Genomic DNA, 133,815 nt, shown 5'->3' with positions numbered 1-133,815 from the left:
TTCATTTGACTTGTTGAGTCTTTCATTTCCAACATTTCTTGCTTTTTTTTTTTTTTTTACTTTTTATTTTCAAAATCTCAATTTTCTTGTTTCTTCCATACCTCTGGCTCTTTCATCCGTATCATTGGTTTCCTTGTCTATTTTGCCAACTGAGGGCTAAGATCAAACTCAGAGCTTCATCCATCATTCTAGGTGAATACTGTCAGCTGAACCACGTGCCCTGCTCCCTGTTCTAAACTTGATGTTGATGGTTTAAAATTTCTATTACATTTATTTATGTATTTATTTATTTGTTTGTGGATGTGGCGCGTGTGTGTGCATAGGCTCATGTGCGTGTGTGTGAGGACAACTTTCAGGTCTCCCCTTTCACCTTTACATGGGCTCCTCAAACTGAACTCAGGTCACCAAGCTTGGTGGCTAGTACCTTTACTTGCTGAGTCATTTTGCTGGCCCTCAGTAGAGATCTTTAAATGGTTGGTTCTCTTGACTTTTCCTTCTCCTGCTGTTAGTTGGCTTCCTGTTACTGTAACAAAACACCTGAGACAATGAAGTTAATAAAAGAAGAGGTTTATTTTGGCTCATTTCTTAAGTCCATGGACGTTATCCCTGCCTGCTTCAGGCCTATGTTCGCACAGCATAGTATGATGGGGGTATAGGGAGGGGGATCTGATCACACTGCTGACCACAAAGTGAGAGACAAGAAGGAGTACAGTGACTCAGTACCCTGCAAGGGCACTCTGCCCTATGAGCCAGCTTCCCTCCATTAGGCCTTGTGCTGCTTTGGATGAGAAATGTCCCCCATAGGCACCCTTATTTGAAGATGTCATCACAGTTGGTGGCACTGTTCCTGGTCCCACCACACATGTCCTTCCTCCTTGCCCTGATCGGACCCTATCTTTCTGGAACCTTAAGCTAAAACAAATCTTGTCCTCGATAAGCTGAGATGGAAGAACAACTAATGCAGGGCCCATCTCCTAAACGTTCTACTGCTTTCCAACAGCACCCCAGGACGAGGACCAAGCTTCCAAAGCGTGGGGCTTGGGGAGCGTTCAAGATGCAGCTACACTGCCCAGGGCTTTGACCCTCTTTCCAGAACCCCTCCTCTTCCATGCTTGGGCAGTCGCCTCCAGCCCCTTCATGTCCCCTTGACCTCTCACCTACTCCACATGACTGTGACACATCCTAGATAATTTGATCAGATTTATTAATTCACCAAATCATTGTATTATATATACTTTCAAATGTATTTGTTTGTTTGTTTGTTTGGTGTGTGTGTGTGTGTGTGTGTGTGTGTGTGTGTGTGTGTAAGTGCACCAGAGTACAAGTGTGGAGGTCAGAGGACATTTTGCTGGAGTTTATTCTTTAATTCCACCGTGTGGGATCTGAGCACTGGATTCACATCATCAGGCTTGATGGCAAGCACAGCAACCCACTGACCCGCCTCGCTGGCCCCTCTTTGGCTCTACTTAATCTGTAAAACCCATTCAGTGATGTTTCCTTCCACTGGTATTTGTTTGCTGTTGTTGTTAGACATTTCATTTCTCTCTCCCTCTTAAAAGCTTTAAATTTTCTGTTTATGAGTGCTTTGTCTGAATGTATGTCTGCATACCACAGGTGTGCCTGGTATCTGTGAAAGCCAGAGGAGGACATCAGAAATCCTGGAACTGGAGCTATGTCTGGTTGTGAGGGGCCGTGTGGGTGCTGGGAACCAAACCTGGGTACTCTGCAAGACAAGTGCTCTCACGGCTGAGCCACTTTTCCACCCTCCACTTTGTCATCTTTACATGCGGTCCTGTGTACCAGGCTCATGGTTCCTTTTTCCTTTTAACTTGATAACATTCTAAGAAGTTCGTTCTACAGATTTTTCCAGTGTTAACATCAGGAACGGTGGTGCACACTCAGTCCCAACACTCAGGATCTGAGGCAGGAGGGTTGGAAGTTGGAGGGCAGCTTATGCTATGAAGCAAGAACATGTCTCAAAAGAAAAAGAAATACTTTCCATGTAGACTGACATGTTTTGCCCATGCTCTTCTTCACTTGGAGTTTCTCCCCACAGGTGTTCGTGTGCCTCAAATCACAGAAATAGTCTACAGCTGTGCATACCATTTCTGTAGCACAGCCTACAGGTGTCATAGGCCTACACATTTTTTTCGTTTTGTTTGTTTTTCTGTTTTTGTTTTTCAAGACAGGGTTTCTCTGTGTTAGTCTTGGCTGTCTTGGACTCACTTTGTAGACCAGGCTGGCCTCGAACTCACAGTGATCCACCTGCCTCTGCCTCCCTAGTGCTGGGATTAAAGGCGTGCGCCACCACGTTGTTGGAATGTTTGTCCTTTTCAGGTGTAATGCATTCTGACCTTCTTTGCCTCTGCCTGGGCAGCAAAGATTTGTGATTCTCTGCTTATGAGTCTGTGACTCAACCATGATGTCAAAGACAATTTGGTTTCTCACTCTGATCCAGGCTGCCCTAGAACTCCCATCCTGCCCCTCAATCCATATGTATGCAATGTTTATTAGTGTGGTCAAGGATGGCTTGGGGAGGGGGTTGATCCCACAGAGCTATGTCACTAAGGTGGAAACCTTTTCTAGAAGTCTCTTTGCCGACTTGAGAGCTGGTTCTACCTTATCTCCGAGAAGTAGTCTACAGACGTGAGTACGCTTGCCTTTAATTAATATGCTTCTCACTGGCAAGGAGACTGGGCATTTCACAGTCTCAATGGGAAGAGACGGACTCTCTCAACAGTGCAGAACAGTGGATAAGAATTGAAACTAAGCGTTTAGAACCAAGCATGGTAGCTCGCATCTGTAATCCCCACCCTCAGGAGGTGAGGCAAGAGGACCGTCTTGAAGTGGATGCCAGTCTGGGCTATATAGTGAGTTCTAGAGCAGCCTGGGCTACAGAATAAGACATTGTTTCAAAAACAAAACAAAACAACAACAACAAACTGAGTATGGTATATGGTAGTATGGAAGCTGGTATAGAGCCAGCATTTGGGAGGTGGAGGCAGGAGGATTAGAAGTTCCAGGTCATCCTGAAGCTTCCTAGGGAGTTCAGGACCAGCCTGGGCAACTCAAAACCTTGTACTTAGGGGAATGGGGGGGGGGAGTGAATATTTTCAAACATTTCCGTGAATGTGAACCAGGAGAAAAATTGTTCACTTATCACTCATATATTGTACTGGCCAAAATCCGTACACATCTGTAGACAGTCTGGCCTCTAACATGTGGCAGTCTTCCTGCCCTGCCCTCCCTCCCACGTGTTGAGTATAGAGGTGTGCCTCTCACCCCTATCTTGGCTTTTATTCTTAGAATAAAAACATGGCTAATTCCACAGCCATCTTCACTAATGTCCAATCATGACTTTAGAGAAGGCCAAAAGTGTATAGGAAGTCTAAGTTATTTATTTATAGTCATTTTGTGTCACAAGGAAAGAGCAAAGGAAATGGTTTTTTCTCACCAGTCTTGAGTGGGTCTTTAGGATGCTTTATTGCCTTTCATCCTTTCAATGACCCAGGTGAAAGGGGTGTCACTGTACCATGTTATACCATGTTCCAAATTGTCATGACCCCTCCAGGGGAGTCTGTGTGACAAATGCTTTGCACAACCCAAGGCAACGACCCCTGCCTCCTGGAATGGGCCTGATGTTCCTGTCAGGAGTAACTGACTGCAGCCTTCTTTTTTCTTATTGTGTTGGCTTATTCTGTCTCTATTCTTTCTCCTAACTTTACTCCCATCCCAGGACCCTTCAAACATGATGACATTTCAATGAAACGTTCTAACATGGGACTGCAGCCAGGGACTGTTCAGTCCCGGAGTTCATCACCGAGGTCTGCTGGTCTTCTCCACTAAGAGAAACATGGCTAAGAATTATTCATTAGTTAATAATTTATATTATGGCTTACAAAGAAATAAAGTGTTTCAGAAAGCTCCAAATAGTGGCGCTCAGATATTAGAAAAGAGAATTAAGAAAAAACTGTCTTGGTTCCCACACTCCCAGCCTACGGGTGCTGGGCAAAAGTTAAATGAGGGAACATTGACCCTTGACAAGATCGCATGCGTACCGATACCAAGCCAATAACTTAAGAACGATGACGTCCTTACTTTGCATTCTGTACTTTGTACTGTGTATGCCTGATTGCTTCACTGACTCCCTTGAGTCTACTCCATGGGAAATGTAGCCACAGAACACTCCCTGTTTCAGAAAGTGTGTATAAAAATCTAGACTGCTTGCCTGAAAAATACACTCAGATTCAAACTCCCCCTGGGTTTGTCTGTCATTTAGCTGACTCCTTGTCCACCAATGCTTCGAGAACTCCCATTCCCAAGGACCTATACCCAACTGAGACGAGGCACCAAATGACCAAGCAGAAGTCCTCACTCAAAGTCCCGGTCTGGAAGCCCAGCACAGCCAGGTTTGCCTGATTCTGGTCTGTGCTCTTTCCTCTGGGTTATTCTGTCTGGTTGGGTGTTATTGTTATTGGTTTGTTTGGGTTTTGTTTGTTTGTTTGTTTGTTGTTTTTGTCTTTTGAGACCAGGTCTTTGTAGACCAGGCTGGCCTCAAATTCACAGAGATCCCCCTGCCTCTGCCTCCCTGAGTGCGAGGATTACAGGCGTGCACCACCATGCCTGGCTTGGTTGGTTCGTTGGTTGTTTTTGTAAGACAGTTTCTCACACAGCCCAGGCTAACCTCCAACTCACTGGGCAGCTAAGGATGACCTTGAGCTTCTTGATGCTTGTGCCTCTTTCTCCTGAGTACTGCCATCTCAGGTATGTGCTCCTGTGACCTGACTGTCCTTGTTGTTTATAAAGACCAGGAAACTAATTTCCTGGCCTTCGCTTGGGCCTACATCAGTCATCTCGGAGTCAGAAATAATCAGAGCAGGGCTTAGTGTGAGGTAAGGAACTTGAAGATCAGTACCAGGAAAACAGCACCATGCTGTCACTGGGGATGCCATTTAGCAACATTAAATTAAAGACATAAATCAGTCTGGCTAGACTCAACTCCCTCTCTGGTTGAGGCAACTGTCCTGAGAGAGACGTCCCCTGGGGAGCTCAGCCTTCTGCGGCACATGTCCTGGGGATGAGATTCCAGAAGCACCACGAAATCTCACGTCTGATTCTCTTCCTCAGCACTTTCCTCTCAGACTTCCTGCTCAGCCGCTAAGCCTTGAGCAGGCCAGGATCTCCCAACCCTGCACAGCCTGGGCTCCTGGGCCCAGCACAACGCCTGACATCTATTAGCCCTCCGTACATGCTTGATTCATTACTTAGTTGGTTCATCAACACGCCCCTGGCAATGCCCGCATTCAGTTGCCCCCACGCTGAATTAAACTGTGTGCTCAGAATGTTGTTTAAAGCACCCAAAGGCAGGGCTCTAACCACTGAGAAGACATGTTAGTCTGCTTTCTGTTGCTGGCACAAAGTTCATTCTGGGCGCTTTATGGAGAACATGGTAGCCGGGTATGGTAGTCCATGCCTGAAAGCTAGCATTTGTGAGGCTGAGGCAGGAAGTTTGCTGTGAATTTAAGGCCACCCAAGACTACATAGTGAGTTTAAGACAATCCAGTCTAGAGTAAGACCATGTATCAAAAAAGAAGAGGAGGACGGGGAGGCTAGACAGGCGGCTCGGCAGTTAAGACGAGGAGGCTAGACAGGCGGCTCGGCAGTTAAGACGGGGAGGCTAGACAGGCGGCTCGGCAGTTAAGAGCACTTGCTGTTCTTGCAGAGGACACAGGTTTGGGTCCCAGCATCTGCATGGCAGCTCATAAACATCTGTAACTCCAGTTCCAGGGCATCCAAGACCTCCTCTTGTGTACTGTGGCAGGCATTGTATGTACTGTACGCATACACGCACACACACATACATACAATAAATAAACGTAGTTAAGAGTGTTTTAAAAGAAAGAAAAGAGGGAGAGAGGAAGGGAGGGGCAACTAGATTCAGCTACCTTGGGACAAAATCACACATGAGACAGAAGCCAGGGGTGGGGGCGGGGGCGGGGGCGGGGGCGGGGCCTGCCATACTCTTTTAGGGCCACCTGCTTTGTTTTGTTTTGAGGCGGGGTCTGATGTAGAACGTACTGACTTCCAGAACCCTCACTAGCTGAGGCTGGCCTTGAACTTCTGCTCTTTGTGCTTCTACCTCTCAAGTGCCAGGATTACAGCCCTCACGTGGTCATTATTTTTTTTTTTTTTTAAAGACAAGGTCTCAGCATGTATCCCAGGCTGGCCTTCAGCTCTGTAAGTGAGCCAGCTTGGCTTTGAATTTCAGCAATCCTCCTGCCTCCTGGGATTACAAGCATGCACCACCCAGCTCTAACTGTCCGTTCTTATATGACTATTTACTCTCCAGAGAAATACTTCTCTAGGCCTCCAAAGACAACCAGGATCTGAAGATGTAACCCAGTCAGTAGAGTTTGCCTGGCAAATACACTGTGTGGGCTGCATCCCTGGAACCACATCGAGCTAGGTGTGGTGGGGTGAGCCCATAGCACAGCCCCTGGGAGGGAGAGGTAGGAAGATCAGTCATCTTAGGCTGCATGAGACAGTGGGGAGAGAGAGAGAGAGGGAGAGACAGACAGACAGACAGATAGACAGACAGACAGAGATCAGAGACAGAGAAACAGACACAGAAAGAGACAGAGAGACAGAGAGAGAATGTTTAATGTTGGTAAAATGGTTTATTAAGAAAAGGCAGTTAACACCAAGCCTGATGACACAACTTCCATCCCCAGGACTGTATGTGGAAAGCCGGACATTTTTTGCCCTCTACATACTCACGGTGGCAATACATCCTTAGACATGTACATGTGCATACACACAGATCAAAATAGAATTTAAAAGGCATGGTAGTGCATACCTTTAATCCCAGCACTCAGGAGGCAGAGGCAGGTGGATCGCTGTGAGTTCAAGGCCAGCCTGGTCTACAAAGCTGGCCAAGGCTACACAGAGAAACCCTGTCTTGAAAAACAAAAACAAAAACAAAAACCAAACCAAAACAACAACAACAACAACAAAACCAGGGGCAAGAGATGTCTCAGTGGTTAAGAGCACCGGCTGCTCTTTCAGAGGGCAGGAGTTTAAGTTCCCAGCACCTGCACGGCAGCTCACAACTGTATGTAACTCCAGTTCCAAAGGGTCTGACACCCTCCCCTCACACAGGCATACACTAATACACTAATAAATAACTAAATTGTAAATGTAATAAATATTTAAATAATAGTAAAGGCAGTCGTAGTTTGTAATTTTTTATGCGTATGAGTATTTACCTCCATGTACATACGCACACCATTGCATGCCCATTGCCATGGGAGGCCAGAAGAGGGTGTTGCATTTCCTGGCACTGGAGTTACAGGTGTTTGTAAGCTACCAGAGGGCGCCGGGAACCAAACCTGGGTCTCTGTGGGAGAAGTCAGCGCTCTTCACCACTGAGCCGTCTCTCCTGCCCCACAACAGGTGCATTTGAGTGATTTATTCCACGGGTTGTGTCATGAACACCGTGACAGATCCCACACCAGCACTTCTTACATAAATTCATCAGATCTGTCCCCTCAGATAGCAGGAGTGTGATGGGCTCTTTGCACAATGAAACTTTGTCCCCAGCTGTGCCAAGTGGCAGGCTCATAGTTTACATCTGTACTCATAAGAGCTGTACACGTTGCAGGACGCTGGTGGTGCATGCCTTTAATCCCAACACTCAGGAAGCAGCTCTCTGAGTTCAAGGCCAGCCTGGTCTGTAGAGAGAGTTCCAGGACAGGCAGGGTTGCACAGAGAAACTATGTCAAAACAAAACAAAAATAAAAACAAAACACACAAAAAAAAAAGAAAGAAAGAAAAAGCTCTATTCTTTGCAGGAACATTTTGCAATCATGACAGTTTTGCTGGGGAAAAAAACCATTACAATTTTTAATTTATTTATAGGTACATGATATGTGTGCAACAGAGCACATGCGAAGGCTTCAGAGCAACTTATAGAATCAAATCTCTCCTTCCATCAAAATTTTGGTCATCAGGCTTGGTGACAAACACCTTTGTCTGCTGAGCCATCTTTCTGCTCATTCTGTGACACTTTCAGTTCTCTGAGCTTTGCATTCATATATGCTGAGAGGGTGAGGTACACTCTTTTTTTGTTTTTTTGTTTTTCAAGACAGGGTCTCTCTGTGTGGCCTTGGCTGTCCTGGACTCACTTTGTAGACCAGGCTGGCCTCGAACTCACAGTGATCTGCCTGCCTTTGCTTCCTGAGTACTGGGATTAAAGGCCACCATGCCCTGTGTGAGATAAACTCTTTACCCTGTCAGCCAGGGCCCTGGCATTGACACTAAAGTTGCAAAACTCGTTACTTTGGTAATGTTCAGACTTTTGTCTCTGAGACAAAACGCTCAGGAAAACAACTGAAGGTGGAAGATTTATTTGGACTAATTCAGAGTGGCCTTGTTTCAGCCCACTGTTTCTTGGATTTGGTGGAAGGGTTCGTAAACGTCCATCCCTTACACTTGCTCTGTCTGGTTCCCACGTCAGTCCCTCTGGGCTCCAGAGTAGTCTGCCGTGCAGCCTACATTGGGGCAGTCTTCCTCCCACAGGGACACACCAGAAATGTGCTTTCCCGGTCTCCTGGGAGCCTTTCAACCTGAGCAGGGTGGAAGTGAGAGTAACCAGACCTGTGAGCAGCATGGCATGCCTGCACTTCCCGCTGTCAGGAGGTCCTGGCAGGGATGGCAGGTTCCAGGCTAGCTTGAGCTGCATAGCAAGAGCCTGTCAAACAACAACAAAGCAGTCAAAAAACCCAACATGGTGGCACACTTCTGCAGCCAGGTACCTAGACGGCAGAGAGAGGGGTAGCAGGAGCTCCTTGGCTATATACTGTGTTGAAGTTGCTTGGAATACATGAGACACTATGCATAAGAAAATGTATCTATTTATTTAAAAAATATAAAATTTTAAGAAAAGCAGATGTTGTGGTAGATACCCCTGAGGTTCACACAGGTGACTGAGGCAGGATGATTGTTTCAAGTTGAAAGCCAGCCTGGGCTACAGTGTGGGACTGTGTCTCAAACAAACAAACAAAATAGGCTAGGTACAATACCACAGGCATTAAATACCAGTCCTGAGGAGGCAGAGGCAGGTGTAGCGTTGTGAATTCAAGCCTGGTCTACATGGCAAGTTCCAGCCCAGCCAGGGCTACACAAGGAGACTCTGTCTCAAAAGCAAGAACGAACAAACAAACATATAAAGAGGTTTCAGGGCTGGAGAGATGGCTCACAGGTTAAGAGCACTGACTGTTCTTCCAGAAGGTCCTGAGTTCAATTCCCAGAAACTACATGGTGGCTCACAACCTTCTATCATGAGATCTGATGCCCTCTTCTGGCCTGCAGGTGTACATGCAGGCAGACCACTGTATACATAAGAAATAAATAAATAAAGTTTGGAAACAAGGCAGGAGGAGCACAGAATGAGTGTAGCACTGGATGGAGTGAGGAATCATCAGAGGGGAGCACGGCCGGGGAGAAGACAGATAGATCCCTGGGGAGCTAAATGTCCCTTATTTGCTGTAGTCTAGGTACATTTCCCTCAAGGGTTAACTCGTGAAAGACTTGGTCTTCAGTTTGCAGTAGTAGAAGCAGTGAAAGTTTAGAGAAGGTGGGGTCCTTAAAGGGGCCCGTGGACCATTGGTCTTTTCTCTCCTCTCTGCTTCTGTCAGGAGGCGAGGGCTCCTGTCGTGTGTTCCCACCACAGTGCATTCATTGCCTTACCACAGGACCAGAAGCAACAGGCAACCAAGCAAGGGTGAGAGCTCTGAACTTGTGAATCCAGCACCCCTTTCCTGTTTGTTTGTTTTGTTTTGTTTGTTTGTTTGTTTCTTTTGTAAGGAACTATCTTATTTAATATTCACATATGCATAGAACATGTTTAGATTAAGTCTGTCCCCGTTCCTGCCGTTCCAGTTTCTCCCACACGTTTCCCCCCAAACTTCACATGCCCCTCACCTTAATTTAATTTGCTTTGGTTCTCAATACACTGTTTCTCTGTGTAGCCCTGGCTGTCCTAGAACTACTTCTGTAAACCAGGCTGGCCTCCAACTCGCAGAGACCCGCCTGCCTCTGCCTCCCGAGTGCTGGGATTAAAGGCGTGCGCCACCACGCCCCGCTTAAAAATTTTTTTTATTCTTCTCTCATACATTACATCCCAACCTCAGTTTCCCCTCCATTCCTCCTAGTCCCTCCTCCCACCTCCCTTCTCCCCCAGATCAACTCTTCTGTTAAAAAAAAAAAAGCAAGCCTCTTGGAGCTATGCTCTGAGCATGGTCTAACAAGGGACAATAAGGCTGGGCACACACCTTCATATCATGGCTGGATACGGCAACCCAGGCAGGAGGAAAAGAGTCCCAAGTGCAAGCAAAAGAGCTAGAGGCAGCCCCAACTCTCATTACTGGGACTCCACATAACCATACTGTGTATGCAGAGGACCTAGCTCAGACCCACACAGGGTCCATGATTGTCTCTTCAGTTTCCGTGAGCCCTGCTTAGTTGACTCTGTGGGCCGCGACCTTGTGGTGTCCTGGATCCCTCTGGCTCCTCCAATACTTCCTCCCCCTCTTCTGCAGGGTTCCCTGGCTCTGCCTAGTGCATGGCTGTGGGTCTCTGTAACTGGTTGTTGGATAAATCTGTTCATTTATAATGATGCCAAACATAAGTAAGTAAAGAAAGAAACACAGAAAGAAAGTCTTACCCAGGTGTGGTAGCTCGTGGCTGTAATCTCAGTACTCAGAAAGCTGAGGCAGAAGGATCACTGTAGGCTTAAGGCCAATTTAAGTGACATAGTGAGTTCCAGGATGGCCTGGGGTACAGAGTGAGACCCTGTCTCTCAGCAAACAAACAAAGAAACAAACACATCTTCCTTGGTTATTGGGGTGGTTTAAATGGTTTAAATGTCCTCCATAGGCTCATATATTTTAAAAACTTTTATGTGCCTTGGTATTTTGCCTACATGAATGTTTGTATGAAGGTGTTGCGTCCCCTGGAACTGCAGTTGCAGACGGTTGTGAGCTTCCATGTGCATGCTGGGAATTGAACCTGGGTCCTCTGGAAGAGCAGTCAGTGCTCTCCACCACTAAGTCATCTATCCAGCTCCGGATTCATATATTTTAATGTTTGGTTTCCAGCTGGTGAATGGTTGGCAAGGATCAGGAGGTATGGCCTTGTTGGAGAAGGTATGTCATTAGAGGTGGGCTCTGAGGTTTCAAAAGCCAGGGACCAGCCTTTCTCTCTGCTGCCTGTGTATCAGGATGAAAAGCTCTCAGCTACTGCCCCAGTGCCATGCCTGTCTGCTTTCCACCACAATGATGGAGGACCTGCACTCTGAAACTGTAAGCTGGCCCCCAGTTGAATGCTTTCTTTTATAAAAGTTGCAGTGACCATGGGGTCTCTTCACAGCAATAGACAATAACTAAGAAAATTATACTGCAAAAGTGGGTAAATAAAGGAGGGGATGTCAATTTTTAAAAAAGAGTTATCTATTTTTATGTGCATTAGTATTTTGCCTATATGTATGTCTGTGTGAGGGTGTCGGATCCCCTGGAATTGGAGCTACAGACAGTTATGAACCACCATGTGGGTGCTGGGAATTGAACCCAGGTCCTCAGGAAGAGCAGCCAGGGCTTTTTAAACCACTGAGCCATCTCCCCAGCCCCGAGATGTCAAATTTTTTAATCTTGTCTTAATGACCCTACATATTTCAGAGTCCTCAAATAGGTGGTAAGAAATTAGGTTTTTAAGAGTGTGTGTGTGTGTGTGTGTGTGTGTGTGTGTGTGTGTGTGTGTTTATACACATGTACCCTGAATCATGTGAGGAGGTAGGAGAACCGTTTTGTGGAGATGGTTCTCTCTGTCCATCTTTGCTTGGGTTCCAGGGATTAAATGGCAGGTAGTCAGGCTTTCCCAGCAAGTACTTTACCACTGGCCCATCTCACTGTTTCCTCCCACACTTGCCCAGAGTTGTTTTTTTCCTTTTCCTTGTTTTGGTTTTTCAAGACAAGGTTTCTCTATGTAGCCTTGGCTGTCCTGGACTTTGTAAGCTGGCCTCGAACTCACAGAGATCTGCCTGCCTCTGCCTCTCTAGGTGCTGAGATTAGAGGCGTGTGCCACAACACCAGGCTTCCAGGGTTGTTCTTTAAAGTTTGATCCAGTTAGAAAATACACAGACATAATATAATTAGAATGTCAGAATGTTGTGACCTCTCAAGAAGTACCAGAGAACTGATAAAGACTGTCAGGCTGGAAAGACAGCTCAGCAGCTAGGAATACTTATTGCTCTTACAGAGGACCTAAGTTTGGTTCCCAGCCCAGGTGCTTGTCAGGGCCTAACAAGCACCTATAACTCAGCTCCAGGCGACCCAGCATCCTCTTCTGGCCGTAAAGTGCACTGCACTCATGTGTGCATACACACACAGACATACCCAGACACACACAATTAAAAACAAAATAACTCTTTAAAAATAAGCTGATAGGGGCTAGAGAGATGGTTCAGTGGTTAAGAACTCTGCTTTTCGAGAGGTCCTGAGTTCAATTCCCAGCAACCACATGGTGGCTCACAGCCATCCATCCAGGGATCTGATGTCCTCTTCTGGCCTGCGGGGATACGTACAGATAGAGCACACATATACATAAACAATAACTTTCTCTCTCTCTCTCTCTCTCTCTCTCTCTCTCTCTCTATTTTTTGAGACAGGGTTTCTCTGTGTAGCCTTGGCTGTCCTGGGTTTACTTTGTAGACCAGGCCGGCCTTGAACTCACATCTATCCTCCTGCCTCTGCCTCCCCGAGAGCTGAGATTAAAGGCATGTGCCACCATGTCGGGCTCAATAAATCTGTTTTTAAAAAGAAAAATAAGCTGATAAACACATGAGATGACATAAACAAGGGTCAGATAAAAGCAAAGACAGTTTCACGCAGGTGCAGAGTAGACCGCCAACTTGAAAATGTCAGGCTCAGTCCTACAGAACCAGCCCCCCATGGTGGATGGTGATCTTGGAGGCCCATAACCAGGAACAGCTGTTTCAGCTTGGCCTCTGGGGGGGGGGGCAGTTGGGCAAGGCTGAGGCAAATCGGGTGTCCTGAGCCTGACCCACACCTAGTAGGGGATGCTAGACCCTTGTGCTTACAGCTGAGCACTAGGGGAAAAAAAGGATGTTAAACACAGAGGGTTGTCTCTTCAAAAGAAAAGGCAGGTAACCTGCTTTCTGCCCAGAAGGCTGGAAATGCATGTGGTTAATAGCCTGGTGACCTCTGTGATAGCCACAGGGCCAGGCCACACCTGGCTCCCCCAGCCTCGGTTTATCTCAGTCATCCTCCCCTACATCCTTAGCTTGAGGACTGTTTCTCAGTTAATAGACCCTATCTTTACGGAAGAGGTCACAAGTACTCCTACAAAGAGTTTTGAAGTAGTTGTGTCATAAGCTTTATTATGGACCTGGGACTGAGTTAATTATCACCAGGAAACTTTTTTCAAAATTGTGCTGTGCCTAAATGTGCCTAAAATAAACTGCCCAGTATCAGACTCTAGAAGCTTGAACCAGCACCAGCTACTAAGACATGTTAACCGGACTTCTTCCTTCTTGCTGCATTCGGAGCCTTACACTGCTAGCCATGGTGTTTGCAGCATGCTGGTTGTAAACTTTATAAAACCGTTGAAAGGATCAGGTCAAGAAGCAAACTGGAAAAATCTGGTGCTTCTCAAGCCTTGAAAGATAGTCTCAGATCCCCTCTGGTTCTCTCTGTTCCCCCTGGAGAATTCAGTTCCCAGATGATGCTGTGTATCAGTTTACCTCTGCCAGTCAAATCTCTAAAACTGTGTTGACCAGTCTGCAACCATTTTGACTTTTTTTTGGGTTTTTTGGTTTTGAGACAGATTTTCTTCTCTATGTAGCTCTAGCTGTCCTGGACTAACTCTGTAGAGCAGGCTGGTCTCGAACTCACAGAGATCCATTTCCCTCTTCCTCTCTGAGTGCTGGGATTACATGCATGCACCACTGTGGCCAGCTGCATTTTGACATTTAAAAAAAAATACATTTTTCCCTTTAATCCTAGCACTGGGGAAGCAGAGATAGGAAGGTCTCTGTGAGTTTGAGGCCAGCCTGGTCTACATAGTGAGCTACATAGTGGAACTCTGTCTCAAAAAAATTACATTTTTTCATTAATTCAGTTATGTGTGTATGCCCTGGTACATGTGTACTTTACAAAGGATAGGGAAACACAAAAGGACATCACAGAAGTCACATGTACATAGGATAAAAGGAAGGGAGGACGTAAAAAGAGGTTAGGGATGTAGCTCATTTGGTAAGTTTTCGCCTGGGCTTGAGCCCCACATAAAAACATCATAGTGCATGCCTGTAACTCCAGCACTGGAGGATAGGTGGAGGGGCAGGGTCAGAAGTTCAGGGTTAGCTGTTCTTGGCTACTTAGGGAGTTGAGTCTAACCTGGAGTATGAGAGACTTTCTCAAAACAAACAACGAAGCAAAACAAACAAACAAAAACAAAACAAAACAAAAAACCCAAAACTTGAAAGAAAAAGAGAATGTTTGGAAATGGAGCTAGAACTTTGGGAGATGCACTGACTGCAAGTTTGAACCTTGTGTAGATTTTTTTTTTTCATTTTTCCAGATAGTAGCTTGCTATGTTGCCCAAACTAGCTTGAAAGTCTCAATCCTTCTGCCTCCGCCTGATGATTGCTGGGATCACAGGTGCACTTCATCACACTCACCTGTGGGGCTGTATTGCTGCGTTTTGTTTAAGCTTCACACTGAAGCATTTTTGAGAGAAAAAACATTGGTGGCTCACACCTGTAACCTCAGGGGCCTAAAGCAGCAGAACCAGCTCAAGGCAGAGGGCAACCTGAGCTTCAGAGTAAGACCACGTCTGGAAATCAATAACAGAAACCAATAACGTTTTTTCTGGATACAGGCTTATTAAGCAAAGAATAATCTTCTCTAACTTTAGTATTTGGTCATGTCCATGCCAGATGTACTGCCAAGCAGCCTGTACTTTCTTGTGAGTCCCAGGGACACAGCCCCCTCTCAGGAGATGTCTTCAGTTTCCTCTCTCATAAGCCTCAAAGGTCACTGGTTCTCTAATCCACTGGACCAGACGCGTCAATCTTAGAATGGCTTCAGCGCAGGGCAGCAGGTGCTGTAGGCAGGTGGAGGTAGGCTCAGAGATGCTGGCTACTCTCATTTGGAGAGGGTACCAGTAGAAATACTAGCAGATGAACCAACCATTCGTGAGACCGGAAGGCTCTCAAGGTTTGAAGACCATAATAGTCTTGCCTGTGCCTCCAGGTGTAGCACTCCTTCCTTAAAAAGGAGTTTGTGAATGTCAGTCTAGTTCTAGCTAGGCATCAATTCTGTGCCTGATACAGAGGCCACGCCTGGAAAGGAAAGGCTTGTTTCAATTTAGTTTTGTTTTAAGAGAGTCTCCTTCTGTAGCCACGACTGGAGTCAAACTCAGAGCAATCCTCTTGCCTTGGTCTCTCAAGGGCCGGAACTACACATGAGAGACTATGCACTCACTGTTCCTCGGGAAGAAAGGGCCTATGTAAATACATTTATGTCCACATGTGGTCATTGTATAAACAGGTCACCCCTGACTTTTAACAAAGGTGATACTTATTCAATAAGCTCCTTTGAATCAATTAGGTATTCTTGGAAAAAATGTTAAAATAAAACTTTTGATATTAAGGCACCTCTAAAATGAAAGGGCTTACTGAGTTGCTCAGACTCAGCTACAAAAAGAACCGTGTCCTGGGTCAGAGTTCTACAATTGCCAGCAGTTGAGGTAGATAAAAATTGGGACATATCCATGGGTACAGGGATGGTAGCACACAGAAAGAAGTTTTCTTTTCTTCTGTTTTACACTAAGTACAGAAGTTCAGGAGCCTGGGTGCAGCTCAGTTGGTAGAGTGTGTCCCTACTTTGCAGGAAGCCCTGGGTTCCATGCCCAGTAGAGCAGAACAGATATAGTGATGTGTATGTAATCCCAGCTCACAAGAAGTGGACGCCTGAGGCCCAGGAGTTCGAGGTTATCCTCAGTCACACAGCAAGTTTGATGTTAGTCTGATACTCATGAGACCCTGTCCCAAAAATACTTTTAAGTCAGTTTTAGAGAACAGTGGGGGAACTAGACATGGTGGCCCCAAACGCTAGCCTGGGACTCACAGGGTATCCCAGGCAGGGTATCCCAGGCAGGGTATCCCAGGCAGGGTATCCCAGGCAGGCCTTAACCCTCAGTCTTCCTCCCTCTGCCTCCTGAATGCTGGAGTGACAGGCTTATAAGCTAGCATGGACTACGTAGAGAAGTCCAGGCCAGTCTGGGATACACAGTGTGTCTATGCCCACAGTCCCCAAAGACACAAAACAACATGAAAAGGGGAAAGAGGAGGGGAAAAAAAAAACGAGCAAAAGATGTTTACAAGCACCCAAGAGAGATATTCAAATCAGCAATAAATATGGAAAAGGTGATCACCTTCATTAATCAGGGATATGCAAATTAAAACCAAAATTAACTCTGCCCAAGAAGCCAGATGCAGGAGAGGACACATTGTCTGATTCTGTTTATAGGAACTTCTAATGACAGAAAGCAAATCAGTGGCCTTCTGGGGGTGGAGATGACTGAGACGACTGGCAGAGTATTTGGAGTGCTTTCTGGGGTGATATAAATGCTCAGTATCTTGGGGTGAGGATTTATAATTTGTCCACACCCATCAACCAGTAAAATTAAGGTAGCTAGATTCATAGGTATGTATTCTATATCTTAATAAATAAACTTAATTTTTGGCCAGATTCAGTCCTCATTTAGGGACTGAGGCAGGAAGGTTCCTGGAGCCCCAGAGTCTATGGCCAGTCTGGGTAACATCATGAGATTCTATCTCCAAAATGAAAAAAAGGAGCTGGGGTGGAGCTCACTCTGCTGAGTGCTGCCTCTCATGCTCAGCCTGAGGTTTGATGCACAAGGGTCTCTAGGACTGCTAAACTAGACATAATAGTACATGCTTGTATCTACCCAAGAGGTAGAGGCAGAAAAGTTTAAGGTGATTCTCAGCATCATACGGAGCTTGGGGGCCATCCTGGGCTACATAGGAGCCTGTGGAATGGAAGAAAGCAGGAGGAAGAATGCTTGGGTCTTTTTTAAAGCTCAATAAGATCCGGACATGGTGGTGCACGCCTGTAATCACAGTGCTCGGGAGTCAGAGGCAGGTGGATCACTGTGAGTTCGAGGCCGGCCTGGTCTACAAAACAAGTCCAGGACAGCCAAGATAACATAGAGAAACTCTGTCTCCAAAAACTAAGAAAAGAAAAATCAGTAAGATATCACTACATTTTCATCAGAATTACTAAAAGTAGGCTTGCTGAGATGATGTATATATATATATATATATATATATATATATATATATATATATATATACATATATACATATATACATATATATACATATATATATATACACATTGTAGCTCAGCTGGTCTTGAATTTTCACTTATCCTTTTGCCTCAGCTTTACTGAGGGCTGTAACCACAGGTGTATGCCATTGTGACCAGTTAGACGAATCTTAAAGGCACTGTGTTGTTTCTAGCTAGTTTATTGTTGTTGTTGTTGTTGTTGCTATGATTTTAAAAAAAAGCAACTTGAGAGGAGTTTATTTGGCTTCACTTCCACGCCTATCACTGAGGGACATCAAGACCGGAACTGGAGGCGGGAACTGAAGCCGAGGCCATGGAGGAGCCACTCTTCCCAGCTTGCTCCCCTGCAACCCAGGACCACCTGCCCAAGGCTGACACCGTCCATAGGCGCACAGGGCAAGCTGGTGGAGGCAGTTATCCAGCTGAAGGTCCTTTCCCCAAGATGGCAACTAAGAATAATTATCACAGTGCAGGTGTGACTAAATAAATTTTTAAAAAAGTACATATTTTGATTCTATCTGAAGTGCCCAAAGGCAACGCTAATTTACAGTATTAGAAGCCAGGACAGAGAACACCTAGTTGGGCTTGAGGAGTGGCTGACAGTCAACAGAGGTTGCAATTTCTGTTTCTTTTAGATTTCTTACAAATCTAAGAAAATGGGTATTTTAATTAAGATACTATGTTATCTTACTATGTTTTGATAGCATTAATTTCATTTCGAGTTTTTTTTCTTAGAACACACAAGCTATAGTGTAACCAAATTGCTGACTGACATGCACCTCTGACGACTGTCTGACCGGATGGGCAGTTCTACCTCAGATAAACAATACTTGATGAAGCTTTAACCCCTTCTCTCCAAACACGGATACCTGGGGGTAGATAGCCCACACACCTGAGATTAACAATTCCAGGGATTTGGGGCTGACATTTGAGATACTCAGCACTGGGAAACTGGAAGCAGGTGAGTTAGGAGTTTCAAGGACAGCCTTGGCTATGCTACAATTTTAAAAGATTTATTTTATTTTTAATTATATGCATATGTGTGTCTGTAAGTGGTGAGTGCAGGTATCACCAGAGTCCAGAGACGTGCATTGGCTCCCTCTGGAGCTGGACTGCAGGCTGTTATAAACCAAGCCACAAGGAAACTGTAGTGAGAAGAAAACTCAGGTTCTCTGCAAGAGCAGTATGCTCTCTTAAGTGCTGAGCCATGTCTCAATAGTTTGAAGCCAGTATAGGATACATAAGACCATGTCTAAAACAAACAAACAAGGAAGCAAACAAGCAAACAAACAGAAAACTTTTGTTTTAGAAAATAATTACGGGGCTGGAGAGATGGCTCAGTGGTTGAGAGCACCGCCTGCTCTTCCAGAGGTCCTGAGTTCAATTCCCAGCAACCACATGGTGGCTCACAACCATCTATGATCTTATCTGATACCTTCTTCTTTGGCAAATAAAGCAATCATATACAATAAATAAAATAAATAAATCTTAAAAAAAAAAAAAGAAAGAAAATAATTACAACTGTCAAAGGCTGAGCCTCGGGACCACATTTAGGTATATTGTGAGCTAAGTGTTGATGGTGCTTGCCTGTAAACCCTGCCTTTAGGAGGCTGAGGCAGGAAGGTTGCAGGTTGAAGGCAAGCATCTGGGCCATAAAGTGGGTTAGTTAACTTAGACTACAGAGTTGGGGGGGAGGGGAGAGGAGAGATGAGAGAAAGATGGGGGGGAGGGAGAAGAGCATAAAAGAGAAGCTGTTACTTGCGGTTATTGTGCTAAAAAAGACTGATGTGTTAGAAATAAATTATGTATTCACAAAAAAATATTTGATTTTATTGGGTTTTTGGGGGGTTTTTTTTTTTTTTTTTGGTTTTTTTTTTGAGACAGGGTTTCTCTGTGTAGCCTTGGTTGGCCTGGACTTGCTTTGTAGACCAGGCTGGCCTTGAAATCACAAAGATCTGCCTGCCTCTGGCTCCCAAGTACTGGGATTACAGGTGTGTGCCACCGTGCCCAGCTCATAAATGAAATAATTTAGTAGCTGATACTTGCTTTAAAATAATTCCCCACAACAAACAGCAACAAAACACAAAATAATTCCCTGGACAGGGAGGAATCGAGCAGGGAATTGGCATATGTTGATTAATGATGAAAGCAGCTAATAGAAAAATGAAGGAACCTTATTCTATCATCTACATTTTTACAAACATTTAAAATATCTTTTTTTTTTTTTAAAGGTGTAGTCCAGGCTGGTCTCAAACTCGTGATTCTAGGTTAGCTTTGCCTACTGTCAAGAGCTGGAAAATCGTTAAAAGAAGAGAACAAGGCAGTTTTCAAACACCTTCCTCAATAATAGGATGCTGATAGACCACGCTATATTGGCAGGGACTCTAGAGGAGCAGTGAAAGACGAGTGCCATTTGAGATGCTGTTTTATATTTGCAGCTCTCGTCATTCTGTCTGCCAGCACTAACTCAAGTCTCCGTTGGTTCCTTCCTCCTATGCTTCTCTCCAATGGTTCCCGCCGTCCGTCCCCCCACCGGCAGCCACCGTGGTTTAGCCCGGCTTCCCCCGGGGAAACCCCTTGGGCGGAGCGCCGGCCCCCGCCGTGAGACCACTTGGATTCCTCCGCGTCAGGGGTGGGCCGGGGACCTGTAGGCCGGGCACGAACCCCGAGCTCTGATTGGCTGCGGCAGGAGTAAACATCCGGAGGGGTGGGGCGGGGCCGGAAGTGGAAGGAGAAGGCGGCGGCTGAGTCGGTTCAGGAGGTTTTTAGAGCTGGAGTCCGAGCCTCAGGTGTCATGGGCCGGGTGAAGGCGCCCTGAGGGGACACGAGGCTGTGCATGGCGGGCGCTCGGGCCGCCGCCACCGCCTCGGCGGGGCCCACCGCCTCTTCGGGCAACCCGCCGCCTCAGGAGCCTGGACTGTGGGAGCTGCTGGAGGAGTTCTCCCGGACTCAGTACCGGGCCAAGGACTGCGGCGGGACGAGCGGCTCTAAGGTGAGCCCCACAGGTGCAAAGACCTGGAACTGGTCCCTGGCCTGAGTTACTGAAGGAAGACTGTGGTTAGGGATGGGAGGAGAGCGGGAAGGGAACCTCCCTGGGGAGGCACTGGAGAGGAACTTATCCAGGATGTGCACTAGGAGAATACGGATCCGGCTTAACCCCACGTGGGAGGACCAAGGCTCTTTTTGTGTGTGTGTATGGCGGGGGGGCGGGGGGGAGCTTGATTTAGACAAGGGGTTTGGAGGTCAGGGGTCGGAGCTGCGGGCCAGGTGCAAAGGTTAGACAGTAGGAATTAGAGAAGATTGCTACCCTTCAGGAGCCTAGGAGGCGTTGCCAACAGGTTTAAAAAAAACAAACCAAAAACCTAAAAACTTAAGTAAAATGGGGAAGAGACTTCTTTAGACAAGAAGTCAAGAGTAGAAGCCTGGAGTAGTGGGGCGTTATGGAGCCCGGAGTGCAGCTGTGTGTGTCGCCTCCTTATAAGGTGCCAGCATGAGTTAGGCCCTTCCCTTTTCCTTTCCTGTAGAGCAAGAAGACAACCCACACTCCCTTTCTGTTCCTTTTTATCAGAAGCCTCTGTCGTCGTCGTGGTCCTCTCTAACCCCGGGAAGTTCCCTCAGCCCTGATCACCCGGCATGGAAAGCTTCTGGTCTGGTTGAGGCAAACTCAGCTCGGCACTGGTAGACACTACCCTCTCTCATTCCCAGTGTGGCAGCTCTAGCGTTACGTTCACTCATTGGGGCTTGTCTGTCCTGGGCCATGAAAATGCTTTGGCTCCGAGGTTAACCTAGGGGCCAGGACATGCTGGAGGTGGCATCGTCTGCTAGTCTCTGAGGTAACCTGGGAAGGACCAGTAATGATGGAGTATCAGATAACCAAGTACCTTTCAGATTATAATTGGCATCACTGGGGGCACCTGTTAAACACAAAGATTTCACGTCTAGGATTCTCTTAAATCACAATTTCTGGGGAGGGAGACCCTAGAATTGGTCATGTGTTTGTTCAGATAGGCCTTAAATTAGGTATGTATCCAAACCAAGGCCAGTCATGCACTCCTAATCCTCATGGCTCCACTTGCCGAGCGATGGGGTTAGAGGTGTGCACCCTTGTGCTTGGTTTATGTGGTGCTGGAGATTGCACACTGGTTTTTATGCGCATGAGGCAAGTACTCTGCCAGCTGGGCTGCCTCGCCAATCTTGCCTATTCTGAGACATGGTCTTTCTCTGTGGCACCTGGCTTGGTCTCAGTCATTATGTATCCCAGCATGGCTTGTGACTAATGATCCTCCTGCCTTAGTCGCCCATGTGCTGCCTATAGGCATGAGCCCCCACACCTGACTTTAAGAGGACTCTTTTGAGTGGTTACAGGAGGTACCTGATTTGATGGATCCCAGTTCCTTCTTAATATCCTGGAAGATTAGGGTTTTACAAGTTAAACCTTACTTTCACCGCAGCTGGTCTCAGTACTGCTGCAGGCTTCACGCTCTCCTGCAGAGTTTTTGCTGTGTTTTGGGTTGTAAGCTTTTCTACTCGTGGGCTTTGCATTGAACTGTGAACCAAAGGAGTCATTTTAGAGAGAGAGAGAGAGAGAGTCTTCCCTTCAGCTTTACAAGCAGATGGTATGTAAGGAGGCAGCTGTCTGCAGCTTTTATTGATTTTGCTGACTAGAGCTGCTTTATTTTTGTAGGAGTTGTTGAGACATGGTCTTGAGATATGTATGTATATATATATATAAATAAAACCTAGACTGACTTTAAACTAGGTATCCTTCTGCCTCAGCGTCCCATGTGCTAGGATTGCAGGTGTGCACCACCATGCCTGGTTGACAGGAGCTTCAAATGTTAGGCTGGGGCTATAGAACAGGAAAGAATCTGGTGTCAAAGGAACATAATATGTTAATAATAAAAATAAAAGGAGCATAATGTATTATAGTAACCTAAGCAAGAGTTACTTTGTTTTGTTTTTTGAGACAAGGTCTCACTATGTAGCTCAGCCTGGCTTTGAATTCTTAACCCTCCAGCCTCGGCCTTCAAAGTGCTGGGGTAACAGGCATGTGCCACTACATCTAGAAAGAATTCTTACATCTTATGGATGGTAGAGACTCTCCAGTGTTAACTACATACAATCTTACATGCAGTGTGCACGACGGGTTTTAGTGCCGTTCTGACCACATGTGAGTTAACACGGCAGACCCTATGGCCCAGTGTTTCTTTACAACACTGAGTGATAATCATAAAAGTGCTTGTCACTTACTTCCAGGGGCCTCTTCCTGTCGTGGGCCACTTAATTCTCATGACCTCAGAACCCAAGAGTCCTCTTCATGCTCAAGTCTCCTTCTCTATGCAGGTTGAACGCATTGAGAAGAGATGTCTGGAGCTGTTTGGTCGCGACTACTGTTTCAGCGTGATTCCAAACGTGAATGGCGACATCTGCGGCCACTACCCGCGCCACATCGTATTCCTGGAGTATGAGAGTTCTGAGAAAGAGAAAGACACGTGAGCATCCTGTGACCATGGTGTGCATGTCTGGCAGACCTCAGAGGCTCATCCCCAGGGTCAGGAAACTGGGCAGGGCTTGCTCACTTTCTCCCGGTGGTGTTGAGTCCCTGGCATCTTTCTTTACTCAGGGGTTTGAATTTGACTGGCAGGGTGGTGCCACATAGAATGGGAAGTGGAGGGTCGTGGCCCTGGATTTGTCTTTCACTCCTGTTCAGCCTCACTGACCTAAGACAACAGGCATACTTCACTTCTCTGGACAGTTTCGGTGCCATCTTTGTCTTTAGTAGATGTAGTTAGAAGCGATGATGACATAAAGAGAGACTATTTTAGTGAGGTAGGGTATCATGTAGCCCAAGTTAGCTCACTGTGTAGCCAGAGGAGTGATCTTTACCTTCTCATCCTCCTGCCTCCACCACCCAAGTGCTGGGATTAAAGGCTTGTGCCACCATGTCCAGCTTTCAAGACAGTGTTTACCTTGTATATCTCTTAAGAACCTAGGTCTAGGGGCTAGAGAGATGGCTCAGCGGTTAAGAGTACTGACTGTTCTTCCAGAGGACCCGGGTTCAATTCCCAGCACCCACATGGAAGTTGACAGCTGTGTGTAACTCAAAGATCTGACATCCTCACACAGACGTGATTCAGGCAAACACAAATGTACATAAGATAAAAATAAAAATAATTGGAAAAAAAAAAGTAAGAACCTATGTCTAAAGTCACACTGCTTGAGTTAACATCCTGGCTGTTCATTTTCTGACTGTGAAACTAACCCTAGGCAAATTATTCGTTCTCTTTGGCCTTAGTATTTCATTGGTAATTCCCAGCCTCATCATAATTAAGACTTGCATGGACTAATTATAATTCTAGAAAAGTGGCTAGTTTAGTCCTGGTGATAATTGGTGCTAATACAAGCCTGATGTGTTGTGTTGTTTCTTCTTCTTCTTCTTCTTCTTCTTCTTCTTCTTCTTCTTCTTCTTCTTCTTCTTCCTTTATTTATTTATTTATTTATTTATTTTGGTTTTTCGAGACAGGGTTTCTCTGTGTATCCTTGACTGTCCTAGACTCACTTTATAGTCCAGGCTGGCCTCGAACTCACAGCAGTCTGCCTTTCTCTGCCTTCTGAGTGCTGGGATTAAAGGCATGTGCCACCAGTGCCACCACACCCGGCTCTGATGGGTTTATTGTAAGAATTAAAAATAAGAGCTACCGTGTATACTGAGGTCTTACCCAGACTTCAGCTCATGGCAGCGCAGACTTGATACAGGAGTGTCTCATTAAGTAGTCTGTAAAGGGGAGTGGTCCTTTGGCTTGAATGATAATTCACAACTCTGAGGTTCCATGTTTGTTCCTAGTTCTTCCCTTAAGTTCCCTGCTTGCTGTTTATCTTAAAGATGTTCCAAGAGCCGCTATGTAACCTTGGTCCTGTGGATGAAGGGTGATGGGTAGGCTCCTGTTGTTCAAAGCAAGGCCAGGCCATTAGTCCAAGACCTTGGGAGAAGCATGGACTTTTGGCCTGTAGAGCCATGGGCCAAAATCACAGCATCCTAAGATGCCTAAGTAATTCATCTGTGTGGAAAGGGTTGATAAGTGCTACTGTGGGAAAGACAGAGGATGTTAATCCTCTCTGGTGGGGTGTTTAAGATGACTTGATGACCGTGCAGCAGGATTTGGAAGGAGCAGCAGTGTTTCCCCAAAGCTGTTTTTGTTTTTTGTTGTTTGTTTTTCTGTTTTTTTGAGACAGGGTTTCTCTGAGTATCCTTGGCTGCCCTGGACTTGTTCAGTAGACCAGGCTGGCCTCAAACTCACAAATATCCAGTTGCCTCTGCCTCCTGAGTGTTGGGAATAAAAAGTATACACCAGCATGCCTGGCTTTCCCCAAAGTTCTTAGGGACAACTTTTGAATAGGCTTTTTCTTCTTTTTTCTTTTCCCTGACTTTTACTTCCCTTCTCCTTCCTTCCTTCCCTTCACCCTTTTCTTCCTTCCTTTCCCTTTTCTTTCTTTCTCATGTTTGTTTGGTTTTGTTTTTTGTTTGCTCTGAGACAATGATTAGAGTACTGGCTGGCCTTTATCCCACCTCCCTGCCTCAGCCTCCCAAGTGTTGAGATTACAGACGTGAGCCAGCCTGCCCAGCTCGGTGGAACATCTTGATCATCACCAAGGAGTGTGGACTTCTGGAGCGTGCATGGGTGTTAGTGTTTTTCATCAATACCCCCTGTGCACTGATGACGAGTATAGCTGCCAGGATCCCCTCTTGGGCTGTCTAAACTAGTTTCCTCACTCTGCATTCTCAAGCCTTCCTAGATGTCTTACATTCTGTAGCCAGATGTGGGGAGAGATGGCTTACATGCAGATGTACAGTGTGGCCAGAGGATTTAAGACTGAAGCCTTTGTTTCCTCATGTGTGAAAGGATATCTAGAGAGGCATCTCCTGATGCCTTTGAAAAATTAGTAACTTACTCTTCTCTGAAGATTGCAGAGCTGGTATCACACCCCTCTCCCAGGCACCTCCAGGTCTGAAGGGCTGGCTTTGCTACGGCTCCTCTTAGTTCTCTAACGTCCTTTCCAAGGGTAGGGAGGCCTAGCCTTTTATAGTCCTTTACCTATAGTCAGTCAGTCTGTATCTGTCTTTCACTTGTTCTCTGTCTCTCGGTAACAACGTTGTCATCTATGTAACAAGACTGGCCTTGAACTCATGAACCTTCTGGTTACATCACCCAAGTGGTAGAGTTAGAAGTGTCCACCATGCCTTGCCCAAATTACTGTTTCTAAATAGCTCTTTTTTTTCCCCCTTTTGCCCTTTTCCACTCTTGTAGTGCTGTCTGGCACTTAACCTCTGCCCTGATAGCCTTCAGGTGTGAGTGAGCCACCATGAGATCTTGTTACTGCAGAATCTGATTCTCGGCCTCAGAGGTGGGGCCAACATTCAGCATTCTGTAATAAGCTCTCAGGTATGGTTGGAAAGAAACATGGTCAGTTCCCAGTCGTTCTAGCATTAAAGAGAAGAATTTCCAGGGGCTGATAGAGCTCAGTTGTTGGAGTACTTGGTTTTTAGCATTTATGAAGCCCCTCAGCTAAATCCCTATTACACATAAACTGGCTGTTAAGACACATGATTGTAATACCAGGGCTTTGGAGGGTGGAGGAAAGGTATGAAAAGTTCAAGGTTGGGGGGGCCAGGGCTGCTTAGATGGCTCATTGGATAAATGCAATGACTGCTAAGCTTGGGGACCTGAATCTGATGCCCAAGACCTACGTGGTAGCAGCAGAGAACTGACTATGTCATTCTTGGCTACACGCTAAGTCTGATACAAGCCTGGATTATATGAGATCCTGTGTTGAGGGGGAAGGGGAGAAATTGTTTCTTGATTGCCCTCTGATTGTCCTGAGTTAGGGTTTCACACACCAGCTTACTTGCATCCTATGAAAAATAATAGTGTCACCACTGTTCTACAGAGGGAAAAGTTGAAGCCCAGAAAAGCAATTTCCCTTTACCCAAGAGCCAGTAAGCAGAGGAATCCCCTCTGTCCATCTGTCTGCCCTTTCATTACTGCCACTTTGTCCATGAAGGTCTCACTTTCAGGAAAAGAACACTATGCAACCCTAGAAGAGTTTTGTTAACGTGTGTGTGTGTGTGTGTGTGTGTGTGTGTGTGTGTGTGTATGTGTGTGTGTGTACACACCTAAGTGCAGGTGCCAATGAAGGCCAGAGACATTCCACCCCTGCTGGAGCTGAGGTTCCAGATGGCTGTGAACTAGTACGCATCTGGGAACTGAACTTAGGTCTTCTGGAAGAGCAACACATGCTGTTTATCGTGGACCCATCTCTCCAGCTCCCCTTTTTCTTTTGTTGTTGTTTTTTTTTTTCAGACAAGGTTTCTCTGTGTAGTCCTGGCTGTCCTGGAACTCCTGTAGACCAGGTTGGCCTTGAACTAACAGATCTGCCTGCGTCTGCCTCCCTAATGCTTGGATTAAAGTCGTGCACCACCACTGCCAAGCTTCCCTTTTTTTTTTTTTTTTTTTTTTTTTGAGATGAGATCTTGGCTAAGTTGTTGAGGCTTACTTTGAATTTAGACCTCTTGTCTTGTATAGCTAGAATTACAGGGATGTGTAGGCGGACCCTGCTTTAGAGTTTGTAGTTACTTTTCACTTCTTGTATGGTCATTACATTATATTGAAGTGACTTTTACTTGGCAATGACTATTTGTTGAAGGGAAGAGAGTTTGGGTCTAGTTGGATAGGAAGAAATATGACTGCATGCTTAAGCATTAATGAGACTAAGTTAAGCAGGATATAACTAGACTTAGGAAGTGGCTTGGTCTAGTTAATAACCCCCCACCCCCAATTCTGCCCATCCTCTGCCCAGGAAAGACAGAGGGTTTTCTCTGAGTGTTTGTGAGCTGCCTCTGTGGTGGACCCCAAGACTCCAGCAGGTGAAGCCTCATTGGCAAAATCCTCATTCTCAACCTGGTGGGTGTAAATAAGCAGTGGAAGTCTATAAAGAGCCCAAGTTAAGGGACAGTACAGGCAGGGTAGAAGGAAATAGTGATTAAAACTGGACTCTAACTAGGGATACTGCTTACTCTGGAGACTTAAATAGGATTGCTTGTGAGTTACAGGCCAGCCTGGGCCATAATGTGAGATCGTCTCAAAAAAAATAAAAATAAAAATAAATCAAGGGCCAGTGAGATGTCTGAGAAGGAGAAAGCACTTCACTTACAATCCTGACAACTGAATTCAGTCCCTTGAACTCATGTCAAAAAGCCAGATGTGGATACTTTAATAGGGAGTGAAGACAGAGAAATTAGCCAGAATCTAAATTATACAGTGTAGTGGCAAAAATAAGGCAACAGTGGGGTGTGGTGGCACATGCCTATAATCCCAGCACTCAAGAGGCAGAGGCAGGTGGATCTCTGTGAGTTCGAGGCCAGTCTGGTCTACAGAGTAAATCCAGGACTACACAGAGAGGCATTGTCAGGAGGTGGGGTGTGGGGGCGCGTCTACAGAGTGAGTTCCAGGACAGCCAGGACTAAACAAACTCTGTTGTGAAAAACCAAAGACACAAACAGAACCCCAGCAATTAAAAAAAAAAAAGCAACAGAAAATATTGTTGCCACATCAGTTCTGATAAACTTCTTTCCTAAACCTGTACAAGCTTTTTAAACTAGGTTGGCTGGATCCCCTGTACACTCAGTCTTTCTGCCTTGGCCTCGAGAGTAACAGGATTGTGGTCATTTATTACCACACCATACTTTAAAAATAGTTTTATGAGCAAAAGATGTTCATGAAGACTAAAATAATCCAAATAACACCAAAAGAGGGGGCTAGACCTTTACCCAGAGACAGGCCCTGAATTCAGTCCCCAGCAGCAAATAAATAGCAAAGGAAATCTCACAAATGTGTAAGCTTACAGTGTTAATTCAGGTATAGTCATGGGCCAGACAATTCACTGACAAGTGACTGGTAAAAAACAGGAACTAGTGATAAAGTAGAAAAGGAACTGATTCTTTGAGTAGTGGCCAGACAGATAAGCCATGATCTAGCCTAATAGGAAATGAATGCCCTTACACTAAAAGAACTCCGAATCCAGGCATAATCCCAGTCGTTGGAAGCTGAGGCAAGATTCTGAGCCTGAGGCCAGCTTGAAGTACATAGTGAGACTTGTCTCAGTAGCAGCAACAGAGAAATCAGTTCAGAGCCCAGTGTGGGGCCATCTCTGTTAGTAATGGGCGCAGTGGCATATTTTATAAGACAGTCTGACACTATGTAGCACAGGCTGGCCTGGAACTTTTGCTTCAGCCTTCTGTGCTGGCTTTTAGGAGAACTTACTGAATGCAGGAACTCAACCTAGGAGAATCAGATGCAAGGTTTTTGTTTTGCTTTTGGGTTTTGAGACAGGATATCACATAGCCCAAGCTGGCCTTGGGTTGTATATTGAGTCAAGATGACCTTGAATTCCTGACCCTGTGTCCACCTCTTAAATCCTAGGGTTACAAGTATGCATTCCAATGCTCAGTTCTGTTTTTCTGACCTAAAAAAACTTAGGGCAATAAATGTGTGGGGTAGTGTGTGTGTGTGTGTGTGTGTGTGTGTGTGTGTGTGGTGTAGTGGGGGGGTGTATGTAATATGGGGGTGTGGTGTCGGGGAGTGTAATGCAGGGGTGTAGTGTGTGTGCATGGGAGTGTGGTATAGTGTGTGTGTGTGTGGTGTGTGGTGTAGGGTATGTGGGGGTGTAGGATGGCTGTGTGTGTGTGTGTAGTGGTGGGGGATGGTGTGTGTGTGTATAGTATGGGGATATGGTGTCGGGGAGTGTAGTGGGGGGTGTAGTGTGTGTGTGTGTGTGTGGTGTAGTGGTGAGGGATGGTGTGTGTGTGTGTATAGTATGGGGATATGGTGTCAGGGAGTGTAGTGGGGGGTGTAGTGTGTGTGTATGGGAGTATATGGTGTGGAGTGGGAGGGGTGTGTGGGGGTGTAGGGTAGTGTAGGGTATGCGGGGGGGGGGGTGTGGTGTAGTGGTGTAGGGTGGGTGTAGAGGGTGTAGGAGTGAAGTGGGGAGGGTGGGGGTGTAGGATGGCTCTGTGTGTGTGTGTGTGTGTGTGTGTGTGTGTGTGTGTGTGTGTGTGTGTGGTGTAGGCACAGGTTGGGAGCAGTGCCTGTACTTGTGCCCAAGCATGAAGGCCAGAGAACACTGTGCTCATCCAGCTGCCTTATTCCTTTCAAGAAAGGTCTCTCCCTGGATAAGAGCTCTCATTTTCCAGCTCAGCTAGCAGCCAGCAAGCCCCATCAGTCCTCCTGCTCTGCCTCCAACAATTCTGGGGTTACATGGGCATATGAATCATGCCCAGCAGCCTGACGCAGTGGCAACAACAACAAAAAAATCATGCGCAGCTTGTTAGGGTGCTAGAGTCCAAACAGGCCCTCAAAGCCATTTGTGCAGTAAGTGCTTCTAACCACCAAGCAGCTTTCCCACTGCCCTGCTTTTCTGTTTGACTTTGAGATAGGGTCTCATATAGCCCAGGCTAGCTGTAAGCTCAGTGTAGTTAAGGCTTGACCTCCTGACTCACCTCCCTTGGTTTCCTGTCTTCTGGGATTGAGTCCAGAGGGAGCTGCTGAGGCCAGTGCAGCAGACAGTGCTGGCAAGGCTGAGAAAGGGGCATGTGACCAGGCAGTTGGGAAGCTGGGCACCGGGAGCCACACTGTATGCTCTGGTTGATATTCCTGGAATTTAGTTATGCATTTGTTGGACTAAGTGCCTTTATATCACAGAGAAACTAAGGCAGGGACTGCAGCAGCATCCAGCTTCTCTATTGAGGATTTGCCAGTGAGTCAGCGCTGTCCTATCTGTGGGTATTTGAAAAAGACACCCTGGGCTCATAAAGCTTGTTCTTCTTCTTCCTCCAAACAAATAAACAAAAAATTCCATTATCAAAAATTACATCTGAAGGGGCTGGAGAGATGGCTCAGCGGTTCAGAGCCCAGGCTGTTCTTCCAAAGGACTCAGTTTCAGTTCCCAGCACCCACATGGCAGCTCACAACTGTCTGGGATTTCAGTTTCAGGGGATCTGAAACTCTCACAGACGTGCAGGCCAATGTACATGAAATAAAAATAAATTAATAATAACAATAATAATAGTGTGTGCTACCACGCCCAGCTGCTTGGTTTTTTGTTTTGTTTTATTTGTTGGTTTGGTTTGGTTTTTTGAGACAGGGTTTCTCTGTGTAGCCTTAGCTGTCCTGGCTTTGTAGACCAGGCTGGCCTTGAACTCACAGAGATCCACCTGCCTCTGCCTCCCAGAGTGCTGGGATTATAGTCATATACCACCACTGTACCCCGAGGTCTCTTTATTTATGCCACTATGCTGCATATGCAGCACACCATGCCCAGCTTTTTAAAAAAAAAATTAGGTCTTAAACCTGACCTACCCGGAAAAATATACTTTGGGGGGTGGTTCTTTTAAACCTCTTAGGTTTTTTTGGCAGAGCAAATGCTGATTTAAATGGAAGTGAGAAAAGCTATTAAGAGTGATAGGGGCTCCATTGGAAGAACCCCTCCCCAAGCCCCAAATCTCTTGTTTGTTTTTCATGATCATTCTCCTCCCCCCCCCCCACTTTATTTTTAGGTTCTGGGAATTAAACCTAGATTCTCACACATGGTGGGCAAATGCCATACCACAAAGCTATATTTTTAAGTTGTATTTGTAGCTGTGTTTGTATGTGATGTGGGAAGTGGGGCATTCAGGTACAGGTCACAGGAAAACTCTTCCCTGTGTCTATGGGGTCCTTGGATTAAACTCAGGTAGTTAGGCATGCCTGGCAAGAACTTTTACCTGCTGAGCCATCTCACTAGCCCATGTCATTTTGAGACTGAGTTTTGCTAAATTTTGGAGGCTGACCATGACATCACTCCATAGCTCAGACAGAACTTGGCCTACACAGCAAGTTAGAGGCCAACACCAACGTGACCTTTGTAGGGAAGCTAGTTCAAACAAAAACCAAGATAAAGCACTACACATTCACACAACACCAACAAAAACCACCCATAGCTACCTTTTGTGTGAGACACAGTCTCACGCTGCCCTCAAGCTCCTAAACTTCCCACCTCCACTTCCCAAGTGCTGGAATTGCTGGAATCCAACACTATGCCAGCTTTCCCACTGCCTAGTTGTGGGAAAATATATAAAGTCTTGTGCCCCTAAACCATGGCTTGCAATTGTAATTACTATCAAGTGGAAGCTTCTGAAATTGAAGGTAAAAGGAGTTTAAAATACCATCAGGGCTATTGCATTCATGATCTCACAGCGGCTGTGGTTGGTTGGGAGTCTCTGTGCAGCCCTGGCTGCCCTGGAACTTGCTCTATAGACCAGGCTGTCCTCCAATGCAGAAGTTTCTCCCGAATGCTAGGACTAAAGGCATGCACCACCATGCCTGGCTTGGGTTTTTTGTTTTGTTTTTTGTTTTGGAGACGAGATCTCTCTGTGTAGCCTTGGCTGTCCTGGCCTCGCATTGTGGACCAGGCTGGCCTCAAACTCACATTGATCCGTCTGTCTCTGCCTCCTGAGTGCTGGGATTAAAGGCGTGCACCACCACTTCCAGCCTTGTTTTGGTTTTTAAAGGCAAGGTTCTTCAGTGACCTGGAACTCCTATGTAGATCAGCCTTGCTTTGAACTTGTGACCATCCTCCTGCCCTTGGCCTCCTGAATGCTGAGATAACAGGTGAACACCACCAGCCTAAGGCTGTACTTGTATTATCTGCACTGCATCTGGATTCACTTAACAGGAAGCTACAGACAGGTCCATGAGTGCCACTAACCTACCCTCCTAAAACAGTGTTGAGGCGCATGTGCCCTGAGGAGCTGTGTGGTGACAGGATCATTTGAAGGGTCAGGGTGTGGAAGGGATAAGCATCTGTAAGGCTGACCTGAAGCTCAGTCTGTTGAGGAGAGCCCTTGCCTTCCTGCCTTGTGTTCACGTGTGTGTGTGTGTGTGTGTGTGTGTGTGTGTGTGTGTGTGTGTGTGTGTGAATGTTTACCTGTGCATGTATGTGTGCAGAAGCACATATACCACACTAAGCCTGGTACTCACCAGGTAGCCCAGCTGGCTATACAGCCTATGTAACCCATCACATTCTTGTCTCGCTCTCTGTCTCTGCCCCTCTCTCTCTGTCTCTGTCTCTCTCTCTCTCTGTCTCGCTCTCTGTCTCTGCCCCTCTCTCTCTGTCTCTCTCGTGCTGCTGGAGCTTGCTGGAGCTCATTTCCTTTTGGATTTTTCATTTGTTTGGTTTTGGTTGGGGGTTTTCTGTGTGGTTCGTGTTTTGAAGCAAGATCTCATGTTGTGACTCAGTCTGGCGTGAAGCCACTGTGTAGCCCAGGCTGGCTCTTGTCTCAGGGTTTTGCATGGGCTGAGATTACGAACCTGCACCACTACTCCCAGCTAACTTAATTTGGCTTTGATTGTTTTATTGTTCATTTGAAAGGCTCTGAAATCAGGGGGACTTCGGTTTCCATACTTATAACTAGCAAATTTTTTTTTCTTTTCCTGAAAAAGTCAACACATTAGTGATCTGAAATTTAGGAGTAATGGCATCTACTAAATTTTTAGTGATTAAACCTTGGCATGGTGGAGCATGTCTGTGATCTCAGCACTTGAGAAGCTGAGCTGGAAGGCTTGCTACAAATTCAAGGCTAATTACACAGTGAATTCAAGGTCTGCCTCAGCTATGTAGTGAGATCTTGTCTCACAGAGAATTCCAGAGGTTCTTGTACTTGTGTGGACCTCCTTTGCATCTTTGTGAACAGACACCTGCGTGTGAGTGCGTGGCTCACCTCTTCCTTCTGGCTGTGTGTTAGGTTCCAGAGCACTGTGCAGGTGAGCAAGCTGCAAGACCTCATCAACCGCAGCAAGATGGCCAGGTGCAGAGGACGGTTTGTCTGCCCAGTGATCCTGTTCAAAGGCAAGGTAAGGCCCGCCACAGCCTCGATTGCTGTCCTCTGACCCTAGGTCACTGACTTCATGCAAAATTGTAGAGCCTTTTTGTTCTCTTACAGGCAAAGGCAGGATAGTTGGCTGTTGGGACACCTGGCAATGGGGGTAACAGGCCAGAGAAATAGATCATTTCTGACTGAAGGAAGATTTCAGATAGGGATGGATGTGATGCCAGAGCCCCCTGCCCCATGCTATAGAGCTAGACTGCCTAGGTCAGATCCTGGCCCTTACTGCCTGTATATGGCCTCAGTTTATTCTACAAGCTTGCATCATTGGTTTACACAGCAGATTAAATCAGATAATATTCTGCTGTTTGTTCTGTCTTTCAGTCATGTGATTAGCCAAGTACTTATTGAATGTGTACTTTGTCTCAGGACTTAGGATATTTCATCCTGTAAAGCAGACAAAAGTCCCAACCCTGTAGTTCATGTGCTCAGCAGGACTGTTAGGGAAGCCACGTGATGGATCTTTTTGCCTGTCTTTCTTACTATCTTAGTTCAGAGTGGTTAAATAACTTGACCAAGTTATACAGCAAGAGAACCAGGACCTGAGTCAGGTATGGCAGTACATGTTTGTGACCTCAGCACTCCGGAAGGTAGAGGCTGGAGGATCCAGGAGTTCAAGGTCAGCCTTGTGTCTTACACAGAATGAGAAATACATCTGAACATCTGTCCTGACCTCGGATGTGGACTTGTAACTGTGTCAGTGTGGGCACACTGACATAATCTTCAGCTCTGAGCTAAAGCAAAGATCTGAGTGGAGCTTTGTCATTTGGGAAATACGAAGCAACTCCTGTTTTTTATTTTGTTTTTTAATCAGGGTCTTGCTCAATAGCCCAGATTCTCCTTAAACTCATAGCATTCCCTCTGCCTGACCCTCCCCGAGTTCTGGGATCTCCTTTAAGCTTCCATCAGGGTCCCCTCTCAGATCATTTTAGCCTCGTGCCTTAGGAATGAGGCAGGTTGAAATTCTTCAACAGGTAAGACTTTTCAAGCCTATTTAGTCAATGGATTGTGAAATCCTAGATGATTTCCTCTACTTGTCAGGTCTGTGAAGCAAGGAGGAAAAAAACTAAAAGTAAAAAAAAACCTAAAAGTACCTGTCATGAAGCTAGAGCAGACCCATTCGATGGTGCTCCCTAGGCAGTCAGCTCTCGCCATATGCTGTTTCTACCTCCTGACCCTAGGATTATAGATGTACACTGCCACACCTGGCTTTTTATGTGGGTGTTGGGGACCCAAACTTCAGTTCTCAGACTCAAAGCACAAGGCCGTTAGTAGGTAATTTTGCTTTACTTTGAGGCAGGCTCTTACTTTGTAGCCCAGTTGACCTTAAACCCTCATCCTCCAGTATCCAATTCCAGATTCCCAAAGATTTCAGGCCTGTGCTGAAACACTCAACAGTTGACAGCTTCCGCTTGTTTTTTGGACACTGTTAGACCCAGAAAGTGTTGGGTAGCCCCACCAAAATACATTCTGCTTAGCCCAGCAGGAAAGTCACTCTAGCCTTTCTCCATGGCTTTTGGGACAGTCTGCAAGTGGGCATTGGCATCTAAGTGTATGCTCTGTGGGAAGATGCTGTCCTGGAGCCGTAGTGGCCCCTGGCAGGGTCCTGGGAAGACAGTAAGGTGCTGCCTGGAGCTCAGACACATGGGCTGATGTGCAAACAGGCCACATGTCCAAGTGAGACCCCACCTGCTCATGTTTTGTCTGTTTTCTACCCCACAAGAGCCAGACAGTTGACCTAATAATTCCCACTTGCAGGCATTTTGTATGGCAGCCAACTTGTTACTTCTGTTACCTTATAGAAAGATGAGGACCCACAGGGCCCTTATCTCAGCACTCGGGAGGCAGAGGCAGGTAGATTGCCGTAAGTTCAAGGCCAGCCTGGTCTACAAAGTGGGTCCAGGACAGCCAGGACTACACAGGGAAACCCTGTCTCCAGAAAAAAAAACAAAAGATGAGGACTTTACAATAGTATTTTGTAATCTTTCAGAAGCCTACCTTTTATACTACCAGATTGAAGGACCCATTCAGAAATGAACTTCAACTGCTCAGTAACCTTACATCTTCCCTTTTCTCTTAATGCAACGGGGGAGTTCTCCTAGCCTTCCGTCAAACTAGACTGGCTTGTTTCCATGTCACCAGACATCTCCCCTTCCCTCAACAAACTACTGGATTTCAACAAACTATCTAAAGACATACTCTTAAAATTAAATAATAGGCTGGGCGTGGTGGGGCACGCCTTTAATCCCAGCACTCGGGAGGCAAAGGCAGGCGAATCACTATGAGTTCGAGGCCAACCTGGTCTACAAAGCGAATCCCAGACAGCCAAGACTAATAAAGAGAGACCGTGTTTCAAAAAAAAAAAACAAACAAAAAACCAACCAACCAAAAAACAAAACAAACAAACAAAATTAAAGAAAGGTGTCCACTGTGCAAGCCTGGTACCTGAGTTTGATCCTTCAGAATGCACATAAAGTTGGGTGGAGAGAACTAAATAAACAAAATTGTGCTTTGCTATACACTATGGCATGTGTACCCACAAACACACATCATGCAAATATATACATACAGCCTTTTTAAAGAAAGATACCGTTGCTTGGCTTTTAGAATTCCAGCTCTCGAAATGATCCCGTCTATGATAAAGAAAGTAAAAGAATATTTAATCCCCTCATTGTGGCACATCCCTTAACCTCCCTGAGCCAGTTTGCCACTTCCTTCTTTCATGAGATAGTATAGTAGTCATCCCCGCTGCCTGCCATGCTTGCTTTATGGCCTTGTGAGTTCAGAGAGGCTCTAGAGTCGTTTGTCAGAACTGTACCCAGTACATATACTGGCAAACATGTACATCCTCTAAGTTTACTCATTATCGAAAGTAACACTGGTACCTTGAGAGTGTGTAGGCTAATTAAGTCCTAGGCATCCTTCAGACTGACGGCTGGTAAGGAGCACCAGGTTTCCCTTGAGCTCTCCATGCTTCAGAAATTATCTCATCCTGAAAATGCTGTTTGTTTCCCAGCATATTTGCAGGTCGGCCACACTGGCTGGATGGGGAGAGCTGTATGGACGCTCTGGATACAACTATTTTTTCTCAGGTGAATATTGAACAGCCTTTTGTGGGTCTAAGAGTGGGAAACTAGTCAGAGGGACTAGTCCTGCCATGGCCACAGTGGTGTAAGGAGAAGGTCTGGTCGAGCACAGTAGAGGCCAGGGCATTCCTCTCAGCAGAGACCAGGAATTCACTTCAGAGATGAAGCAGACTGCCACATCGAAAGGCATTGGTCCTAATGGAGACATGAGGGCTGAACTTGGGGAAGGGGCAGGTTGACTCCATCTGTACTTGGCCCTGCATGGATGCCAACCAGCCTCAGTGCTGACAGACTGGTTTCTCTGGCAGGGGGAACAGATACCTGGGCAAATGTGGAAGATGTCACGGAAGAGGACAGTGGTCTTCGGTCAGTGCGGGGTCACTGTGGGTAGGAGCTTGGGGTGGGGCTGGTTGGTGTTAGCCACACTCCTCTGGCAGTCACTTCCAGTCTGGAGAAGTGGCTTGGCTCTTTGCCTCTGTCTTTCAACCTCATATTCCCAAAATAGCACTGTCGAAGTCAACCCAGTAGCTTCATCAAAACACTGTTGGATACCTGAGCAGTCTGCAGCCAGGATCCCAGCACATGACCTCAGGATTTCTGTGCTACAGGTCTAAGGTTGGCCCAGATGTCTCTGTTTAGAGCCCTACACAGTGGCAGTATGCAGCTGGTCTGCCAAGTATGAACCTGCTGGCTCTGAGTTACAGGGTAAAGTCCTCATGTAACCATTATATCCCACCACTGAATTTGGAGTCACACAAACCCTTCGTTTTTCCTTCTTTGGTGGTGTGTTTGTGGGGTGCTGGGGGAGCAACATTCGAGATAGTCTCATAAAAACAGAATTTCTGGCTCTGTGTTTTAGCTTTTTGAGACAAGATCTCATATAGTCCAGCCTGGCTTTGAACTTCCGATGTAGCCAAGGTCCTGGTCCTGCCACCATTTCCAAAGTCCTAGGACTGTAGATATGCAGCACTATGCTCCTTTAAAGGGTAAAAGTGTAGCTGGTTCACACACTGCCCCTTGCGAATGGTTTTTAATGAACACAACCACAAGCCACAAACCTTCTTTGTGTGATTGGTGCCACATGGGAAGTCTTTAGCTGACACCCAGCATCTCCAGAATGCACATGAGCACTCTAGAAAGGTCAGCTGTCCAAATTACGGCCCAGGTACTTTGCTGTGCCTGGGTTCTGCCATGGGCTTTGAAAGCAGTAGCTCTGGCTTGTGCTCAAGAATGTTTGGCTTCCACCCAGGTCAGGTGACCTCTGCCTTGGCCAGGTCATCTACAACATTCAGTTCTTAGGAGGCAACTGACTTGTTGGCAGTGACCAAGCAACAGGCATTAAAAACACATTGCAGTGACCGTGTACCCCTCCTACTGCCATGTCTGCATGGCTGAACAGAAAGTAGCCTGAGAATTTGAAGTGACTTTTTTGTTTTTGTTTTTGTTTTCCTTCCTCGATTCATAGGCCCATAAGTGGAAGGACTTCACTTACTGAGTATTTCACAATCTGTTGGTCAAATCACCTTAAAGTCTTTATCTGTTGTTGGGCGTGGTGGCACATGCCTTTAATCCCAGCCCTCAAGAGGCAAAGGCAGGAGGATCACTGTGAGTTAGAGGCCAGCCTGGTCTACAGAGTGAATGGATTCCAGGACAGCCAGGACTACACAGAGAAACCCTGTGTCGGAAAAAAGTCTTTACCTGTTGAAGAATTTCAATCTGTTATGTTCATAAGGCATATGGCTAAAAATGGTCCTAAATGGAAGGAAAAGAGGGAGGTGGAGATGCACTCTAATGGAAGTTTAAAGAGCCTCAGCCACCAGCCCGATGCCTTTTAGAGCCGAGATTATCTCAAGTCTCTGGCTTAATGTCAAGCAGTGCAGAAAGCTCTTTCCCACTCTAGCTGCAAATTGCTCTTCTTTGAAATATGTCCCAAGATAGGGATAATCTCTTGGAAAGTCACCCCAGCCCACCCCGATGCTGTGACTTCTGGAGAGTCAAACATAGGTTTTCATCCATACTTCCTAAAATAGCTCCCTTCCCATACTGCTGAGTCAACATGGATCTCAACCTTTCCCTGGCTGTTTGTTTCAGAAGTGGTGACACACACCTTTTTGATAAGGTGAGAGGCTGTGATATCAAGTTGCTTCAATACCTGTCAGTCAAGTACATCTGTGACCTGATGGTGGAGAACAAGAAGGTGAAGTTTGGCATGAAGTGAGTACAGGACACGTAGCATGAAGTGAGTACAGGACACGTAGCATGAAGTGAGTACAGGACACGTAGCATGAAGTGGGTACAGGACACGTAGCATGAAGTGAGTACAGGACACGTAGCATGAAGTGAGTACAGGACACGTAGCATGAAGTGAGTACAGGACACGTAGCATGAAGTGAGTACAGGACACGTAGCATGAAGTGAGTACAGGACACGTAGCATGAAGTGAGTACAGGACACGTAGCATGAAGTGAGTACAGGACACGTAGCATGAAGTGAGTACAGGACATGTAGCATGAAGCAGGCTCGGGCTTGGTGTTGCCAGTTTGCAGGTCTGGCCCATTGTGCTTGGCTGTCTGTGCAGCCTCTCACGGCATTTGAAACAGCCCTGTGCAGTAGGTCCTGACGTCCTTCATACACACGTATGTGCTGCTGCACATGCCCATGGAGCCCAAAGATACCAGATGCCTTTCCCATCATTCTCCACCTGAGTTGTCAGACAAGAGTCTTCAATAAGCCAGGAGCTTACCAATTCCACTGGCCTGGTTGGCTAGAAAGCAAGCCTAGGATCCTCCTGTTTCTGTTTTCACATCACTGTGATCACAGGTGTTTGCAGCAGCCACTTCCCTAGGTGCTGGGGATTTGAACTCAAGTCCTCATGCTGGCAAAGCAAGTACTTGACCATCTTCCCAGCAGTCATTTTTGTGGAAGCTTCCCCCCTCCCCCCCCATTCTTTGAGATAGGGCCCAGGCTTGCCTTACACTCACTGTGTGGCCCATACTGACTCTGAATTTGTGAGGATCCTCCTGGCTCAGCCTCCCAAATCCTGGGATGACTGGTGTGCAACTACTCTTGGCAACATGTTTCCATGTTTAGAAGTTTTTCCTGCTGTCCAGCTCTTTCCTGCCCTCAGGACCAAGAGTGGATGTGCCTCATGCCTCCACAGAGCTGCTGGTGTGGAAGGGTACCCTCCAACCCTTGGGTACTGGTTGAGGTCTGCTGTTTTGTTAGAGTGAAAAGGAGCTCTCTTCTTTGCGTTGTTCAGGTGGGGACCGGGAAGAGTTCTTAATTGCTTGCTGCTGAGGGTGTTGATCCTAAGTCTCAAGGACAGCTTTTAGCAAATAGCTCATTTTAAGAAATTGTAATACTCTTGGTAAACATGTGTGTGTGTGTGTGTGTGTGAGTGAGACATGCATATATGCCATAACACATGTCCCTGTCTTGTAGTGTAACCTCCTCTGAGAAGGTGGACAAAGCCCAGCGCTATGCAGACTTCACTCTCCTCTCTATCCCATATCCAGGTAGGAGACCAGGATCAAACTTTCTGTGTGCTGGGAGCTATATGGGAGGAGCTGTGTCAGGCACATGGACATCTGGGTCACAGCAGTCATACTGGAGACTCGGGCAGAGTGTGCAGGAAGTGGTGGTCAGGGATGGGGCCTGGTCTTGGTGCTCATGAGCCACAACCTTGAAAAAGTCACCTCTCCCTGTGCTTCAGGTTCCTTCTGGTAGCAATTTGGAGAAGTTTCACTCAAGTATTTATCATGAAGACTAGATCTTGCATGTCCATATGGCCTATGCATGCACAAGGAAATGACATGTCGGTAGTGTGTATCTGCAGAGCCACTTTGCCTCTCAGCCACACAGGCTTCTATGTCTGTGGCCAGGCTGTGTTCTCACACTAGAAGCTGGAGCTATGCAGCACTCTAGTTCCCCTCTGTCCCTGCCTGGTCACTGAACGTCAGGGCTAGGCTTTGTCTGTCACAGCGAGGGGTGCCTTCCTCCTCGAGACCTCTTCTGCCTCTCTATGCTGGCTTCTTCAGTCTGGCCTTGGTGCCTTATGTCCTAGTCTCAGGGACACATAGCTAGTAGTGGGAGCGTGCTGCTGTAGCCTCTCACAGAGCTGTGTGGTCAGCTAGCTCCTCATCAGACATGCTCTTCAGACCCTCTGATGAGCTGACATCCTCACAATGTACTCCATGCCATCTCATGACACTTTTCTGCCAGCTTTGTGTTTGGTGCCCTGTGGGACTAGCCGTAACTCCTGTCCTTGGCACTAGGTTCCCTGCACAAACCCCTCCTTTGTAGCATGGGAAGAATGGCACTTGCTTCAGAATAAGGTGGGAGACTCAGCCCTAATAACTGTAAGTCATGGTTCTTATGAGGAGCTTGTAGGGAGAAAGGCTCTTGAGACCTTTTCTTACCTAAGAGCAATTTTCAGGCTGGTGTCTGTTAGGAAAGATGCCACTGGGCTTGACAATGCTGGGTCCACACTGGCAAAGGTTCTTGCTCCAGAAGTGTCCAGTCCTCACTTGATGGCTCTTGCGTTCTGTGCTAGACCTTTTTGGACCTCGGCTCCTCCTCCCAGGAGCGGCTACTAGGGAGTCGGAGAATAGATGAGCACAGAAGAGCATGGGAGTAGATGGGGCCAAGCTCAACCACACAAGACTTAAGGTGTTCCCTTTGAAGTGAGCTGTTACTATCCCCCGCTTTTGCCTTGCCTACTAGTTCAGAAGCTTATTGTAGTCTGTTTTAATTGTGTCAGTTTCTCACAAAAACAACGTATGTGTCATAGGCTTCGTCATAAATCAGCCTGGGGCCTATGGAGTGGATCTAGCAGTCAGGGTTTGGGAAAGCAGAGCACTTCATGGTGCCCTAAGAGACACTTCTTACTGTCTCCTCTTAGCCCAGGTTATTAAGCTCTAGGCTTCTGTCTGATAGTTAGAGCTCTTCTTTCTCCTGGAGAGGCACCCTAAAGTAGGCTGAAGTATTATGGCTAAAGGCTGTCTATCTCCTGACTTCTCAGTCAGCTTTGAGCTTGGGGGATTAGTATGTGAAATGAAAGGAAAGTTGGGCACATGGGATGGGATCCCACTTTCTTCTCCACAAAGACCTTCTTTTTGCCCTGAGGCAAGCCCAGAGGTTATTGTAGAGTTCCGCCTCTGGCCTCTCACAGAATTAAAAATTTGTTACCTTCCAGAATCTCACTAGACTTGGTGTAGCCAAAGCCATGTACCTGCTGAAGTCTGCACATGCATTAGCTGCAGAACTCAGAGTAACTCTGAGAAGCTGTTCCTTGAGTGCCTTCCCCTGCCCTGTGACTTGATGCCACAGGAGCCCCCTGACTACTCAGCAAAGTCGGTGTGTTGACCCCACAGAGGCCTGGGCAAGCCTCATCTGACTGAGGCAGCTAGCTGCTGGTAGAGCGTGGAGGTGCACTGAGGAGGCAGAGGCGAGTTTGAGGCCAGCCGGTCTGCATAGACAGTCCCAGGATAGCCTTGCCTGCATAGACCCTTGTCTCAGAAAAACAAAAAACAAACAAAAAAGCTGGTTGACTAAGCCAAGGTTGGCTCCTGTCTCAAGAGCAGTGTGATGTCAGTTATGTATTGTCATTTGAATGTTACAGATAGAGCTGTGCAACTGACTGTACTCTTTATATGTATTATTGCATGTCAGCCTAAAACAGCCATTCCACAAGGAGGAAAGCCAGGGCTTCATGACATTCACCAGCTTACTCCCAGTCACAGGTGTGGGTCAAAACTGCACTTTGAGGTTGGGCTTACTTCCAGAGCTGCTTCTCGGCCTAATTCCTCCTCCGTTGCTGAGGCCTTAGCTGGTAGAGTTCTGTCAGGGAAGTCTGAATGATGGAGCAAGTACCGTTCCCTGCTGGATTGGTAGTAGTGATGTGCACTGAGGACTTTTTAGCTTACAGGAAGGTGATCATGTCTCTCTGGAGTAAGGATGTGCAGGCCTCTCTGAAACCTGTAGTTTGGGATTGCTATCCCCATTTTCAAAGAAGATGCCTCACCTTCTGAAGATAGTGGACTCCTGCTGTGAGCCCTTTATCTGCTGGGCTTGCTACTAGAAACTTCTAAGATAAAGGGACCTGTAGTGAGGGAGGCATCTCTAGTAACCAGAGAACATAGATAGTGTGAGGATAATTGGGACCTTATAGCTGGAAATAAAGTGATGCCAGGAGCTTGCTCTGGCTCTTGATCTCACCCTTGCGGTCAGCCTCAGCCTGCCCAGGGCCACCAGTGCAGAAAGCTGGGTGAGCGCGTTGCTCCTGAGAGCTCTCTAGCACCTAGAGCAGAAGATGGCCAGAGCTGAGTCTCAGCTGCTTTCCGACTAGGGTAGGAAACACTGTAACTTTGCCTTCTTTTCCAGGCTGTGAATTCTTCAAGGAATATAAGGATCGGGACTACATGGCTGAAGGGCTCATATTTAACTGGAAGCAGGTATGAGTAACAGTATTCAACCATGTTTCTTTGTACCAGGTCACAATGAGCTGGTCATCTTTCCAGGGAAATACTGCTCTCCGTTGCGCTCTTCCTCTGCTGTCTGCATGTGTGTGTTCATGTCTCGCAGCATACCCTTTCCTCTCCTCTTGCTCCTGTCACTCTGAAGACTGGAAGCAGCATTGTCTCTTTAGGCAGCAGATGCTGCACCGGGAGCCTCCAGAAGCTCAGTGCAGCTTGCAGTACTTCAGTGTCTGACAGACAAACTGCACTCAGCCGTAATGACCTGGTCACTTTGCTTTTTAAGCTATCAATTCCAGAGTACCCCAAACATCTGTCCCAGAGAAGGCAAGCGCTATGGAGGACTGTCCTACCTGTGATGGACACAGCTTTAGGGCTGGGACCTGTTGCCACAACCACATCTGCTATCCAATTGCATCTCACAGTGTCATTCTGTCCTTAGGACTATGTTGATGCCCCATTGAACATCCCTGACTTCCTGACTCACACTCTGAACATTGACTGGAGCCAGTATCAGGTGAGGGCCTAATCATACAGGCAAGATAAGGGTATGGTATGACCAAGGGACCCAATTGCCTATCCTTTGAGAACCTTGTGCAAATGTTGTAGTGTTCTGAAATTCCACAGCCCAGACAATGAGGAACTACTTGTCTAGGGACTGTTTTTTTGTTTGTTTGGTTGGTTTGTTTTGTTTTTTGAGACAAGATCTCACTGTATAGCTCTAGTTGACCTGGAACTCTTTCTGTAGACCATCAGACCAGCCTTGAACTCAGAGCTCCTCCTGAGTGCTGGGCATAAAGGTGTGCACCATCACATACAGCTCTGCTTACTTGCTCTTGACCCAGAGTTAAAGTCTTCCAAATGTAACTCAATGATTTGCATCCACCAGGGGGATCTATTTCCAGGGGACTTCATGAGGCCTGCTTTCCCACATCTGGGCTTAGCAGCTTTTCATTTTTCTTTCTAATGTGTTCTGTTAGTGGAAGTGCAGAGCTGCCTGACCTCATTTGACTGCAGAAACCGTAAAGATGGAGCTGGCTTTCCACACTGTTTAACCCTCACAAGCTGACAGCTGTCGGGAGTCTCCCTTGCCACTTCCTTCAGAACAAGTGGCTCTTCTGCCACCTTCCCCGCATCCCGTTCCATTGCTTAGCTGCCTCCTCTCAGCTTCCTCCTGTCTGGCTGACACCTTGCCCTTCAGGATTTGGCTCTGTCTACTCAGGAAGTCTTTCCTGATTTGCCTCCTCTCCCCATTCCTGATGCCTACATCCACCTTCCCATTAACCTCCTGGGTGTATCTGTCATGGAATTTTCCACCGTGCTGTAGTCACTGGTTTAGACATCTGCTCTGTGAGCTCTGTGAGGACAGGCCCCACAGCTTGTGTACCTCCTCCCCATGCACAGAAACCAGGACTTTGGGCACATGCCTGTCATCCCTTTCCCAGGACTTTCCCAGGAGGATCATTGCAAGTTTGAGGCCAGCCTGGGCTACTGTAGAAGTTTGTATCTCAACCCACCCATCCTATTCCCTGAAAGAGGGGGGGGGGGGGGAAGATATGAGAACTAAGCCAGTGACTATCAAAAGCATCCTGCTTCCTTCCATTCTCATTTGTGCCCTGCACTGGACGACTCCCATACATCCTTAAGTTTGTTTGGTTTTTTCCTCAGACCTACCTGCCTCTTAGGCAACTGGAGGACCCCTTTCTCCTGTGTGTGATACCAGGGAAGTAAGGATAGGGACTGAATTTGTCTTACCTCAGTTCTCTTCTGCCATGTGGAGTCCTGAGACTTAAACTCATCAGGCTTAGTGGCAAGTGCCTCTATCCACCATGCCATCTCTCTGGCATGGATTTATCTCATCTCTGAATAGCCTTAATCACACCTTAGATGCTCAGACAACTGAGTATATGCAGGAGGGAGATGTCCAGAATCTCCGTACACAAGTGTTTCTGTAAAAAGGACCATTAGAGAGGGAAAGGTAGCTGGTTCTGTTCATTGTGATCTGAAGAGTAGGCTTATGGGATCCTATGCCCTGTCCAGTGATTTCACAGATTAAATGACCAAGGGGCGCCTGCAAGCTCTCAAATGGCCTTACCCTAAGCTACCCTTCTTCTGTTCTCTCTGGAGCCACTTTTTTTTCCTTATACAGATGCCAGTTAGATATGATGAACTACTAACTATATAGGGGTGACTGGAGGGGCTGTGTGTGCTGATCCCACTAAGGCTGTCTCCTCTAGGGAGAAAGAAGAGCTCTGTTGAGTAGTTGGAGGTGCTGCATCTGCGCTCCTTGGCCTTAAGTGGACCCTCCCTTTCTCTGAAAGTAGGGTTAGCAGCCCTATCCCAGGCTTCATTAGGATCCCTGAGTGGAAGTGTTCTCTGAGCAGGCATGCTGGAGTGCCTTCATGGCAGTGAGAAGCAGGCTGCTGGCTAGCTGACTGCAGAGCACAGACACTGATGTGATTCCAGGCATGATGCTGGCAAGATGGCATGTCCAAGGAATGCTTGAATGAAGTGGTCATGCCAGTTTGTCTCATTGGATCTCCTCATGTCATCTTCAGCCAAGAGTGTGCTCTGTCCTCTCTGCATGTTAGCCTTGGGGGTTGGGGGGGTGTGGGTCGCATATTCTCCAATACTACGCCTCATTGGGAATCTCAACTGTTGTTGACTCAACTTTGCATTCACTTTGCTCTGTTCCTAGAGGCTTTTTCATGATGCATGGGATGAGCATCAGGGCCAGACCTAGGTTTTTAGCACACTGCCAGGCCCTCTCATTTAGTAGTCCCCTCACGGGTTCATTGTTTCTTACTCCCCTGTAAACCTTAGAGCCAGACCCATCCCCCAGCTCAGCTTGTATGGCTTTGGGCCTTCCCAGTGCAGCTCTCCCCACAGATACCTAGGCCCAGGCCTGGGAACATGCTGTCTGTTCCTGATCAAAGTCTCCTTTAGATCTACACTGCTTGGTGCTCTGCAGAGCCCCAGGCCTTGGTCCCTGCCCTCCCCTTGCTGCTCTATCTTCACAGCAAGCCTAACCTGAGATTTCCTGCTATATGGCTCCCGTCTTCTCTCGGCAGAATTTCAGCTCAGAGGAAATCTCTTGGCAATAGTGTGCCTGACATGTTGAGCCAGAGGCGTAAAGAGACCCTCACGCTCCTGCTGGTAACGGTTTTATTAGCACAATGCTGCAGCAGGTCTGTGGAGCTGCTGAAAGTGGGTCAGAACTCTCTGGGGGCATGGGAGGGTCAGGTAAATGAGTCTGCTTTAAATTCCTGGGAAAACCATTGCAATTACAGGTGCCGTGTTCCCCTCCCCCCCAGGGAAGTGCTCTCTCGTTGGCATGCGCCACCCTCTCTGCACAGCCCAGAACGCTGATAGGCAGCTGTGTCCTAAGAGAGCAGAGGCTGTCCCCAGCCAGGGAAAAAGGCTGTGCAGAACTGGGTCAGGCCCCTCCATGGAATTCAGATTGGGAGTGGGCTGCTCCACAGTGCCTGGTCGAGCTTTCTCACTTGGCTTGAACAGATTCATGGCAGCACTTATGTATTTCCTGACTCCCACCTAGTGAACTGCTTATTTATAAAAAGTCTACTAAATACGTTGTGTACATTGTCCATCAAAAGACAGTGCATGGTGGTACATTTGTATAATCCCACCACTCAGGAGGCAGAAGCAGAAAGATCCTGAGTTTCAGACTAACCTAGGCTATTATCAGAAGACAATCACTAAAAAAGAAAAGGGGGCCAGCTCATTATGTGAAGATGGCTGCTGCCAAGCCTGACAACCTGAGCTTGATCCCCTGAACTCATGCAGGGGTGGAAGGACAGAACAGATGCCCAAAATTTCTCTTCTGACCTTCAGACACAAGCCCTGGCAGGAATACCTCTTGTTCTTGTTTAATGTGTATGGTGTTTAGCCTGCGTGCATGTCTGCACCACTTGGTGTGCAATCAGATCCCCCAGGACCTCCTCAGAGCTGCGGCTACAGCCAGGGGTGCAAGAAATTGAACTCTAATCCTCTAAGAGCAGCCAGAGCGCTTAACTAACCACTGAGCTATCTCATGAACCCCAGGAGACTACTAAATGTTAAACAATGATAACAAAAAGAACATGCAGTGAGCAACAGTAAAAGTGAATGAAACCATAGTTGGGAAGGTTGGTACTTGTGTTGCCTTCCCTGATGTAATGGCAGGTTCTTTTTTTTTTTTTTTTTTTTTTTTTTTTTTGGTTTTTCGAGACAGGGTTTCTCTGTGTAGCCTTGACTGTCCTAGACTCACTTTGTAGTCCAGGCTGGCCTCAAACTCACAGCAATCCATCTGCCTCGGCCTCCCAAGTGCTGGGATTAAAGGCGTGCGCCACCATGCCTGGCGATGGCAGGTTCTTACGTGACTATTTGGAAACACATCTACCCTGCACCCCTGGACTGAGAAGCCCCTGGCATGTGGTTACTTGAGAGCACCTGCTGAAGGCTTTTCTTCCTCATTCTCAGAGCACATTGAGTAAGGGAGGATGCTGGGTGACGGATGCAAGGAAATCTCTTGGAGCTGAGGAATGAGTATCTCAATTTACTTGGGGCTTGAGACCTATAGCTTAAGACCAAAAGCCTTGTTGTGTACTTGCTGCACTCTCCCCCCTCCAAAAAAAAATTATGCTTGGCACCATTTGTTTCTTTTGTTGTTGTTGTTGTTTTGTTTTGTTTTATTGAGATAGGGTCTCATAAACCAAGCTGGCATAGCTGATGTGGGCCTTGAATTCCTAGGCCTCCTAAGGGCTGGGATTATAAGGGTGTACCATCACACCTGGCAGCATTTTCGTTAGATTTTTGGTACTAGGATGGAACCCCACCATCTCTTAAGTGCAAAAGCATGTTCTGTGCCACTGACCTATACCCCTAGCTGGTGTTTGTATTTGTTTTGGGACTTTTGATACTTGGTATGTAGCCAAGACTGACCTCAAACTCATGTTCCTCATGCCTTCTAAATGAGTCCTGTGGTTACAGGCACATGTTACCATGCACAGACAGTGGTTTGGGTGTTTTGTTTTATTTTGTTTTTGCTGTGCTTTTGTTTTGTTTTAGCATTTAAAATTCCGGGTCCTGGTGAATATTTATTTCTTGATCCCTTTTTCTATTTTGCCCAAACAGAGTTGGGACCTGGTGCAACAAACACAAAACTACCTGAAACTGCTGCTTTCTATCATTAACAGGGATGGTGAGTCTCTCCCAGCACTGTGAAGAGCTAGTCAGGAGTAGTGTGGGATCAGCTCTCCAAATCCCTAAACCAAATAGACGTTTTTGGGCTGGATTCCTTCCCAGGGTATGCTGAGAACTTATTCTAGGCCAGTGAGATGGCTGTGTGGAAAAATACACTTGTTTCATAAGCTTGATGAATTGGGTACTATGACCAGGACCATGGAACAAATTCCCACAAGTTGTTCTCTGGCCTTGGCCTGTGCACTCTCATATGCACAACACACAATTATAACAAACAAATGCAGTTAAAAAGAACTTCAACTAAAAGGGATGCTAGAAACCACCCACCTATTTTTAGGATGAGATTGGGGAATAACCTTGGACAGGTCCCTGGGAAAGAGGGCCACTAAGCTGGCCTTGGAGGCCTTTTCATCGACTCCTGTCTGGTTCTCTCATTTGGTGCTCCTATTCCAAAACAGATGACAGCGGGCTGCTGGTACACTGTATCTCAGGCTGGGATCGGACCCCCCTCTTCATCTCTCTTCTACGCCTTTCCTTGTGGGCTGTGAGTATAAATGAGCTGGGTCTTGGGATGAGGGTACATGCAGAGACCCTATTAGGGTCTGTCTACCTTTGGCATCTGAATTTTTGTCTCCAGGATGCAGAAAAGCTGTGGGGTGAGGGCACACTCAGCAGGTGTCATTTTTTCTTTGTTTGTTTTTGTTTTTTTATTTTTTATTTTTTTGCAGGTGTCATTTTTAACCTTGTTCTTGGTTGGGGGTAGGGGGATAGTCACCCAGTCTATGGTGTGGTTTACTCCTGGAGTAAGGAGGTCTGTACTGGGAAGGCAGCTTTCTGATCTTGCCACCCTTGGTCTCTCCCAGGATGGGCTAATTCACACATCCCTGAAGCCTGCTGAGATCCTCTACCTGACTGTGGCCTATGACTGGTTCCTCTTTGGGTAAGTCTTCAAGGAACACTGGCCTTTGAGGTGTGTGTGCATGATGTATTGGCTTTTCTCATGAGGAACAGAGATAAGAAAGCAGTTGGCTCCCTTTGAAAAGTTGAAAGATGTTGGCAGGCTTCATCTGATGCATCAGTGCCAAGACTTAGCCTGGCTTGGTACACAGGTCTCCCGCAGCCCTGGCGTATACTCGTTGACCTCCTCTCTCTTTTTTCCCCCCAGACACATGTTGGTAGATCGGCTCAGCAAAGGAGAGGAGGTAAGTGCCCCCTCATAGACCTATGACCTCACCTTAAGGCAGAATGGCATTGAGTCTGGCTGTCATACTGTGAAGACTGTCTCTTGACCCAGGAGACTCTGATGAGGTTACCATCTTCTCCCCTCAAGCAGCATGGTGGGAAAAGCAAGAGTGCAGAGCCCCTGTGTGGACCCTGGGGCACCCTGTGTACCACAGAGAAAGTTCTGGCCACAGCTGCTGTGTTCTTTTTAGGCTAAGTTTCTTCCTTTCTGCACTTGGCACTGGAACCAGTGTACAGGTTGCTTTCCATGACCCCATGCTCCAGGCTGAAACTTGGAGCTCTTCTGTCTTCAGTCCTGCCGAACCCAGAGTCCCTTCCCTTTTCCACAGTGGTCTGTCCACCCAGGGTTCCACCCGCTTCTCATTTGTAGGCTGCCTCCAAGTCCTCCGTGTCCTTCCTTTTCAGTGTAGTCAGATCCTCTGCCTTGCCACCTCTATCCCCCCTGCCCTCAGATCTTAAGTTGGGCTTGAATGTGTCTCTCCTTCTCCTGCTTGTTGCCTAGGTGACCTTGAGCAGCATGCTTAACCTTGAGTCTCCTGGTGCCTCACTGAGAGATACAGATGCCTATCATGACAGTGTTGGCTCCGTTTCCCCCACCCACAATGTCCTTCTCTCCCTCCCGCTCCTGAGCTTGCTTCCTTCTTATCTCCAGCTTTCTTTTGTTGCTCCCGCCCAGCTGCTCCGTCTCCCTACCAAATCTCTTCTGAGCGTTTATGCATCTGCAGGGCTGCAGAGCTCATAATCCTGTTCCTCGGAGGCCCCATGAACCCTGCCAGAGACAGTCTTTGGCACCGGAATCTGGGTGGAAGGCCTCCTTGTAACCTCTTGTTTGGAGATTTCGTTGGTGCTTTAGGACATTCTGTCCTCCACTCCATCACCCTCCTCCCCAGAGCACCCAGATGCTCCCTTCCGAGAATAAGGGTAAAGATGAGGCTGAGCTGGCAGGGCTGAGAGCCACCCTTCAAGTCCCCCAGTGTATGCAAAGGTCTCTGGTACTGCAGGGCTAGGGCTTTTATCTCCTCACACTACAGACAGCTCTGTACACAACCAGCTAAAAACAGCTCTACGTGCCTCTTTACCCTGTCTTCTGTCTTTGAGGTACCCAGGATCCATTAGCACATTAAAAGGCTCCAGCCTGATTGAACACCTATGTCATTTTTTGTAATGCAGCATTTTCCTATTGACCAGATCTGAGCAACCCTTTGCCTTTTTTTTTTTTTTTTTTTAAAGAGAATCTTCCAGGTCCCTGTGGGAATGTATCAGTGTTCCCTAAGTGTCTCATGGGTTGCACCTCTGGGGATCACTGGTGTGATATATAACCTGTGTGTTGTGCAGGCTAAATAAAGCCTCTGGTTTGTTTCTGGAGGTTCCTGGATCAGGGCACTAGCTGGGATTTGCTCATGGGGATGATAGGGTTGCTGCCAGAGTCAGAGCCTCCTACCTATATACCCACGTCACAGGGAAGACCTGGGCCTCAGTTCCTGAGCACAGCAGGCTCTGAGCCACACCACAGCTGCCCTACCCCAGTTCTGATCCTGTGTCAGGTGCGCCCCTTCCCATGGAATGTCTTTCCTCTTCTGTCCTGCCTTACCCACTAATCCCCTTTGCCAATCAATATATTCTCCCTGACAGCTGTCCTTCCCTGTCAGCAGCTCTCCCTAGGCTCTTAGATGGAAGTGGGAAGCTGTTGTCATTTTCACTGTAAGGTTGAGAACATGTGTGTTGAATTGAAGATTTGAAAGTTCTACATTGGATATCTATGTCTTCAAAGAAGCTCAATGCTTCCTTCTCTAGTCCAGCCATAGGCACCTGCCCAACCCTCTGAGCCCTCTGTATCACCCACATCAGTCATAAACCAGAAGATCCAGCAGAGTCCCTAAAGCAGGTCACTCTCCAAAAGCGGCATCACCAGAGCAGCCAGCAGCCACTTCTGGGCGTTCTGTCTCCATCTTTCCACTGGGGAGAGCTAGCTTCTCACTGTGTTCTGCTTTTTCTCACTCCTTCAGATTTTCTTCTTCTGCTTCAATTTTTTGAAGCATATCACCTCTGAAGAGTTCTGCCTGAAGACACAGAGGTAAGTGGAGGTCAAGGCACTCAAGAGGCACGCTTCCATAATAGAGCACGTCTTGCCATTTATCCTAGCCCTGCACGCTAAAGCAAGTGTCCATGCTGAGGACCTAAGTGAAGAGGGAATGAGTTAGTCGTCTCTAGTGGGGAAGAGCTAGTGATGCTGTAGGAAGAGACAAGCCTGTGGACAGGAGCACTGCTCACAACTGTGAACCTACAGGAGGGCATCTGTGCTGGAGATGGAGCCCAGTGGTACTGTGCTTGCTTACCATGCTCCAGGCCCCGAGTGTAATCGTTGTTACCAAAACAAAGAAAACAAAACCAAACTCAGACTATGACCCCATAGAAACTGAACCATACTCAGCTGGGCATCGTGGTGCACACGTTAAGTCCCAGCATGTAGCAGGCAGACCTGAGTTCAAAGTCAACTTGGTCATCTGCACAGTGGCGCATAAATCTGCTTTCAGCCTGAAACACACAGTCTTGTATGTCTGGTAGTTGCTCAACCTTGGTCCTGTGAGTTGATTTGTCTTCCTTACCCAAACTTTGCCACTTGTTGCACCATAATTGAGTCCCAAATGGCCTGAGATGGTAAGGAAAAGCAGGCTGTTTTGACCTCAGTCTGCTGCATGTGTCAGGCAGAGCCAAGCTGGTAGATCCTCGAAGTGGGTCCTGTACTTGACAGGCGCTGTTGGTGGGACCAGGAGTTGGAACTGTTGTGCAGCCTGGGCAGAGTCAGGAGGGGCAGAGAAAACCACAGCTAGAGCTGAAATGTCCTGCTTGGGGTTGTCATTCTAGGAGGAAGAGTTTGCCAACTCGGGATGCAGGCTTCACTCTGGAAGATATCTGCATGTTGAGTGAGTCCTGGCCCTAGCAGGCTTCACTTCTTCACCACAGCTATCAGAGTCTACTGTGGGCTAGGCTGTATGGGTAATGGGGACAGTAGCGTGCTAACTTTCTGGCTGCTTTCAGAACACAGAGACCGTGGCAGCACCACCAGCCTAGGCAGCGACTTCTCCCTGGTCTTGGAGCACTCACCAGGAGCTGTGGGGAGCTTCACTTATGAGGCTGTGGAACTTGTTCCGGCAGGAGCACCAACTCAGGCAGCTTGGTAAGGAGCCAGACTGGGACAGAGTAAACTCACAGCTGTGGCCCAAGGCCACCAGCCCTAGGGAGCCAGGCTGTAGCCCCAGGAACAAAGAGGGCTCCGACAGAAGGCTTAAGAGTGTAGCTTCATCCCCTGCTGTCTGTACAGGGGCTCAGAGCCCAGCCATCTGGTTGGTGAGGGCCATTGCATGGTGACCCAGGAGCATAAAGGGCTGATGCTCCCAGTGAGACCAAGAACAGCAGTCAAATGAGGGAGGGAAGAGCACCCTGTACAGTGTGCCAGGAGGTGTGGGGGCCATCTTAAAGGAGACAAAGGGTGGGTACATAATGATGGTGAGGGACCTGCTTTGAGGATCCTCCCTCTGAGATGTGGCAGGATCTGTGGCCTTAATATCTTCCTCCTTAGACAATGGCAGAGTTTGGGTAGCACTTGAGAGTGAGAGAATGGAGCAGTTAGCGCACCACCAAGGATACTGTTCTCGTGTGTCTGAGGCTGATGGGCCAGTGCATTTGATACCTTTGCCCCTCAAAGCCTCAACCCTTGTTGCCTGGGAGAAGGCCATGAGCCTACTGTGTTTGACATTTTCCCCATAGACAAAGTGACGCTGGGGTCCCAGCTGTGACAGCCTTGCTCTTCTGCCACAGGAGGAAGAGTCATTCATCCTCCCCACAGAGTATGCTCTGGAGCCGTCCACCGCCCTCTGAGGACCGCCTACCTTCCCACCACGGGCTGGCTGAAGCCAAGTCTTCTAGCTCTTCATCCTCAAACCATTCTGACAGCTTTTTGGGCACAGGCAGCAGTCCTCTTGAGGTCCCCAAGCCCAGGTGAGGAACCTCAAGGGGTAAGGAACCTGCTGGAGGACATGGCTAGCCGTCCTCCATTAACACAGTTGGAAGTGGAGGGGGGGCTCACAGTTAAACTGGTATCTCTATCTGGGTGCGTTGGTACGTGCTTGATGGGGAGCAACTTAGGAGCTGAAGGAAGTGGATAGCTCAGCAGGCCCTCGCTTTGAAGGATTGGTTGCTTTTGGGGCACAGAGCCTTCATTGGTTTGTAAAAAATATTGGTATTGCCTCCTAGTGTGCTGTGTAGTACATGGGCACACATCAAATGTAATGATTGCTATGTGATGGACAGGTCTGCCACCAGGTGTCTCCTTTGTAAGATACCATCCCTCTGTGAACTGCCAATTGTTATTCAGGATGAGTCTGGACACTCTGGCTTCATTATGTCTCTCACATTCCATGCCCACATTGATGGAGAAGCTAAAACAGATAGGGGCCAGCCAGCTGTAGAAAACCACAGCAACCCAGTATATACTGAAAAAGCATCAACTGAGACAGGACAGGTGTGCTACAGTGAGGCCTGGGTAATCTAAAACTGAGTGTGCACCAGGGCTTATGAATAAGGAGTTGCTCCGGCACTTGGGGAGAGCATTCCCAGCTGATGGTGCCACTTTGTCCATCTCACATTCTAAAGAAAGACTGAGTGCGTTGATTGCTTTCCTGTCTAAACCCTGGAGAATTCCTAGCCCTTCTGAGGAGCCCAGCAGAGCACTGTGGGGGCTTGAGATCACGAAAGGGTTAGCAGAATGTCATGAGCTCTGGAGTCCTGTTTGCCATGCAATGTCCTTGTAGCTTTCTGACTCAGTTTCCTCCTTGGTAGCAGGCCTGTTAAAAGGTTAAAACTTCTGGTACCCTCCTTCACTCTGGACAAGAGGAGACAAAGCATCCTCCTCAGAGAGGCAGAGCAGATGAGTGGTGGGCCAGCATCATGTGTCCTCACTGCAGGCAGGCTCTTCATCTCATGCCATCTGCAAGCGCTGATGGATCTGTTAGGCCCCGACTATAGCCTGTAGGAGACTGATGGCTGTGACCAAGTAGAACCAGGGCCAGGCAAACAGCCCACGTTGCCTGTGCCTGTGACCCCTTATCTGCACTTGGTTGTTCTTAGGGCCACTCTGGGGTTGTAGTAGCACTGTGAGACTCTTGCTATCCAAGATAAGGCTCTTGCTCATGGTCCCTGCCTCCTTTTCTGTCTGTATAGCTCCACTGGGTTTCTTTCTGGCAGGAAACCGGAAGGTTCTATTTGCCATCTAGGCTTTGCCCCAACTGTACACAACTCCCATGTTGACCTGTCACTTTTCCCCACATCCACTTCTTTTTTTTTTTTTTTTAAGATTTATTTATTTACTTTATGTATATGAGTGTTCTTCCTGCATGTACACCTGCAGACCAGAAGAAGGCATCAGATCCCACTATAAATGGGTGTGAGCCACCATGTGGTTGCTGGGAATTGAACTCAGGACCTCTGGAAGAGCAGACAGTGCTCTTAACCTCTGAGCCATCTCTCCAGCCCCACCACATCCACTTCTTATCCCCTCTGCTTCCCCAGCCACTGTCATAGCTTCTTTCACTTGTGTGATTTTTTTTTTTTTTAAACCTTCATATGGCCATAAAGATCCTTTCTCTGGGAAGCTGAGGAGTGTTAGGGATCTGCCTTCAACTTCCAAGCCCTACCTCAGATCTATGAATCACAGCCAGCCTCCAAAGAGAAGCCTGCCCTGGGTGTTCTCCTGGCTGTGCTGGGCCTTTAGCCAGGGCACACCTCCAGGGCACAGCCTGACTCCTCGGGCCGCATAGCCCATCTGATGGGTAGACTCTTTCCTCCTTTTTAGCAACTTACAGGGAAACAGCTTCTAAGATGTGGCCCAAGACCAGGCCAAGGCTAGCATGGACCTAAGTGGGGACTGGGCAGACAGTCTGTGGGTAACTGCTGTGAGCAGTCTTCTGCGAGCACCTTCCTAGAGCCAGGGCCAGCTAGCCAGGCAACACAGCTCTTTAATCAGATGTCTGCTGCCAGAGGTTTTGAGCGACTACACTATTCTGATTTGGAGCATTCTAATTATGTATTTCCATTAACATTAAAATTAATTTAGTCTCTTTTATCTTAAAGTGCCTGAGGGATCCTGTCATTAGCTGCTCTGCCTCTTAGGTAACAGTAGCCAATCAGGTCTTCAGTGCTACAGGCAGTTCTGTGTGGAAAACAGCTGTAGGAAAGCTGTCTGACCGCCAAAGTCACTGCTGATGGGAGTGTACTGGATTTTCGCGTGTGCTCCACATTCGCTAAACTTGTCTCTCCTAAAGCAGGACCCGATGAGATGAGAGGAATCTGAGGCTTTGCTCGGGAAGTGAGAGGGAAGTTATGTGAAGTGTTGATGCTTACCAGGCTGTAATCTACATTTCTCATTGGCTAGACAGTGAATTTTTGGCTTTTTCACTGCCATTGTATTATCAGCATATGTGCTGACTTCCGGCTTAACTAAGAAGTCACCCTGCTCCACCTGGGCATGGCCTTAATCTTTGCTCTTATGTCCCCTTAGGAGTGAGGGGTGGGGGCTCTGTCACAGTGCTGTCCATGACCAAGGGGGATGGTGCCACCACTGAGCCCAGCTTGATGTCAAGCTGCCTGAAAGGCAGACTGAACTTGGCTGAGAGATACCCAACAGCCTGGTTGAATAGCTAAGTAGCAACACAGGAACTAACCTCTCCTGCCCAGTTTGCTGCTCCCCCAGGCACTGCCACCTGCTCTTTATAAAGCAGCGAGCTCTATCCCGAGCTCTCTTTATACAGCAGAGAAGACTGCCTGCGCTGTGCAGCACATGGGTACTGACATATCTAAGGCAGTCCCAGCTCCAGACCTGGGGGAGAAAACTGAGCCCCAGAACTTCTCCTTTAGCTAACGTAGGAGTGCAGGATCCTTGCCTGGCAGGCATGCACACGTGTAAAACAGTGACAGGCCAGTTGCTGAGCGTCCCCTCCTGGATACTTTTGCAGAGGCTATGGGGCCATTCATGAGATGCACCCCAGGCTGCCTTTATGATTGGTGTCAAGAGGGTAAGTCTGGATCCAGTGACATAGCCCCTCAAAGTCTAGGACTTGGCTCAGATATTCCCTTCAGGTCACCTGTTACCCAGAATGGCTTTCCTCTCTCTAATCTGTAGTCAGAAATTTCAGACAGGAAACTACTTTCAGACATTCTATGACAGCATGTTTAGTTAAGATGCTTTCAAAAAGCAATAAGGGAAACAGAAGACAAGTGAGAAAGTTAGGCTTATCAGGGTCCCAAACCTATTTCCCTGCAGTTCCTTCTTGCTCCCCTCTGGTCAGCTTTCTCCATCGTGTCACATTGGCTGCTGGCAGCTCCTGAGAGCCCCCACACCCTGCCCTTGCTTTCCTTTCTCACATGAAGGCCTCTTCTTGTAACCACTTTGAAGAGCTGTGTGCTTTGCTCTTGTGAAAGTCGTGTGCCCATTCCTGAGCTACTGGCCTACTCATTAAGAAGCAAAGTCAGCAGACACACCTTAATCCCAGCACTAGGGAGGCCGAGGCAGGTACAACTGTCTGAAGACAGCCTAGTCTACATAGTAAGTCCCAGGCTAGCCAGGGCTACACTGCGAGGCCTTGTCTTGGGGGAGGGTGGGTGGGAAACAGGTTTGTTTTGTCTTGTTTTGTTTTTAAGGAAAATTGGCTTAGAATGGGGTTAGGCCAGACCTGATTTCAGTCATAGCTTTAGCATTCCCAGCTGTGTGACTTGGGTGTGGGTGTGGGGGGCGGGGAGTCACTTCCCTCTGAGCTCAGTTTTCTTTCAGTCATTTCGTAAGCAGGAACATTGATTCTGAGCCCTGTAAATAAGGGTGAAATGGAGTAATGAAATAAGGTATCCATCATACCTGGCATGATAGATACTTGTTCTTTCCACAGATGCCCAGAGACTGCAGCTGGGTTTGGTTGGTTGGTTTGTTTATAAGGAACTGTTATTATGACTATCTGCCAGCCATGTCAGGGCACTGGACAGCTGGTGGAAGGCCAAGCCCGATGCCTCACTGGACCTTATTCTTCTCAGGTTTCGGATAACACTTATTGTATCCATATTTTTATGTCTCCGTGCCTGCCTGGTGTCTGCCAGGAGGTAGGGGCCTTGGCTGGGGCCAGATAAGAGACTTAAAGTATTGCCAGAAAGCCACTGTCCTGTGCAGAGGCTTAGGTCCCTCAGACCCGGGCCTCGGACAAAACTCCACAGCTCCACTCTAAGGGCGGCTTGCCCGTGTTCTTCTGGTGCTTGAGCAAGAGAGCAAGGGAGGCAAAATTCAGACTTCTTTCTTTGCAGGCTTTGTTGAAGGTTGTGTAGCCAGGGCACTGGGCCGCAGCCTTACTAAAGCTGGTAAGGGCAACCCAAACCCTGAGCTGACCACAGGTCTTCCTTCCTTCCCTCATGCAGGCACAGGTCCCTCCAGAAGGATGCTTGTCTTTTGTCTCTAGATATTCCTCTAACCTGCTCTAATCCAGCTATTGGGTGTTGCGTGTCTCCCTTAAATGCAAGAGCTGAATGGTCATTTTACATAATCTATTCTTTGACTTAAACCTTGGGTAGGAAGATCTTATGTTCATTCTTGAAAAATTAGTGTCTCTCAAGAGTGGCTGCTCTGGCCGGGCGTGGTGGCGCACACCTTTAATCCCAGCACTCGGGAGGCAGAGGCAGGCGGATCACTGAGTTCGAGGACAGCCTGGTCTACAAAGTGAGTCTAGGTCAGCCAAGGCTACATAGAGAAACCCTTTCTTGAAAACAAAAAAACAAACAAAAAAAGTGGCTGCTCTGAGCATGCATGGTGGCACAAACCTTTAATCCCAGGACTCCAGAGGCAGAGGCAGGCAGATCTCTGAGTTCAAGGCCAGCCTGGTCTACAAAGTGAGTCCGGGACAGCCAAGACTACCAGAAAAACCCTTTCTTGAAAACTATTGAATATACTCAACCTAAGGCCTTGTTACTCACAAATAAGGTTATCTTTAATTCATTTGTATAGAATCTTGTATATTGATGCAAAACAAGTTTAATTTTGATACATTGGTATAGAATTCAAATTTAAAATTATTCTCCACACACATTATATGTGTTTCTATTCTGAGGTATTGAACCCATACAACTCAATTATAATACAAAGTTTACTTCCAGTACCTTAAAAGTGGTATTGCAGGCTGTTTAGGATAAGGAAGTGATACGAGCTAGTTGTTAGGTGAGCAAATCATGGTCATGTCAATTATTAGTCTATTTTTATCAGAAGAATATATATCCTAGGTTTAACAGATATATATGATCCTATAGATAGATAAGGTAAAATAGATAAGGTCTTCAAAACAACAAACAAAAACAAAAGAGTGGCTGTTCTCTGTCCTGTCGGAGGGATACCATCTTGCTAGTCCCGCTGCCTTGTCTGTCTGACAACTACTGGCCATGCTTTTAACTGGTGTTGCCTCTGGAAATCAAAGGGCATTGACTACCCTAGGGCATCAGAATGCTTAAGGGCAGTGATTCCCTGGGCTAGCCTCCAGGGAATGTGCTTGGGGCATGAGAAATGTCATGGCATTCCTGGTCCAGGAATGTCTCATCTTCCCAGCTTCTCTGCTCAGATACTCCACCTATTGATTCCCCAATTTTCTTTGAGTCTTAGAATCTGTTTCCCTGTAAGTTGCTAAAAAAAAAAAAAAAAAAAATGGGGGGGGGGGGGAGAGAAAGTCTACCCATCAGACGGACTGTGGGGACTGAGGAGCCAGGCTGTGCCTTGGAGGTGTGCCCTGGCTAAAGGCCCAGCACAGCCAGAATACCCAGGATAGGCTTCTCTTTGGAGGCTGGTTGTGATTCACAGGTCTGAGGTTTATCTGTGTAGAGACCAGGAAGCCTGCCTTCATGCATCCTTGGGGCTTCCAGCAGATAGTATACCATTTCCTGGTCTCATGTCTAAGGATACCACACTTTGCCTAGGGTCACCACAGTGATGAGTTGGCAAGGCTCAGTTTTGCAGGCATTCTACTTCACAGCACTTGTAAGGTGGAAAGCCATTTGTGTTTTTCCTTCTTTCAAGGTGCTTTTAGTTCAGGACAAGTCTATGTAGTAAAACCTGGGTTCGAAAAACCTCTTAGAGAGCTGATGAGATAGATGGCTCATGCAGTTAAGGCACTTGCTGCCAAGCCTAATGATCTAAGTTCAATCCCAGGGATCCACATGGAGAGAGAGAGAGAGAGAACCAAACACATAAATGCAATGTAAAAAGGAAACTTTGTGTGTCTTGGTATGGCGGCTTATGCCAGGAAGCTGAGGCAGGAGGGCTGCTACAGATTCAAGGCCAACTTGAACTGCATAGTTTGTTGCAGGCCTGTTTCAAACGGATCACCAGAGCTGTACTTAGGTCACAGTTGCTTGACAGGTGGAGGGGTGTCCCCTCAGGATCCAGTGATGCCAGCAGCTAAGTAGGGTAAAGTTTTTTGCTTCTGCTTCCTGGCCCTGTTTGTGGATCCTTGTGGGAGCTTTTTTTCTACTCTGAGTTAAACAATAAAATGTCAATCTTAGGACTTGGGAGGCTAAGATAGGAGGACTGCTCAAGTTTGAGGCCAACCTGGGCTATGTTGTGAGCCCCGGGCTTGATGCCAGACGCCCACAGGTCAGCTGCTGTCCAGGACAGAGGAGAACGCTTAGCTGTTGAGTGGGGAGGAGGTGGCAGCACTGCTTCCCAACTCCCAAATCTCCCTCTGTCAGAAGAGGCCTGATAAAGCTGTCAGTTTGCAGCCTGATTTGATTCATCCCTCCCCTCTGGGCATAGCCATGAGTTTGCTCTGTGGTGCTCCTGAGTACAAACTTTGGCTCCTGGAAAGAGCTGCAGAGGAAGGGACCTCAGGGCTCTGTCTGTTCACTCTTCCATCTAGGTCACCACCCTCCAGTTTCTAAAAGGCTTGTCCTCCCTCCCTTCTCACAAGAGCTCAGGGGCCCTGGGTTCCATGCTATACAGATGCATGTCACAGAGAGGGTAATTGCCCTTGGGGCCTAGCTCCAGCCTAATCTTCCTGTCAGCTACTGTTGAGGTGGTACTTAACTGCATCAGCCACTAGGAAAGGCACATCTGCCACAGGTTGCCTTGGCTTTGTTCTTCGTCTTTGGCTTCAGTATCTGCACAAAGCACTGTCCTCACAGCCCAGCACATCTTACAGTTGTCTTTCTCAGTCACTCAGTTTTGTTTGCTCTTTTGGAGAAAGTAGTTTGCTTTCGGCTGCTCCATCAGAACCTCACAGTCATGGCCCAGGACCATTGTGTTGCCCACCCTTCCCCACGACGCCCCTGTCAGGCATGTGACTGACTGCATCATCTCCCCTCTCTCTCCTCTCTGCCCCAGATCAGTGGACCATCCCCTGCCCGGATCCTCTCTCTCCACAGACTTTGGCAGCTGGCAGATGGTAACGGGCTGTGGCAGTATTCAGGAACGGGCTGTCCTGCACACAGACTCCTCTCTCCCTTTCAGCTTCCCGGATGAGCTCCCTAACAGTTGTCTGTAAGTGTCTTGCTTGAGAAGGCAGGATACTCCCCTGCCCATGTCAGAAACTGGAGAGTGATCAGGAGTGAGGCCAAGGCTGACCTGAGGGAGCAGCTTGGGGTCTCTACCCCTCCCTCATTTGTCTGTAGCCTGTGGGTCCCCAGGGTGTGAAGGCCGCCTGTGGCTTCTCAGAAAGCGTGTTAGGCTTCATGTTCACTCTTCTCGGCTTCTAAAACCCCATCCACAGATGTGTCAGGTGTACCCTCAGGGAAAGCTAGCTGGACTGTAACTATAGAGGATGCTATTTATATGTGAGGCTTTGCCTGACACAAGAATCCTTTGAAAGCAGAACAGTGGGGTAGGAAGGTAGGTGTATGTTGGAGGCCAGAGCAGAGTGACCGTGGGTTAGCCTGGGACCAAGAGTTCCCTTCTACCCCGCTTCTCCAATTTTGCCTCAGGACAAAAATAAGGGTTGGATGGCACTGCTGGGTCATATGCCTCTTTCTCTTGGGAAGCCACACATCCCCGTCAGCTTCGTAGCTGGTAGATGTCAGGCAGGAGAGAACCTCCAGTGCCCTGAAGAGTAAAGCCTACTCCTCAGATGTAAGCCTGCCTTCTCACCTCTAACCATGTCAGGATGGCTTGAAATATATCACTACTTTTGGAATCCAGTTCACAACACTCAGCCCCTTGCTTCTGAATGGAGGCAAGTTACTCTGGAAATGGAAAAAGATGAATAATAGTCCCTCCAGGCCCTACAACTGGGTGGTTCACCATAGGGTTTCCTTATCCGGGCCTCAAAACACAAAGCTGGATCTTAGATTAATGGTTTTTGGTTTTTGTTTTGTTTTCATCCCAGGTTGGATTAGTATAGTAGTAGCCAAAGGTCACCTTGAACTTGTGATCATCCTGCCTTTACCTTCTGTATGTGGAGATTACAGGCATGTGCCCCCAAGCCTGGTTTATGTGGTGGTCTTGGGGATGGAACTTGGCATTATCCATGCTAAGCAACGACTCTACCAAGCAAGTCACATCCACAGCCCTTTTCTGGAGGATAAGAAGTCCTTAGATCTTTTTTGTGAAGAAGTTGTCTTCAGCCAGAGTGGTGAAAGGATCCTCTAGAGACAGCATGGACCACCTCTGCCCTACTTGTCAGCATCCCTCACCTCACAGAAGCAGGCAGCTGCTGCCCCAGATCATCCAAACAAACAGCGTATTGTATAACCAAAGCCTGAGGCTGTCTCTGAGCTCCTAACCAGCCCCCCAGACCTGGGAACTTCTCAAAAGGACAAAAGATTCTGTGATGTCAGAGTCCCTAAGATTATAAGTTGAATCTCTCCCCATTCCTTGTGAAGACACCCTTGCACTTTGTTAGGAGGAAGCAGTATAAATCCTAGCCGCTTTGTTTTCCATCTGTGTCTTGATGTTCTCAGCCCTGACTTTGCCAAGCCAGCTCTTGAGAGAGACCGAGGTAGCTATACCAGCTCCATTGCCTGTTCGTGTCCTATGTACATCAGTAGCCTGTCTCAGCTCATCATCTTGTCTCTAAACAAATTGGTCTTTGTCCCTTCTGCTTTCTGAAGGTGGAAGGCCATGTGAATACACATGGAGACCCCTGGATATCCCTTGTATAGATACAGAGACATTCTTAACTGAAGCTTAAGGGATGCACATGGCCTCCAGCCTGGGAAAAGCCTGATTAGAAAGGAAGGTTCAAGGACGGGTTTCTCCACACAGGGCCAGCAGAGACTTCAGGGCTGCTCCTGGGTTGCAGGGGTTGGCATTGCCTCAGTTTCCTTGTACTGCTGTGGGGTCTGTTTGATTTTGCTTTGGCCAGAGCCTGCTGCTTCTCTCTGCCTCTCAGATGACTCGACTCCCTACCTATTTCCCTCTGGGCTTGTCTGTCCTCTATTCCCAGACTTGCATCTGTTTCCCCAGGGCCTGGGCTTATTAGGAAGTGGGCACTTGATGTTGCCTTGGACAGGATCTTAGAGACAGATTCTCCAAGGATGGCTTTCGGAGGGCAGAAACTTGGGATGAGTTAGTGGTCCTTGTTAGTTTTCATGCCGTGGTGGGTGGGCTGTGGACATCATCTAGGTCTGGGGCTCTTGAAGAGGGTTCTCCAGCCAACCCTCTAGCAGAATGTCTGCACACACCAGACCTTGAGTTCGGAGGACAGATGCCCAATGAAAACCTCAAGCCTCTTCTGTTTTCAGACCCTCTGGGGCATCAGCCAACCCCATGTGGAATTCACACATGGATGAGCCTGAGTTGTGTGTGTTCATTTCCCTTTTTGACCTGTAATTCCAGACAGTGGAGGGAGGCTTTCTGTCTGCCATGGCCAGTGTCCTACCAGGGAAGGGAAAAGAATCAGAGCAATACCTTTCCAGCTGTTTACCTGGGAGGTCCCGGGACTGATGGAGCAGCTGGAGCCCACTGCTGCGCTGGGAGGTCCTTCAGGGCAGCTGGATTTCCCAAGGCCAAATCTCCTCACAGGAGGTGTCCAGTACCAGCCAAGAAGGCTATAGCCTGCTAGCAGCTGAAACCTATTGCCGTATCTTGGGGGTGGGGTCTCCTTACTAGTAGACACAGGCTTGTGCTTCAGTGTTTAGAGGGAATGGGAGCCAGGGGGTGTTGGAGGAAATACACCACCACTCACTTCCCCCATCATCCCTAGGATGGTTGTTTGCCCAGCAGAAAATAGTCTCAGTGCTCCAGTAAAAGTTGTTCTGCAGTGGAAGAGTAGACCGAGCTGAAGTTAACTGTGTAAGGGGAGAGTGGGGCCACAAGCCGGATCCTAGCTCTGTGCAGCTGTGGCCTCTCCTTGACTTAGACGGAACGAGGTTGTGGCTCCTATGGTGATAGATCCATCTCTTCTTGTTCCCTGCAGACTTACCGCCCTGAGTGACCGGGAGACACGGCTGCAGGAGGTGCGCTCGGCCTTTTTGGCTGCATACAGCAGCACAGTGGGGCTTCGGGCAGTGGCCCCCAGCCCTTCTGGTGCCATCGGGGGCCTGCTAGAACAGTTTGCTCGTGGTGTTGGGCTCCGTGGCACAAGCACCAGCGCCTTGTGAAGCTACTATCCACAGCCATTTCCTGCCCCTGTCTCAGCTGAGCCCTCAGTGGAATCAAGCCATGCCTGGCAAAGGGGCACTTGGAGAGCAGGGGAAATGTCACACCCCCTTCTCTATCATGCACATGGCAGCCCCAAACCTGAGCAGGCCTGAGGATGGGATTTTTTTTTTTTTTTAGCTCCCAACCTCCTGACTGGTGACCACTCTCCCTCTCATCACTGCCTCCCACCAAACCTGGTTTTTGGGTTCCTGTCGACTCAGAACTATGGGGTTTTCTTAGCGCCTCTTGGGGGCCATAACACCAGAAAAGACCCCATTCTACAATTTTTGTTTCCTGGGAGGGAGGGTCACCTGCACTGAAAATGAGGCAATTTCACACCAATCACAAAATAAAATCAAGGTCTTTTTGAATGGCTCTTCTCTGGCATCTCCTGGTTGTTACTGTCATAGAGCTGCTCAAAATCTTACTGTCTGTCCTTGTGCGCATAAAGGATTTGAGTCTTTAGGGGGGAGTTATAATGCAGGAAAAGCTAGACCTGGGTTTGTCTCTTGTTCTTTCTGTGCTAGGGAAAGAAATCAAGGCCTTTTGTATAAGCAAATAAATGTTCTACCACTGAGCCAAATTCCCAGCCCCCATCAATCAAACCATGAATTCAGGCCATAGGAATTCATGAGACTGAGGTGGGAGTAGGGGTCAGTAGGCCTGAGTGGACTTGACCACAGCCAGCTGTCCATCTGTGCAGGTTCTGGGGCTCCTCACCCTTAGCAGGCTCTGAAGCAACAGTGTCCTGGATAGGAGACCTGAGCTTCTGTGCTGGGGAGACAGCAGTGGGCACACAACAGGGAGGGAGCTGCTTGATGAGTGTCAGGATTCAAAGTCCTCAAGCGCAGGTTTCATAGAGTTCTCCATTTGCTAACCCTCCTCCTCACATCCTGTACTGGGGCTGGAGCCTAGGGCTTTGCATACAGCCAGCAGGTGCTGTACCAATGAACTGTGTCCCCAGAGCCCTGATCTGAGAGACCATCAGTGTCAATACCCATCTTAAGGTACCCCAGTAGCTGCTAAGGGCCTTAACCAGAAATATTAACTTGTGCAAGGTTACAGAAATATTAAGAGGAAAAATATAACTTCATATCCAGAGACGAAGGTGGGGAAGGAGATGTTGAGAGCAGCTCAGAATCAGGGGTGGCCAACTCCCACCTGCCACGCCAAATATTTCAGAACCATGGATAGTGCCAAGGTTTTTTTTTCTCCCGGGCTCTGGTGGTGTTTCCAGAGGATGTGTAGGTCAGAGTTGGGGTCCGGGTGAGGTTCCCGACCAGCTCCAGGCTGCTCCAATGGGGCGGGGGCCGCCTGCGGGGCCGGGCGGGGCTGTGCTGCCATCTGGAGCCGCTGCCGCCGGTGGCCACTGTCAGGGCGCGAGCAGCGGAGCGCACACGGCTGGAAAGAGCGCCGCTGCCTCTGCACATGGGCCGGCCTCGCCGCCGCGCCTAGCTCCAGCGGCCGGGGTCTCGCAGCCCCCAGCGGCTTTGACCATTGGACCAGCCATGTCTCTCGGGGGAGCCTCAGAGCGCAGCGTCCCAGCCACAAAGATTGAAATTACTGTGTCGTGCCGGTGAGCGGGCCGTGTTGGGGAGGGTTTGAGTACTGGCAATGCCCCAGCTCCACGCAGCAGTGGGCTCGGTGTGGGCAGGGGGCTAGACCACAGAGGGGACGGCCAGAAGCCGGGAACAGAGAACCAAGGCTGAAAGCAGGAGTCACTGGCAGGATTAAAGGGGGTCTCCTTGGGCAGCCCCACCCTGTAAAGGCAGGATCAAGCCTACCGGCTCAGTAGGTGGGTTTCCAGGATTCCCAAAGAGCTGGGCCACAAGGGGCCAAAGTTCTGGGGCGGGCCGTCCTGGACCCTTAGAGATAGTATGGGCACATATGGAGCCAATTGGCAGAGATTACTGCTGCTGTCCCGAATGCTGACAGCGTGGACCCCAACACTGGGGATAGTAATAGGGAGTATGATTTGAATCCCACGTCTCCAGTTGCCCAGTTCAGGACCATGTCAAGGTGGTGGGCTCCAGAACGATCTAGCCCTCTATGTTTGTTGCTTTTCTCTAGGAATCTGCTAGACCTGGATACCTTCTCCAAGTCGGACCCTAGTAAGCGGCTCCAGGGCCTGGAGGAGAGGAACCCGGGGTGTAGGAGCGGGTGGGGCGGTGAGGGGTGCGGGCCGACCTGACGAGCTCCCCTCCCCTTCCCCCACCCGCAGTGGTGGTGCTTCACACGCAGAGCCGGGCCAGCCAGCAGTGGCGGGAGGTGAGTCCCCAACCCAGCTCAGGGCCGCTCCAGGGAACCTCCAGCCCGGCTGCACGCCCTGCGCTTATCCTCTGTCCTCTCCCTACCCACCCCCCCGACTCCCTCTACCCTCCCCCCGCCCAGTTTGGACGAACCGAGGTGATTGACAACACACTGAACCCAGACTTCGTGCGCAAATTCGTCCTCGACTATTTCTTTGAGGAAAAGCAAAATCTCCGCTTCGATGTGTGAGGCTCCTCCTAGAATCCTGTTTGGCCCACCCTTCAACCTGGATCAGCCCAGAATTCTGCCTGGTCCCGCCCTCCGCCTTACCTTCCTGTTTGGCTCCTCCCCCAGGCCCAGGTCCCTCTCGAAAGGGCATCACTGTGGTCTTAGCCCCGCCCCTACACCCAGGTTGGCCCCGCCTTAGGCAGCGTCCATTCAATCCCTCCCCCAACCAGGCCCTGCCCACAACCTTGTCACCTAATTAGCTCCACCTTGGCCTCGGGTCCCCTCCCATGGGACTCCGTCCGCGTCTAGCCTCTACCTTGGCTTCACCCTAGGCACGACCCTCTCGACCCAGACATACACGTCCCAAACCAGGCCCAAGTTGAATTGGGGTCCACTGCCCCTTCCCCTACCTACAATTTTAACCAAGACTGAACCGGACCTGTTCCAGACTTTCTCCCACCCAGCCCCACCCCACACAGGTTCCACTCTCTACTACACAGGTACAACGTCGACTCCAAAGCCAACATCTCCAAACCGGTAAGCCAGCAGCCGCTGGCAGGTTGCCTGGGCACGTAGAGGCTAACCTGTCAAAGGACTTCCCTGAACACCGCTCCCCGCCCCCTCCGCTCGGGCCCACCAGCCCTTTACTTAGGTCTTGGCCCCTCTGGACTCCCCCCCACCCCCAGTCCCTACCCCAGCTCCTCACCCAGTCTGCTCTGGCCTTATTTGCTGCCTTTCTTCCTTCCCTGCCTACCTTGGGCACCTGCAGAAGGTGAGGATGCACGGGGCTCCACCGGGAAGAATTCTAGAGGGAGATGATCAAGAAGCAGAGAACATGTGGCCTGTGACCCTGGCAATGGTCCTCTGTCATTTTGCACTTCGGAGTTATCTTGGTCAAGAGCAGCAGCAGCAGCAGCAGGGTGGCCTTGGGGCTCTGTCCCCTCCCCCTCGCTGACTCCCTATCTTGGCACAGGATTTCCTGGGACAAGCGTTCCTGGCCCTAGGAGAAGTGATTGGAGGCCAGGGCAGCCGTGTGGAGCGACCTCTGACGTAAGCTGAAGGGGAAAGGGGCCAGGGGAGGGAGGGTCTCTCGCTGAGTTCCCCCTCGCAAACCAGCTGGCAGGCTGTCTGTCAGGGCTGCAGAGACTACCCCAACAGCAGCTTTCCCTACCTCACTTTAGTCCTCTAGAAAGTCTGGTCTCTGCTCAAATCAATCTCAGGGTAGACATGTTTCCTTTTCTTTTTCCAAGCCTGATTCAGTCTTTAAAGCCTTCTCCCAAGCCCCACTCTGCTGGAAAGCTTCCTGGAATAAGATCAAATCCCCAGGTCATGCCACACTAAACCCACTCACTACAGGGTGCGTTAGCCACATTCCAGTGCCTTACCCTGCTTGAGGACCCCTCTGTCACCCCCTGTTTAATGGGCTAGAATTGCAAAAGGGAACCTAGGTACTTGGAAGAAAGAGGTGGAAAATCAGTACAAAACAGACAGTAAATAAAGTAAATGACACGGGGAGGAGGGATCAAAGAAAAGCGGTGTAGAGAAGCAGATGGGGGAGAGGTGGGTACCATCTTCAGTCCTGTGGTCAGCTACAAGACTGGCAACCCTGGAGCGCTACCTGAAGGTAAAGACTGAGGCTTGCAGACGTAGAGGAAACTACCCTAATGCACCCACGTCAGTGTGGTGGAGCCAAGAAGCGGGCAGGGCAGGAGGAGGACTGCCAGTTCCCAGGCAGGGCCTTGTAGCTTTCATCCTGAGACAGGTCTGTGTAAGGTTCTGAGCATGAGTGTCATGATCTGACTATAAATACTGGGTAGACAAAGGCAGAAGGTAGCCAAGTAGAAAGCTGCCAACCAGAGAGCTGGCATTGTAATCCAGGAAGGATGCATTGAGGAGTAGGGGAACAGACAGATTCTGGATGTACTCTGAAGGGGAAGCCAACAGATCCCAAGACCATTACAGATGGGAAAGAAAAGGGGCAACTGGAAAGGAGCCCAGGGAAAGAGGAAACTGTGCCACCAACTGAAATCATTTGGGTTATTGTTAAAATGAGCATACTTCCAGGCATCATGGCCCACCCCTGCATCCCAACACCCAGAAGGCTGAGGTAGGCAGATTGCCTAAAATTGGAGACCAGCCTAGGTAATATAGTGAGCTGTAAGTCAGCATGCGGGTGGGGTGGGGTGAGTAAGAGCTAGTTTGGAGGGAGGGATCGAGCCTGAACTCACGTGTTCTATTAGATGCCACGTATATACAAAAGGTAGTAGACATGCATCTACGAACAGCATTAAACTGTACCTCCAGGCAGTGTGTTTTGTGACTATAGAACAGACTATCTATCCTAGGACTGTTGATCAAGGTTAGGATCAAGCAACACAGCTACTCTTCTTAGCTGTTGCTGCCTGTTTGTTTTCCACTGAGGACACCCGGTGCATAAGTGTAGGTGTGCCACAGGTACTGTGTAAATCTTGCAACACTAAAGACACTTCACTGTCAATCATTGCAGCAATTCCTTACTTTGTTTGGTCCCTTTTTTTAAAGATTTACCTATTTTATATATGTATGTATGTATGTATGTATGTATGTATGTATGTATGTATGTGAATCCTGTGTCTTCATGCACACTGGAATAGGGATTTAGATTCCATTACAAATGGGTGTGAGCCACCGTGTGGTTGCTGGGAATTGAACTCAGGACCTCTGGAAGAGCAGCCAGTGCTCTTAAGCACGGAGCCCCCGGCTTTTTTGTTTTGAAGATAGGATCTCAAACTATCCTTGAATTCTGTCTATAGCCAAGACTGGCCTTGAACTCCTAAGCCTACTTCCTCTACCTACCAAGTGCTGAGATTACAAGCATGTGCCACCATCCTGCCTGGCTTCATAACAGCAGTTCCTGTATAAAATATGGAATATGGTTTTAGTGCCCTCACATTGCAAAAAAAAAAAAATCCTCCTTTCTTTCTTTTTGAAAAAAGGTACTGGAGTGTAGCACATTGGCAGACTGTACCCTTAGTATACATGTGGCCCTGGGTTGGCTCCCAACACCATAAAAAGAAGGAAGAGGAGAAAGCAGAAAAGAGGGAACCAATCATATCTAATACCTTTACAGGCCAAATAAAATGAGAATTAGAAATTATCTTGAGCTAGGCATGGTGGCGCACGCCTTTAATCCCAGCATTTGGGAGGCAGAGGCAGGCAGATTGCTGAGTTCGAGGCCAGCCTGGTCTACAAAATGAGGCCAGGATGGCCAAGATAACATAGAGAAACCCTGTCTCAAAAAACCAAAAAGAATAAATAAATAAATAAATAAATAAATAAATAAATAAACTCTACATCACTGGTGTCTCTGACAAGAAGAAGTGAAGCCTGGAGAGGTATAGGAGAGGATTAAAAATTGACATAAAAGAGAAATTTCAAACAGTTTTTGCTGCAACGGGAGAAAAGGAGAGGTGTCTATAGCAGACCTGGGGTCAGGAACAGGTTTACAGGGCTGGGGACATGGCTCAGTGGATAAAATGACCTTCCACCATGCTTGATAACCTACATGACAGAAGGAGAAAACCAAATCGCACAGGCAGGAATGTAAAATATTGCTCACCTCTAATCCCAGCACTTGGGAGACTGAGGCAGGTTTTGGGAGTTCAAGGTCAGCCTCGGCTACATCATGAGAACCTTTGAAGAGGAAAGAAAATAATGTTTCAATTGTGTTTTAAATTATCAGAGTAATTCGTTTCATTGTGGTATCTTTGTATCCATATGTTTAATTGCAGTTTTCTAACAGGAAAAAAAGTATGTCACTTTTGTAATTTGATGTGACTGAGCCAGTAGAGTGTGAGATGCAGGTGGAATAAATAGAAGGGGAAACCAGGCAGGTGTGGTACCCCATGCCTACAATCCTAGCACTCAAGAACAAGAGCACTTGCATGAGCTTGAGGCCAGCCTGGGCTACACAGTAAGTACCAGGAAATCCTTAGCTACAGAGAATCTCAAAGAAAAAGAAGGGGGAGTATTGCTGGTGTGATGTCCTTGTACAGACAAGACAGAGCGGGTAGTAGCTAGCAGAGGGGTAGAGAGACACATGACAGCTCATTTATAGCAGCTGTAGGAAGGCTCAGCCATGTGGGTGAACATGCTGGTGGCAGGGTAGCATGGCGGTGGGTGGACCATCTCTTCTGGTTGCTTCAGTTTTGTCAGCAAGTGGGAAACCAGGTCACTGGCTGAGTGAAGATGGGAGGAGGCTCTGATGCTTTAAGGAGAGAAGAGTTAATCTTCTATATAACAGAACTGGAGAGAGAACGCCCTTGGGTGCTTGGTAGGCTTACTGGGCAGCAGTGAAGAACTGAAGGTTTATGGCCATGTGTTTGAAATGGAGACTGGTTAGATGGCTTGTGTGGCTGTGTTCTACTATGTGAGTGCAGTACAGCTTAGACAGAGTTTAGATGACTATATTAAAGTGAGGGTAGCTCTGGGGAAGGAGACTTATGTCTCCCTGGGTGAAGAAGGCAGGGAGAGCATGGAGAGAGTGTAACAGCTGGATGGTTCACTATGCTGGGCAAAGGCCCCATCCACAGTACACACCCTCTTTTTTTTTTCTTTTATCTTTGTTTGTTTGTTTGTTTGTTTGTTTTGAGACAGGGTTTCTCTGTGTAGCCTTGGCTGTCCTGGACTCACTTTGTGGACCAAGTTGGCCCCGAATTCACAGAGATCCACCTGCCTCTGCCTCCCCAGTGCTGGGATTAAAGGTGTGTGCCACCACGCCCAGCAGTTTTTGGTTTTTCAAGACAGGGTTTCTGTGTGTGGCCCTAGCCAGACTAAACCAGGCTAGCCTTGAATTTACAGAGATCCACCTTCCTCTGCCTCCTGAGTGCTGGGATTATAGGTGTGGGCCACCACCACCTGGCTCTGTCTGTTGTTGGTCTTCTCAGAGCCCTGACTGTCCTGGACTGGCTTTGTAAACCAGGCTGGCCTCAAACTCACAGAGATCTTCCTGCCTCTGTCTCCTGAGTTCTGGAATTAAAGGTGTTGTGCCCAGCTGAGACAAGGTTTCTATGTGAGCCCTGGCTGTCCTAGAACTGACTCTGTAAACTAGGCAGGCCTCAAACTCAGATATCCCCTTGCTCTGTCTCTCTTGAGTGCTAGGATTAAAGGTGTATGCTACCAGACCCAGCTAAACAGTTCTTTTTATTTTGATTTGTTTGTTTGTTTCTTCTGTAGCCCAGGATGACCTTGAATTCTGGCCTTGATCTCCTATCCTCCTGCCTCAGCCTGCCAAATGCTAGAACTGCAGACAGGCATCACCACATATTCATTTTTTTAATTATTATTTTTATAAGACAAAGTTTTTAAGTAGCCCTGGCTGGCCTGAAACTTGCTTTGTAGACCAAATGTAGATGTGATGGCCTCCTGAGTACTGGTATTCTAGGTGTGCACTAGCATGCCCAGGTAAGCCCTCTCACTTTAAAAATGGGGAAAGCCACATAGTAAGTTAGAGCCAGGACCTGAGCCCAGGAGTCTCCTTTTTTACTTGTGAGGGGGTGGGCACACACGTGCCACAGCCCACATGAAGAAGTCAGAGGATAACTTGTGGGAGCTGATTCCTTCCTTCCACCAGGTATGTCCTGGGAATCAAACTCAGGTTGCCAGATTGGGCAGCAGGTGCCTTTACCCCTCTGTCCACTAACCTATATTGCCAGCTCCTGGACTAGCTCCCCCCTTCCCCCTTACACTTTGGATCCACAGGCCTTTGCCAACTAGGTCCCTTAATGCTTAGGACCCAAGGCAAGTCAGGAATGGAAGGCTCTGGCTATGCCCTTCGCCCTTCTAGCACAGGGAAATGTTCCTTTTAGGGCCAGAAGAGAATAAAGCTTCCTTTGTTTTTTTCATTTTAAGTCCTTCGCTATTTGGGGAATGGAGGTGGGGTTGTCACTGCTTGCATTTTGGTCTCTTTTTTTTTTTTCTTTTTCTTTTTTCTTCCATTTTTCTCTGTGTAGCCTTGGCTGTCCTGGAACTTACTCTGTAGACCAGCTGGCACCAAAGTCAAAAAAAATTTGCCTGCCTCTGCCTCCCAAGGCAGCCACCACCTGGCTACATTTTGTCTTCTGCTTTGAGGCATAGTCTCACTATGTAGCCTAGGCTGACCTGGAACTCAGTGTGTATCCCAGGCTGGCATCAGGATCATAGCAATCCTCCTGCCTCAACTTGACATGTGCTGTAATTATAGGCATGAGCCCCACACCCAGCTGTGTTTTGTGTGTTGAGATAGAGTTTTATTAGGCAGTCCAGGCTGCCTTCAACATTTAGATGCCCCTACTTTAGCTTCCTGAATGCTAGTTTTATACATTGTCAAGTGCGTGTGTGTCTGCCTGCCTGCCTGTCTGTCTGTCTCCTTCCCTCCCATCTTCAAAAAGCAAAGCAAGCGTTTGCCTCTTGGTCTAAACTGAAATTTCTCCCCTCATTCAGAACTGTCTATCACACTCCATTTGTCTATAGCTTCTAACAGACCGCTCCCCTAGAAGCTCCCTGAGGGCAGAGTCTGGCAGATGTACTGAGTGCCAGCTGGCCCCTCCCAATCTAGTACAGAGCAGGCAGCCAGGGCTGTTTGAAGAATGCGCCCTTCACACGCACAAGGCTTACAAATCACTTGCCTTCTGGGCACTTGTTCGGATCCCTTCACAGCCGCTCGCCATTCCCATTTCAGACAGAAATAAGAGCCCAAAGGAGGAGTAACTTGCCAGGGTCAAGCAGCTTGACAACTATAACATCTATCCTGAGTCTACATGCCATTGTCACACTGCTGTTACGGGATGCCTGCGAGTCTAGTTTAGCACCTTCCGTACCAGACCTTAGACACCACTAAGTCAAAGCAGGCCTTTCTCACCAGAAGCCACTCAGAAGAGAACTCTGTCAGCAAACTGAATGCGCTGGCCCATACAAGCCTAGACTGATCACTCTAACTGTGCTGTCCGCCCTCCCTCCTCTCTCTAAGGGGCCTTCTCTGCTTTCAGGGGTGTGCCAGGCAAGAAGTGTGGAACCATACTGCTCACTGCTGAGGAGCTCAGCAACTGCCGGGTCAGTGAGGGCCACGTGCTATATACCACAAGTTCCTTCATTCCCCAGACTCCCTCACTGCACCCTCGAAAGCTCCAGGCTAGTTGGGTCTCAACAGCTCCACTCTGCCCATCCCTAGGACATCGCTACCATGCAGCTGTGTGCGAACAAGCTGGACAAAAAGGACTTCTTTGGGAAGTCAGACCCTTTCCTTGTGTTCTACAGGAGCAACGAAGATGGCACGTAAGTCACGGCCACACAGCGCTGAGGCCAGAAATGTGGCCCGGGCTTAATGAGTGGGGAATCTTGGGAATCTCTACAAGCAATGGTCTCAGTGCCACTCCCGTTTCCTGCCTCCCTCCAGGTTCACCATCTGCCACAAGACAGAGGTTGTGAAAAACACACTGAACCCAGTATGGCAGCCCTTCAGCATCCCTGTCAGGGCGCTGTGCAATGGAGACTATGACAGGTCTGGTTCAACATCAGTTGCTCTTTCAGGGGTTCAGGGCATAAGTGGGGAGGCTCCCTATGAAAAAAAGCATGAGGTTCCTGAACCTCAGAATGAGGAAATAGAATATGAAAGCACAGGTAAACAAATGAGTGAGCAGATACACAGAAAGATGGTGAGATAAAGTGTGAATGGTTGGATGCTTATGTCAATGGACATATGAAGGGGGTGATAGCGGAAGAGATGGTGAAAGCACAGACGGTGAACAGAAGACTAGACTGGTAGGTATATCAGCAGATGGAGAGAAGATGGATAATTAACAAATGAAGACATGGTAGATGAGTATGTAAGAGTTGATGAGTGACTTGAGAGAGACAGATACATGAATGGAAAATCAAGCAGAATAGAATAGGACAGGTAGAATGGCAGGTGGACTGATGGCCAGACAGATGAACCATAGGTGAATGACTAGATGACTAGTGGAAGGGCCGGTTGATTGATGTGTGTAAAGTAGATGGCTGACCCAAAGTAACTGCTGGTGCAAAAGTAGGTGGGTGGGTGGGGTGGAAGGACTGAAGGGCTACGGAAATGAATGGGCGGAAGTTCCTACAGCTGGATATTTAATTGAATAGATAAGCAGACAGATTGGTGCTTATAATATGTGTATGTATTAGAACTGGTGGATGATGGTCTGTATGGTTTGATGGGTGACTAAAAGGAAAGAGTAATAGGTAATTGGATTAGCATACACATGAGTCAATGGATGGCCATATAGATAGCTTGATGTACTGAACCTAACAGATATATGAGACAGGGGAGAAAGTCTTTGAATTTAGGTGTGTTGGCACGTGTTTGTAATCTCAGGACTCAGGAGGCTGAGACAAAGGATCTTGAATTTAAGGCCAGCCTGGGCTATATAGCAAAATGGTTGAAAGCGAGAAGGAAGTTCCAAAAGGAGGGAGGGAGGAAAAAAGGAAGCGAGGATAGGTTAAGGCCTTTGGAAACAGGATATCTGGGTTTAAATATCAGCTGTCACTTACTAGCTATGAAATCTTAGTCGGGTTGCTTAGATTTCAGGGGGGGGGGGGAAGGGAAGGGTATGTATCAACTTTCTTATCCAAAAATCAGGGACAATAGGACTTATAGAGAATAATACTTAAAGAAAATACATTAAATGAGGCATTCTGAAAGCACTAACAACACTGGAATAAAGTTAAGAGTCAAATGGTAAATACATGTTGAGAGAGAGAAAGAGAGAGAGACGTGTACAGAGGTAAGGGTCTGGTATGTGCGTGTGCTGAATGAAAGGGTGGAAGGTTGACGATGAGCAACTGATAGAAGGAGAGATAGATGGGGTGACTGGAGCACGGGTGAGTGACTGGGGAGTCCCTGCAGTTTGGCATGTACATACAGCCCACATTTGGATTTATCATGTGCATTTCAGAACAGTGAAGATCGATGTGTATGACTGGGATCGAGACGGAAGGTAGATGAGCCGATGTGCTTCTTTCTCCTGTGCTCACTGGAGCCGCTCCTAGACCACTCATTAGGAACCTCAAAGCAGCTCTGGGAGCCACAAGGGTGACGGCAGCCACACAGCCGGTCTGCATAGATAGCTCTCTAGGGCACCATCTTTCCCCTTCTTCTTCCCCATCTAGCCCCAACCCTACTGCCCTGTAGCCCAAGCTAGGAGCTCAGGCAATAAAGATGCTAGGACTCAGCTCTGGCTCTGTACCAGCAGCTGCTGCTTACCCACCCATGGCTTCATTGCAGCCACGACTTCATCGGTGAGTTCACAACCAGCTACCGGGAGCTGAGCAAGGCCCAGAATCAGTTCACAGTGTATGAGGTGAGGACATGCCCTGCCGTTTTTTGAGGCTCTCTGTCCTAGGCAGCTGAGTATAATTGCTATTGTGACTGTCCTCTACTTAGGTACTTAACCCTAGGAAGAAATGCAAGAAGAAGAAATATACCAACTCGGGGACTGTGAGTACACCCTGGACTCTGGCCTCCCAGATCCTTCTGTCTCCACGCCATGAGACACATGAAAATACTGGGGGTAGGATAAGGTGGTGGGCACACGTTATCTGGGATAGTAACACTGAGGATAAGGTGACACTGTTGAACTTTTTCTTTATTTTTGTTTTTTCTCATCCAGGAAATTCCAACTGTTATACTTTTGCAGAATTAAAAAACAAAACAAAATCCTCAGTTGCATTTCCAAATTTAAAATGCTTTTGGAAATCCCAGGATGCACCTGCCATCTTCTCCCTTTATTCTTTTGGAGACTGAGCAGGGTGGGAGAAACTGGGCAGGAGTGGAAGTGTGCACGTTGCATAATCCACTTCTCCTCAGACTCTGCTAGGCTTCCCTCTCTTCTGCCACCTCTCGTGTCCTACAGGTGACGCTCCTTTCCTTCTCTGTGGACTCAGAATTCACTTTTGTGGATTACATCAAGGGAGGGTGAGTCATGGACCAATGAGTTTTCCTGCTTGAGAATGTCAGGGCACAGTGAGCTCATGGAGATAAACTGTCAGGCAGTGGCAAACAATATATCAAGTGGTCTGTGAAATGCAGAACGTCACCTCTCTCTGTTCTGTTCGTGGGGCTGCCAGTCCCTTGGGAAGATGGCGGCCTAGGAGCTGGGGGCCGAGGTTCAACGCACTGAACCCCTAGTGTGTCCATGCACTCACATAGGAAATGCCTCACAGCTGAACAACAGGATAAGTTCCAGGACAAGCTGGCTGTAGGGGACTTTGTGCTTGCATCAGTGACGGCAGACAGACCCCGGCAATGAACTTAGCGTCTCTGAATTTCACTTGTCTCTTATGTAAAACAGATGTTTTAAGTTACTGTTGCAGGACTATAATGTTATATTAAGCTACATACAATCCCCTAGTCATGAGGATAGGGATTTAACTCTGCTTCCACGGTGTCCCACCAGCAACAGCAGTATTTAGCACTTTGTTTTTTATACCCAGACTGTCTGGATCAAAACCTACAGTTTAACATGAGTCCATTTGGGCAATACTGGTGTCATAGGTATTGATCCCTCATTAATCAACCCATCTACTCCTCCACTAGGACACAGCTGAACTTCACAGTAGCCATTGACTTCACTGCCTCCAATGGTGAGACATGGCTGAGGGAGGGGGAATGGCAGCATCTAAGGGATTCTTTAGAGGTTGGCCTAAATTTCTACTTGGACTAATTAATAGTTAGTGAATGATTAATCAATGGACAAATCAATGAATAAACCATAGGAGAAGGATTGTCAGTGAGTGTACTAAGGGGTCTGTAGATGTATGCATGTGTTTACAGGCAGAGCGCTGCTTTAAGTTGAGGGAGTAAAACAGGTAAAATAGCTAGGAGAATCCGGCAGGGGAATGGAACCATATAAGAAGAGAATAGAAGGGACAGGAAGGGCAGAATAGACAGAATATAATAAAGTGGAAAGGAAGAGAAATGACAGGTAAGTAAACAGGAAGCTGGCTACATGGATGGATAGGTAGACCAGAGACTACATAAGTACATGGATAGAAATGAAGAAACAGATTGAAAACTGAATTTTCGCACGCCTCTAATCCCAGCACTCGGGAGGCAGAGGTAAGCGGATTGCTGTGAGTTCGAGGCCAGCCTTGTCTACATAGTGAGTCCAGGACAGTCAAGGCTACACAGAGAAACCCTGTCTTGAAAAAAACCAAGAGAGAGAGAGAGAGAGAGAGAGAGAGAGAGAGAGAGAGAGAGAGGAAGGCAGGAAGGCAGGCAGGAAGGAAGGAAGGCAGGAAGGAAACTGAATCTTCCACTTGGTTAGCAGATGGGTTGGAGGATGATGTGCGGGTAAACGGGTGACCATGTAACACAATGTATAAAACAGAGGAGCAAGGGAGAGCTTCAAGAAGGGTGTATGAACAGATGGACAATGCAGTCATAGATTAAGGGAGTTCATGACTAGAGGTGGGTAAATGGATGCCCACTAGAGGTGGATGCATACAGGGAGAAGCAGGTGTCCGTGAGATCTGAGCTCCTGTTTGTCTACAGGGAATCCCCTGCAGCCTACCTCGCTGCACTATATGAGTCCCTACCAGCTCAGCGCCTATGCCATGGCCCTCAAGGCAGTGGGAGAGATCATCCAGGACTACGACAGTGACAAGCTCTTCCCAGCCTATGGGTTTGGGGCCAAGCTGCCCCCGGAGGGACGGATCTCCCACCAGTTCCCACTGGTACAGTATGGGCCAGAGCATGCACTCAGTGCCCCTCGGTCAATGGATCACTTCTGCTAATATTTTGTGAAGGGAAAGGGCCATGGAGGAGCTGTGAGATGGTGACCGGCCGGGAGGTGGGGCAGTTTGGAGGGGAGCAGGAGAGGGGGCGTGATCTGAGATCAGAGCACTCCTGGGCGTCCTCAGTGTGACCTGAGCTTGACTGAACGTTTCCCCCAGAACAACAATGATGAGGACCCCAACTGTGCAGGCATTGAGGGCGTGCTGGAGAGTTACTTCCAGAGTCTGCGCACAGTGCAGCTCTACGGGCCCACTTACTTTGCTCCTGTCATCAACCAGGTGGCCAGGTAAAAAGGGGACTGGATAGGGGTGGGGGAGATGACGAGACCCAGACCCAGGCAGGCCCACTCTGCGGGAATGTGGGGGAACTGTTGAGTGTTACCCAGGGCCAGGTATAAGACGGTGCGCTGCCTGCCTATGCTCAGAGTGTCAAGAGACAGCCTCAGCCGCTGCCTGGGAGCCACATCCCAGGACACAAAGTAGCCATGATGGCTTTCACTTTGTCTAAGAGATAGAAGAGTCTGTAGGACATGGTGACAGTACCAGTTTACATACTAGGCATGTGTATGAGGCGGGCACTAGCCAGATGACCTTAAGCAACTTGCCTTTAAAATTTTATCTACCTATCTATCTATCTATCTATCTATCTATCTATCTATCTGGGTCTCACATAGACCAGGCTGGCCTGGAACTTGCTATGGGAGCAAGGCTACCCTTGAACTCCATATCCTCCTGCCTCCACCCCCCCCTAAGCACTGGGATTACACGGATCTGACACTATCATTTCAGCTAGCACAGTCTCTGTCTTAGTCATTGTTCTGCTGCTGGGAAGAGACACCATGACCAAGACAACTCTTATAAAAGAAAGCATTCAGCCAGGAGGGTGGCGCACGCCTTTAATCCCAGCACTTAGGAGGCAGCAACAGGAAGATCTCCATGAGTTTGAGGCCAGCCTGGTTTACAGAGCTAGTTCTAAGACAGCCAAGGCTACATAAAGAAATCCTGTCGAAGGAGGGGGAAGAGAAGAAGAAAGTATTTAACTGGGGGCTGGCTTAAAGTTTCGTAGGGAGCATGGCAGCACACAGGTGGACACAATGCTGGAGAAGTAGTTGAGAATTCTACATCCTGATACACACACACACACACACACACACACACACACACACACACACAGAGAGAGAGAGAGAGAGAGAGAGAGAGAGAGAGAGAGAGAGAGAGAGAGAGAGAGAGAGAGAGAGAGAGAGATCCTTTAACAAGGCCACACCTCCTGATCCTTCAAACCCTTCTCGAGTAGTACCACTCCCTGATTACTAAGCATTCAAATATACGAACCTATGGGGCTACTGTTTGTTTGTGTTTGGTTTTTCGAGACACGGTTTCTCTGTGTAGCGTTCCCTGTCCTAGACTTGCTTTGTAGACCAGGCTGGCCTTGAACTCACAGAGATCCACCTGCCTCTGCCTCCCGGGTGTGTGCTACCACACCCAGCTTGTTTTTTGCTTTTTAGACAGAGTCTCTCTACATAGTCCTGGCTGTCCTGGAACTCACTAAATAGACCAGGCTGACCTCAGACTCACAGAGATCCACCTGCCTTTGCCTCCCCAGTGCTGGATTGAAGGTGTGCACCACTACAGCCTACTAGGTGTAGCCTAATCCTCTTTAATAAAACCTGTGACATGGTTAGATATTGGACAGCACTAGAAGCCTCTCCTCCTTCTTTTTGTCTGTCTAGTTTTGAGACACGATCTCACTATGTAGCCAAGGCTGACTTCTAGCCCCCTATAGAGCCAGATGGTCTACCTGCTTTAGCCTTCCAAGTGCTGCCATGACAGCAACATGCAACACCTGACCAGTAAAATTAGCTTACCTTTGGGGTTATTGTGAGGTTAGGTAGAAAAAAATTATTAGGTAATCATGTAAAAGGTAACAACATAGTATCTGGTCCATAGAAAATACACAATAGGTCTAAAACTATGCAAAATTTTAGAATAAATAAGCAATGAAAACCCAGGTTATATATTAAATAGAAAGCAAAACGTAGGATGGGCATGGTGGCGCACGCCTTTAATCCCAGCACTGGGGAGGCAGAGGCAGGCTGATTGCTGTGAGTTCGAGGCCAGCATGCTCTACAAAGTGAGTCTGGGACAGCCAAGGCTAACACAGAGAGACCCTTTCTTGGAAAAAAAAAAAAAAAGAAAGAAAGAAAGAAAAAAGAAAAGAAGAAAGAAAGAAAGAAAAAGGTATCAAAATAAATAAAATTACAGAATAGAAGCAAGCATATAACAAAGGAATAAGATAAGCAATGGATCTTAAGAAAAAGAGTGGGCTGGGGAAATGACGCGAGTGGCATAGTGCTTGTTGCTCAATCATGAGGACCAGAGTTCATATCGCCGTACCCACATAAAAATCTGGGCACAGCAGTTACACCTAGAATCCTATGTCTTGGGAGGTGGAAGAAAGCATTTTCCTGTAGTTTGTTGGCCAGATAGTCTACTCAAATCAGTCATCTCCAGGCTCAGAGAAAGACCCTGTTTCAAAAAATAAAGTGGAAAATGATCAGGCAAGACACTTGATATCAACTTCTGTCCTCTGAATGCACATATACAAATGTGCATGCACCTGCACACACACTGTCCCACACACATATACATATAACACACACACACACACACACACACATACACACACGGTGGGGAGAAGAAGGAAAGACATTTCTCTGATTGAATAAAAAAACTAAAGTGAGGATTCTGGAGAAATGGCTCAGAGGTTAAGAGCATTGATTACTCTTCCAGAGGTCCGGAGTTCAATTCCCAGCAACCACATGGTGGCTCACAACCATCTATAATGTGATCTGCTGCCCTCTTCTGGCTGGAAGGTGTACATGCAGACAAAGCACTGTATATATAATAAATAAATTTTAAAAAACAAACAAACTAAAGGCAGACAGGTATACACTTATAACTTCCATACGTATGGGCTGAGGCAGGATGATATCAAATTCAAGGCCAATTTGGGCTACATATTGACGTCCTGTCTCAAAAACAAAACAAATAAATCATTACATGCTGAATAAAAGAGATCTAGATAAATCAAAGTGTCTGAAAAGCTTGGAAGTAAAAGTATGGGGAAGAGACAATAAATGAGGGCTGTGCATGTACTCAGCTGGTGGGAGAGCTGCCTAGCAGGTTCAGTCCTCAGCACTCCGTAAGCCAGGCGTGGTGTGCGTGTCTGGAGTCCTAGCGCTTGGGAAGTAGCATCCGGAGGGCTAGAAACTGAGGTGCATCCTGAGCAGAATGAGGTCAAGGACAACCTGGGATGCAGGAGTCCCCATCTAGACAAATAAATAAATAACAACAATAAAAATACATGTTAAAGGCTTTCTGAGAGATTTTCTAGGTTTTTAGGTCTATAGACTTCACATTCCCTGTTAAAGACTGGTTTACTTTCTGATGCACAGTGAAGATAATAGTTACTTTAATTGTAAAACTAACATAATCTTGCTTTTAAAAAATGTTAAGGACAGGAAGATGAAAGTTTTAAATAAGAGCCGGGCACAGTGGTGCACATCTTTAATCCCAGCACTTGGAAGGCAGAGGCAGGAGGATCGCTGGGAGTTTGAAGCCAGCCTACTCCACATAATGAGTTTCAGGCTAGCTAGGACTGAATAGTAAGACCTTTTTCAAAGCAAACAAAAAAAGGGGGAGAGATGGAACATGGTGCAATCAGATCACATTTAACATTTTACAAACAATTTTTGTCACTAATGTTGGAATCTGCCCATTTTTCTGTTATTATTATTAAGCAGGCTTCTCAGACATCTTGGGCAACTACAGTGATTCATTTACTCATTTATTTAGTAAACCTTCAGTTAAGGACAATTCCATGAAAAGTGTGGATTCTGGAGCAGAGTACATTCGTAGTAGTATGTCAGCACGTGCTCTCACTTTCCCCCGACACAGGGTCTCATGTACCCCAGGCTGGCCTTTAACTCATTGCAGCCAAAGATAACGCAGGCCTTCTGATCCCCCGCCTCTGCTTCCCTACCTTGCCAGTGTTGGGAGTTACAGGTGTGTGCACCACTGTGCTCAATTCATGTGGGGATCCAACCCCCAGCCTGTGTGTACTAGGCAAGCTACCAACTGAGCTATTAGCCCCAGTACATTGGTCATACACTGCCATACACTGGCTTTGTGGCTTTGGCTGATTCTCTTAGCCACCCTGCAAAGTGAGAATGAGAACGCTAAGACTGTTCACATGGCAGGGCTGTTAGGAGGCATATGTCAAGCACTCACAGGAGTGCTCGCCCCTGGCTCAGTGCTGTACCGGTACTTATTCCTGTTCCTAGTATCATCATTATCACTATTCAAAGGGCAGCTGCTGTGTGCTCAGCTCTCTGCTGGGGCACTGGAGACTCACACATGAATCGGATTTAGTCCTTGCCCTTGGGAGCTCCCGCCTTGGTGCAGGAGACAGAAATATAAATAAATCATCACTTCTGTAGGCCAAAGCTCCCCAGAAATTTCCAGCAAGTTGCCTGGTGGCAAAAGTAAGACACTGAATTCCCTGGGCGGGGGTTGCGGGGGAGAGATGGAAGGCACAGCTGAAAGCAGTCAGACTGAGAGAGACTTTGAAGTCTAGTGTTTCATCTTACAAACTCATGCAAACTTTCTATTCTTCTCCCATTGTGTCTGTGTTTGCTCTAATTATGTTTAAAGGGGGCTTTGTATGCACTTCATCCCCTAGCTTCATCCACACATAAAACAGTTCATCCTTGGGTCCCCCTTGGCACTCTCTGGGTATGAGGAGAAGCAGAACACTACCATCTCAGGGGATGGGACTGCATCCTAAAGGATAGGGCTACAGACTGCAGTAGAGGGACTGCCTGGTGGGTCTACAAGGGGAACTGGCATTCATCAGGAGAGGGGCTAGTAGGCCTGGCAGTGATAACACCACGTAAAAGCTCAGAGGCACTGAATGGCAAGTTTGGGAAATGCTGGCTAGCTAGATGTAACAGGAACAGGTGAGGCACATTCAGGAGTGTACAGGAACAACTCAGAGCCGACACTGATGGACCCCAGTTCCTTTGTCCCTGAGGACTGCTGCTTAGTATTTCTGAACTTCAGTTTCCTCATTAAAAAAAAAAAAAAAAGGATAAGATGGGTTAGGTGGCATACACCTGTAATCCCAGCAACCAAGAGGTCAAGGCAGTAGGGCTGCCGAGAGTTTAGAAGCCAGCCTGGGCTATGCAATAGTTCCGGGTCAGTCCAGGCTACTGTTCTATATAGTCCAGAGAATGAGCTGAAAAAGCCAGGCTTTTGACTTGGACCGAGAGAGTTTATTAAGTACATAGAAAGGTGGGTGGGTGTGATGGTCTGAGCTTCTAGAAGGATCGCTGTGAGTTCAAGGCTAGTCTGGTCTACAAAGCAGATTTCAGGCCAGCTGGGCTTACAGGGTGAGACCCTGTCTCAAACAATCCCTAAAACTGAAGAAAAAAAAGTATACAGCAAACAAAATCCTGCCTCTGGATGCTCAGCACCATGCTCTGTACCCACAAAGAACAGGTAACAGTAACTGTCTGTGAAATGAGCAAGTGACAATGATAGCACTAGGCCAGGCCTCTGAGGTAGGTGGGCCAGAATACAGACCCAGGGGGCTTCCTCACCCACACCCACTCTGGACCTCAGCACACCATGCAGAACCATCTGACTACACTGTCACCAGGCCTTTCTCAATCTTCTGAGACCAGGTTTAGCTATCAGTTCTATCCTGCAAAGATAAAAGTGGCCAGCCTCCAGGCCATCCAAAATGGTATTCACCAGCCATGTGGAGGGAGCCCTTAAAGGTAACTAGAGTGACTAAGGCAATGTTTCACCCATTTTAAATCTTTATATTCATTCACATGTGGCTAGGGACAGTGCATTGGACAGCACAGATCAATCATTTCCAGTCCACTCACAGTGTGAATAGGTAAAGTAAGGAGTGGATTGAGGGATGTCTGAAGTTCCTTTCTGAGGGAAAAACTCCTGGATTCAAAGACTGATGATGAAGCTGGGTGTGGTCGTACACACCTTTAATCCCAGCACTTGTGCATTGCTGTGAGTTCACGGCCAGCCTGGTCTACAAGGACAGCCAAGGCTAACACTGAGAAACACTGTCTCGAAAAACCAAACAAACAAAAACAAAACAAAAAAAAAAAACAAAGAAAGGGGGCTCTGCAGACAGACTTGGTGGGTCATTGCTGTGATCCAGCACCTGCGAGGTGGAAGCAGGCTGGAGGGTTAGCGTCGTCCTCAGCTACAAGAGTGAGACCCTATCTTAACATTAGGCTTAGAATGGAGAGATGGCACGTCAGGGCCGCAGTCAGGTCTGCCAAAGTGTGCGGGATCCTGAAGCCCCAGGCCTCACCACTGCTGCCGTGGCAGCTGTAGAAGCAGGGTCTGAAATTGAGCACGGACTCTGGTTGGTCTTTCATGCAGGGCTGCAGCCAAGATCTCGGATGGTTCCCAGTACTACGTTCTGCTCATTATCACTGATGGCGTCATTTCTGACATGACACAGACCAAAGAGGCCATCGTCAGTGTGAGTCTGAGGAGGAAGGCTTGTCAGGGTGGGATCACTGTCCATGCAGTGAGAGGGTTGAGATGTTTATTCCATATGTTTCCTAACAGTTTCACCTACCAGTTTCAGAGATGCCTATTGGCTGGGGCACAAACAACACTCACTTTTGATCCTCTAGGTCCCAGCATGATGCCCAATAAACCCACAATGGAAACCTGAGCTTAGGAAATGCTGATCTTTTATAATCAGCAGGAAGCATGCCTACCCTTTGGCCCAGGAAGGGGGTGGGCTTTTATTTTTTTACTTGCTTTTAATTTAACTATTATTTTGCTTACATGGTTTTACTATATTGACCAGGATCCCTATATGGTCCAGATTGACCTGAATAGTAGCAATCCTCCTGCCTCAGCTTCCCAAGTTCTGGGTCTATAGGTGTGAGCCACCAGGCCTGGTTATTTTTGTTTGTTGGTTTGCTGGCTTGGAACTAGCTATCTGTATAGACCTGGCTGTTCTTGAACTCGCTATGATTCTCCTGCTTGTGCCTCCTGAGCCCTGGGAGTATAAGCATGCTACACCATGGGTAGTACGGTTCTTTTGCTGCCATTAAGGTTCCTTTGGTTTTGTTTTTTAGGGGCGGTCTTACACTGTAGCTCAGACTGTCCTAGCACTCATTATTTAACCATTGTTGGTCTGGAACTTGCGGTGATCCCCCTGCCTCAGCCTCATGAGTTCTAGGATTATAGATGTATGTTGCCATGTCTGGCAGGAAAGCCTTTTTAAAAATGATACTAGAAATATTAGAGGTCAGCCTGGGCTACAGAGGCGAGTGTCCCAAGCAAACAAGATCACAGATATAAATCACCTGGCTGTGTGCTTTCCCAGAAGACACCTGTTATGTATTCAGAGCTAGACTGGAACAAAGAGTCTCTGCTCACGGGAGCATGCGGTACACACACCCAGGCACTGACCTGCTACAGGTGCTTACTCCAGCCGCTCCTCTCCCCACAGGCCTCCTCACTGCCCATGTCCATCATTATTGTCGGTGTCGGACCTGCCATGTTTGAGGGTGAGTAGGATGGGGTGTGGCCATGAGTGGGACTAGGAACTGGAGAGAACAGGAAGGATCTAGGCACACGGGCCCTCCTCACAGACAAAACAGACCTTTCCTCACCATAACCACGGCTGATGACGTCAACACTTTCCCCTGCTTTCCGGGAGAATGGAACATGCAGGAAGAAAGGGATAGTAATGAGATTATAGTAACAACAGCTTCACAGCACTGCAATGCAAGTGTCCGGTCTCTGTGAGGACTCTGAAGGGCTCTAATGGAGAAGGGGCAGAATTAGTTAGAGTTGGAGAGACCCATCCAATGATACCTGCATGTCTATTCTGCAGCAATGGAAGAACTGGACGGTGATGACGTGCGTGTGTCCTCCCGGGGACGCTATGCAGAGCGGGACATCGTTCAGGTAGCCCTGGGAGTAGGGAAAGCCAAGAAAAACAAGGGAAAGTAATGGCTTCTTAGGAGCCACTCCCTTTACTCTTTCCTAGTCAATACCTTTCCCCCTTAAACCTTCTTCATTCATAGAATAAGTTGTTGTTTTTTTTAACTCATGAGACAAGATATTGTTAGGTAGCACAGACTGGCCTGTAACTCCTGATCCCCCTCCCTCAATCTCCAGAGTGCTGGATTTACAGCACTGCATCACAACACCAGCTTTGAACAGTTCTTTTGGGGGTTAAATAGGTTGCAACTATCTGGAAGGTTGTTAAGGTGTAGGAGGGCCAAGTGCCTGCCCTCTAGTGGAGATGATCAGTATTGCACAGACAGCCTAATAAGCAAATGCTGCTGAGAACAGCCAATAGTAGTGAGAGAAGGCTTCTGTGAGGCTGACCTTGAGCTGAACCTGAAGGAGCTGTCAGCTTCACAGGCAGAGAAGAAGCATGTAAAACCTGCCAGAGGCTGATTGTCTACCATGGTGAATATCTCAGGTGTGATGATCAGAATGCATTCTTTTTCTTTCTTTCCTTTCTTTCTTTCTTTTAACCGATTTATTTATTTATTATTTATACAGTGTTTTGCCTGCATGTACACCAGAAGAGGGCACCAGATCACATTATAGATGGTTGTGAGCCACCATGTGGTTGCTGGGAATGAAACCCAGGACCTTTTGAAGAACAGCCAGTTCTCTTAAGCACTGAGCCATCTCTCCAGCCCCAGAATGCATTTTTAATCATGTATCTATCCATGGATTTCATGGCAACCCTACTGCTTCAGTCTCCTGAGTGCTAGGAGTGTGCTGTGCCACCATGCCCAGCTCAAACCATATTCTAAAAGGACCTCTCTGGCTGCTGCGCGGTGGCTGTGTGGTGGCAGGGCCAGAGAAAAGCCAGGCATCCCTTAGCAAGCAGCAAGGGTGATTGGGCATGTGTGAGGACAGAACAGTGGTCAAGGTCAGAATTCAAAGGATGTGTGAAGGCCGGGAAACAGTTGGTAGAGTACCTGTCTAATGTGCACGAAGCCCTGGGTTGGCTCTCCAGCAGGGTGTAAACCAAGGATGGGCCTGAAATCTCAGCTCAGAGAGGTGGAGGCAGAAGGAGAGGCAGTTCAAGGTCAAGCCAGTGAGGTGGGAGTTAAATTTACTTGCTGAACAAGCCTGACGACATAAGTTAGACTTCTGGGATCTCATGGTAGGAGAGAACCCACTCTAAAAGCTGTCGCCTGCCCTCCACATGTGCACCATGCCATATTCATGCCTGTATTCACACATGCACATTGAACACATATAATAATAACAGTAACAACAATAATAAATACTTTTTCAAAGTTCAAGGCCGTTTTGCTATACAATGAGTTCAAGGCCAGTGTGGGGCCTATATAAGACCTTGTCTGAAAAAAAGGAAAACTGTTTAAGAGCTGTGCATGAATGTATGTGTGCAAGTCCCAGACGAGCTTAGGCTCCATAATGAAATTATCTCAAAAGAATAACAAAACAAAATAAGACACTTAAGAAATATTACAAGACTTGATGACTTGTTAATACAGGGCTAAGGAATTGAATGGCAACGTCAAGGACGGGTCTCAGTTTTCTAGTGAGACATTCCCACTGACTGGGTAGGGGGACACTAGAAGAGAGAGACAGGGTAGAAAGAGCTGGCGTTCAATGGGTAATACTGGGCTTGGGGGATCTGTGATAACTAAATGAAAAAGTAGTGTTAGGCACTAAATAGGAGGTTCTGGGCCAGGGCTAGGCACAGTGGGTACAGCCCTAGCTAGTTAGGAGGCAGAGAGAAGAGGATCACAACAGAGTGAGATCTTGTATTGAAACAAAACAGTAAATAAAAATCCCAGGATGGAGGTAAACATGGGGCTCTAGAAGGCACTTTCCTTCCTCCTTTACCAGCCTTCTTCCCCTGGGAAACTGCTCCCTTTCAATCCTAACTTCTTCCTCTCTCACACAAGTCCCCATTCTCTCTCTTCTAGCACTCAAGAGGCAAAGGCAGGTGGATCTTTCTGAAGACCAGCCTGACCTACAGAATGAGTTCCATGATAACAGGGCTGTGTAGAGAGCTGGGGCTGGGGGCCAGTTCAGAGCACAGGAAGACCCAGAGGAATGGGTTGAGAAGGAGGGCAGCTTCCAGAAAAGTAGGAAAAAAGAGTGTGATGTTGGGAGTGGGATTTGGACTGGAGATGTGGTTCAGTTCAGTGGCAGAGAGCTTGCCTTGCATATATACAAGATCCTGGGTTCAATCTCCAGCACCCCACACAAAGATGTGGGATGTATCCAGAAGGGCGACATTCAAGGGCAATGAAGCTAAAAAGATTCTCAGCAAGACAAAGACTGAACTGCACTGCCCACTGCACTGATTTAGCCTTAGAGGGCTACTGATGACATTAGCAAGAGTAATTTCAGTGACTGTGGGAAGCCTAACTAGAATGAGTTGAGGGTGACTAGAGAGGGCAGAGGTGGAAAGTGGGTGGGAAAAAATAGAACTAGAAAAAAGAGTTCAGTAATAAGGAAGAAGAATAGTGATACTTGGAAAGAGATGTTAGGGATCAAAGATGCAACCTGAGTGCTCCCCACAGGCTTGACCGCAGCCCACATTGTCCTTTCCTGTCTGTCTCAGTTTGTCCCGTTCCGAGATTATGTTGACCGATCGGGGAACCATGTGCTGAGCATGGCACGACTGGCCAAGGATGTACTAGCTGAGATCCCAGAGCAGCTGCTGTCCTACATGCGTACCAGGGACATCCAGCCAAGACCTCCACCCCCTGCCAACCCCAGCCCCACCTCAGCCACTGAACAGCCATGAGGATTCCACATATCCAATGCTTAGCAGTCTGCTTACCTGCCTACCCACTGCTGGAAGCTAAAGGCACCTGGAGTTCTGAACCTAAGAGGGCCAGCTGGGTTGATCAGTGCTGGCTGACAAGCTTTCTGTCCCCTGGCTACAGAAAGGCCTGGCGTGATCACCACCTACCTGCCTCATGCCAATAATAAAGCTGATCTTACTCCATCTCTGTCTCATGGTGTTGGAGAGGGAGACTAGGGGCCACACCAAGAGGGAGAAAGCAAGGGTAGCTTCAGCTAGGTTTATGCCATTTCTAGAAACAGTTTCAAATATTTTAAGAAAATTTGTTTGCATGCTTGTACATGTTTTTCCTCAGGACAGACCCTAGCTTTCATCAGATTATCTAAGAGATTCTTCATCCCAAAAGACTTGCCTTCAAGAGCCGGGTGTGGTGGGGCACGCCTTTAATCCCAGCACTCGGGAGGCAGAGGTAGGCAGATCGCTGTGAGTTCGAGGCCAGCCTGGTCTACAAAGCGAGTCCAGGACAGCCAAGGCTACACAGAGAAACCCTGTCTCCAAAAGCCAATAATAACAAGGAGGAGGAACAGAGACTCATCTACAATAAGCCATTTCTTTAAGAAAAATCACCGATTTTACTCCAGAACCCATGATTTAACCAAGAAACAACCTTCTGGGGTGCTGGTTTTATTGTCTTTTCTCAGGCTAAACGTGACATAAGAAAACGTGCACTTTAGGGTGCCGAATACCAAATCTGCGTGAAAATAAAACAAGGTCTCTGAACCCCCACGAACTGACAGAATTTTGAGCTCTGGGTTTACAAATAAGGATCTCAAAGAAGAATTCGGGTTCAACTTTCTTTCCCACGCTCACACTGGAAGTGTCAGTCATATTCAATGGGCTGTGTGTTTTGACACCGTCTTCCAATCAGCAACCGGAACTATGTAGTCCAACGCTGCCAATCTGAGTCCCACCTCTTTACTGTTATGCACCAGGAACCTCCCCAAACTCATTGGGATTACCACTTCCCTCCGCCTTGCTGCCCTTCTATCCGGGACATCGTCTGCAGCCCTGCCCCTTGTTTTCCTGGTCCCGCCCTTTCCCTGCAGCATTGTACTGTTCTTTCCCAGCTGTATCTTTATCCCTAGGTCAGCCGCACCTTCCAGACTCATTCAAAGATGCGCCTGTTTTTTTCTTGGGACGCTCAGGCCCCTACTCTTCCGGCCACCGTCTTTGCATCAGGGCGCGGCTTCCTGACGGCTCCGCCCCCTAACCATAAGCCCCTCCTCCCATGCCTGCCTATTCTTCCCTCGTTGCTCCGCCCCTGCCATAGCTGCGGGGCCCTGCGGCTCCAGTGGCATCCCTCGGGCTCTGGGCCCTGCCCCCAGCTCCGCCCCACCCTGCGCTCCCGCCCTGTCCCTCCCGGAAGCTTTCCTCAGAGACCAAGGCCAGATCCCTACCGCAGCAGCAGCGCCAGCAGGTGGGAGGGAGCAAGAGGCGGAGGCAGAGGGGGAGGGGAGAAGGGCGGGCTCCTCACGTCCAGCCTCGGGCTGTCCATCCGTGGTCGCAGATTCGCCACAAACGGCCTGGGGACACCACCACCCCCGCTCCCCAAAGTGCGATTTGGGTCTCCAGAAACTCCACCTCGAGCATGGAGGAGCTCGCTGACTCCTTCTCGGTATCCAGAGGTCTGTTCCAGGCCCATAGGCTAGACGCTAGCTCCTTAGAGGACCGGCAAAGAACTGTGGCGAAAGTGCGTCTATGCAGCGCCACGGGGCCGCGTTTACCCCGGCGGACGCCGTCGCCGTCGCTGCTGCTGCCGCCGCTGCCACAGCCTTTGCCGCCACGGTCTCGCCGCCGCTGTCCCTGTGCCACCTCCGGGAGCCCACCCCCATTGTCCCCGCGGCACCAGGTTCCCAGCACAGAAGACCCAAAAACTCTGGAAACGGGAGGGTGCTTGTGGAATTGCGACGCTGGGGCGCCGGCGGGACCGGGAGCGGCAGGGGTCAGCGCGGGAAGCCGGGAGAGCCGGGCCAGAGCGTGCGGGGCAGGAGCCGGGGCGACCTGCTCCGCGTCCTGGAGTTCGGGTATTCCTTCCCGGCCCGTCTTTCGCCGCCGGCCTCCCCACACGGGGTCGGAGCCCCGGCGGGCGTCCCCAGCGATGAGCCCGGACTGGAGGTGGCCGGTGAGTACGGGCCGGGGCCGGGCGGCAGTGCCAGGAGGGAAGGGGCAGCCCTGGCGGCGCGCGACAGGCGCTTCCTGGGCCCCTCGGGCGGGGAAAATTGACAGGCCATCGTTGGCGGCGAGAGGCGAGTGTCCGCGGCAACACTGTGTCCTTTGAGGGCTGCCTGGGCCAGAGGTAGGAGGGAAGCCTTGTTTGACTTGTTACACTTTGACAAAAGGGAAGCGGCACAGGATCTGGTAGACCCGGCTCCAGCCCCGCGGGCCTGGTCCTGCCCTTAGTCCCCTACTTCTTCCCTCAGCGCCTGGAGTTTTCAGGAGTAGATGCTTCCGCCATACGCCAGGGCCCCAGGGCATCCAGAGCTAAGTTGTGATCGCAGCGACGTGCCTCTGACGGCAGGTCCCTTGGGGCACTTTGCCAGTTCGGGAACCAGGGCAGCAAATCCAGAGCGGCTGCGTTCGCCAGGGACTGGCTTGGAAAGAGTTGAGCTTGTTTGTGCCTATAATAGGTTTCGTGTTTAAAGGCACAGCAGCTGGTAGGAAACAGAAGTGAGCTGGAGTTGAATGTGTGGCTTGGCTGACTTGGAAGTCAAAGGCTGTCGACAGAGGGTCTAGAGCTGCGCGCTCTCGTGGTTAAGCCTCAGGGGGAAGGGAGAGGCTGAGAGTCAGTGTCTTTCAGGGAGCTCAGGCAGGCTTTGCGGTGGTCCTAAGCACCCTAGTTCAACTAGTCCTGAGAGAAATTGGGGCAGTTCCAGACTAAGCTGGGCTCCCTGGGGTTTGGTGCCATCTGCTGTCTCTACTCACCCAGAAACATTGGAGTGGGGGAGGGTTAGCCCTTGAGAACCCTGGAACATAATGCCTAGATTTTTGTGTTCCTGTTTGTACCCTTAGGGCCTTGCACTTGGTAGGCCCTGAGTTAATGTTGCATGAATCTGTAAATGAGGAAATGAAGTGTATCCTATGCTTTTTCCCTGGGTAAATGACTTTTTTTTTTTCACATGGTTCCTCCCTATATCTCCCCACTCAGTTCCAGAGTGAAGTCCATAAAGGCCTCAGCAATGCGTTTCTGTTAGTATCTAGGGCTCAGTCATTGAGCACTCAGGCTTAGACAGAGGCAACTTTTATACTTAATCTGATCTTCCTCGGCCCCCAACCGGTGGTCTTCTCGTTCTGCTGTTCATTCAGCAGGCTTTTCATTTTATTTGCCAAGGCTTGAGAATGCAGTGCATGTTGGGAAGAAGGGATGTAGAAGAGGACAGGCCTGGTGTCTATTGAAGAGCTCTTACCTTAGTAAAGTGGGAGGAGGCAGAGCTCGCAAATGTCACTCACACTGGAGGTAAGGATAGAATGCTGTGCAAACAGTTCTTCTGTGGGAGAGTCAAAGAAGTCATAATAAAAGTGTCATTTGAACTAGGTACAAAGAAGCCCTTTGTACCTTGAGAAATTATAACATTCAGGGAATTTTAGGCCGCTTTGTGTAGACAACTGTAACTACTGAGAAGAATCTAAAAAGGAAGATTAGGGCCACACAGCAAGAAGAATTCCTTGAATGCTATCCTACGAAGCTGGAGAGCAGCAGGAGGCTTTTAGTCATGCCATTGCTACTTGGAGAAAGAGCACTCTTGTCACTTTATGTGAGACTGGGCTAAAGGAATTGAGACATAGCTAGGATAACCAAGCTACAGGTCTTAAGGGCCCAGACCAGGATCTTGGTAAAGGAGCTGGCACTCAGACATGCTCTAAAGAGAGTCTGGCCAGAACATGGTGCCTTGTGAGAAGGAAGACTGAGAAAGTGGGCTGTATGCTGGAGAGGCTGGAAACTCATCAGGCCTGTGCTAACTGATCTGTGTATTCTAGATGTGACAGCATGGGGGTGGACTTTGATGTGAAGACCTTCTGCCACAACTTGCGGGCAACTAAACCACCATACGAGTGCCCTGTGGAGACCTGCCGCAAGGTTTACAAGAGTTACAGTGGTATCGAGTACCATCTGTACCACTATGACCACGACAGCCCACCACCCCCACAGCAGACCCCACTGCGCAAGCATAAAAAGAAAGGGCGCCAGTCACGACCAGCCAACAAGCAGTCACCCAGTCCGTCTGAAGTCTCACAGTCACCAGGCAGAGAGGTGATGAGTTATGCTCAGGCCCAGCGCATGGTAGAGGTAGACCTTCATGGCCGTGTCCACCGAATCAGCATCTTTGACAACCTGGATGTGGTGTCAGAGGATGAAGAGGCCCCTGAGGAGGCCCCTGAGAATGGCAGCAACAAGGAGAACACGGAGACACCTGCGGCTACACCTAAGTCAGGCAAGCATAAGAACAAGGAGAAACGCAAGGACTCTAACCACCACCACCACCACCACAGCGCTCCCACCAGTGCTGCTCCCAAGCTGCCTGAGGTGGTATACCGTGAGCTAGAACAAGATACCCCTGATGCACCGCCCAGGCCCACTTCTTACTACCGGTAAGACCATCACCATCTCCTACCTCTAGAAAATCAGTCAAAACCAGGAGAGATGACAGGCAGATAGACCACAGAGGTAAAGGAAAGCGCTAGCCTGCTAAGTCAGTGTGAACTGTCCTTTAGCCCTAAGCACATGCCAGGTCCTGTGTTTAGTGCTTTATAGCCATCACTCTCCCTGCTCCCCTTTTTAAATTTAATTAAGGTTGGTGAGTGTGTGGTGTGTGTGTGTTGTTTTCTTTCTGTTTTTTGAGAGTGTTTCACTGTTCCCTAGCTGGCCTAGAACTCACAGTGTAGCCCGGCTGGCCTTGAACCGACAAGAGAGCTGCCTACCTCTGCCTCCTGAGTGTTGTATAACATTTAACCAGCTATAGCCACCTCTTCATTTTTATAATTATTGCAAACAGTCATTGCTCTCATTTGCCAGGCCTGTCAAAAGTCACTTGCTAGGAATCTCTAAGGCTGAGACGCACGTCCACCACGCTTCAAGGCTGCACTGTTCCCCTGCATCCAACATCCTGGTTCTAGAACCCTCATTTGCAGAGCAGGTGCAGTGCTCCTCCCTAGGGCAGAAGACATTGGCTTCATAAAGGCCCTAAAGACAGGTGGTAAATCTAATATAATTTCACCACTGTTCTGTTATTGTCACCTGTTTTCTAACAGGTTTGGTTCTTTTTTGTTTGGTTTTGTGTTTTGTTTTGTTTTGAGACAGGATTTCTCTGTGTAGTCTTGGCTTTGTAGACCAAGCTGGTCTCAAACTCACAGAGATCTACCTGCCTCTGCCTCCTGAGTGCAGGACTAAAGGCGTGCACCACAACGCCGGATGTCATTCCTAATGTTTAGAGAAAGAATCCTTTTTTTACATTTATTTACTTACTTACTTATTTATTTATTCATTTATTTATTTATTTATGTGTCTGCCCATGCACTTGCATCACAACCCCCGTGAAGGCTAGAGAACTACTTGTGGGGATCAGTTCACTCTTTCTACAATGCAGGTCCCAGGTCCCAGGATAGAATTTAGGTCATCAGGATTGGTAGCAGCCACCTTTATGCACTGAACTATCTCTCTGGTCCTGAAGCCACAGACATAATAAAGCTAATTCCCTTAACATGAGAAAACAAGATTTAGGGTGGTAAAACTATATGCAGAAATCTCATCAACAGGATGTTATCAAAACCCATTGTAAATACCCCCTTGGAGTCTTGGCAGCCATTTGTCTTTATTATAAGGCTCTTATGTGAACAGTGGCTTTTACCAAATATGCAGTCCACTTGATATTACAGTAACTGTCTAGGAACACAGTGATACTCAGAGAGAGAGAGAGAGAGAGAGAGAGAGAGAGAGAGAGAGAGAGAGAGAATAACTTTCCTCTCCCTTGCCCAAGTCTTCCTTATTTTTTCTCCTTTTGTCTGTTCAGCCCAGTTCCCCTTTCTAGTTTTCCAATTTTTTTCTTAGAATTTTCTACCATGCTCTCTTCACCCCAAACAGGCCCCTCTTTTGGCCTTCCTCTCTTCTAAAGGCTCTTGGTATGATCTGCTCTCACAGGCAGTCTAGCTCAATTACTCAGCTCCCCTTGCCCCGCCCCCAAAGAAAACCAAACCCACACATTAACTTTCCTCCTGGGAGCAGATCTCTTCCACCGAGGAGCAGTTTCAGCTGGTTGCACGCAGTCAGTTAGGAGTTAAGTTTTTCTAATTATCATCGTTAGTAAATTCCCCATGGTTTGGAAATAATTTACTTTCGCAAAAACTTGAGAAAGTCTGAGGTCATCACTCTAATAATATAATTTTCTTTTGCTCAAATTCCAGTGCACTTCTTGAGGGGGAGGAAGAGGGTGGTATGTCGGCTGCTATGTCAAGAATTGTACGTGACACACAGCCCACCTATCTGTGCCATCGTCTGTAATCTGGGAGCCTGTGGGAGTGTGTTATGAACCATCACATGACAGTTCATGTGTAATGGCAGAGGAAAGGCAAGACCTGATGTCTAAGAGAACTAGCTAGTGCAAGCCCTAGAACCATCCAGCTAGTTCACGCCAGCTCTGATCATACCCTTACTCCGGGAGCACAGTTCCGCTCACCTTGGAGATGGGGAAAGGTCTAAGGAAGAAGATGCCTCCTACACACATTTTAGTCTCTCTCCTTCCTGCCACCCCCAAAATGCCTTTCAATTGAACAACACTGAGAACTTATTCCTGTACAGTGAATCTGACATGATCCCTGCCTCTTTCTAGAGAAGGACTTAGGCACAAACGGCTATAATTCAATGTGGGGCTAGGGCTATACAAAAGCCAGTAATAAAACTGACATTTATTGAATACTTGCTCCGCGTGAAGCACTGTTCTAAGTGTCTTCCTTTACTAACTGACTTTATCCTTACAACAGCTGTGTCAGGCAGGTTCATATTAGCATTGTTACTCTATAGATGAGGAAACCAGAGCCCAGGGAGCTTAAGAGCTTAAAGTCATATACTGTTATACGGAGACCAGGCAATATGGCCTTAGAGCTTCTGTGCATCTGGCTGCTCAGAGATCCGTTTTCCATGTAGAGAAAGAGGAATTAACATTCTGCTAGAATGTGCTGTATGTTACTTGATTCCGCCTCTCCCTTCTCCCAGGGTCTCTTGTCTCTTAAACTGGCCTCCACCTCACAGGATAGTAGCCTTGAACTCTTGATTCTTGAACTCTTGATTCTTCTGCCTCTACCTCTTGCATGTTATGATTTACAGGTACGCCATCACACCTGACTTTATGGAGTGCCAGGGATTGAACCAGGGCTTTGTGCATACTAGGCAAGCACTCTGCCAACTGAGTATATCCCCAGCTCCTTGGCCATTCGCTTTTGTACTGTCATTTAAAGTTATCATTAACTGAATAAAGCCTTTGTATTGTCAGTAAATCTTTGATACTGGGCAGAGCAGTGCTGTCCGGAAGGTGACAGAGTGGCAGAGACAAAGTTTAAAACTGAGTTTCTTCATGCCAAAGTCTTGTTTTTGCCTTGTACTATGTGGTGATAATACCAGAGTCTAGTTAGCCTAAGATAGGGCAAATGGGGGCCTGTTGTGTCACAGCCACCTGGATCAGCCCTTTGCTATAGGCCTGCTGGCTCAGTGAGTGCCAAAGTAGATGTGGAAAAGGCTAGGGCTAGAGACTGGATGCCACTCTGTCACTCTGGTAATATGGCCTATGTGTGACAGGTGGTTAACAATTTTTCTCAAAGCGTCACTTTCTTCATCTATGAATAAAGATTATAAGAACACTGATCTGCTATCTGTAATGAGAATCAATATAACTTTTCTTAGTACCTAACCCATAGTAAATGCTCAATCAGTCATAGCTATTATCTTTCAAGACTATCCAGAGACCCCTAGAACCTTCTGAGAGAACATCATGTGTCTTTGATACTTGTCAGCTTTGCTAAAGAAGGCTTGTATTCATTTGCCAGTGATCTCCAAGGAACTGCCTTCCACTTACAGTACAGTCCCCCATACTCCCACAATGAGCCCTCCCTGCTCCAGCATCTCCCCCTTTAGGGCCCTGGCTGAGCCTCTATACTTCAGGAGAGGCAGCATCATCATACAGTAGCCCCAACGTGAGTAATAGAGAAGTAGGTCTATGTTCACAACCAGGCTCTCAGACACTCTCACAGGTAAGCTGAGGAAGTTAACTTCTCCCACATTTAAATTTCCTTTTCTGCAAGACAGGAGTGATTGTAGTTTCTGTGAGTGTGGGGTTAAGGTAAGGCTAGAAGGAGACATGCAAACACAGGCAGACGTTGAGTGCTTGGAGACAAGCACAGTGCTTTGTCTGAAGGGAAGAGTTATCAGCAGTGTGATGCTGAGCTGCCTGTGTGCACTGCAGGTACATTGAGAAGTCTGCAGAAGAGCTGGATGAAGAGGTGGAGTATGATATGGATGAAGAGGACTACATCTGGCTGGATATCATGAATGAGCGGCGGAAGACTGAGGGCGTGAGTCCCATCCCACAGGAGATCTTTGAGTACCTAATGGATCGGTTGGAGAAGGAGTCGTACTTTGAAAGTCACAATAAAGGTGACCCCAATGCACTAGTGGATGAAGATGCTGTGTGCTGTATCTGCAATGATGGCGAGTGCCAGAATAGCAATGTCATCCTCTTCTGTGACATGTGCAACTTGGCTGTGCACCAAGAGTGCTACGGTGTCCCCTATATCCCTGAGGGCCAGTGGCTGTGCCGCCGTTGCCTGCAGTCACCTTCCCGTGCAGTAGACTGTGCTCTGTGCCCCAATAAGGGTGGTGCCTTCAAGCAGACAGATGATGGCCGCTGGGCCCATGTGGTGTGTGCCTTGTGGATCCCTGAGGTCTGCTTTGCCAACACAGTCTTCCTAGAACCTATTGACAGCATTGAGCACATCCCACCAGCCCGCTGGAAGCTTACTTGCTACATTTGCAAACAGCGGGGCTCTGGAGCCTGCATCCAGTGTCACAAGGCCAATTGCTACACAGCCTTCCATGTGACATGTGCCCAACAGGCTGGCCTTTACATGAAGATGGAACCTGTGCGGGAGACAGGTGCCAATGGTACCTCCTTTAGTGTCCGCAAGACAGCCTACTGTGACATCCACACACCCCCAGGTTCTGCTCGCCGCCTGCCTGCCCTATCCCACAGTGAGGGGGAGGAGGAAGAGGATGAAGAAGAAGATGAGGGTAAGAGCTGGAGCTCAGAGAAGGTCAAGAAGGCCAAAGCCAAGTCCCGGATTAAGATGAAGAAAGCTCGGAAGATCTTGGCAGAGAAGCGGGCAGCAGCACCAGTGGTGTCGGTGCCCTGCATCCCACCACACAGGTACACGGGCAGGGAGGGAAGTGAGAAGCCCTCAGAGGAACTGTGGGGCCTGAGTGACCAGCTTGTCTTCCTATCAGGAACTGCATAGAAGTAAAAAGAAAATAAATGGGAAGGGGCGATCTTAAGTAAGTCACCTGACTTTTGCATTAGGAGCCAGAAACTCTGAGCTTTTATCTGGCCGATACAGCATGTATTTAAACTGCCCTTCTTTTTGATGGTGCAGTTTGTTAAGATGAAACAGCCACCGTGGAAAAGGAATCTTCTCATGAAAGGAGAATCAATGAAAAATGAGGAGGAGAAGGCTCAGAAAGTTGTGAAGGCACACAGTGGTCAGGTGTGCGGGGCATAGGTTTAGTCCCCAGCACGGGGGAAAATGCATGACATGCAACTTGGTTATGTACCAGAAGTGCTTCAGTGTTCCCTAGGGGCCGTCTTCCCATCCTGTGGACTGTGCCCTGTGGAGTGGTGCTCAGTCAGGCTGTGGTTGTCAGTTGTTTTTAGCTATCTTTTTGTTGTCTGGTTAACTTCACCATGGGTTTCTGCTATACCTAGAACTTTTTTGGTTTTGGTTTTGGTTTGTCTTGTTTTTTACACAAAACCCTGGCTAACCTGGATTCTTGTTTGTAAACCAGGCTGGCCTCGAACTCAAAGAGATCCACCTGTCTCTGCCTCCCTAAGTGCTGGGATTACAGGTGTGTGCCACCACACCCAGCTGCTGTTTGTAATTTATCTTCATTTGAAAGGCCTACAAGTAATGGGTACTTTATGTTCCCCATAGGCTCAGTCTGAGAGATCAGTCTTAACTGTGCCCTGGCTGCAGTAACTAAACAGACTTAGAGGCAGACTGATGCTGTTCTGCTTGCTTAGTCCTGAGAGCTTGCTTTCCACTCTGCTGTGTTGTGCTGCTCTAGGCATTGTTAATTATGCCTTAAGTCCAGAGTGCCAAGCTCCTCCACTTCCTTTTCTTTCTGAGACAGAATCTCTTATAGTAGGTTGGGTTTGAACTCCATATAAAGCCAAATATGACCTTGAGCTTCTGGATCCTTTTGTCTCCACCTCCCGAGTGCTGGGATTACAGGTGTGAGCTACCATGCCTGCTTTTCTGGATATTTTTTGATAAGCACCATAGCTCCCATTCATCCCCATTTAGGAACTTACTGGCAGTCAGGACCTAACAGGCTTTTACTTTGTTCCCTGGTTCCTAGGCTCAGTAAGATCACCAACCGCCTGACCATCCAAAGGAAGAGTCAGTTCATGCAGAGGTTACACAGCTACTGGACTCTAAAACGACAGTCACGGAATGGGGTCCCACTACTGCGGCGCCTGCAGACACACCTTCAATCTCAGAGGAATTGTGATCAAATCGGGGTACTGTATCCAAATCCCTGTGGGCTGTGGAATCTAGTACCAAAAGGACAAGGACCAAAATTTGTAGCAATAGCCTCCAGCGTCACAGAGCTTTGGGTCCCCCCTCCTCATTTTTTTTTTCTTTCTTCTTTTTTGGTTTTTTGAAACAGGGTTTCTCTGTGTAGCCTTGGCTAACCTGGACTCAATTTGTAGATCAGGCTAGCCTTAAACTCACAGATCAGTTTGTTTCTCCCTCCTCAAGTACTGGGATTACAAGCATGTGCCACCATGCCTGGTTTTTTGTTTTGTTTTGTTTTGTTAATGTGCATTGGTGTTTTGCCTGCATGTATGTGTGAGGCTGTTGGATCCCCTGGAACTGTTAAAGACAGTTGTGAGCTGGGGTGTTGGGGATTGAACCTGGGTCCTCTGGAAGAGCAGCTAGTGCTTTTTCTTTGTTTTGGTTTTTCGAGACAAGGTTTCTCTGTGTTAGCCATGGCTGTCCTGGACTCACTTTGTAGACCAGGTTGGCCTCAAATTCACAGAGATCTGCTTACCTCTGTCTCCCTGACTGCTGGGATTAAAGGTGTGCACTACCACCACAGCTGTAGTTCTTAACCACTGAGCCATCTCTCCAGCCCCGATTTTTCCTCCTTTAAATTAACCCACCCAACCCAGGCTCAGCATGAAATCTATATGTTATCATCTTGGTGGAAAGGCATTGTTCCTGTGCTCATTAACTCAACAAACATACTGAGCTTTTTTTTTTTTTTTTTTGGTGTTAGAAAGATGGAGGTGCTATTGATAAATTACTGGGCTTCTTCCTTGAACTTGCCCTGCCTTGGCCTAGGTTTCCTGGGCACTCTTCTCCTGAACTCCCCACTGGCTCTCTTATCATCTTCTGATGCCCCTTTTGCCTTTACAGAGAGATTCTGAAGATAAAAACTGGGCCCTCAAAGAACAGCTCAAGTCCTGGCAGAGGCTCCGGCATGACCTGGAGCGAGCTCGGCTGCTGGTGGAGCTGATCCGCAAACGAGAGAAACTCAAAAGGGAGACGGTGAGTGCTCCTGGGCCATCCCTGGTTCTCTGGAGGAGGGAGGGTGTGTGTCCCTGGCTAGGAAGTACCAAGGCCCAAACTGGCATTGAGTGTCCCAGCACCATGTGCTTTTAGGCCTATGGGAAGCTAAATGGCAAAGAAGACTGCAAAGGCTCCTAACCTCTGCCATCTAGGCAGCTTGGGCCAGGAGTTCAAGGAAAGGGGACCAAAGTAGATAGAGTCATCTTTCCTTCATGGGTCCTGGATGAGAAATCATGTTCCTAAGCCATCAAGGACCATTCCTTTGATGTCTGCTGAGGGATTGGCCAGGGCCTGGCTGATCAGCCTTTTTGTGTGTCAGATCAAGATCCAGCAGATTGCCATGGAGATGCAGCTCACCCCTTTCCTCATCCTCCTCCGCAAAACCTTGGAACAGCTCCAAGAGAAGGACACAGGCAACATCTTCAGCGAGCCGGTCCCTCTGTCTGAGGTAACCGAATTGGACGAAGTAAGAATCCCTTCCCCTCACTCCAACTTCTTTCTCTTCCTCTTCCAGTTGGACCCCTGCTGCAGGTCTGGTCCAGGGACTAGGTGGGGACCTTGACATAAAGGGTTCGTAGCACTGAGGCAGGATGAACTAGAGAGCCACATCTATCACTTGGAATCTTGTCCTTTTGTTTGTTTGTTTGTTTGTTTTTGTTTTGTTTTTTTGAGACAGGGTTTCTCTGTGTAGCCCTGCCTGTCCTGGAGTCGCCTTTGTAGACCAGGCTGACCTCGAACTCACAGAGATCCACCTGCCTCTGCCTCCTGAGTGCTGGGATTAAAGGCGTGCGCCACCCTTGGACTCTTGTCTTATCCTTTTCATACTCCAAGAAGTCAGAATGGGAGGCCATCTGCACTCCTTCCCCACAGTCTGTCAGATGGATAATCACAGGGCAGGAAGATGCTTTCATGGTGCTCAGTCCTAGAATACAAACTTTAGAAGGCTCAGAATCTAAAGAGCCACTTCTGAAGCCCTAGGTTAACTTCTCTTTGAAAGGTTTAAGATGGGACATTGGAGGCAGCAGCCTTACCTAAGCCTTATGATGAGCAAGAACAACAGTAACAATACAAGGTGGTACAAGTTTTAGTGAATTGTCATGGCCTCTTTCTCAATAAAGCTGCCAGTGGTTCCAGGAAATACATTTGCCTGCATTTTCATCACCATTTCAAGGAGCGGAAAATAAGGGCAAGAGAGGTTAAGAGATTTACCAAGGTCACACAGCTTGTGACTACTAAAGTCAGGACTAGAACTTCCCTTGTACTACATGCCTGCCTCAACCATGGTGGGAGGAGGTTGCTAGATACATTTCAGGGGGGCTGTTAAGAGTAGGGTTTTGCGGGAATGAGAACAGATCTCCACTTAGACACTTACCCTGCTCTCCCAGGTACCTGACTACCTAGACCACATCAAAAAGCCCATGGACTTTTTCACCATGAAGCAGAACTTGGAGGCTTACCGCTACTTGAACTTTGATGATTTTGAGGAGGACTTCAACCTCATTGTCAGCAATTGTCTAAAGTATAATGCCAAGGATACCATCTTCTACAGAGCAGCAGTGCGACTCCGTGAGCAAGGTGGTGCTGTGCTCCGTCAGGCCCGGCGCCAGGCAGAAAAAATGGGCATTGACTTTGAGACGGGCATGCATATCCCTCACAACCAGGCCGGAGATGAGGCCCCACACCACACTGAAGATGGTGGGTGATAAGACATCTGCATGCATAGAGAGCAGTGCCAGAGATTGACAGCTTTCCAAAAGCCCTTTCCTGGGACAGGCAGTACAGGCAGAAAGCATCTGGGCTGAGCAGCAGCAGGCTATCCCCAGGAATGCTCCCCCAAAAGCCAGACTTGGTGAATGGATAGCTGGGCCACCATTCTGTATACTAGTGCTGCTGTTTTGCAGCTGTTCCTGGGAGAAGCCGATGGGAAGAGTGGGCTTCCTGCTGCCTGCCCAGGTTCAAGGGGCAAAATGGGCTGCTCTGAGCCTGACCTTTCTCCCCCCAACTCTCCCTGGCAGCAGATGAAGAACGGCTGGTCCTGTTGGAGAACCAGAAACACCTGCCAGTAGAAGAGCAGCTGAAGTTGTTGCTGGAGCGGCTGGATGAAGTTAATGCCAGCAAGCAGAGTGTGGGCCGCTCCCGGCGTGCAAAAATGATCAAGAAAGAGATGACGGCATTGCGGCGGAAGCTTGCTCACCAGCGGGAGACTGGCCGGGATGGGCCTGAGCGTCATGGCCCCTCCAGTCGGGGCAATCTGACACCCCACCCAGCAGCCTGTGACAAGGATGGACAAACTGACAGTGCCGCTGAAGAGAGCAGCAGCCAAGAGACAAGCAAAGGTCTGAACCCCATAGCAATGTGGACCCCAAAGCAAGTCAGACTTTGGCTCTGCAGCATGTACTCAGCCCTGCTATCCCCTAGGCAGAGGTCCTTCCTGCACAGTTAGCTGTACTTTCTCCTTCATTCCCCAGTCAAAGGCCTCTTAGCTACCTCTCTAGCTGTTGGCATGTGCCATTCTAAATCACCATCACCAAATCATCTCCCCAAATTCTAGATAGAGTAATGATCCTATATTCCCAGGATGTGACCCTGGACCCTTCTTTCTCATAGCAGGCCCCTCACCAACTCTCCTTCTCTCTTTCTCTGCTCCAGGCCTGGGTCCCAACATGTCCTCAACCCCCGCACATGAGGTGGGCAGGAGAACCTCAGTTCTGTTCTCCAAAAAGAACCCGAAGACAGCTGGACCGCCCAAGAGGCCGGGCCGCCCCCCAAAAAACCGGGAGACCCAGATGACCCCCAGCCACGGAGGCAGTCCTGTGGGGCCCCCCCAGCTCCCAATCATGGGCTCCCTACGTCAGCGCAAGAGGGGTAGGAGCCCCCGGCCCAGTTCAAGCTCAGACAGCGACAGTGATAAGTCCACAGAAGATCCCCCAATGGGTGAGCCTCATCATCACCCAGTGCCCCGCCCCAAAAAGAGTGAGCAGAGCTGCCATTCTTCTCAGAATACTTTGCGCTCTCCCTATAAAAGACAGCTAGAAGGACCCTAAGGAATCCTTTAATTCTATTCCCTTATCTTTTATTTGTAAAAACTGAGGCCCAAAGATACTGACCCAGTCAGGCTCCCATCCAAGCCTCCTCCCCGCCATCACTTTACTTTTTCTCTTCTCTCCTTCCTTGGGGAATTTCCTGCCCTTTAAGTCCTTTGTGTCTTTAGGCCAAGGAAAGGTGAGAGTCAGGGCAGAGCTTTGGCCAGCTATGGTAGCTAGCCCAGAGCTACGTCTACTGGCCAAGGCTGGAAGAATTTTTCAGCCCAGAAAGAGAACCCAAACACTCATTCCATCTTACCCTCCTGCTGGCTCTGATCTACATCTTCCTGACCAATTGGTTCCTTCCCTCCTCCTCTTCCCTCCAAGACTTACCAGCCAATGGCTTCAGCAGTGGGAACCAGCCAGTGAAGAAGAGTTTCTTGGTATACCGTAACGACTGCAACCTTCCGAGGAGCAGCTCAGACTCTGAGTCCAGCAGCAGCAGCAGCAGCAGTGCCGCCTCAGACCGGACCAGGTACCAGCCCTGCAGAGGGGACGCAGCATGCAGGATGCCTTTGCAGGTTTTCCCACTGTAAGCTGATGGCAGCCATTTCAGTCCAAAGGATGGAGTTCAAACCCAAATGTCTCTGCAAAATAAATGGGATGGATCAGTCACCCTAGCAGAACAAAAGACACTGTCGTAGTTAAGCTAATGCTTTAGAGCAGGGCAAACTGCTGCTGCCTGGTCACTAGGATTTATCTATCAAATACAGTTTATTTTGGCCACTAAGATATTTTTTGTTCATTTGGTTTTTGTTTTGTTTTGTTTTAGTGTTTTGAAACAGGGTTTCTCTGTGTTATCTTGGCTGTCCTGGAGTTGCTTTGTAGACCAGGCTGGCCTCAAGCTCACAGTGATCCGCTTGCACCTTCCAAGTGCTAGGATTACAAGAGTGTGCCACCATGCCTGGCCACTAAGATGTTTTTTAGAACTGAATATAGGGGTTGCTGTTGCAGAGGGCCCTGGTCTAATTCCAAGCACCTACATATTGTAGCTCCAGTTCCAGGGGGATTTGATGTCCTTTTCTGACTTCTACAGGTGCTACATGCACATGGTACACAGATTTACACGCAACCAAAATACCCATACAGATGAAATAAATAAAATGTTAAAAAAACAAAAAACAAAAAAAACCCCAAGATGATAGGATTAAATTTATTTAAAGCAAAAATCTGAATCCACATAAAATTCTGTCTCTGTGTTCTCTTTAAAAATCAGAGGATCAGGGCTAGAGAGATGGCTTAGCATTTAAGAGCATTGACTGCTCATCCAAAGGTCCTGAGTTCAATTTCCAGAAACCACATGGTGGCTCACATCCATCTATCATGAGATCTGATGCCCTCTTCTATCTGATGCTCTCTTCTGCCATGCAGGCATACATGCAATAGAGTGCTTATGCATACACAAGTAGATTTTTTAAAAATCAGGATCAGCTGGTTATCGTGGCTCACACCTATAATCCCTGCACCTGGGAGGTTGAAGTAAGGTTGCTGCAAACCAAAGGTCAGTCTGACTATGGAGTAAGTTCCAGGTCAGCCATGGCTACAATTGTAGTGAGACCTTGTCTCAAGGACTGGAGCACTTGTCTAACTTATGAGGTCCTGGGATCAATTTCAAGTACTCCAAAGCAATAAATAATAATAGAGGATCTGGCAGCCCTGGTTGGTATTGTTTGTAGATAGGCATGCTTTCTGTTTAGCGACTGACAGAGTTCTACATTAATCTGATTACCAGCCTAACCCTTAAGGGTGTGAGAGCTTCAAACTTCATACAGTCTCAGCTTTCCAAAAGTCTAGATTTGTGAGCTTAACAAGGACCCTGCCATGCCATTCCCCATTCCCACCTCTGAATTGCACTCAAATTGTCTTCCTGCAGCACAACACCCTCAAAACAAGGCCGGGGCAAGCCCTCCTTCTCTCGGGGCACATTCCCAGAGGACAGTAGTGAAGATACCTCAGGCACTGAGAATGAGGCCTACTCCGTGGGCACTGGCCGCGGCGTGGGCCACAGCAGTAAGTACCCTCACCCAGAGTCAGGGGTGCTGGGGACCCAGTTTCAAAGCCTTGGTAGCCCTGCAGCTGCTGATCCACCCCCTCTCTCCCGTTCCTGTGAAGTGGTAAGAAAGAGTCTGGGTCGAGGAGCTGGCTGGCTGTCAGAGGATGAAGACTCCCCATTGGATGCTCTGGATCTTGTGTGGGCCAAATGCCGAGGCTATCCATCATACCCAGCTCTGGTAGGCCTATGTTTCTCTTGTCCTTACCCCATGCTTTCCAGCCCCAGAACTGGGATTTATAAGTATGGCTTTGTCCTCTCCCTGCCAAGTTATGGAGTACAGGGATCCTTAGCAGGTAGACAGATACAGCTTGAGTACCCCAGAGAGATCCCAGTCAGCTTCCCACCTCTCCCTATCTCATCTCTTGGTCCATAGGTTCTGAAATAATACAGCAAGGGTCAACTGCAGTCCCAGTAACATATTCTTCAAATTCTTAGGTATTGCTAGTTTTGGGGAGGAAGTGACCTAAACCAAACTGGGCTTGTATTATACCCTCAGATCATTGATCCAAAGATGCCCCGAGAAGGTATGTTCCACCATGGGGTTCCCATCCCTGTGCCACCACTGGAGGTTCTAAAACTTGGGGAACAGATGACACAGGAAGCCCGAGAGCATCTCTACCTCGTTCTCTTCTTTGACAACAAGCGAACCTGGTAAGGAAAGAGGGGTACATTTGATGTGACTTAAAGCCACAGATATAAATACAGCCATCTGTGATGGGGGGTAGACTGCCAAGAGATACACAACAGATTAGGTTATTACAAAGTGGAGAGGGGGGCACACTTAGAATAGCTCTAAGCAAAAGGGTGTGTTGGTCCTGAGTCTGGTGGGCTGAATGGGCAGTAGCTGGGCAACAGCTGTAACTAGAAACCAAAGGATGATCAGTAACTGACAAAGTTAGGGTGGCTCTGCCCACATTCAGATTGCTTCCAGACTTATTTTTATCTTTCCCTCTATAGTAACAAGATGAGGAAAAGCTAGCATAAACATTTAAGCTTTATATCCCTCTTGTCAGAATTTTGTTGATTGCCTGCTGATGATAATCTGTAGTCTCCCTGAAGCAGCTGGGGCAGGATACCCATTTGAGGCCTTTTACACCCATAGAATGCCCTGGGGTTATGCTGTAGAATTAATATACCTTCCCAATGATAAGTCACTCCTCATACTTAAGAAATTAATAAAGGAAAGTCTCTAATAATAGCATGCAGTGGTCCTGGCTAGGGCACAAAAGGGAGCCAGCCTCAAATAGAAAATGTGACCAGTTTATATAGGGCTTAGGCTTATACATTCCACATACACTGTCATCCTTAAATCTCTTTCAGGTCATGGCCCCAGGTTACACTTTAAACAATTTAAACAAAGACAGGAGACTGCAAGTCTGGCCACTTGGGCAGATGGGAGCAAAGAAATCGTCAGAATTATTTAAGTACACCAGTGCTGTTCTTTTCTGAATAGTTGTTACCAGGGTCATCTTGCTCAGTTGGCAGAATTATGTTTTTCCTGATAAGTGATCCCCTTGATGTCAGACCAGGATGCCATTAATGATTGTTGTCTCTTGCAACTGCCACTTTGAGGTGCCTCTTAGAGGCATGTTCTTTGATATGGGGATGGGCCTGATGGCTGGTTTTAAGACAGTGTTGCCTACTTTTGTTCTGGATATGGAGATTAATTGGATGCCAATCCAGTGAGCAAACATAAGCAGAAACATTTTCTCAGCAACCCTACACTGCCATTATGGCACATTTTCTTTCCTACAGTTTCTAACACACCTGGTTAGTTCACCACTTACCTTCGTGTTATACTCGAGGCAGAACACCATTAGATAACTTCTACTTTGTGTAACTTAATCATTTCCTAAGCAAGTCTTAGTAAATCCTTTATTGCATCAATTTTATTACCTCAAGTTTCTCCTTTATTAGTTATTGCCCCTGAGTATAACTATTGACTGGGCTATCTTCTCAGTACACTACACAGTCCCTTGAGAGCAGGGATGCTGAGAGTCTGGCATTTCTAGATGCATGGAGTACAGAAGGGCCAGTACTTTCCCCCTGGAAATCCATGCTTCATCTCATCTTTACCTTGTCTGACAGGCAGTGGCTGCCCAGGACTAAACTCGTTCCTCTGGGTGTGAACCAGGATCTAGACAAAGAGAAGATGCTGGAGGGCCGCAAGTCCAACATCCGCAAGTCAGTGCAGATTGCCTACCACAGGGCTCTGCAGCACCGCAGCAAGGTGCAGGGTGAGCAGAGCAGCGAGACCAGCGACAGTGACTGATCCTGTCAGAGCCCACTAGTGCTCTGTGACCGCTCTCCTTCCCTTTGCTCACTGTCCTGGAGTGGTGCTGCCCTCTGCACTGATTAATTCCTGGTCTTGGGGCCAGTCTCAGGGGAAGTTGGGTAGGGGAGGTCCCTCCTGCCCTGAGTGCAGCTGGACTGTACAAAACACTCCAAGGGTCCATGGCCACTCAGTGCAAGGGGAGGAGAAGTCCCACAGGTCAAAAAGAGCTCAAGACCTCATGGCAGTATAGGGCAGGTTGGTGGGCCACAGTTAGAATACTGAATAAAACAGGCCATACCACCCCTACCTGCTCATGCCAGAGGAATCCATAACTGCCTAGAGGCCTGAGGCACTTGCACGAGGTAAGGTCAGCCAGCATCTTCCCAGCCTAGCAGTGGGATTGATGTCTAGCCTGGAAGAGGGGCACGAGGTGACCCCTCTCTGCTGTTGTAAATGCTGTAATTATTGGAGAATTTAAATTATTCTCATTTGTAACTGCGTTTCCGGGTCGCGCCAGAGTCATTTGGTACTAAAAAAAAAAGAAAAAAGAAAAAAGAAAAGAAAAAAAAGAGCTTGTCTCTACTTCCTTTCTTTTTCCCATAGAATTCCCCCCTACCTTTCAAACTGGTTTGTATTTATTTCAAAGGAAGAAAATATATTGATTCTTAGAAAATAAAGTCTATTTAGAATTCTTTCTTCTTGCCTTCTACCAGGGAGAGGTCTGTGCCTCATAGGTGGGATGTACTATTTGTTTGCTGTTTTTTGAGACAGAGTTCTCTCTGTAGCCTTAGCTGTCCTGGACTTGATTTGTAGACCAGCCTGGTCTTGAACTCACAGTGATCCTCTTCCTGTGCCTGTGCCTGCTGAGTGCTGAGATTAAAGGCAAGGGCCACTAGGCCCTGTGATGGGATGTACTTTGTACCCAAGGGATTGCTGATTACCTTTTTGTTTGTTTGTTTTGTTTTGTTTTTTTGAGACAAGATTTCTCTTTGTGGCCCTGGCTATCTGGACTCTCTGTAGACCAGGCTGGCCTCGAACTCACAGAGATCCACCAGCCTTTGCCCTCACCCTCACCCCCCAAGTACTGGGATTAAAGGCATGCACCACCACATCCGGCAGGAACTTGTCTTTTAAAAGTTTCAATAGCTTAAGAGTTTACAGTTCCCATCCACAAGTACATAAAAATAAGTAAGTTGTTTCTAATCCCTGCAGTAACTACAGATGGGCCAGTAGGCTGGTGGTTAGCTCCACAGTGACAAGCCATCCTAAGAACCTTTACAGGATTTAAAAACAAAACAAAAAACCCTTACAGGAATTATGAGGTGGGTCAATAATAGGTTGGTTATCTCAGGTGGAGGTTTAAATTATTTAACTTGCTAAAATTCCTACAACTAGGAAGTTGCAGAGCTAGGATTTAAACTGGGGTCTATTTGTCTGAAGAGGTGGCTCTTCAGCTAGAATGCTAAAACCAAATGGAAGAGCCCACTGCCGATTTCCTTTGTGCGTTCCAAATGCTTCAAACGCTACAGTTGAGACGTTAATTGGGAACACAATAAGAGTTGTAGGAGACTGTTGATATGCATCCAACCTTGGCATTTTTCCTAATTCAACCACTTGTTGGAGGGAATGCCTTCCAAGTGCCAGGCACCTGTAATGTGACATGCCTTTAGATGACGTAACCAACCACTGTAAGACATGGCTGCCCAAGGCCTTGCAGCTACTGTGAAATCAAACTGAGACAAAAGACCTCATTTGTTTGATGTTGATGTTTAATGTGCTCTAGCAGGTGTGCTGTGTCTTGCCATAGGACACAAAAATAAATAAGCGGCAGGCCTTGTCCTTGAGTTGCTAGTCCAATTTAGGTACAACCCAAAAAAATCTCCACACTAAATGGAAAATGTCCTAGTGTGTCAGACAAATGTCCCAAGATCAAGTCTCCTAGTTCCCAGCATCTTTTTTTTCTTTTAAATCTTCAAGAAAATTAAGATACAATATTTTTTGGATCATGCTGGCTGGTGCTGGTAATTGGTCCGTAGACGGTCGGTATGGGAACCACACACAGCCCGTACCCAGGCTCGCTCTACGCGGCGTAGGGGTAGAAGATAGGTAGGGTGTACTGAGGGCCGCGCTCAGGCTGGGGAGGCAGCGCGGCCGCGGCCTCTAACTGAGCCTGACAAACCTGAGGCTGGCCTCTGAAGCCTGGGTGGAAGCCCGAGATGGCGCACTCGGGGCCACATGGCAGGAGGTGGGGAGGACAGCACTGAAAGGATCTTCTGGGACTGGCTCACTGCCTCAGAAGAGCCTAGGTGGAGAAATGCTTGAGTAAGGGAAGATGAGGTTCTTTTGGTTTCTTTCTTGAGACAGGGTCTCGCCATGTAGCCCAGCCTACTTAAGCCTCAAACGTGCCTCCCGCCTCTGCCTACCGAGTGCTGGGACGACGGGCGTGAACCAACATGCCCTGCAAGGATGTGGCTCCGGTGCGGGCCAGCCAGAGAAGTCGCAGGCCCTGAGATCACACCGAAAGCCCTGAGGTGGGACGGCAGAGCAAAGAAGCGGGCGGCCAATCGCCAGCAGCGAGGCCCGCAGGCCAACCGCTACGGCGCCTCACACAGACCCGCCCACTCCGCCATACCCGAGTTCTCATTGGTGCCTCTCACTTTCTCCTCGGATTGGCTACCTCTCCGGTCAAATAAGCGGGGGCTAGGATCTACTTCCGGTGACAATAAGATGGGACCCGGAAGACCCGCGTTGGCGCGCCTTTCCAAAACCTCGACGGCCTCGCAAAAGAAGGAGGCGCACGCCGGAAGGCTCTGGAGGCGGTGTCATGTCTGGAGGAAGAGGAGGGGCCTGTTTTACAGAAAAGCAGAGTGGGCGGAGTGGGGCCTTCGTAATTTGCAGGAGGCTGGGTTACGACAAGAGGGAGGCTCAAACAGGGATGGGCCTTACACCTCATTGGTGCTACAGTCTGGGTGGGCGTGGTCACTTGCGACTTAGGCCTTAGGACGCGGAAAGGTTGGGGACTGGGCGGACTGGGCTGTGATGGGCCAGAGACTGCAATTCGTACGTTATTCCGTCCCTGTCTGCCTAGCAGCATGAGGCATCGCACCCTAACCTCCAGCCCGGCCCTCTGGGCTTCTATCCCCTGTCCACGTTCCGAGCTGCGTCTGGACCTAGTTTTAGCTTCTGGACAGTCCTTCCGGTGAGTGACTGCCCTAGAAGGCTGACTCCTCAATGCTACCCACCAGGGATGCTGGGAGTGATGGATTAGAGTATTCTTTGGAGTATAAGCACCGATGGTTAGCCTGTTACCTCCTTTTAGAAATACAGGTGATGAGGGTGCAGGCTTATGAGGACCATTCAGAAGAGGGGAAAAAAAAATAAATGGGAAAGCTGGGGGATGTAGCTCCGTATTAAAGAGTGCTTGCTTTTCATGATGCACAGGGCTCTGGGTTCAATCCCCAGTACCACTTTTTTTTTTAAAGATGAAAAACATACTACTTTTATTTATGACTAGTGAGTTTATGGATGGGACATTTGTAAGACAGGAGGGACCTTAAAGAGTGCAAGATGGGTAACTGAGTGCAAGGGCTGTCTACTGGAGTGCTCAGGTGGTGGGAGCAAAGCCCTGCGCACTGGAGTGGCGTGCTGGCAGATCAAGTATGGACACTGACTCAGACCGAGGAGCAGCTCTATTGCACCGTGTACCGAGGAGACAAGGGCCAGGTCGGCAGGCCCACCCTGGAGGAGCTGCGAGCCTTACATAAGTACTTTCAGCTGGATGTCAGCCTGGGTCAGCTGTATAGCCATTGGGCTTCTGCGGACTCCCACTTCCAAAAAGTGGCTGAGAAATTCCAAGGTGAGTACAAAAGGCAGGAATGATGTCTTTGGTACATTTGGTGTTTTGTTTTGTTTTTTAGTTTGGTTTGGTTTTTCGAGACAGGGTAATAGCCTTGGCTGTCCTAGACTCGCTTTGTAGATCAGACTGACCTAGAACTCACACAGATCCACCTGCCTCTGCCTCCCAAGTGTTGGTGTACTTTTGTTTTTGTTTTTAAAGATTTGTTTATTTATTATGTACACAGTGCTCTGCCTACATGTACACTTGCCCACCAGAAGAGGGCACCAGATCTCATTATAGATGGTTGAGAGCCACCATGTGGTTGCTGGGAATTGAACTCAGGACCTTTGGAAGAGCAGATAGTGCTCTTAACCTCTGAGCCATCTCTCCAGCCCTCTTTTTTTTTTTTTTTTTAAGATTTATTTATTTATTATTATGTATACAGTATTCTGTCTGCACCTACACCTGTAGGCCAGAAGAGGGCATCAAATCACATTACAGATGGTTGTGAACCACTATGTAGTTGCTGGGAATTGAACTCAGGACTTTCGGAAGAGCAGGCGACACTCTTAACCACTGAGCCATCTCTCCAACCCCTACATTTGTTAAGTTACATCTCTGTGATTCAGTTTGCCCTCTGTAAATGCAGATATAGGGCCAAGGAAATAGCTCAGCAGATAAAGTGACTTGTCATGCAAGCCTGATGATCTAAATTTAATGCCCACACTCACATAGACATGATAATAACAAAGTTCAAGTATTAAAGTGCTTAGACTAGTACTTAGCACATTGCTGTTGATATTATAGTGATGGTGATCATCACAGCAAAGTGATAAAAATATGGGACCTCATCCTGACTATGTGTCCTGGAGCAGGTGATGACATTCATTCTGTCATATATGCAAAATCACATTTTTTCTTTGACTGGGGAAGGATAAAAATGGACAAAAGGCCCTGTTCGTGTGGTGTTCAGTTTATAGCCTCTTTTTTTTTTTTTTTTTTTTAAACCACAAGACAGGAGAGGTCTAGTGTTGATTTCTCTACAAGAGCAGTCTATTATACTTCTGGGTTTCCCTGGAGCTTCAAAGTGTAGTATCTGACTTAGAGGGATTCAAGGAAGCCAATCCTAAAACAGGCATGTCTCCTACCCGTAGCCTTCTGCTTTTCAGGTGTGAGACTGCTGAGACAAGACCCCACCGAATGCCTATTCTCTTTCATCTGTTCTTCCAACAACAACATTGCTCGAATCAGTGGTATGGTGGAAAGGCTATGCCAGGCGTATGGTCCTCGCCTCATTCAGCTTGATCATGTCACTTACCATGGCTTCCCAAGCCTACAGGCCCTGGCTGGTGAGTAGGTGGGTCCCCAGAATTCAGCATTTGGACAGCAAGACCTACTCCAAGCTACCATCTCCTGCCTCCAAGCTTCCCACCATCCCAAACACTGTCTCCATCCAGAACCACTATGTGTGGTTTGATCCAACTCATCTTCAGATCTTGTCCCTGAAATATCAGCACCTCACTAGTTGGCTGTTTGTCAGTATATTCAGAAGCTTGTGAGAGAAACATCTGTACACAGCGCTCAGTAGTTGAGGGTTGCAGGCATAAGATCTGAGACAGACTGTCGGCATCTGAATCCTAGCTCTGATGCTTACGTGTGTTATTTAGCATCTGGGTGCTTCAGTTCTGAACCTGTGAAATGGAAATGAATGTTACATATCCTGTCACACTCAGGAGGACTGAATAAAGGGAGACAAATCCTGCATCCCGCATAGAAAATAAGTGGGAATTTTAAGCTGCTGTCACTTTAGTGAGCCCAGCTCACTTGCCCTGTGAGGCAAGTATATTGGTTAGCAGATACAGGGACCAAGCTAGACGAATGCTTACTGAGTAACGGGGAGCCTGCCTTGCGTTGTTTTTTGGTGCTAAGAGAGGTATTGAGTCTCTGCTCTTGGCTTAATAATCATAAGTGTTCAAGGAATTCATTTGCCTCTCTAAGATTGGTTTAAATTGTTTATAGAATGGGAATGCCGGTTTCTATTTAGAAGGGTTTGGGGGTGAGTAAGTTAATTACGAGGCTTCGAAAAGGAACAAATTTAAGGACATGGGCACTGTCCCATACCTGAGTGAAAGACCGTATCCCATCATGCCCTTGTCTTTGTGTTGGAGGGGTGGGTTGATGGATGAGTAGGTAAGTCGTGTGTACATGTATGTGTGCAAGTGCATACATGCATGTGGTTGTGGAAGTCAGAGACCAATGTCAGGTGTATTCTTCAATTTTTTGTTTGTTTGTTTTTCAAGACAGGGTCTCTGTATAGCCTTGGCTGTCCTGGACTCGCTTTGTAGACCAGGCTGGCCTCGCACTCACAGCAATCCACTTGCCTCTGCCTCCCGAGTGCTGGGATTAAAGGTGTGCGCCACCACCGCCCGGCTGTATTCATCAATTTTTAAAAGAATTTTATATGGCCAGGCGTGGTGGCACATGCCTTTAATCGTAGCACTCAGGTCCAGGCGGTGGTTTATGGGGCAGAACTCAGGCCTTGACTGTTTTCCTGTTCATAGCCAAGTGTCCACTGACTCCTAGAGGACAGTAAATAGGGAAGATGTGCCTAGAAAAGCATTGTGGTGGGGGATCTTATACACTAACCTGAGGACAGGAACAAACTGAGGGCATCTGACCCTTCCATCCCTCTCCACTCCCACAGCTCCAGAAGTAGAGGCTCACCTCAGGAAGTTGGGCCTGGGGTACCGTGCCCGCTATGTAAGTGCCAGTGCCAAAGCCATCCTCGAAGAGCAAGGTGGGCTGGCTTGGCTGCAGCAACTTCGAGTGGCCTCTTATGAAGAAGCTCACAAGGCTCTCTGCACCCTGCCCGGAGTGGGCACCAAGGTGAGGCCCCAGAGAGGTAGGACGAGGCTTCCTCACCCACGCTGAGAGTAGGAGAGGTGGAATCATGGCACACCTAAGCGTACAGGAGAGAACCAACTTCTGAAGCACAGATAAGACTCCCTTTGTAGACCAGGCTGGCCTCGAACTCACAGAGACCCGCCTGCCTCTGCCTCCTGAGTGCTGGATTATAGGCCTGCACCACCACGCCCAGTAGGTTTTTCATTTTTGTTTTTGTTTTTCGAGACAGGGTTTCTCTTTGTAGCTTTGGCTGTCCTGGACTCGCTTTGTAGACTAGGCTGGCCTCGAACTCACAGCGATCCACCTGCCTCTGCTTCCCTAGTGCTGGGATTAAAGGTGTGCGACACCACGCCCAGCTGGGGTTGGTTTTTCAAGACAGAGTTTCTCTGTGTAACCTTGGCTGTCCTGGTACTTGCTCTGTAGACCAGGCCAACCTTAAACTCAGAGATCTGCCTGCCTCTGCCTCCTGAGTACTGGGATTAATGACATGTGTCACCATTGCCTGGCTCAATTTTTAAAATTTTAAATGGATTTTTATTTAAATAATTTTGAAATTTAAAAAAAATTTTGTGTGTATATGTATTTTGCCTGCTTGTATGTTTGTACACCACTTGCATGCATGGCTCAAGGCGGCCATAAGAAGGTGCCAGAGCCTCTGGTGTTATAGATAGTTGTGAGCCACCATGTGGGTGCTGAAAATTGAACCAAGGTCTTCTGGAAGAGCAGCCAGTGTTCTTAACTGCTGAGTCATATCTTCAGCCCTATTGACTTAAAGAATTATTAATGGATTGGCATTAAATCTTGGTATTGCCTAATTTCTGCTGTGTGATTTTAGTCAAGACACTTTTTACCTTTGAGAGCCCTGGTTTTCTTATCTGTGAAGAGTATGGTCATATCTTCTCCCCAGGTTATATGAGAGTATGCACAGCCCACACAGATGTTCACTCAGGAACAAGTCTTCTTGGAGCTATTTTTGGAAGTAATGAGTAACTACTGCATACTGACTCTCAGTCGAGAATGCAAGACTAGGACTACCTTAGAGGAAGGAGGAAGCAGATGGCTTTGGATGCTGGCCAGATTCTGCCATTCCTCCACAACAGTTCTCTCTTTGTCAAAGGTGGCTGACTGCGTCTGCTTAATGGCCCTTGACAAACCCCAGGCTGTGCCTGTGGACGTCCATGTGTGGCAGATTGCCCAGCGTGATTATGGCTGGCACCCTAGGACATCCCAGGCTAAGGGCCCGAGCCCTGTGGCGAACAAAGAACTGGGTGAGGAGAGTGTATAGTGCTGGGGCATTGGGCTGAGGGTGGGGAACCCCTGCATGTTTAATCATCTCTCCCACAATTCCCATCTCTGTGGATAAAGGGTATGTGGGGAAATTAACATAGTCTCCTCACTTCTAATTTAGGAAACTTCTTCCGGAATCTGTGGGGACCTTATGCTGGCTGGGCCCAAGCAGTAAGTATACCCAGCCCGGACCCTAAAGGACTTGTCCCTCAGCCGTGCCTGACCCCTGCACTCTTCAGCCACATGTTCTCATGACTCCCACTCCCACCACCTCCCCAAGTATTCTGCATTGACCCCCAGCCCTGGCCTCAGCATGCCCTCCTCCTGATAGGTGCTGTTCAGTGCTGACCTGCACCAACCAAACCAGCCTCAGGGGCCACCAGCAAAACGCAGAAAGGAATCTAAGAGGCCAGAAGGCTAGGTGGGACAAAAGGTGTCATGGATCTTTCCCTTTGTTCTCCACTTCTCTCCCCCGTCCCCACCCAATCTCCTGTCAGGAAGGCTTACTCCTCCTACCTCAGAAGCCAGCACCCTAAATCAAGCTGTCAGTTTATACAACAAGGGACAAGGAAGCTATTTGAAGAAACAGAACTGTCTTGTTTTATCTTCCCTTTATTACAAGAAGGAGCAATAAAATAGAAACATTTGTATGGAAAACGCAGTGAAGTGTGAGAGGGAAGGGGTGAGGCGATATGGGGTAAGAAACTCCCCAGTTCTAGGCTGAGGAGGAAGCAGGCTATCCCCAACCCCTCCCATGAAAGAAACCCCGACTTCCTTGATGTTCAATCCATGGCCCTAGAGCTTGGGGGTGGTGCTGGGGGCAGTTCCGAGCCTGGCTCCACACAGCAGTCTCGGCAGCAACAGCCAGCTGCTGGCCCTGTGAGGGAGGAAAGGGCAAGGGTGGCTGTGGAGGAGGCTCCAGCTCCAGCCTTGTGCGTCAGGGACCACCTATGCCCTTCCACACCCTGGCTCTTACCCCCCGCTGTGGGTGTCAGCAGTTCTCCGTGGCTAGCTGTCTGTCCCTGCCCCTCCTGGCTGGTGCCCAGCTGCAGCTTCCTCATGTGCCGAACCACAGCCGTGGCATTGAAAGCTTGCTGTGGAAAGAGGGGAGGGGATTGCTGAAAAGGGGCCTCAAGGGCAGGGGTCAGCAATAGGCGTCTTGCAGTGATTCTGCTATTGCCATTCAGATGTTACTTAGTGACTCTCTAAGTTCTCTCCAGAAACCCCGGTACGGCCTTACTAAACTATACATACAGCACATATACAAAAGGTGTACAAAGAAAAGTAAAACTAATTCATATTCATGTAACAAACATGTACCAACACAGCTCTGAGGACATTGCATGGTTGTTCATTCATTCAATCTTCATTAAATTCTCTGCAGCAGCACTCTTGTATCATTTCACTTTTTAGACAGTCTTGCTGTGTAGCTGCACCTCAGCATCCAAAGTGCTGGGATTCCGAGCATATGTGTGCTACACAGCAGGGACAAGAAGCATGTTTGTTTGCTTGATGGTGGGAGACGGGCTCACTATGTCGCACTGGCTGTTCTGGGACCCACAGAGAGCTGCCTGCCTCTGACTGCCAAGTGCTGGACTCAGTGTGTGCATTACTGCACTCAGCTCTGGCAAGCACTATTGACATCACTGATGTCTTTTAAGGTGGGTTCTCCTGTATGTTGGCTCTCCTCCAATTCTACCTCCTTCTCCTGAATCCTGCTGCCACCACACCCAGGGTTTCATATGTACTAGACAAGCAACTGAGCTCCGTATTCAACACACATGCACACATGCGCGTACACACATACACATACACACACACACACACTTTTTGAGACAAAAATCTCATGTAGCCCAGGCAGGCTGTCCTTGAAGTCTTTATCTTTACCATCTTCAAGTGGCATTAATTTCAGAGAATGAAACTGAGGTGCAGAAAGGTTAAGTAATTTACATACTTGTTTCTCTCATTTTATAGTTTATTCACCTATGTCCTATATGCCTCTCTTTTGTTCTTGCTGTTGTTGTTTATGAGGACTTTTTTTTTTTTTTGGCCTGCACATAAATCTGTGTGAAGGTGTTGGATCCCCTGGAGTTAGGGACCGTTGTGAGCTGCCATGTGAGTGCTAGGAATTGAGCCTGGGTCCTCTGGAAGAGCAGCCAATGCTTTTAACCACTGAGCCATCTTGGATCCCTCCTATATGCCTCTCAAGTTGACCATGTACAAAACTTAAAACTGCTTCTTCAAGACTTGTTTCTGTCACTAGGATCATTACCACGGTTATGGTACCATTGTCCACTTTTTTCCCAACCAAAAGGTTGGGCTGCCCTTGACATCTCACTCCCTCAACGTGCCTTCCATCTTTGTTTCCTGTGAGGCTACCTCCTGTTTTCTTTCTTTTTGTCCTCACTTATAGACAAGGCTGGCTTTGAACTCACAGCAATCCTCCTGCCTCTGCCTCCCGAGTGCTGGGATTAAGGGCGTGTGCCACCACACCTGGCCACCTCCTGTTTTCAAACCACTCCTGTGTTCCTCTTGCTGCTGCTGAGTCAAGCCCCTCCATATGCTGCATCCCAGGCTTCCCTCCTTGCCGTCTCTGTATCCTGAAAGCCCATCCTCAGACGAGCTCCTGCTTTCAGTCTTTCTGGGATCATCCATTACAACAGGTGGATGCCGCATTGCAGCAGGCAAGCAGCTCAGTGGCCCAACCTCTCCAGCTTCTCCAGCCTGGCCTCTTGACACTCCATTCCCTTAGTTCTTTCAGCCCCTCTAATCCAGCAGGCTTACCCTGGCCTCTTTGTACCCGCTTTCCCTCTGCCTCAGGCGTATTCTCTATGCCTGGTTAATTACTAGTCAACTGACAGGTCTGTGGACACCTTCTTGGGTCCCATGGGCTGTATCATATAAGTCCTGGAAAGTAGACTGTCCCTCTAAAGATGGTGCTCAGTGACCCTCTCCAGACTTTAGGGGTCAAGGAGCCTTTGTTGAGTGAGATTCTTTGGAAAGCCTCCCTGGGCAGGTCCTGCATGCGCGTGGTACTGTGTGGTACTGTGCACATTGAGTCTGGGGAGCACCCAGGGTTAGGGGTGTATGCTGACCTTCCACTTGCTCTTGGCAAAGTTCTTCTTGATCTGCTCACTCACTGACTGGTGGATATTCTTATCCAGAGCTGTGTCTCCTGCAATCCTAGGAGCAGGGTATATGCAGGGTGGGGCTGAGGCCAGGCCTGGGCTCCCAGGTCCCACCCTAATACATAGTTTGGATTGGGAGCTCTCACCATGGGTGCTGCAAGGCCTGCACACAGGTGAATCTCTTCTCCGGGTCTTTCTCCATCAAGTGCCGTATGAAATCTTTGGCTAAAGCCGCAAGACAAAAGCAAAGATACAGCGTGACCATGCCTGTGGACACCCCAAGACAGTGCTCATTCCCTCACATCTCACCTGGCAACAAAGCAGGAAAAGGGCCCAGTCCCCTAACACACCACCCCACACCCGAGCCTTCTCACTGCCTCCTTTGAGAACATATTTACAGAAGAATCCACTCAGTGTGCTCACACTAATGTGAGCTGTGCAGCTATCACACACTGGTCCCTACCTGAGACATGAACATATTTATGTTATTTAAGCCTCAGGGCATCAGTAAGCCTTAGGGGAAGTGGGACTTTTTTTTTTTTTTCAAGACAGGGTTTCTCTGTGTAGCCTTGGCTGTCCTGGACTCACTTTGTAGAGCAGGCTAGCCTCGAACTCACAGCGATCCACCTGCCTCTGTCTCCCGGGTGCTGGGATTAAAGTTGTGCACCACCACTGGCCAGCTAAGGGAGGTATCTTTGTAATGCTATGTTTGAAGACTGAATAAATGCCTACAGATCTCTCAGATTAGGTAAGACATATGACTTCAGCTGTTAGTCTGAGACCTGGAGAGGCAGTGAGGAGACCCCAGAGCAGGTGAAGAAGGCCCCTGAAGAGGGCCCAGGCAAGAAGGCAAAGACCCAAGTACCAGAGTCAGAGATGTCATCCCAATAAGGAGAGTCAAACTCATACTCGGCCTTCAAGATCTGTTCAAAGAGTTTGGCATCATTTTCATCATAGAAGGGCGGGTAGCCACAGAGCCTAGGCAGAGAGAAACCATCCTCATGTCAGCTTTAGGAATACTTATTGGCTTAGAGATGGAGCTTTGAGGCAGTGCAAGAGTCAACAGACCACACACAGTTCTGTGTCTCCTTCACTTCCATCCGACAGTCCTGGCCTTCCTTCTGTCCTTTGAACATGCTGTTCAAGGACCTTTGTGTTTGGCATTCTTCCCACACCTAAAATATTTGGATCCTTTACATCATTCAAAAGCTAGTTAGGGGGACTGGAGAGATGGCTCAGAGGTTAAGAGCACTGTCTGCTCTTACAAAGGTCTTGAGTTCAATTCCCAGCAACCACATGATGGCTCACAAACCATCTATAATGTGATCTGATGCACTCCTCTGGCCGGCAGGTGTACATGCAGGCAGAGCACTGTACACATAATAATAAATAAATCTCTAAAAAAAACTAGTCAGATGTTACCTCCATGAAGGGCCCTCCACTATCTGAAATGACATCTGTCCCCATCTCCCTTTTCCTGCGTGATTGTATTTGCACTGATTTTACCAAGTGCCACAGTTTTATAGATTTATTTACTCATTGATTCTACATATCAACCTTTTTTGTTGTTTTTGGCTTTTGGGTTTTTTTTGGGGGGGGTTGGTTGTTTGAGACAGAGTTTCTCTGTGTAGCCTTGGCTATCCTGGACTCACTCTGTAGGCTTTCTCTGTGTTATCTTGGCTGTCCTGAACTCTTGTAGACCAGGCTAGTCTCAAATTCACAGTGATCTGCCTGCCTCTGCCTTCCAAGTGCTGGGATTACAGGCATGTGCCACCACACCCGGCTTGGCTTGGTTTATTTTCTGCTAAATCCTCAGTGCTCCTGCAGTGCTGGAAACATGGTATCTATTAAGTAAAGCCTGCTGGCTTTTTTGCTTATTTGTTTTTATGTATATGGGTATTTTTCCTACATGTAAGTCTATGCATTATGTGTGATGTGTGCGTGGTACCCATAGAGACCAAAAGAAGGCATCAGATCCCCTGGAACTGGAGTTATAGATGTTTGTGAGCCACCATGTGGATGGGTGCTGGGAGTTGAACCTGGGTCCTCTGAAAAAGCAGCAATTGCTCTTTACTGCTGAGCCATCTCTCTGGACCCCTATCTGCTAGTATTTATCTGCTAAATGTAACTGTATAGAAGGAGGGGGGAAAGCAGAAAGGACAACTCTAGCCACAGGCCATCTTAACCCTACCCCAACTTACAGGATATAGGCAATGACCCCTATGGACCAGCAGTCCACTGCCTTGCTGTACGGCTTCTGGGCCAGGACTTCAGGGGCTGTGGAGGGAAGGGGACATGGTGATGACAAATGTCTGCCCTGCAGTTCCTGCTTCCTTATCCCCAGGCCCAACTTAGGGCCCTCCTCACCCACGTATCCTGGAGTACCACAGGCTGTAGAGAGCACACTGCCTGGGTCCTCCATCTTGGAGAGGCCAAAGTCAGAGATCATGATTTTGGAGTCTTCATCCAGACTGTAGTACAGCAGGTTCTCTGGCTGGGAGGGTAGGAAAGAGGAGAAGGGCAGTCAGAGGTGGCGAGAGCCTAGCAGCAGATATGCTTCTCCACAATCCACTGTGGCTAGCTAAGTCCATCAGGAGCTAGCTAGCGTACGGGTTTGTATACCTGCTGCCCCAGCACTAGAGGGGTGAAAGCAGGAAGAGCAAGAGTTCAGTGTGTTCTCAGCTGCATATTGAGCTCAAAGCCAGCCTGACATACACAAAACTGTGTTTCAAAAACAGGTGACAAAGGCCTGAGTTTTAGTCATTCCAGTGGCTGATGCAGAAAACAGAAGTCCAAGGCTTGCCTTGACAGCAGTCAGTTAAGGCTAGCCTGGGCAACTTAGAATCTGCCTCAGAATACAAAGTACAAAGAAGAAAGAGCAATGGGATTTGTATAGTAAGAAAGCAGAAGGGAACTCCCCGAAGAGGAAGGGACACGGGAGAGGAACAAAGTGTAATAGAGCTGTGTATGAAGATGCATGCTGTGATGAAACCCATTGCTTTGTATGCTAACCTAAACTATTGATAACAAAGGAGAAGCAATGGTAGACAAAAGAGGCTTAGGAGTGAAGGTGATGCACTTGCCTAGCATCACACATAAGGCTCTAGGTAAATAAGTAGTACCCCCGCCAGAGAAAGCCCAAGGAAACTCTATAGAATGCTGTAAGTTCTAGAAAACATGGCCAAGGGGCTGTGGGAAGGATTCTCATAGACCTCAGAAATCTTATAGAATCCCCAGTACCACTAAAAATTTTACTTCCATAATTCCTATGCTGGACTTTGGGTAAGTATCACACTGATTTCAATCCTACCACGTAGGCAGCCTGGCCAGTCTGAACAAGCTCACTTTTCAGATGAGAAAACAGGACCTGTTTAGACAGTGATTGACCTAAGGGACAGTTTGGGCATGGCAAGGCTAGACTTCAAACCAACATCTGTTGTATCCCAGAGTCCTTCCATCCTAGACTGATTAACTTTTTTGTTGTTTTGATTTTGATTTTCTGAGATAAGATGTCTCAGTGTGGCCCTGGCTGTCCTGGAACTCCCAATGTAGACCAGGCTGGCCTTGAACTCACAGAGATCTCCCTGCCTCTGCCTCAAGTGCTGGGGTTACAGGCGTGCGCCAGCACACCTGGCATGGACTGAAGTGTTTTGTTTTTCTTTTTCTTTCTTTCTTTTTCTTTTTTCCTTTTTGTTTGTTTTTTGAGACAGGGTCTCTCTGTGTAGCCTTGACTGTCCTGGAATTGCTTTGTAGACCAGGCTGGCCTCGAACTCACAGTGATTCACCTGCCTTTACCTCCCGAGTGCTGGGATTAAAGGCATGTGCCACCACGCCCGGCTGATTGAAGTGTTTTTCAATGTAAACCTGTATCCATTTCTCTGAAGCTTTGCTGTCCCAATTGTTCTCTACAAAGAGTTAAGTAGGATGTTTCATTATCAGAAAAAGACACATATAACCCAGCCTACATGTGTAGCTGTCCGAGCTGGAATAAGAGGAGCTGGTTTAGGGGGTCACAGGTTCATTTTGTAAATGGGAAGCTGAGGGGCCGAGATGGCCAAGGACAGACAAGAAAGGATAGGCAGAGTTTCCCCCACCCCCTCCCCCGTGCATGGTTCACTAGGCCCCTCAGATCCCACCTTGAGATCCCGGTGCACAATGCCCAGGTCATGCAGGTACTTGACAGCATCCAGCACCTGGAAGATGAGGCGGCTGGCATCCCGTTCTGTGTAGAATCCTTTCTCCACAATGCGGTCAAACAGCTCTCCACCTGAAACCCTGCAGCAAGGGACAGGAAAGTCTGGCCAAGAGAGCCTAGTAGCAGGGAGAGGAGTAAGGGCAGGCAGAGACAGGCCACTCACAGCTGCATGATGAGGTAGAGGTGGCCCCCACTCTCATAGATGTCATCCAGGGCTACAATGTTGGGGTGCTTGATCCTAAAAAGAGAAATGAGGTAGTTTACACTTAGGATGGTTCAACTGCTCCCCAGTACCTGCATCCAGGGCAGGACACCAAGGTTCTGGAACACACTGGGTTCCAGATGCTAGAAGGTAAGAAAGGAAAAGCAAGCAAGCACTGGGCCCAGATGCTACCTCTACCCAGAGAGACCCACACTCAGGTCCTGCCTCTGTCATGTGCTACTTGGGAACTAGCATTTTCACTCTGCAGCTCTGATGCGAATGTGGCTTCCAAGTGTTTGGTGTTTACACCTTTGCCAACCTCCTTGACCTGAAGGTGACATGAATATAGGAAATGTCTAATTCAGCCCTGGTGTTCTGGCGCTGGACATCTCTGAGCCTGAGCATCTTCATCTATAAAAGACCAGCAACAGACCTTCAAAGAGTCACATGAAGCCGGGCGCGGTGGTGCACATCTGTAATCCTAGCACTAGAGGCAGAAGTGGGCGGGTCTCTGTGAGTTCAAGGCCAGCCTGGTCTACAAAGCCAAGGCTACACAGAAACCCTGTCTCCAAAACCCAAAACAAAACAAAACAAAAGAATCACATGACATAAGGCAAGCACAATGCTTGCATACAGTCAGTGCTCAGCAAATGAACCAAGGCAATTGATCTCAGGGATAAGAAAGACAAGGCTCTCCCACGGGCTTTCTGTGTAACTTTGGACAAGTCTGTTGTCCTCGCTGGCCTTATTATCCCAGCCCCTTGAGTGAGGGACATGAAATGACCATCTCCTCTCTGTTCAATAGGAAATGGGAGGCAATAGAAGCAAATGCTTGCTATCATCTTTGCAGCATGAGCAGATTTCCTATCAGCCGGTTGCTAATTTAGTCAGGGGGTCTGCAAATAGATGTCTGCTTCACTGTTGGAGGAGCCAAAGTGAGTAGAGAGCTGTGGGAGTGGTTGACCTTGAGGCCCCGTGAACAGATTCATCCACTATAAACAAGCCCTGGCACCCAAATCTCATCTGGGAGGTTAGCTCTGTGCCAGTCACTCCCTGCCAAGTAGGAGTTCTCATCCTGTGAGGGCCAGAATTGAAAGGATTTCTCCAGCTGGGGAACAAGGAGGGTGGGGTCAATGCAGAGCCCACACACTTGTGCAGCACAGCGATCTCATTCTCCATGCTGCCTTCTTTGCCCTCCAGGGCCTTCTTTGCAATGCATTTGATGGCCACCAGCTTCTGAGTCCTCTTGTCCTCTGCCAGGATCACTTCCGAGAAGGCACCCCTGTGAGACAGAGGTTTGCAAGGTGAGGAACTAGAGCCCCAGCTTCCCTTGCTTGCTCCCTCATCGCCTGTAGCCCATGTGGCCACATCAGTCCTTCACTCATCTAACCTCTGGCCTCAATAACTGGTCACATACATGCTAGTTTCCTGGCACAGCTAAGGAGGCGATTTCCTAGTAAGCTGGTAGGATGTGAACCTGGAGTGGATGGCAGTCATCTTTGTCAGTACTGAGGAGAGCCGGCTTCACACTGAAGCTAACCAAAGGAAACCAGGCTGGGGATTTTCTGATAATGTGAGCCAACTGGGCCTGAACTCTAACCTGATACTTGATTATGTGTGTGGTTGATTGATTCTTTTTTTCTATTAAAGTCTGCTTGAGTTATGGGTAATTTAATGCCCTTTAGAACCTCACAGAATCATACCATTACCTGAGAATATTTTTAAAATGCAGAATCTCAGGTCCTACCAACCTCAGACTTCCTAAATCAAATGCTGCATTTTAACGAAGTCCACAGGCCATTTATATGCTCAGTGAGTTTAAGCAGCAGACTCTTAGCAACAAATAAATCTATTCATACTAGCACTCACTGACCATGGAGGATCTGCTAGGGTATTATTTCTGCATCTATTTTCTTTCTCTGAGAGAATAAGAAGTCATAAGTCAAAGCCACCCCCTGTGGCATTTCAGTCACTGAGATAAGTAGAGACTGTGGTCACAACATTGGTTGCCATTCTTCGCTCTCTAGTTTGCCCACACACTATGACTAGTCTTTTTCTTTCTTTTTTCCTCCAGATTTCTTTACTTTATGCCTACATGTATGTCCGCACCACATGCATACCTGGTGCCCACAAAGGTCAAGAGAGGGCATTAGAGCCCTTTAATCTGGAATTCCAGATGGTTATAAGCCACCACCAGTGCTGGGAATTGAATCTAGTCCTCTGCAAAACCAGCTAGTGCTCTTAACTGCCGAGCCATCTCTCCAGCACCGAAGGCCTGTCTTAAATGCCTTCCTCTGTGCTGTGGAATGACACTTGCTTCCTTAGTCTCTTCTCAGGGCCTTGCATTCTCTCCCACTTTCCATCTCTTACTGCTGCAGCTCCTCCCCAGCCCTAACTGTAAGCTCCAGCAGACTGCTTCTTTCTATGGTAGCCTGATCTCTGAGCCTTTACGTGCACTGTTGTCCCTGCCTTGAGTTACCTTCCTCTTTTTGACAAGCACAAGGCTACCCATCTCATCTTTCAGCCCCCTTATTTCATGTCCTCCAGGGAGTGTCCCCCAGACAAAACAGACTACTCTGGCCTCTACAACCTCAGTAAGAGCATAATACACATCTGCCTGTCATGTATCTGTGGCTCAAGGACCAGCTTGTAAAGGAGCAGCCAGGTTTGCGTTGTGTTTGGATTCCCACCATCAAGAGCATCCATGCCCAGCCTCAGTTTCCAAACCCAGCTTTGGCAGCAAGCCTCTTCTATTCTCCTGCACTTCCTTCTCTTCATAAGGAACCCATCCTCCTACCCACTGATAGCCAAAGCCAAAAAGCTGGACCAGTCTGCACCATGGCAAAGCTGCCACAGGCCCTCATCTGTGGAAAAGGGAAGTGCTGACCAACTGGCCAGAGGAAGCATCACCCCAGACACAGCCCCTCCCGACATCAAGCTCTTCCCAATTCTGTCACCATCTCAGATGTCACTCCACACCACCACCACCACCACCACTACCACCACTCCACCCTGAGACTCACGTGCCCAGAACATCTCGGAAGTCATAAATATCCCTAATGTCTTCCGCCTGCTTCCACCTGGGGCCTTCCACTGCCCCTGGCATGGCCCACTGCCCCCCAGCCACAGCCAGGGCTCCTAGAAAGGAAATGGAGGGAGGGATTCAGAGGGCCTAGCCTCTCTGAGGATCAGCTGCATCGTATCCAATCACCATTCAGCCAACGTGAGTGCATTCATTCCTTGATCTGTTCATTGACACAGTCATTCAGCCTTCACCCGTCATTTGTTCATTCAACAACATTTGTTGAAAATTTCTTGTACCTAGAAAAAAAAAATCATTCCTGGTAACAAAATTCTCAGTATTCATGCATTCCTTCATTTTATTCTCCATTTTGCCCCAGTCTTTCTCTGAATCCTAACACCCAAGGAAACCCTCCCCTCAAGGAAGATAGCAGTTAGAACCACAGAAGCAGCCTAGCTCCCAAGAGGAGCCTTATTCCCAGAAGCAGTGATGCCCCAGCCCCATCCTGGGAAGGGTTGGGGTGTCCTCTCCCTCCTCCTCTTTGACGCCCTAGCCTCTTGGAAATCAGGTTTCCGGCAGCCTGGGCTTCCAGCAATATCTCAGCCACGTTTTTAAATAGCTCCTTCTCACTGTTACCAAGGCAACATCAGCCACAGCTGGAACTCCCCAGGCCTAGCTCTCCTGACTCCCTGTCTGTGTCCCAGCAGCCTTGTCCCACCCATCTGTCCCCTCCTGGTCTGACCTTATCTATCTTGAACCTTTCCCTGGAGACCTCTGTCTCATACTATAGGAGAGGGTGGGTCCTCTCCCCATGCATCACGTGGATATAGGAAACTGAGGTTGAAGATGGCTAGGTTGAGTCCGGAGTTGCCCAAGAGACACCCAGCCATGGTACCAATTGAACTTGCTAAGGGCAAAGGCTGTCTCCTTAGTTCCAGTAGGAAGCTAGGCTGGGGATCATTCAGAAAAGTCTCTTAACACCCCAAATCAATTAGAGGGTAAAGCCAAAATAGCCCCTTGTGCCCTATAGCTCCAGGAAGGGCATCCTGACCAGAACTGGATGAGACCTTTTCCCAGAGTGTTGACCAGCCATCCCAGGGCCAGAGGCTTCTGAGAAAGGAGCCACTGGTAAATTCGAGAAGTCAAGGCAAACTCACCTGAAGGACAGCACTGACCCTAACAGTTCTACACTGCAGCAGACACTCTGCCCGAGGGCTTCCATGAATCCTGACTTAAACACCTGACTGTTAGACCCAGCACACTGCACACCATGACACCTGATTGTGTGCATCCTCCCTAGCACCAACACACATGTTTATATACACAGCTCCCAGACACCCTCATACTCACACTACCTGTTTGTCCAGACAACACTCACCCAGACCCCTTGCACTCCAGGACCGATTGCATGCACACATGAACAAGGTGGCATCCATTCCCACATACCAGACATGGCAACTCTCTATCTGCACCCTCCAACTCCTCTGCTCAGTGCCCTACACAGCAAACCAAGCCTTAACTCCACCTAACTCTAAACACCCTCAGAACAGGACAAAACCTCCCCCAACTCTGACTTCCTACCCTGTAAGCCAGACATCAGTATATCCTTGAAGCACCAAATGCAACAAAAAAACAAAACAAAAATAAATAAATAAATAAAAATAATTCCAGGCATCCTCACACTACTGAAGCACATGCCTACTTCAGGGAACCCCTCACAGGCCCTCCCCCATCTACACTTCCAAATGCCCACGCCCTTCCACAGTCGGGCCTAGCGCTTGGACAATCGGGCACACACAGACCCCCTCCTCACCTTGTTCTGATACCCTTCAATATCCCTTGATGTCACTTAGCACCTGATGGGCCTGGGACGGAGCTGGGAGAAAAAAGGCCCAGCCCTATTCCGTCCAGGGACCAAGCGCCCCTCCCACCCTTGGGCTTCCTACCCTGCGGTTTGAGCTCCCTGCCACACCGAGCAAGGCGCCCCCCAGCTGTACCTGCGGCTGCCGCGCCTCGGGGCTGGCTGCGAGGGCCGAAGTGGCCGGTGCGGAGCTCCCGCAGAGTCCGTGCCTGGTCAGCCTGCTTGCTCAGTCGCTGGCGCTCGGCTAGGGCTCGGCTCTCTCGGCCCGCCTGCGGCTCTGATGTCAATGGAGGAGGAGCCTGCGGCTGAGGACCTGGGGATTGGGAGTTGAGGGGCGCAAGCTCTCGGAAGGGCGAAGGGGGCCCAGTGGTTCTAGTACATACCCTCCAACATGCTTGCTTGCCCTTTGGTCTTCAGCAGGACCCTTGCCAGCGGGGACAAGTGAGGTCCAGAGAGGATCTTGAAATCAGCAGTTGGTCAGAGGCAGATGGTTTTTTAAGCAGCATTTCTGAGATGCCAGCGTCTGGCCAGTTTGAACCTGGAGTTGCTTTCAGAACAGTTCTGGGACCTCCCTTAGGGTTCTTAGGCTCCTATCTCCTCTGTCCCTACCCTCTAGTGGTTAAAAGGAGCTGGACCCATGGAAAGCTCAGAAGACTAGTCAGGGGCTGGTAAAACAAGCTGCACGGTCTCATTTGATATGTAAACTGAGGCCCCAAGCCAGCGAAACAAAGCAAAGGCTCTGATCCCACACACTTTCAGGTACTGCTCAAAGGTACTAGGGAAGAGAGGTGGGAAGGGGGAGGCGGAGTTAAATCTGGGTCCTTAGGGAAGCAGGCCAAAGAGGACCAAAGTGCCATGTGACAGACCCATGGCTGCAAGCCAGGATGGGGAGGGTGGAGCAAATCTGTTCCGGGGCTGCAGGCACTGGGCCAAGGGACCTGACCTGGCTTGGTTCATGCAAGGCTCTTTGGGAATAAATTGAGCTCAGGCTAGAATGGGATCAACTGGCAGAAGTTAGAGTTGGATCTGCCCTGAAGCCAGACCAAGGAGGCACCACCTGGAGCAGCTTCCATTCCTGCATTCAATCCCGTTTCTCCCAGTTTGGCCCTCCTTTTCCTGGAGTGGCCAAGCCTGGGAAGATGACCAAGATTGCTAGAAGCGTTTTGGCGTCTGACCACCCCTGCCATGCTTTACCTTTCTGAGCCTCAGTTTCGTCTCTGAGATATGGAATTATTAAGCCGGGCGTGGTGGTGCACACCTTTAATCTCAGCACTTGGGAGGCAGAGGCAGGCGGATCACTGTGAGTTCAAGGCCAGCCTGGTCTACAAAGTGAGTCTAGGACAGCCAAGGCTACACAGAGAAGCCCTGTCTCGAAAAACCCAAAAAAGAAAAGAAAGAAGAAAAAAGAGAGAGATGGAATTATTGACGACTGACTTGGACTTCTCTGGATAGTTCTGTGTGTGCAGTACTTAGAACACTAGTTCAAAACACCACTAGGTGTGGTGGCTCACACTATTTTAGCACTTCAGAGGCAGAGATAGTGCATTGTCAGATGTTCTAAGAAAGCCGGTGAGATTCTCCTTCAAGGGCAGAGAGGAAGGAAGGAGAAAACAAGAGGATGTGGAGATGGCTCAATGGGTAAGCTGCTCAACCACAAGACCTGAGTTCAAATACTCAGAACCATGTAGCAAGCTGGAGGTAATTCTGTGTTCCTGTAATCCCAGAACTATGAGGTAGCATTCTGGGAGCATGTCACCAGCCTAGCCCAGGTGCAGGGAGGGACATTATCAAAAAGGAGGTAAGACAGGGAATGATAGATCAAGACATGTGACATCCTCCTCTGGCTTCCATAGACTTACACACACACACACACACACACACCCAAAAAAACAAAAAACAAACAAACAAACAAACAAGGTAAAGGATGAGAAAAAGATTCAGTGTGAACTAAGGCTCAAAGAAAAGACCTGATTTCTCCTTACTCAGATCTAGCCAGTGGACAGCACGTTCTCCACAGTTGTGTGGAGAGCAGGGACTGACTCTGACATGAACTCTGGTGCCCTCTATTTGACCACTTCCCCTTGGTGGGGAGGCCTGGTGGCACTCAGAGAAAGGGTAGGCAGGCTACCAGGCTGTGGGGGAGGAGGTCCCTTCTGTCACAGACCTAGGGGAGGGGAATAGGGTAAAAGAGGGAGGGAGGGAGGGAAATGGGAAGATACAAATGAGGTGATAACAATTGAGATGTAATCTGAATAAATTACTTAAATAAAAAAGAAAGAAAGAAAGAAAGAAGGAAGGAAAGAAAGAAAAGACCTAATTTGACCAGAGTCAGAGACTAAGGGGTATTTTCTCCTCTCACATCTCAGTATCTCAGTATCTCTGACCCAGGACCAAACCTCTATTCTCTCAACACCCACCTAATATACTACTGAGCCAGGGAGTTGCACTGTCTCTATGGCAACACTATTGGCTGATAAAAGTGCCCACTGAGGAATGGTATAACTATGTTTTTAAAGATGTGTTTACCTTTTTATTTATGTCTCTGTGTGTGAGCCTGCCAGTGTATATGCGAGCCAAGCTCGTTCAGGAGCTGTTGGAAGGTAGAAGACGGCATCTGATCACCAGGGACAGGAATTACAGGTGGCCATGAGCCACATGTGGCTATTGAAAACCAAACCTGGAACCTCTGCAAGAGCAGCATAGTGCTGGTAACTACTGAGACACTTGTCCAGCCCCACTTGTGCAACTTTTATGTTCTTACACTTTGCCTGCCTATAAAGCTTTTCTGGAGGCATTAAGGTATTCTCACTGTTTAAAAATTTTACATTGTAAAAAAAATTACATTGTATTTATGTACACACACACACACACACATACACACACACATACATATACATGCAGAGGTCAGAGGACAACTTAGGAGTTGATTCTCTCCTTCTACCATGCACCTTCCAGGGATCAAATGTCAAATTGAGACTGTCAAGTTTGATAACAGGCGCCTTTGACTGTTTTGTTGGTGGTGGTTTTGCTATTTTTTTTTTTTGAGACAGGGTTTCTCTGTGTAGCCCTGGCTGTCCTGCACTCACTCTGTAGACCAGGCTGGCCTCAAACTCACAGAGATCTGCCTGCCTCTGCCTCCCAAGTGCTGGGATTAAAGGTGTGTGCCACCACTGCCCAGCTAACCACCACTGCCTTTAACTCTTGATCCATCTCATTAGCTCACTTTTTAAAAAATTATTTCTTTATTATTATGTATACAGAGCTCTGCCTGCATGTACACTTGCAGGCCAGAAGAGTATCAGATCACATCATAGATGGTTGTGAGCCACCATGTGGTTGCTGGGAATTGAACTCATGACCTCTGGAAGAGCAGTCAGTGCTCTTAACCGCTGAGCCATCTCTCCAGCCCATTTAGCTCACTTTTTATAACCTTTTTTTAAAACCTATTTTTATAGATTTTTTTTTTATGTGTATGAGTGTTTTGCCTTTATGGTTTTTTTGGTTTTTGTTCTTTGGTTTTGGTTTGGTTTGGTTTGGTTTTTTTCCGAGACAGGGTTTCTCTGTGTAGCCTTGGCTGTCCTGGACTTGCTTTGTAGACCAAACTGGTCTCGAACTCATAGCGATCCAATCCACTTGCCTCTGCCTCCTGAGTGCTAGGATTAAAGGTGGACACCACCACACCCAGCCTGTTTTGCTTTTATGTAAGTGCACCATGTGTGTGCAGTGTCCTTGAAGGCCAGAAGAGGGCATCATATCACCTTGGAACTGTAGTCACAGATGATTGTTAGCCGCATATGGGTGTTAGGAACTGAACCTCTGCAAAAGCATCAAGTGCTCTTGACCACTGAGCCATGTCTCCAGGTCTGCTATTTATTTTGTTGAGACTGGGTTTCATGTAGCGTAGGTTGATCTCAAACGTGCTATGTAGTTGAGGATGGCCTTGATCTCCTGACCTTCTGCTTCTACCTCCTTGGGGCTACATTCATTGCCTTAATCCGTAATGCACCACAGCTAGCACAGACCAAAGGACAGACACCAAGTACCAGGGTCTCAGAGACTGGAACTAGAGATGCTGAGCTCATGCAGCTACCTTCTCTCCTCTTTGCTCTTGACTTTTCTTCCCATGTTGACCTCTTCTCTGGTACAGAATACTATTCTCTACCTCACAGAGAAGGGCTCTTGAGTCCCTGAATCTCTCTGAGTAGTTGAGTAATGTAGCTACCCTTGACCTCCAGAGTGTTGACAGGGGAATAAGGCACCATAGTGGGCAAATGTTCTGTGGTAGGTCGTCAGCCATACACAGAGAGAAGTACCTGGCCCAAAAGAAATGGGAGCACTAGGCAGGCAGAAACAATGAGCTCACTTCAGTCTTATTTCTGTTGGCCACGGATAACCAGGGTAACTTTTTGGTATCTATTCTTTCAGTGTTTTTTAGATATATATAAATAAGCTTAGTTCCTCTATCAACAACTTTCAGTGAGCAATCAAGGAAAATCAAATCTGAACTTTATTTATTTATTTACTCTGGTTTTTCAAGACAGGGTGTCTGTGTAGCCTTGGCTATTCTGGACTCATTTTGTAGACCAGGCTAGCCTCGAACTCACAGTGATCCACCTGCCTCTGCTTCCTAGAGTGCTAGGATTTCAGATGTATGCCACTGCGCCTGGCAAAATCTGAACTTTAAGTAACATTTATTAGCTGTTCAGGGTGTGTGTGTATGTGTGGTGTGTGCGTGTGTGGTGTGTGTGTGTGTGGTGTGTATGTGTGTGTATGTGTGTGTGGTGTGTGTGTGTGGTGTGTGGTATGTGTATGTGTGTGGTGTGTGTGTGTGTGTGGGGTGTGTATGTGTGTGTATGTGTGTGTGGTGTGTGGTGTGTGG

General features: G+C 48.1%; 5 protein-coding genes across 28 annotated transcripts; 4 read left to right on the top strand and 1 right to left on the bottom strand.

Moving 5' to 3' along the window:
* Positions 1-20,145: 20,145 nt before the first annotated feature.
* Positions 20,146-64,448, top strand: MTMR14 (myotubularin related protein 14). Of its 10 annotated transcripts, none has more exons than XM_084765887.1 (19): positions 20,146-20,439; positions 22,791-22,939; positions 33,283-33,391; positions 36,440-36,515; positions 36,818-36,875; positions 38,604-38,723; positions 39,951-40,024; positions 42,891-42,961; positions 43,425-43,499; positions 48,116-48,182; positions 48,643-48,728; positions 49,048-49,124; positions 49,350-49,386; positions 51,433-51,500; positions 52,292-52,350; positions 52,466-52,604; positions 53,246-53,425; positions 60,822-60,977; positions 63,850-64,448. In XM_084765887.1, exons 1-19 carry the CDS (start codon positions 20,284-20,286, stop codon positions 64,031-64,033), a joined length of 1,941 nt encoding a protein of 646 aa, XP_084622013.1. In that variant the 5' UTR covers positions 20,146-20,283; the 3' UTR covers positions 64,034-64,448. The 10 variants fall into 10 exon arrangements, with proteins under 10 accessions (XP_084622013.1, XP_084622012.1, XP_084622015.1 ...); XM_084765886.1 differs by lacking the exon at positions 63,850-64,448 and adding an exon at positions 61,819-63,806 and having other exon boundaries at positions 38,601-38,723; positions 60,863-60,977; XM_084765885.1 differs by having other exon boundaries at positions 20,147-20,439; positions 38,601-38,723.
* Positions 64,449-65,360: 912 nt separating this feature from the next.
* CPNE9 (copine family member 9) lies at positions 65,361-89,403 on the top strand. 2 transcript variants are annotated; one of them, XM_084765895.1, is made up of 20 exons: positions 65,392-65,649; positions 66,144-66,184; positions 66,295-66,341; positions 66,465-66,568; positions 67,052-67,088; positions 67,525-67,601; positions 73,556-73,619; positions 73,738-73,841; positions 73,963-74,067; positions 75,491-75,532; positions 75,820-75,895; positions 75,979-76,032; positions 76,448-76,509; positions 77,131-77,177; positions 78,088-78,269; positions 78,489-78,616; positions 84,804-84,906; positions 85,894-85,951; positions 86,281-86,354; positions 89,014-89,403. In XM_084765895.1, exons 1-20 carry the CDS (start codon positions 65,582-65,584, stop codon positions 89,197-89,199), a joined length of 1,659 nt encoding a protein of 552 aa, XP_084622021.1. In that variant the 5' UTR covers positions 65,392-65,581; the 3' UTR covers positions 89,200-89,403. The 2 variants fall into 2 exon arrangements, with proteins under 2 accessions (XP_084622022.1, XP_084622021.1); XM_084765896.1 differs by lacking the exon at positions 86,281-86,354 and having other exon boundaries at positions 65,361-65,649; positions 89,014-89,181.
* A 1,586-nt stretch (positions 89,404-90,989) lies between these two features.
* BRPF1 (bromodomain and PHD finger containing 1) lies at positions 90,990-109,176 on the top strand. 9 transcript variants are annotated; one of them, XM_084765881.1, is made up of 14 exons: positions 90,992-91,381; positions 93,235-93,846; positions 97,707-98,666; positions 99,872-100,034; positions 100,936-101,067; positions 101,408-101,554; positions 102,474-102,783; positions 103,104-103,424; positions 103,738-104,022; positions 104,499-104,646; positions 106,045-106,181; positions 106,284-106,402; positions 106,721-106,875; positions 107,545-108,280. In XM_084765881.1, exons 2-14 carry the CDS (start codon positions 93,245-93,247, stop codon positions 107,567-107,569), a joined length of 3,504 nt encoding a protein of 1,167 aa, XP_084622007.1. In that variant the 5' UTR covers positions 90,992-91,381; positions 93,235-93,244; the 3' UTR covers positions 107,570-108,280. The 9 variants fall into 9 exon arrangements, with proteins under 9 accessions (XP_084622008.1, XP_084622003.1, XP_084622007.1 ...); XM_084765880.1 differs by lacking the exon at positions 107,545-108,280 and adding an exon at positions 108,313-109,176 and having other exon boundaries at positions 90,994-91,381; positions 101,408-101,536; XM_084765879.1 differs by lacking the exon at positions 107,545-108,280 and adding an exon at positions 108,313-109,176 and having other exon boundaries at positions 90,994-91,381; positions 103,107-103,424.
* A 2,270-nt stretch (positions 109,177-111,446) lies between these two features.
* Positions 111,447-117,185, top strand: OGG1 (8-oxoguanine DNA glycosylase). Of its 5 annotated transcripts, none has more exons than XM_084765900.1 (7): positions 111,447-111,698; positions 112,108-112,355; positions 113,507-113,686; positions 115,042-115,223; positions 116,359-116,509; positions 116,650-116,699; positions 116,860-117,185. In XM_084765900.1, the coding sequence occupies exons 1-7, from the start codon at positions 111,592-111,594 to the stop codon at positions 116,947-116,949; spliced, it is 1,008 nt and encodes a 335-aa protein (XP_084622026.1). In that variant the 5' UTR covers positions 111,447-111,591; the 3' UTR covers positions 116,950-117,185. The 5 variants fall into 5 exon arrangements, with proteins under 5 accessions (XP_084622026.1, XP_084622025.1, XP_084622028.1 ...); XM_084765899.1 differs by having other exon boundaries at positions 113,492-113,686; XM_084765902.1 differs by lacking the exon at positions 116,359-116,509.
* On the bottom strand, positions 117,125-129,288 carry CAMK1 (calcium/calmodulin dependent protein kinase I). Of its 2 annotated transcripts, XM_084765905.1 has the most exons (12): positions 129,073-129,288; positions 127,077-127,191; positions 125,204-125,335; positions 124,015-124,089; positions 123,793-123,931; positions 122,024-122,150; positions 121,858-121,933; positions 120,522-120,634; positions 119,803-119,881; positions 119,624-119,711; positions 117,505-117,622; positions 117,125-117,405 (listed from the first exon to the last, which is right to left on the bottom strand). In XM_084765905.1, exons 2-12 carry the CDS (start codon positions 127,157-127,159, stop codon positions 117,311-117,313), a joined length of 1,125 nt encoding a protein of 374 aa, XP_084622031.1. In that variant the 5' UTR covers positions 127,160-127,191; positions 129,073-129,288; the 3' UTR covers positions 117,125-117,310. The 2 variants fall into 2 exon arrangements, with proteins under 2 accessions (XP_084622031.1, XP_084622030.1); XM_084765904.1 differs by lacking the exons at positions 125,204-125,335; positions 127,077-127,191; positions 129,073-129,288 and adding an exon at positions 125,018-125,171.
* Between the last annotated feature and the right edge of the window lie 4,527 nt (positions 129,289-133,815).

Source organism: Acomys minous (assembly GCF_964271855.1).
Source record: "Acomys minous genome assembly, chromosome: 17".
NCBI classification, from domain to species: Eukaryota; Metazoa; Chordata; class Mammalia; order Rodentia; family Muridae; genus Acomys; species Acomys minous.
This window is presented reverse-complemented; position numbering and strand designations above follow the sequence as displayed.

Coding starts and splice junctions, on each gene's coding strand:
- MTMR14 (XM_084765885.1), top strand. CDS start 20,284: ATGGCGGGCGCTCGGGCCGCCGCCACCGCCTCGGCGGGGCCCACCGCC. Junction 22,940..33,282: donor TCTGAGAAAGAGAAAGACAC/GTGAGCATCCTG, acceptor GCTGTGTGTTAG/GTTCCAGAGCACTGTGCAGG. Junction 52,605..53,245: donor GCACCAACTCAGGCAGCTTG/GTAAGGAGCCAG, acceptor CTTCTGCCACAG/GAGGAAGAGTCATTCATCCT.
- CPNE9 (XM_084765895.1), top strand. CDS start 65,582: ATGTCTCTCGGGGGAGCCTCAGAGCGCAGCGTCCCAGCCACAAAGATT. Junction 65,650..66,143: donor GAAATTACTGTGTCGTGCCG/GTGAGCGGGCCG, acceptor GCTTTTCTCTAG/GAATCTGCTAGACCTGGATA. Junction 85,952..86,280: donor CGGACCTGCCATGTTTGAGG/GTGAGTAGGATG, acceptor TCTATTCTGCAG/CAATGGAAGAACTGGACGGT.
- BRPF1 (XM_084765875.1), top strand. CDS start 93,245: ATGGGGGTGGACTTTGATGTGAAGACCTTCTGCCACAACTTGCGGGCA. Junction 93,847..97,706: donor AGGCCCACTTCTTACTACCG/GTAAGACCATCA, acceptor TGTGCACTGCAG/GTACATTGAGAAGTCTGCAG. Junction 104,023..104,498: donor CACAGAAGATCCCCCAATGG/GTGAGCCTCATC, acceptor CTTCCCTCCAAG/ACTTACCAGCCAATGGCTTC.
- OGG1 (XM_084765899.1), top strand. CDS start 111,592: ATGAGGCATCGCACCCTAACCTCCAGCCCGGCCCTCTGGGCTTCTATC. Junction 111,699..112,107: donor GCTTCTGGACAGTCCTTCCG/GTGAGTGACTGC, acceptor TGGAGTGCTCAG/GTGGTGGGAGCAAAGCCCTG. Junction 113,687..115,041: donor AAGCCTACAGGCCCTGGCTG/GTGAGTAGGTGG, acceptor CCACTCCCACAG/CTCCAGAAGTAGAGGCTCAC.
- CAMK1 (XM_084765905.1), bottom strand. CDS start 127,159: ATGCCAGGGGCAGTGGAAGGCCCCAGGTGGAAGCAGGCGGAAGACATT. Junction 123,932..124,014: donor CTCTACCTCATCATGCAGCT/GTGAGTGGCCTG, acceptor CCCTTGCTGCAG/GGTTTCAGGTGGAGAGCTGT. Junction 122,151..123,792: donor TTGTGCACCGGGATCTCAAG/GTGGGATCTGAG, acceptor CTACCCTCCCAG/CCAGAGAACCTGCTGTACTA.